Source organism: Peromyscus californicus, unplaced genomic scaffold, assembly GCF_007827085.1.
Source record: "Peromyscus californicus insignis strain IS unplaced genomic scaffold, ASM782708v3 Scaffold_20__1_contigs__length_68692818, whole genome shotgun sequence".
In the NCBI taxonomy this organism is placed as follows: Eukaryota; Metazoa; Chordata; class Mammalia; order Rodentia; family Cricetidae; genus Peromyscus; species Peromyscus californicus.
This window is the reverse complement of record NW_026294503.1, coordinates 32,808,705-32,952,131: the sequence shown is the minus strand read 5'-3', so window position 1 is coordinate 32,952,131 and position 143,427 is coordinate 32,808,705. Positions and strand designations below refer to the sequence as shown.

General features: G+C 49.0%; 1 protein-coding gene and 1 long non-coding RNA gene across 4 annotated transcripts in view; one reads left to right on the top strand and one right to left on the bottom strand.

The window, feature by feature from the left end:
• Positions 1–587, bottom strand: part of LOC128116241 (uncharacterized) — a 4,171-nt gene extending 3,584 nt beyond the window's left edge. The window contains exon 1 of the long non-coding RNA XR_008220419.1: positions 332–587. This is a non-coding gene — a long non-coding RNA (uncharacterized LOC128116241). The remainder of the gene's footprint in view (positions 1–331) is intronic.
• A 43,669-nt stretch (positions 588–44,256) lies between these two features.
• Positions 44,257–121,240, top strand: St3gal1 (ST3 beta-galactoside alpha-2,3-sialyltransferase 1). 3 transcript variants are annotated; one of them, XM_052747934.1, is made up of 9 exons: positions 44,257–44,428; positions 65,364–65,500; positions 94,265–94,322; positions 110,042–110,903; positions 111,691–111,887; positions 113,059–113,238; positions 114,363–114,408; positions 115,758–115,877; positions 117,234–121,240. In XM_052747934.1, exons 4-9 carry the CDS (start codon positions 110,601–110,603, stop codon positions 117,405–117,407), a joined length of 1,020 nt encoding a protein of 339 aa, XP_052603894.1. In that variant the 5' UTR covers positions 44,257–44,428; positions 65,364–65,500; positions 94,265–94,322; positions 110,042–110,600; the 3' UTR covers positions 117,408–121,240. The 3 variants fall into 3 exon arrangements, with proteins under 3 accessions (XP_052603894.1, XP_052603896.1, XP_052603895.1); XM_052747936.1 differs by lacking the exon at positions 44,257–44,428 and adding an exon at positions 45,077–45,198; XM_052747935.1 differs by lacking the exon at positions 44,257–44,428 and adding an exon at positions 45,460–45,601.
• The last annotated feature ends 22,187 nt before the right edge of the window (positions 121,241–143,427 follow it).

Sequence of the window (143,427 nt, the reverse complement as noted above, 5' to 3'; positions counted from 1 at the left end):
GATGGTCAGACTTGGCAGCAAGCATCATTACCTGGTGAGGCAACTTACTAGCCCTGCATGGCGCATTCTTAACTGCCATAATTGAGGAAAGGATGCCTTATGTCACAGCATGATGCTGCAAACCTTCTTGCAGAGAATTGACTCTGGCAAATACTTAGAGTCATGGCTGAATTCCCAAGTGCAGATCACCTGTATGTTACCCACCCTCTCCACTACTGAACACCAAATTTCTCTGCTGGTGCTGAAGCCACAAACCAATAACCTGCCCTGGTAGTGTCTGACTGGGAATCATACAGTTCCACTGAGAGAGCAGTCCACAAGTCTTCCTTACCTTGAGGATGTCAGTCTCCTGAGTCTCAATCCATACGTGCTTAAAATAGCAGTGGCAGGTAGTGTTTTGCTTAGGACCCTGTTTGACAGTTACTTGGAACAGCGGCTCTGGTCCATGGAGCTGTGGATTCATGTTAGCTCCTTCCGGTTGGTACTACTGGGTTTTATTATTTATGGAAAAGCATGTTTTTTAAATTGCAAGGATATTTTCCCCAGCTCCTTATTTTTTATCCTGGATCATGATAGCAGTTAAATCAACCTCTCTCTCTCTCTCTCTCTCTCTCTCTCTCTCTCTCTCTCTCTCTCTCTCTCTCTCTCTCTCCCCCCCCCCCCTCTCCAGAGATGATTGATAATGCTAACTAGAGGAGCAATCCATAAAAAGTAAGTAGTAGTATGAAGTGGCATTTGCTTCTGACACCCAGCTTGCTGCTTTGGAATCCCGCTCCAAGTGTCTCTCTACGGAAGAAACAAATAAACAAAAAAGGTCCGGGTCAAAGATCACACAATTCAGAATCATTTGAAAACCCTTTAGAAGAGGGATTTCTACATAAAAGGGGAAATACAGTTACACTAAGCCCATGTATGGAAAATATTGCCCCTCTATGTTACACTAGAAATCTGTCGACATGAATATCAAAATCCAATCTTTTTGGAGAAGTTGGGTCAGGGTGGGATTCAGCACAGCTGAGTCCAGTTCCACATGCAATGGGTCTAGTCCCACATGCCCTGGCTCTCTGCCTTCTATCTCCACACACAAGCCACGCTCCTGTAGATAACATTCTATTTGTTTTCTGTTTCATGCCTCTGCTTTTCAGTCTCTTAGGTCCCTCTTCTCCACATCCACAGGAGGAAGATATCACGTAGTGTTTCCATCACAAGGAAGAGCGCAGTTTCTCTCTGCAAATCCCTTCTTTCCACAGTAAATGGATAAATAGTGCTTGCTTCCCAGCCTCTGCCTCCTTCACACAGCCTCTCTCCTGGATGGCTGCAACTGCAGCTTGCTTTGTTCAATTGCTGGGATTAACATCACTTCCTCACCTCCCCAGCTAGAGTGCATTTTTAGCAACGGGATCTGGCCACACCCAGGACCTTCATATCTCATCTACAACAGATGGGTGAAAGGAATTTTGAACAAAGTCTGTGAATAGACATGGTGTTTCCCCATAGCTCACTTTTCTCACCTGTCCCCTCTTATACTTCTTCACATTCAAGCCACGTCATACTACTATGCCCTCACACTTCTATAGCTTCCTTACCTCCAAGTCTCTGTATGTGCTATACTCTGGAGAATTATTACTTGTTGGAGATGAATCACACCAGAAACTCACTCTTCTAAGAACCCTTCCCTGGCTGCACAAGGTGTAAGCAAGAGCATATTGTCTCTGACTTAAAGCACAAAATACTTAGGAGCCCTGTCTGTTGATGGTCTGCATCATCTCTGTATCCTAGCGTGGAACAAGACACAGCACAGCATAGTCACAGAAAGCCATGACTTGGGTGGGCATCACTATGACTTGCAAAATGGTGAGTGCAATAATGGAACAGAAGCCTGAAGGGTCCTTAGCCTAAAGCTGGAAGCATCCAGAGAGCACATTTGATCTGGGCAGATGCCTTGATGATCCTCAGTCCTGCTGGTAATTGTTACCTTTATGGGACAGCTAAATTTGGTCGGGTATAATTGCAGGCTAGGCTTCTAAGACACTGTCTGCCATCTCTCCCTTCCCCACCCCTGAATGACACCTCTGATAGGCATCATAGCTTCAAGTTCCACTTCAGAAACAGTCAAGAGCCCAGAGTAAGGTTAAACTTCTGAACACACAGACCAAACCAGCCATATTATCTTTGGAGTTGGGAACCAGCAAATAGAGAAGAAGAATAAGAAGCGGCCTTCCAAAGCCATGGCAGCAATCCCTCTGTTGCTCTGGACTCTCTAGGGTCAGCAGCAGGAAAAAGGATGAAGACAGAAGCAGATGTCTTTCTCTTCAGCTGTGCTTGGATTCTGTTTACAAATCATCTGATTGGTGCCCCTTGAAACAGTTCGCTCAAGACCAGCATAAACCATGTCCTACCTAATATTGATGACCTATTATCATCTTGTTCTGAATGGCCCAGACAGCCCACCTGCAGGCACCATCTTCTGGTCCCTGCACATCCAATAGGCAGCTTTCTTGAATGGACACCTAAGGAAACTTAGCTACCCATCCTTGCCTAAGAAGCCCATGCACTTCCCATCTCCTACCAAAGCTCCACACATCTGCTACCATCTAGCCGCTGTAGGTATCTCAGGCAAGTGAGGCACCAGGGTCTTAGGTACTCTTCTGTCTCTGTGGAATGAAGAGTTTCCCTGTGCTCCTCCTCCAAGGTCCCTCCACATTCCATGGACATCTTTTTGGAACCTAATGTCTTAGCTCCATTCCCCATTCCTCTTGTCCATCTGACCTTCCTACAGAAGCCCCTAGTCTTCTCTCACATGGAATGGGTCCTTCTGTAGACAGACTTGCCATTCTCGCACTAGATAGCAATCCATCCTTAACTCTTCAGATTGGGACATCATCCATATTCTGAGAAAACAGGAAGATGTTTCTACTGTGTTATGAATCACATTTTGATGGTATCAGACAGGTGGGGTAGATAGGACATTTGCTTGATGCATGCCTCTTTGGCTACTGAAATATTTCTTCTCCCTTTTCCTCCCTCCAACCCCTCCCAGCTGCATTTCTTGTACTACTCCTATGTCCTCCCCAACTCTTAAGTTGATAACTCCCTTTTCTTTAGTTATCATTGTTATATACATTTGTGTGTGTGTGTGTGTGTGTGTGTGTGTGTGTGTGTGTGTGTGTGTGTGTATGTGTGTGTGTGTGTGTGTGTGTATGCACCATTATATAAAAATACAACCTACTAAGTCCGTTTTTGTTGGTGGTCTGTATATTATTTCAAGGCAGACCACTCTGCATTGGACAACCAATAAGAGAGATGAATGCTTCCTAATGATGGTGTGCTCTGCTGACATGCAAGCAGAGGGCCAAAGCCTTTGATTCCTGTAGATAGCACAGGTCATACCCCTAGCAACAGTAGATAGTGTTTGTCACTTACCAGACTTAACTTGCTTTTTTGGTGATCATAGTTTAAAATGATGGCTTTCATTTGTACACATTTATGTCTTAGTTTGGTGTCTAGTGCTATGATGAAGACCATGACTAGAACCAACTTGGGGATGAAAGGGTTTATTTCGGCTTACAGCTTATAGGCCGTCATAGAGAGAAACCAAGACAGGAACTCAAGACAGGAACCCGGAAACAGGAACTGAAGCAAACGCCATGGAAAAAAACTATTTCCAGGCTTGCTCGCTAAGACTCCCCCTACCACCCAAGACCACCTGCCTAGGAGTGGCACCACCCACAGTGGGTAGAACCCTCCCACATAAACCCCACTAAATCATTAATAATTAAATCATTAAATCAAGAAAATGTCTACCTATAGTCAAGCTGATGGAGGCATTTTCTCAAATGATGTTCCCTCTTCCCAGATGGCTCTAGCTTGTGTCAAGTTGAGAAAAAAATAAGCATCATGTCTATTCATTTAGGAATACTGATTCAATATACTGTAGTATCTCAGGACCATTGACTGGAGTGTACATAAAAGCACCTGAACCCAAGAAGTACTAGTCAACTACTCTGAAAGCTCCCAGCCTGACATCCCAGGGAAATCCTCTTGTGAACCTACAGAGCATGTGAGCCACAAGGGCGAGAACTGAAGCATCTGCTTGGTGTGAGGGTCAACGCTCCACTAAGGAGGTATGACTGCAGAGCTGATGGGTAGGAGAGCTGGCAAGCCTTGGGTGGGTGAAGCAAGAATAAAGGAAGAGAGGAAGACAGTCTATGTCCTAGCACACATCCTGAAGTCCTGAGATGAGAAAGAGGAAGCTGAGGCTGGTGACTGAGCCCTGGCCCTGCACAGAGCTGACCATCTGTCTGACCCCTTCTTCCCCTCTGGTCATCACTGTGGTTGACCTCAAGCCAGTGACAGTTCAAGTAAGGAATATGGTTAAAAGATAATCCAGAGACTAGAATCACACCTGAACACCTGTAGAGCCAGGTACGATGGTCTCTGAGCTTAGTGATCAAAGTAGATCAGCACAACTTGCCCTTCTGTGCTTGCTGAAGGACAAAATCTGCCTTGATTTTGGGTCAGTGCAACAGGGGCCAACAATTTACTTCTGAAGAGCCACTAGACCTGGCCTTGTTTCCAGACATTAATTAATTAACTAATTTTGAAAAACAAACTAGTGTCCCTGGGCATTACAAAACATGGATGTGAAGGCTTCTCTTCCCTGGGGTCAAGAGCCAAGGCCGGCTCCAGGTGCCCTTGACGCTGTGAGTCAAGACATTAGTTGGTCTGTAGAAAGCTTAAGCAATTTTGTGACATCCTCCAGGAGGCCTCAAATCTCCAACCCCCATGAGTCACCCTTCCTCATCATCAAGAGGCTCCTCCTGGGGGAAAAAGGCCCACTGACCATGGCCAGGATCTATGAACAGGGTCAAGGGAAGGGTAGAACCTGTGGGAAGCAAACTCTTCAGTGCAGTTGGCATCTATTCTGTGGCCAGCCCCGTTAAGGCCATGAAAGATGTAAGATGAATAAAATGCACTCCTGCCCCTTAGGAGCCACAGTCAAGGAGAATACAGACCCAGGACACACAGATTTCTATGTCAGTGTCTGGCAGTGAGGGATGAGATGGGCATTCTCCAACTCTGAGCTCCACGATAAAAAATAATTTTGGAGGAGTCAGGTAAATCCTCATAGTGCATGGTGCTGGTAGATAGGACAGATCTGTGGGGGAAATGCTAAGGAAGCTTGCAGCAGTGAAAGACTGCATCATGTATGGTGCTCTGGATTATAGGCATTGTGTCTTATGGGATGTTCAGAAACCGAGGAGGCCAGATACTTGGACTGCAGTTTAAGGAGTGCAGGGAGATGATGTGTATTGGAGAGCAAAGGGACCTGCATCGGCACACTCCCGAAACCCAGCGTTGTGGGAACTGCAGTGTCTGACCAGGGGCTAAAGAGTGTGAACCCATGCAGATCACTGGTTCTCTTCCGCAGGGACCGCCATAGGCTCAGAGATGGAACCAGGACATCCAGTGGCTCTGGAGTGTGATTTTATCCATTTCTACCCCAGCACTACCTCCATACAACCCCAGGGAGGTGACTGAGTCCCTTGCCTAATACTTCCTCAGCTCAGTGCAACCCATACAGCTGTGCTGGTTCTCCTTCAGGCAGAGCTAAGAGATGGGTCTTCCTCCACAGCTGTGATTCATCCCAGTTCTTCCCAGTGCCTTACAAAGCATGTGTGCTCCTTCCCGGGTCCCTGGGAAGCTTGATGAGTCCAGTTCTTACCCTTCTCTCCCAATTACCTCTTAATCTGTGACTTTGAATCTCCTCTCACCCTACCCTGTATTGTGAATGTATTTCAGCCACTCTAAGTAAGCTAAGGGATGGAAACACAGGGTGATCCACATCATGGTAACCAAAGAAAGAAGGTGGCAGAAAGAAGGGGGAGTGGTATAAAGGTCCTGAGGCAGAGGCAGGCTCATGCTTTCTAGGAATAGTACGAAGCACCTTCTCTGCGCAAGCATGGACTCAGCAGGAGAAGTGAGAAACTGTAGCTAGAGTTTTTCTCTCCAAGTCCCGCCAAGAAGCCCACTTATAAAATAAACATACAGACACTTATATTATTTAAACTGCTCGGCCATTAGCTCAGGCCTACCATTGTCTAGCTCTTACTCTTATACTCAACCCATTTCTGTTAATCTATATGTTGTTACGTGACTTGTGGCTTACTGGTATCTTAAAATGTTGCTTCTCATCATGGCGGCTGGCAGCGTCTCTCTGCCTCAGCCTTCCACTTCCCAGCATTCTCTTCTCTGCTTGTCCCGCCTATACTTCCTGCCTGGCTACTGGCCAATCAGCATTTTATTTATACAGAGCGATATCCACAGCAAGAAACTAAGCTGGACCAGCTCACAGGGAGGCAGGGGCCTGGCGTAACTTTATTAGGTTCCTGTTCTAAAGACACCAAACCAGGGGGAAAGGTAAGAGTTGACACAAGACACTACTGAAGAGGTGATCCGTATGTTCTGGGAGTTTGACTCTCAGCCTGCCTGGTTTACAGGACTAGGCTACAGTTCCTGAAGGAAGCCCACAGTGCAGGAACATCAGGGGCAGAGGCAGGAAAGTCACAGTACCCAGCACCAGCTCTGCTGTGTACTGAGTCTGCTCTGTTCCAGGCTAAGCACCAACGTCAGTGTCACAGGGGCCTTTGTATGGGGCCAGGGCTTTGTCAGGATCAAGTCTCCTTTTACAGCTAGAGAAACTGAGGAACAGAAAAAGTATGATGAACCCTGGTTTCCTGGTGCATGAAGCCCATGAACACACAATCCCACCCCAGGCATAATGGTAGGATTTAAGGTCAAAGATTGCTTCTGAATTGTGGCTGTGTTGTCTGTGGAATTAGTTCCTCCAAGGGTGATGGAGCAAACCAGTTCCTTCAAGCCACAGTTGGAGTAATGGAGAGAAGCTGGCAGAGTCAGCGTTCAGAACCTAAACTTGACCTGCCAGGTCATGTGGAGACAGAAACAACACTAGACCCTTCAGCCCCTGCCATGGCACCGGTACTGAAGATGATGTGGCTAATGCCCTTGGTTACCAAGGTTGAGGAGAGGTACGGCTCATGACAGATTAAGCCTCCAGAGTCTGCAAGGCTGATTCGAGATAGGGTTTGGGTTTAGAAGACACATGTATGTGCCAGAGTCTGAGGACATTCCCATCTGGTGCATCCTGAGTGTTAACTGGAGCTTCTATACCTCCACTGGGATTGAATGGGAAATAAATGACACAGTTTAATTCAGTGGACGAAAGAGGTTGTCCCTCCTTGAAGTCTCCTTTGCTTCCAGGCTTAGGCATCTGGACAAGTTCCTGGGGCAGTACCTGGAGCACTCGGAGTACACTGTCCAGATGGGTGACAGTCATGCAGTGTCTCTCTAATTAGAAGCATCAAGTCTTCTCCTGGCTCCCCTTAGCTTAGGTCAAATGAAAGGCAGGGTAATAAGGTTAAATCTAAAAAAAATCAAGGCAGGGAAGCCCTTTGAAATACCATCTTTGATCTTGAGGAAGGCAAACGTCCTCGTGGTCTCTACTGGGAAGCAGGAAAAAGAACATCAAAATGCCCCCCCCCCCCCGCCGCCCATTTGGGTAAAGACAGAATGATATCAAAGGGTATGGCTCCAAGCGGGCTCTCAGGAAAGTGCTCCTTTCCAGTGCACAGTTCTAGAATATTTGGTTCCTATCTTCTGGGTGTACCTGTTTTCAAAAGCAGCTTCATTCTGGTTATACAGCAAAGGGCACAGATATGTTCCAGTGTCATGGGGTGATGTCCTAGCCTGAAGGAGCTGATACTCAGGGACACTGGATCTTCTCCCCAGTTGCTAAGGAGTCTCCAAGGAGATGAAGTTTCTAGATGTCCACCAGGGGCTGAGCATAGAAGAAAGAGAGATGTGGTTGAACTTGATACTAATTGGAGTCTAGCAAAGATCCCAAAAATGAGGAAGAACAGAAACAACACTAGACCCTTCAGCCCCTGCCATGGCACCAGTACTGAAGATGATGTGGCTAATGCCCTTGGTTACCAAGGTTGAGGAGAGGTACGGCTCATGACAGATTAATCCTCCAGAGTCTGCAAGGCTGATTCGAGATAGGGTTTGGGTTTAGAACTATTTTGTAGTCTGTAACAGGTTGGGTTTTTAACTATTTTGTAGTCTGTAACAGGTTGCCACTTATTTGACTGTGGCATTCACTGACAAGGCTCTGCCCATGCCTTCCAGGGGAGTGCTAACATTTTAAGGTATGTTGGCTCTTGAGTACTTGACTCTCAACAATACCTGCACATCCAGTGGATTCCTTGGAAAGCTGCTAGGAGGTCACAGAGGCCCACTCTGCTTTTCTGTATTGAACAGTGTGCCTGGGAACAGCCTTAATCTCATAGGCTAGGGGTACCACCATCATCCAGTTAGGACACCTTTAAATAATGACCCTCATTCTTCCCCAAAAGCCTTCATCTTCTGTATATTAACACTCCCACAAAATATTTTCTAAGTTTCTGTTTAACAAAAGAAAAGTGAAAACCTAAAACATTTTGTTTTCTTTGTGGGATAACAATGAAGCATACATGAAAAGATGATTGCAAAGTGCTTAGCATGGAGTTCAGCCCCCAGCACCAGGGTAATAAATGTTGTCAAATAGGATTATATATTTATAATGTACACTTACAATGTATATGTACTTGTTATAAACATGCCATCCATAATTTAAGGAAACAAATAATTTATGCATTTCCAGGAGTTGCAAAGACTCTCAATGTCTTGTTAGTAGAAATAAATTCTAGAAGCATGCAACGTATCCATGCATTATTCTTGCATATTCATTTAGTTTGAGATTACAGGTATTGCTAAGATGTGTGGGGGTGGGTTGCATGGAGTGATTTCTGAAGCACTGCTCCTTAAGAATAGGGCTAATTATTGACAGTGTAGTAGAAACCAGAGGCCTCAAAGCAGACCAATGACTCTTTCAATGAACACTTGCAAGTGGGGATATACGGACAAAGGGATTTACTGCGTGACTCAACTGTGTCACATGGTAGCTTCCAGGATGAGATTTTTATTTTTATTCTTTTTTCCTATTAAATTTTGTTTTATTTTGGGGGGAGTTGTGGGGCAGGGGGTAGATGCGAAGGGACTGGGAAATGAATGGGATCAAGATGCATGATGTGACAGACACAAAGAATAAATAAAAAGAGAGAAAAAGAAGAATGGGGCTAATTAAGCTGGGACAGTTGAGACACTACAACACTGACTGGAGATTAGTGTGACATGGTGGCTGATGGTAGTGTGGGGTCCTGGATGAGCTCTGTGACCACAAAGAAAGGCCATTGAGAAGCCCAAGAAACCAGAGTCCTCTCTATGACTCAGTTAGTTTTGTCCCAGTGATGCCTCCTGCCTTTTGGCAAAGACACTATGGGCATATGCAATGTCAACACTATGGAGGCAGGCCAAGAACTCATAGGAACATATTGGACTGTTTTTGTGACTCTCTGGTCAACCTAAGATTATTGCTGAATTTAAATAATATTAAAAACAATAAAAAAAACCACACCATCTTGCATAGCTGAATTAGGAAAGCTGCGCTAAGAAAATATTGCTGTTGACTCCCTAGGCAGCTCTGGGGACCTTAAGTGACTTCACCTTGAAAGGCTCAGAGCTTACATAGTCTCAGCAAGCCGACAGCTTTTGAGTGCTGAAAAAAAAAAATCCTCTGGGCGCTGGCTGGCAGCCTGTGGTCCAGTGAGGAGGCCATTTGCAGCTGGGTTCACTCTGGACTCTACCCTCAGTGATGTTTGTTAGCTTTCCTCTGCTAAAACTCTTGTCTGACTTTACTACAACGCGATGCCTTGCTTTTTAGAAGGGGATTTGTGTATTTGAACCTTTCTCAATCTCCATGCCAAGGGGTTTTTTTTTCCTCAATAAATATGTCAGAAAAACAGGCATACTTCAGAAGTTAAAAATGAATATACTCAGTGTTCCCAAGCAGGTCAGAAAAGACATTCTAGAAAAAAAAAAGGAATGCTGGAACTGCTTTTGCAATATGGTAAAAGTTTATTCAGTAAAGAAGACTAGCCCAGAGAAAAAGTGTATGTAAGTAAAATGAGGAACTAATAGACTTCTAGAAAGCTCATCATCTAGACAGGCACAGTAGCTAATGGGTGCCAGTTGGGCTCTGTTCTGTGGGCCTGAGGACATCCTAGGCCATAGGGAAACAAATTGTTAAGTTTTCCTTGAGACAGGAAGGACTAGCCAGCTTCTCTTACTGCAAGGCTATCTAACCAAGATCAGTTTTCTCTTTCTGTAGCTAATATATAAACCCTAATTATGAGAGCAAGATCCCAGTGGTGATAACATCAGCCATAGGAAGGCACTTAAAGATCATCCCCCAGTTCAGTCCTTGACAGCAAGAAGATGGCTTCTGCTTTTCCTCAGAACACACAGGTCAGAAACAGACAGATCAGCAGCTAGTCTTCAGAATCCCAGAACAGGGACCCTCTCCAAGCTGTCTGTGCCTTTGACATTGTAGGTGAAAGATGAATGTGATTTGGCTAGAGGCATTTCTGTCCCATGAAAATGAAAATTACCCTGAATGGACAAGGGATGGTGTTATTACAGAGAGAGAGAGAGAGAGAGAGAGAGAGAGAGAGAGAGAGAGAGAGAGAGAGAGAAGTATGCATGCACTTAGAAATAGCTCAACATGAGTCAGGGCTGACCATGGCTTGCTGCTACCAGGAGTCTCTGAGAAGATGCTGGTCACATGAGTTCATTTCCAATTTCCCTGAAGACTGATGGTACTCTCACTGTCCCTGCTAAGTTGGGCTGGATGTTGTTGGAAGCATAAGGCTGGAAACGGACAGAACCACATTCACTCTGCCTAAGCAGCTTTCAAACCAAGAGCTGCCCACTGCTGCGAGGTTCAAATTCGGCCAGCAGCTCCCTTGCCCTGCTGTCTCACAGGCCTGTGATTTAGAGTCATGAGGCAAGACTCTGTCACTAATCATCACCCACTGTCCCTTCCAGGTACACACCTCCAAAGAGGATTTGCTAATGACACTTTGACCATGTGGACAACATTAACAAATCATGTCCCCATACCTAGTTTTTCTTTCATCACACTTTGAAAGATCAAATCAGGTTCAGAATAATGAAACAGCCCATGCTTAGATTCTATGTGTTTGAAGTAAAGTGTACTGTTTTTATCAAAAGGAATTTTTAATTGACTACAGGGATTGGCTAGGTGAACTTTGTCCATTTGAAATGACACTTTTTAAAATGGCACAGGCTGCTGTCTAGTAGGTAAACAAATGGTCAATCCAGCTACTTTCAGCTCCTGAGAAGGCTTCACACACTGGGAGAGACTTCAGAGAGTGAGAGGACCTTCAGCACCTAGGTTTTTGGGTCGAACAAGTCAGAAAATAGATGAATTGCTCCATGAAACTGCTCAGGTAGATGGAATGAGCTCCTGTCAGTCACTCAGCTGTTTACTCAACAAAATATTGGCCAACCCCTGTAGATAGGACTGCTTGTACACAAGCTGTCTAGAAATAACCAGCCCTCATGGAATGCCTGGGCAGATGAAGAGTCCCACAGGCCAATTGGATGTCACAACACAATAATGAAAGGCATCTTGGAGAGACATGCAATATGCAGAGGAGGAAGAGTGCAGACAGACATGGCCTGACAGGAGGTGAGAGCATTTATGTGAGGGGAATGTCCTTTTACGTCACCAGGAGCTATCTGTCACTTCAAACACATAGACTCTAAGCATGGGTTGTTTTATTAAGCTGTTTCATTATCCTGGACTTGATTTTTCAAAATGAGATGGAAGAAAAACTGGGTTGGGAACATGATTTGTTAATGTTGTCCACGTGGTCAAAGTGTCATTAGTAAATCTTCTTTGGAGGGGTGTGCATGGGAGATAAAAGGAGCTATCATAACTCATCTTGGCCTACATAGACAGAAATTCAGAGGTAGAGGTTCATTTATGCAGGGTATGGAGGGGTGCGACTTAGTGGAGATAAAGGGCCACGCAAAGGTCCTGAGGCAAAGCTTTGCTTTGCTCTCAGCAAGCTTCAGCCTTGGGCACTGTTCTCTAAAGTTGCAGGAAGGCCGCCCACAGCAGGGAAGCCACATCCTGTCAGCTCAGCAAGTCAACAGAAAAAAGAGCTTCTTTTCCCAGGACATGAGGAAGACCATCCCTGCTGCTGGGGAAAGGATGGGGATACCCCTAGGGGAAGCTTAGGCCCCTCGCCCATTGCTTTCTCAGTTGACAAGGAAGGAGATGGATGTGTCAGCTTTTCCCAGCTGTGTATATTCACAAGCATGCACGGGAAACACTGAGCAGAGATAAAAACAGCACAGAAGGCCCTAGGAGCCAGAGGCTGCTAAGCTAGACTATTGCAGGAAGTGACATCAGCATGAGAAGTCATGGGAGAGGTACTTGGGTGTGACTACCAATCTGCAATGATGTCCACAAACATCTCTACAGGGCCAGGGGTTTTCACAGAATCCATTGTTCCTTCCTACCAGCGATATGACAAATAATAAAATAGCCTTTCAAGTGAGTATGTTTTGATCTTGGTATAATTGAAGGACATTGTGTAAAAGTGGAAATTTAGAGGGGGGGAAAGTGGAATAGTTCAATTACCACTTCTTTCTAAAACCATAGCAAAATGCATATTTCAAATGAGTACTACATGAGTACTACAAACATCCAGTCTTTGTCTTACCTTCACAGGCAAGGGTAGAGGACATGGTGGAGCCACTCAGTGGATGATGGCATCAATGACATCATCGAAACACTGTCCACATGAGCAGGCACTCAGCAGCTAGCAGGAGAGGGACTCAGGTTAGGAAACCCAGCATCTCCCCAGGATGGGTGCCGCCCAGGCAGTACTTCAAGGGTGGGATCAATGTGCTATATCCTGGACCAAGAGCTAAGGTGACAGCCTCTGATGTGTATCAAGACCATCTCAGAAGGTAGAGGGCATGGACTGTACTGGGTGGTTTTGGGTGTCAACTTGACACAAGCTGTAGAGTCATCAGAGGAAGGAGCCTCAGCTGAGGAAATGCCTCCATGAGATGCAGCTGTAAGGCATTTTCTCAATGGGGGAGGGCCCAGCCCATGGTGGGTGGTGCTATCCCTGGACTGCTTGTCCTGGGTTCTATAAGAAGATAGGCTGAACAAGCCATGGGGAGCAAGCCAGTAAGCAGCTCCCCTCCATGGCCTCTGCATCAGCTCCTGCCTCTGGGATCCTGCCCAGTTTGAGTTCCTGTCCTGACTTCCTTCAGTGATGAACAGCAATGAGGAAGTGTAAGCCAAATAAACCCTTTCCTCCCTGACTTGCTTTTTGGTCATGGTGTTTCATCACAACAATAGAAACCCTAACTACTGAGCCCCGCAGACAAGTGACGTCAAATGTGAATGGCCACAAGCCCCACTCTGATCTCATTATTCTGCTTCTAGAGCATTTTGGAAAGGGTTTCCTGTTAGGATTCTGTACATGCACAGCTCACGGTCTTGTCTGGCATCTTACATCATCAGCGGGCGACTGCATCCCGACCTTAAAAAGCCACACACGGACCCCCCACGCTTTCTCTCTGCGCTCCTCTTTCTATTTCCTCTCTGCTCTGCCTCCACCATCTTTCTGTCTCTCCAGACCTGGTTTCTTTCTAATAAAGCTCTTTCTAACTCTGGTAGTCTTAGCCGTGGCTCGTAACTTTTCCACCATGCCTGCAGACCCACCAGCGCCGCCCATCCTTTCACTTCCTTTGCCTGAGTCCTGATCCCACAAAACAGGATGGAGCTGCAGCATGTGGGATATCGGCACTTTGGGGAATTGGACTTGGTCCTTGTCTCAAAATGACAACCAACCCCCAAGATGTCCTTCTACCTGATTTCTACATTCAACTCTGGAGCTAAGAGCTGTATTCTGCATAGATTTAATTCTCTGGATAACCTGTGAAGTGGGTACAGTAGGCAGTCCCTATTGCAAGTGTTACAGCTCTGGAGGGAAAGGTATCCTGACTTGTCAGGAAGTCAGGTTATACCTGAAGCTGGGGTGCAATGGGGGATGGTCTCCCACAGGATGTAGCAATCCTGCTCCTCTCTGAGAGACAGTCTTTAGAGCCCAGCTCTGCTCTTCATCCCGCCCCCAAGGGATAGAGGTATCCCTTTCTTCTTCTGTTCTGCTCCCCTAAGGGAACATTCCAGCAGAGGTATCCATTTCTTCTCAGCTCTGGCCCAAGATGTTGCTTCTTCTGCTTCACTCTGCTAAAGGGGAAACCAGTGCAGAAATGTAGCAATCTGCTCTGGCTCCAGTGAAAAGTTTTCACTTCTGCTCCACACATACACACACCCCAAGGGAGCTGCCTAGCAAAAGTATCTTGTTTCTTCTCCTGCTCTGCTCCCAACGGAGCTTCCCAGCGGAGACTCACCAGCCAAAGAAGACCTTCACGCAAGACTCTTCCAAGAAAGATTTATTTGGGAAGGAGGAATCCAGGAGAGTGGCTGCCTCTGCCTGGTGGAGAAGGACAGCTGCTAACTGAACAGGTAAAGGGCTTCCTAGGGGCGGAGTTTTTCCAGGAAGAAGATTTTCTGCTCAGGGATTGGTTGGTTTTCCTGCTCAGGGATTGGTTGGTTTAGTTGGCCAGGGGCAGAGCTGACTCTGGTTTCAGGGCCAAGTGTGTTTCTTTCACTGGCCCTTTTTAGCCTGTTGCCTCTAGTTTCAGGGCCAGGATGTATTTCTTTCACTGGCTCTGGTTCCAGGGCCAAAGTGTGTTTCTATGGCTCTGGTTTCAGGGTCAAAGTGTTTGTTTGATTCTGGTTTCAGGGCCAAAGTGTTTCTTTCACTGGCTCAGGTTTCAGGGTCAGGGTGGGTTTCTTTGGCTCAGGTTTCAAGGTCAGGGTGTTTCTTTGGTTCTGGTTTCAGGGTCAGGGTGTTTCTTTGGTTCTGGCTTCAGGGCCAAAGTGTTTCTTCCACTGGTTCTGGTTTCAGGACCAGGGTGAGATTCTTTGGCTGGCCCTTTTACCCTACCTATACCAATTGTTACTGCAGTTGTTGGGGTCAGAACCTGTGTCCTGGAGGTCCTAACAAGGCAGGCTCAGAGACCCATCCTCAATAAGCCAAATAAGGAGACAATTAATAGTGAAAAGGCAGAAAAATGAAATGTATTCAATGTGGCTACTTGGGAGGAAGAAGAAAGAAGTTCAGTGACACACTCCATGAGTCCATCTTCAGGGGCTTGATATGAGGTTTAGGTTTAAATAGGTGACAAAGGGTTGGCGTAACTAAGCTGTCCTGGTCAAGGTGTGGTCCCACCCCAGGCACTACCTGTCATTGTCTCAGCTCCAGACTCCCTTGCAAGGTAATATGACAAGCTGCCAAAACTGTGTGAAATCTCTCTTCGGGAGACAAGTTCCTCCTCTGCCTGTCTTTTCTTTCTCCCAGCATGAGATCCTTGAGAAATTCAAGTCCTTGGGGACCATTGTTTGAATAATTTAGCAGCCAACGGGAGGGGTGCCTCTGGCTCTTTAGAATATCTTCATGTCTACTAACACAGTTATATCATCAGGTGATGGTGTTGAGAAGGAGAGTAAATGAAGTGTCTCAAGGTCTCCACCTACACTTGACCCCAGACTTCACGACTGGGAAATCTACTCTCTCTCCTTCCACCATGGACCATGACTGTTGCTCCCATCTCCTTGCACTGGAGTTTAAAGGTCTGGAGTTGACTGTGAACACCATTTTCTGTGGAGGTGCTGTTGTCAATGTCTACCACAGAACTTGGAGGCCGTGAGAAGCCCCACATTCAGACATAGAAATGGAGAACTGGAGACCTTGACTCACTTCGAGTGGAAGCACATACCCTTTGTGTCCTTGGAAAGGGCTCACCACGCTACACCAAGACTTCTTTTTCTGTTCTCAATCCATGAGAGAAACCAGAACAACACGTCTTGGGAAGTTCCGAAGGAGCAGGGTGTACGTGGCCACCCTCCACTCCTTCACCTCCTCCCAGAAGCTGAAAGACTCCTGGGATCAGCCAGCTCACCAGTGTGGCCATGGCCGAAGACACAGCCAGTGTGACCATGGTTCAGCAGACTGACAAGTGCCGGTCAGGAAGGCTGAGAAGAGGCTGCTCTGATGACAAGGATTGCTGAGCAAGACTTGAAGAGCAGGTTGGTTCTGTCCTGATGGGGACTCCAGTGTAATGGGGAGGGCAGTGACTACACTGAAGAACTTCGCCACACTTAGCAGGTATGCCAGCTGCATGCCCAATTCTGCAAGTTTGCCTCCCCTCAAGATGGCTCTCCTCCCCCCTCAAAATGGTTCTCCTGCCCCTGCGCTAGAATGGATGTGGATCTGTCCCTACAGAGTATGTGAGTTCATCCACTCAGAGTAGTACCACAGGAAGAAATGGGAAAAGCACCCAGAGGTTCTGATGGAACACTGTGTAAATAAGACAGATGTTGAAACATTTGTTTTTCTTTGGTTGACTGGCTGTGTTTGTTGAAAGGCCCAGTGGCTCCAATTTGAGAACTACCCAGTCAGCCTCCGGGCTAAGCCAGTCAGTCTTGTTTACTTTGTTTATATCCACCAAATACCACAAAGGAATGCAGACACCCCAGAGGCCAGCTGGGTAAGGTCCCCTCCTCAGGGGGGCTTCTTTCAAGCTCTTCAGACCTAAATCTAAGTGTGGTGATGAGGGGACCAAGGAGCCTGACTTGAGGGGTGGGAAGCCAGGACAGGGGACAAAGAACCCACCTCCTTCCACTGTGAGCAACACATTTTTCGCAATGTGCCTTTGGGTTCCTCAGCAGGGTGAAGGCTTGGGTCAGAAATTTAATATCCAGCACAACATTAATTAGAAGAAATATTGTCTGAGCTCAGAGGAGCTGGCCATGTTATTAAAATACAGAGCAGACACTGTCTCGCCCCCACACGATGTCAATTCTGCAGACTGGGGCAAGCTTCCGTTTTTTAAGCTAAAGGTGGGTGTGTGATGTTAAATAGGGAGCCCACCATCACAGAACGTAGGTCAGCAGAGACGACTTTAGCCAAGTCCTGTGGGCTCCTCTGCCCAGACTCTTAGACACGGTTTTCCTGTCACACCATCTTTTCCTACACGCCCTCTCTCTGACACCCCCACTCCCTGACATAGCATTTTCCTAATACCTAACATCGCTCCCCTACACACCTGCCTGAGTTACTTTTCTGTTGTTGTGAAGAGACTCCATAACTAAGGCAACTCATAAAAGGAAGCATTTAGGTGGGGCTAGCTTACAGTCTCAGAGGGTGAGTCCATTACCATCATGACAGAAATCACGACTGGATTATCTGAGTGCTTCGTGAAAGGATCCTTCCTCTGGAAGTTAAGAGGCATCGGTGTTCTGTCATCTTGGTCTTTGTTGTGCAGTGACCCCTTTGTTGTGCTGTGACGCACACACACACACACACACACACACACACACACACACACACACACACACAAGCATATGGCTTTCTTTCTCTCTCTCTCTCTCTCTCTCTCTCTCTCTCTCTCTCTCTTTCTGTGTCCATCTTGCTTCTTACTGTCAAGGTGGCATTCTCAGCTGTGCCCCTTGTAAGTCCTGAAACGCCTTAGAAATTGCTACTGGGGTTCCAGCCAGATGAAGAAACAGGACAATAACACGCTTCCCTTACTTCCCACCAAAGCAAGACTCTGTGGTTGACTTGTTATATTCCATTTAAAAGTATCTTTGTGTGTGCATATGTGTGTGTGTGTGTGTGTGTGTGTGTGTGTGTGTGTGTGTGTGTGTGCACGCATGTGTAGGTGCACATTCTCAGTGGATACTAGAGGACCATCTTAGGTGTCTGTCCTCGTGTCTTAGTTACTTTTCCATTGCTGTTAGTAAGACATCATGGCCAAGGCAACTTATAGAAGAAACCGTTTATTTGGGGCTTACAGCTTCAGAAGATTAAAGTCCATGACCATCAAGGCAAAGACCATGGTAGTAGGCAGGCAGGCATGGTACTGGAGCGGTAGCTGAGAGCTTACATCTTGAGAACCAACCATAAAGCAGAATGGCAAAGAGAGAGAGAGAGGAGCGGGGCGGGGGGGGGGGGGGGGGGAGATCCTAACCCTATGTGTATATTCCCCAGCCCAGGCCATTTGTAGGGAAAGTAGGGTACTTAGTTAATATTGATGGATAAATAGACCAACTGATAGACGATGGATGGGTGGATGGATGGACAGACCTGTGAGCACATACACACAGAGCACAAACCAGGGTCCTTTTGGGGCCCATTTCTATTCACATGCTGGACCTTAGACCAAACTAAAAGTATGCTTCCTCACATTCCAGGAAGCCTTCACAGCACCCTGAGCACTGAATACTATTATTCTTTAGTCCCATCACTATTCTGCACAAGTCAGGGCCACCCATAAAGCACTCCTCCATGCGTGTATGAATGCATCTGCATGTGCTTCATACACAAATACACAAAATCACTAATTTATTTGAAAAATATATAAGAAGTATCTGTGGTCAAGATTTGCTCAAGTGAAGATTTTTGAGATTGAAAAAAGAACTGTAACAATGTTTGGTATGCTGGGGCCACCACAGCACAGCTGCACGCACACACACACACACACACACACACACACACACACACACACACACACTGGAAATAACTCTCTTACTTTATGGCTCAAAGCAGACATCCATTCATGCCAAGGATATGAAACAGCAATCTGTCTTCTGTTCTGCCCATCACCATCTAGGAGGCCAGAGGAATGACCAGGTAAGGTGGCAGTGGCTTAGCATGTCTGGAGTCTGCCTGGTTACCAAGTAATTTGTTTTTGTGGTTTTTCAAGACGGGATGTCTCTGTGTAGCCCTGGCTGTCTCAGAGCTTGCTTGTAGACCAGGCTGGCCTCAAACTCACAGAGATCCACTTGCCTCTGCCTCCCGAGTGCTGTGATTAAAGGCATGCGCCACCATGCCCAGCATCACCAGATAGTTTTATGAACTCAGGAAATCATGTGACTTCTCTGATCTTCAGTCTCACCTGCAAATCAGTTATGGAACAGAATAGAAAGTCGTGTTGTACATGTTCGGCTTTCCATCCTTTACTGGTGTGAGGGTAGGGAGGCGGGGGAAGTGGGGAGACCGTGCACACCAGCCCATGGAACAAAAAGACCCAGAGACAATACCTATTGTCAGGTACAGGGATGAGAGAAGCAGGCAGCATGCTGTACCAGAAGTAAAGAAAACAGTGAGCCTCTGGCACGATCTGATTGGGGATCAGGGATAGAGCAAAATAACCTGGACTAAAGCCTATCTCCTGCCAGCTGTGTGGCCATAGGCAAGTCCCTGGAGCTTCCTGGAGGTTCTCACTTCATCGTGTAAAACAGAACTAATATGGCTATATCTGCCCTCAGGATCTGTAACCAGCCTGCCCCGCCTCTGCTTCATGCCCTGTACCTCTGCTCTCAGGCCTGTGTGTCCTGTAAGCCTGGGGTTTCAGCAGTGGGCATCCCCCTGGGTGATGGAGATTAAAAAGACAGTTTCTTGATCAGTGTGGTGTGAAACAGTCAATCACTCACAAAGTGCAGCTGGAAATCACAGCCACTGTCTGCTGCTAATAACTACAGCACCAACAGAGGCTGTGAATGTGTATCATAGACCTGTGTGGTCCTATGCCTTGGTTAGCCATGTAATGTACTAGAATACTCAGCACCAGGGGCCATGACCAAAGGCCCATCCAAAGTAAGATAAATAAATGAATTTGAAGAGCCTCCTAGCATGGAACAACGCACAGCACTGAGAGTGCAGCCTCCGTAGATACCAGACCAGGTTCATGGACAGTCCTCGAAGACATTCTGAGCAACAGGAACCGATACAAGTCTCCCTGTGAGGCCATTCAAATACAGCACAGAAAAGGAGTAAAAGCCAGCTTGTGCTGGCAGTGTTGGGAAAGAGCCTCTGGAGGTGTGGGTGGCCATGTACATCTTCATCTGGTTGCTGACTCCGTGGTATGCTCTGTTTTTGAAAGCTCTGTCAGCTGCATGTGCGCCGAAGGCAGCTTAGTTTTCAATAGAAACAATGTGAGCCAGGAGACAATGGAATGGCATCTTCAAAGTGCAGAAAGAAAATATCTGCCACCTATAATTCTATATAAGCACTAAAAATATCTCTAAAAAAGAATGAGGCAAAATTTGATTTTAGGACAATCAGAGCAGAAAGGCAAAATAGTGTCCTTTAAACAATAGGAAAATAAACCTAGAAAGCTACATGGAACTATGTGAATGAAAGCACAAAGAAAAGGTAGATAGAAGGGAGTGCTGGCTGCATAAAGTGATCATTAAAATGCTCTATGGAATGCAAGCTATACATGGAAGCAAAGTACAAAAGGTAGAAACCAAGCCCATAAGAACGGTGCTGGGAGGGCTGGGGGTGTAGCACTGGTGTAGAGCACTTGTCTAGCGTAAGTGAGGTCTTGGATTTTATCCCCCCCATCACTGTAAAGATGTTGGGTCATAGAGACACCTCCCCTTCCTCCACATGTAGGTGAGAATCACATGTATCCCTAAAAAAAATTGCATTGACAGGTACTGGTCGTCCAATGCAATAGACCCCACATGCTTTCCAGACTCAGGTTTGCTGGGCAGGCTGCATCTGTATACTGCTCATCCATGTGAGCATACAGCAAGTCACAGGCAGGGAGGTTCTTCTCCAACATGACACAGCTCCAGGGTCAGTGACTGCAGAAATTGCTGCAGCCACGTCATTAAAAAGATGTAATCAGGATGTGAGGTCGATGCCAGTCTGATATGCTTGGAATGGTGGATGCATGCTGCACTTACCTGTCAGTCTGTGATGTGTCTTTTTGTGCTGTGGGAACGGGATCATCAGGCTTTAGTTGTGTCCCCACAGATTAATTTGACAGTGCTTTTCTTCATTCATTTGAAAGAGAAACCAAGGCCCACAGATGTTCAGTAACTTCCCTTAGATCACAAAGCCAGGATGGAGTGGGTTGGAACCTAGACCAAGCAGGCCAGCTCGCATGTCATCCCCAAGTTAATGCAAAATCTCATAAGACTCTGATGCTAACCCTGCTCATAGCAATGTTCTAGAACATTCTTTCCCATGTCTCATTTCTCATCCAAAGGATGGTGTGATTGAAATGGATGCCTTCTAAATCTTGCGAAGCAATGAACTGAGTTAGGTTTCTATTTCCCCTCTATCTTATGAGGTAGTACTTTGTGCCAAGATGCTCTGCAGCCCCACACCCTAGGAAGACAGTAAGGTATAGCTGAAGGAAGAGAGACTGGGAGGGAAAGGCAGTTGTCTATTGGCATAAGAGGGGAAAGAAGAGATAGTATCTTAAGAATTCCTAGAATGGGAACAGGAAAAGACAGCTCAGTGATTAAGAGCACTGGTGGTTCTTTGAAAGGACCTAGGTTCAGTTCCTAACATCCAAGTGGCAGCTAACAACCATCTGTAACTCCAGTTCCTGGGAATGGAACACCCTCTTCTGTTCTCCATGGGCACTGCACACATGTGGCGCTCAGACACAAGGCAGACAAAATACCCATACTCATAAAATAAAAACAAATAATACTTTAAAAAAGGAAAAGAATTCTCAGAACGGGGACTGATGGGATGACTCAGTGGCTGGAATGCTTGCTGCCAAGCCTGATGACCTGAGTTCAGTCCTTAGAACCCACATGATGGAAGGGAAAGAATGGACCCACACACATATGCCATGGCCTGTGCACTCTTCCTTTTATAAATACATACATGTATACACGTCTTAGTTAGGGTTTCTATTCCTGTGAAGAGACACCATGACCATGGCAGCTCTCATAAAGGAAAACATTTAATTGGGGCTGACTTACAGTTTCAGGAGTTCAGTCCATTATCATCATGGCGGGAAACATGGAGGCACACAGGCAGACATGGTGCTGGAGAAGTAACTGAGAGTTCTACATCTTGATCCACAGATCAAGCAGAAGGAGACTGTGTGCCACACTGGACATAGCTTGAGCATGTAAGACCTCAAGCCTCCACCATGACACACTTCCTCCAACAAGGCCACACCCACTCCAAAAAAGCCACACCTCCTAATAGTGCCATGCTTTATGAGATTATGAGGACCATTTTCATATAAACTACTACAATATAAATGTAAAAAAAAAATGCTTTTGTGCCAAGTGGTGGTGGCACACACCTTTAATCCCAGTACTCGAGAGGCAGAGGCAGGCAGATCTCTGTAAGTTCCAGGCCAGCCTGGCCTACAGGTGAGTTCTAGGACAGCCAGGATGGTTACACATAGAAATGCTGTCTCAAAAAAATTGTGTAAAGAGAGAGAGAGAGACAAAGAGACGGAGAGACAGAGAGACAGAGAGACTCCCCCAAAATGAGCAAAGCTGAGTACTTGGGGCTGTGTCTAGTGAGGTCCAGGTGATATTTGCACATAAATGCATACTCAAGTAAGATGTGTTTCCCTGAACACATCACAAATACCATAACACATGCTATACCAAAACAAGGGCCTCCCCCTCCATGTGTCTTCCTACCTCAGGTCCTTTTCATGTACCATCTGATTCCATAAGGTCTTTAATGACTTGGTTTAATGACACTCCTTGGTGAAATGGTTCACAGGTTTACTGCCAAGAGAGTGTAGCCCTGCCACATGCCTGTGCAAGCTCAACCCACCAGCCAGAAACTTGTTTACCTTCAGGTCACACATAGACTGTCCATCAATCTTTGCTCATATGGAGGTGAGAGCACATCAGACTCTGTTGTCTTCCTCCTATCCCTGGTGCCTCTGCCCATCACACTGAGTGCCCTCGGAGTAGGTGCTCCTGTGCCCATGCTCACAGGCATGATGGTAGAGCAGCAGGTGGACTTCATCCAGAGGGTTGTACACCCTTTCCCATGTACTCTGTGTTGTGCATCGGGGGTGTAGGGGAGAAAAAAGGCAAACACCCGTATCCCTTTTGCATTATAGCCTATGTACATGCCGTTTCTGCTGAGTTTTCAGCCTGAAAAAGGACGAGGACAAGGGTGTATTCATGATAAAAGTTCCTCAAGAGGCTAGTTTGTTTGCTTGGGGCTTTGCAAGAGCTGTTGTGATGAGGTCAGAAATTAGGGGAGGGCCATGCTCTGTTCATCAGATCAGCCCCTGCCCTAACCACTTTAGACTCCACACAGAGGCTAATGAAATTCTTGTTAAACTGACAAAAAAAAAAAAAAAAAAAAACCAGCCCTCACCCCTTGTTCTCATGGAGAGCAGTTCAGGCACACTGGGCTTCCCAAGGCAAATCCAAATCCTGTGTAATTACCAAGTGCCTGCATGGGGTTCCTGTCTTCATCCCACTGGCTTTTATCTGTGGGAATATCGCATGGCAGGAGCTGGGCTCTGCTCTGGGATTGCTCTAAGAGGTAAATTCATAGCCCAGCTTCCAGAAATTTCAGAACAGAGCAGACAAAAGCCAAGGAAGAGAATTCAGAGATTGCCACCAGGGAATGTGCAATGTGCAGGAAAGAGTCATAGCTGAGGCATCTGACAGGGTGCAATCAGTTGCAGGGTGATCTCAGAGGGCATTCAGAAGCTCAGCAGGGGGAAGGGAGGAGGCAGATATTGGCTGGGTTCCTAGGGTTCCTGGCTTTGAGTTGGGGGTTATCTCCAAGCTGCATGGTTACCCTCCTGACCTTGTATGGGAAGGCTTTCCTCCCTTTGCTGATAAAACACAAAGGCTGGTGATGTAAACCCTCAGGTGTGACTGGCTGAAGGTCATCAATCCAGCATACAGCTGAACCTATTTTTAAAGTGTGAAGTTCCTGGCACAGGCAGAGTCATAGGGTAATGGATGGTCCAGAGCCAGGTCCAGTAGCCTCCTGCAAAAGGTTTGCACTTTATCTCTCGGGCTAAATTACTAAACAGGTGGTGTTATTTAAGTGGCACTGTTTACCATGCAAGAAGCCACGAGGCACAACAAAACCCACTATAAGAGTTTGTTAAGGGAAAGGAATAGAAAAGATGTACATAGGCCTATGGAATGACTATGCAGAAAGAGAGAGAAGGAATAGGTGGAACCGACTTTTATAGATTCCCCCACACACACTGCCCTGCACATGCGCATATTGGGCATATAGATTACATGATCATGCTGCGCACAGATTATGTGATCACCCACCGATTACGTAGGACATAAGGCCCTAGTATGACTAAGCATCTCGCCTGGCTACTGGACAATGCATAGGCGGTCATGTAGCTGGGGGAGTGGCTAGGAATTCTAACAGGCAGACCACATGGGTTAGGGCACTTCTTAAGGGGCGAGACAAGCCTAGAGCATGACTCCCACTGTCAAGAGTCTGATCTGCAGTCACTGTGCCACTCCAAGTCATCCGTGTGACACACGGAAAGATCTCTCTGAGCCTCATTTTCTTTGTCTACAAAACAGAGGTATTCGTGAGAATCTCTCTGTCTCAGGTCTACAGGGAAGGTTCAGGGCGACATGTCCGTTGTCTCACACTGAACTGTGCCTGGAACCTAAGAGGTGCATAAAGTTATGACAGACACTGGGTACCTCCAACAACCTCTACCGGCCTCAAGGCTCATAGAAATTACACATTTTTTCAATCAGTTCCAAATCTCTTGAGTACTCAGTTAACCTATTTTCCAATAAGGCAAAGAAGGCACATCACTGTCATGTAATGTGCCATTTTGAAGAAGGGGACATCCACTGATAAACTGAGTCTAAAGCCTTTTCTGATAACTACTACCTCAGGACCAGTAGTCTGCCAGGGGCTGTGCTTCTAGATGTGCAGCAGAGGTGGGAAGGGCTGAAGCACAAGGCTCATGAACTGGTCTGGCTTCCTGGGCCTGGCTTGGAGAGTGCTCTGAATTTTTTTCCTCAACAGTGCTGTTTGGACAGCATCCAATTGCCCCTAGAAAAGCTAGGCTTGTCTTTAGCTCGCCACCCCCCTCACTGCGTCACCTTGGAAGAGTTCTGTCCTGTTAGTTTCTTTGATCTCATTTAACAGGTGGAAGAGAGACAGAAATTAATAGATGTACCTCCAAGTGGCAGGCAAAAGAAATCGTGAGCCCTGGGAACTCCTGCCCACACCTGGAGGTTAAGAAGCCCCTAAAGCCGAAGAAGCAAGCGTATGAAGTTACCTGATATCCTCGGTCCCTCGGTTGTTCACAGTCTACCTGGTCTCTACACCTTGGCCTCTTTTTCACCCAGCTTCTCATAGCTCGGCACCTTTCATTCTGACAATCTCAAGAACTGGTCCTTCTGCTCCTGCTTTCTGAGACACACTGGAAGCCTGTCTGTGGCCACATCTAGTGGCCTGGACTGACATCCCAAGAACAGCTTTGAGTCCACGGGGATTGAGTCCCAGGAGGAATTCCCTGCCACCACCACCCTGCAGGATGTTGGGGGAGAACGCCAAGAGATGGGGTGACCAATGGTCAGCCCAGGGACATGAGCTCCAACTCGTCCTCACTCCTCTTCTCCTGCATGCCCCCCTACAAGCAAATCCTCCATTTTCATCCTCCATGGGAGAGTAGAGCTTTGTAAAGGAAACTTGGAAAGATCTAGAAGATCCCTCTAAAGAGTTGCTTCCACTCCATTTTTTCATTGTGATGGCTCAGTGGGAGAGGCCGAAGGAAGAAGAGCATGGAGGAGGGGTGGAGGAAAGCAGAAACAGAGAGGGTAGACACTGGATTTCCGGTTGCTATCAAGGAAGAGTGAGGAGTATCACAGAACAGAGACTGGGGTGGTGGCTTTAGGCAGAGTCCAGAGCCATTTTTATCAGGTCTGCCTCTTTATTCCTCTTTATTCCTACAGTCAGAATAGTTTAGGTTAGTTAGTGTTCTGCCTCCCTGCTATAAAGTGTGGCTAGTGACATAGTCATCTCCCAGAGTTTCTGCATATGCTGATGTTGCTGAACCTGGTGGCACAGGCTTGCATCCAAATTACTGGGGCAGCTGAGACAGGAGGGTCACACGACTGAGTTCAAAGCCAGCCTGAGCAACTTAGTGAGCCTCTAACTCAAAGTAAAATACAAAAAGGGGTCAAGGTGGGGAGGTAGTTCAGTGGGAGAGTGCTTGCCTAGCATGTCTAAAGCCTCCAGGTACAATTTCCAGCAACATACAAAAGAAAAAGTGCTAGTATTTGTAAATAACCTGAGCCAAGTACTGATAAGCATTATCTAAGTATTTATTAAGAAAATAAATCAACACAGGACTCCATGTGAATGGATTTTCACTCAGGACTCTAAGAGGCAAGTAGTTTCTCTGGGCCTTGGTCTGTTCTGCAACAAATGAAAGATTTGAATGAGATGCCTGACACTGTCATGCCTGGTGTCATAGGTCCAATGCCAGCTTCTTGATACTGTGCCACGACACTGTCACTGACAAAGTTCATATCCCCAATCAAGTTACAGAAAACTGGAAAAAACAAAGTTTCATGTTTTGACTACATTTATGATTTTGTGTTGGGCCACATCTATAGCTGTCCCTGGTCCCATGCAGCCCATGGACCACAAGTTGGATATGGAGGCATGTACGGGAGCCAGGTAGAGACACAAACCCAACACATGGCTCAGGGGTCTATAAAGATTTACACAAACGATGTAGGGTGACTTCTCCTAAGATCCCTGGGAGGTTGAGGAGAATCCCTTGGATGGTACTGATGATGAAAAGAAAGAATGGAGAAGCCACGGGAATTCCTTTCTGTGGTCACAGAGTGAACTGTAGGGCAAATGCACAGTTGGACCCTGCTCAGGCTAAGTGAACCAGTACAGAGCCCAGTTTGGGTGCTGAAGATGTGACTAGCAGGCAGGCTGTCTACATTATTTTTCTGTTACTGTGACAAAATACCATGACCAAGACAACTTATAGAAGAAAAGGGTTATTTGGGGCTTACAGTTTCAGAGGGTTAGAGTCCGTAACTATCAGAGCCAGGGACATGACAGCAGGCAGGCAGGCATAGAGCTGGAGCAGTTGCTGAGAGCTTGCCTCTTGAGACACAACCACAAGGCAGAAAGACACTGGTAACTGAAACATAAAGCCTACCCCCAGTGACAGACCTCCTCTAACAAGGCCACACCTCCTACTCCTTCCCACACAGTTCCACAAACTGGGGACCAAGTATTCAAACATATGAGCTTATGGAGGCTGTCCTCATTCAAACCACCACACAGGCTGGTTGTCCTTTTCAAGTTTTAGGCAATCAAAGGAGTGCTTGATGGATCCTACCAAAAAGGTAACAACTGTCCCAGGGTCTGGGGCAGATGGAGACAGGAGGGAGGAGCAAATGTTTCAGTATAGAGTAGGAGTGAGAACTCAACCAAGACTCCTCAGGGAACTCCAGTTGGGGTGAAAGCCACTGTGGTGTCTGTTCCTCTGCCTGCCACAGACAAGGTCAAGTCTGGCAGATGGCAGGTGGCCAGCCCAGGTGGCCACTACAGATTTCCCAATGACTCTGGGTGGATGAGTACTTCTTAAGGTTTTTGATCTTTGGCAAGAAGCTGTCATTTTATGATCGTGGAACATCTCATATTTTATTAAATCATTAAATGAACACACAAGACAAACAACATACTTTTTGTCACCTTCAGAGAAGAGTGGCAATGGAGAACAGGTGCCTACACACTCCTTTGTTGATCAGGAGGGAAAGCGGACAAGAGGTCATGGCTAACAGGACTTGAAGAACCTGGCACCTGCCACATTCTTTTCCTGCCGCAAGTCATGTTTCTGCTAATGTCCTAGCATTTCCCTCAGTCCAAGCTAATGGAATTTGCTATGCATTATTTTGACACTGAATGGTGCTGATGTTATCTCACTCACCTATTATAGAACTAGACACTACTGGTTGATACTCAGCCCAAATCAGTTCATCGTGACCTGAGTGCTGGCATAGGCCAAGGGCCATGCTTCTGCAGCTCACAGGCATTCCCTGAAAGACAAATATGACAGTCCGGCTGTCTACTTGGAATTAATCACCTTTGTCCTTAAGGTTCCAGCAGGGTTACACTCAGGGATCTGTAGGTTCGTGTATGCATGGATTGCTGTTGTATCTAAATAATGTTCAATTTAGAGTCTTCTTAATTTAGTCATGTTGGCACTGGGGACTCATCACTAGAAAAGGAAGTAGTGTTCCCTCACTGAACAGAGCTGTAAACACTAAACCAGTACCCTACTCAGAAGCCAGCCTACTGGGAAAGGTTCTACCACCAGACACTGGAAGAAAATCTCCCTATGAGAGACAGCATGGCCGGGCAAAGGAAGTGCAGGAACCATTGAGAGGCATGGATTCTGTGTCAGGGACTAGACTGACAGCACAAAATGATGTGAAGGAATGGGCCCTGTGGTCAAAGAGGAAGCTGGGATCCATCTGAGGCCCAGTTAGCAGCAAACAATGAGATCCAGTAGTGTGCTGGAAAGTCAGGGGCTTTATCCAGGGAAGAATGCAATTGAGCTGAGGCTGCCAAAGTTGGATATAGGGATAGGATGGAGAGGGAAAGAAGTGCCCAAATGTTTAGCAATGTATGGAGCATGGATCAGTAGCATGCACTGAAGCTGCTTCTGCTGGACACAGGATGAGATGGAGTGTGCGAGTTACTTTTCTGCTGCTGTGATAAAACATCATGACTAAAGGCAACTCAAGGAAGTGTTTGTTTTGGCTTATGGTTCCAAAGGGATAAGAGTCCATGATGGTAGACTAGAGGTATGACAAGAAGCAGCAGACATGGCGGCGGCGGGAGCAGGAAGCTGAGGGCTCCCATCTTCAAACATAAGCGCAAAGCTGAGAGAGTAAACTAGAAGTAGATGAGGCTTTTTCTTTTCAAAGCCTTCCTCCAGCAAGGCTGCATCACCTAAACCCCACCAAGCAGGGACCAAGTGTTCAAATCCCAAGATCACAGGGGACACTTCTCACTGGAACCACCTCGAGGAGGAAGGATGAGTGGCTATCTGAGGGAAGGGACAAGTGCAGATCACAAGAGATCAGACATCCTGCTGAGGAATAGTCCCCTACACTCCACAGATGAGAGACCTACAGGGGTCACAGTAGATGGTTCCGTGAATGATTACAGGTACTTTTGTTCTCCTTCTCTTCTTCCTTCTTCCTCTCCTTCTCTTCCTTCTCCACAACTTCCTCTTTATCCTCTACTTCTTCTTTTATTGAGATTTGCTAACCATCCTTTCAATTCAAGAGTTGATTTCCTGTCTTAACAAGAGTCTTATGGACATCCACCCCTCATGCTCCCAGTCTGAAGACCCTGTTGCCCACATGATCCTGTGGCCCGGAAAGACAGACATTCTTGGGCAAAGCAATCAGAGCCATGAGAGTGCATTAAACCAGGACCTCTAATGTCATCTCAGCCAGTAGGTTGAGTGTGCTGCCTGGAGGCCCTGAACCCTGTCCTGAGTAAGAATAGGGTAATAAGGCAGAGAGTGGGGTCAGCCTATGAGAAAAGCCAGTGGCAGAGAGGAAGACTGGAAATGCTTCTCGCATAGACTGAACTGTGTTACAGTTCAGCATGCTCAAATGTGGGTTGGGTGAATGATCCCAGTGCCCTCAGTACTGGAATGTTGAAGTTCCAGTCCTTTGTACAGCCATTGCCTTTGAACCACTGACATGTCCTCCAGCTCTGGTAGACTTCCTTCTTGGGAAGTGATCTCTGTTTATCCACCTCTCCCCACTCCCTCCATCGTGTGCATATATGGAGAGCAGAGGTCAACATTGAGTGTCATGTCTCAGATCCTATCTACCTTATTTTTAGGATATGATCTAACTCTTGCTGACTAGGCCAGCCTAGGTAACCAGCAAACCCTAGGGATCATCTGTATCAGTCTCCCCAGTGCTGGGATTACAAATAAACATGGCCACCATGCCTATATTTTTTCTTCTATTTTTGATATTACAGGATAATTACAGCATTTCTTCCTTCTCTTCCCTTCCTCCAAGCCCTCCTGTATATCATTCTCTTTCAAATTCATGGCCTCTATTTTCATTAATTTTTGTTACATGTATATATGCATATACTGAATGAAAAAAAGAAATGAAAAGGAAAGGAAATATGACTGCTCCTAGGTATGCTAAAGGAGAAAGTTTATTATAAATATGTAGGAGAGCATAGCCAGAAGCAGGGAACTCTGGGAGAGTCCAGAGTGGACATGGTCAGACTGAGTTGTGCCATGTGAGGTGGGCGGGGGAGGGAGAGGCCCAAAGATACAAAGAGGGTGGGCAACCAAAATGGTTGAATTATATAGAGAAGGGCAGCTGGGGGAGGGGCATGCCATCCCCAGGGATGGAGAAGTTTAGGGTAGGGGGTGGAGGATGCCAGCCAAGAGGTCCCTGTAACAGGTAGGGACTAAGGTATGCAGGGGGAATCTGGTAGCCAGGATCTGCTTTGATATGTTAAATAGGAACCTCAGCCATTAGATTAGATTTGAAACCTAGCATATATATATATGTGTGTGTGTGTGTGTGTGTGTATATATATAATATATATATTATAGTGTGTTTATGTGTATACATATATATGTATGTATGTATTTGTAAATATACCCACTGTCTGGATAATGCTGCAGGCATGTATGTTTTCAGGGCTTGCCATTTGATATTGGATAACTGTTGATGGGCTCTTCCCTGAAGACTATTTCTCCCACTCCAAGCATTCTGTAGTTCTTTGTGTAGGGCTGAGGTCCACTCTGGCATATCTATTGCTGTTGTCCTTGTTCCGTTCATGGTTGGGCAGCTAACCAGAGCTAGGGAAGTCATGGGTCTTGGAGGAGAACCTACAACCAACACTTTACTAAGCCAGCAAAATCCCTAAGTACACTCTAAATATTTATCCTCATACCCACAGATAAGCATAGTCCACACCTCTCATCAAGGAAACATCTCTTTGCAACAGGTGGAGACCATTACAGAAAACCACAACCAATCAAAATGCACAGTCGTGGAACCCAGTTCCAATGGCTACATCTACAAAGTAACTCACACCCCTCAGACTCAGGGAACATTGCAGAAGAAGAGGCAGAAAGATTGTAAGAGCCATGGGATCAGGGAGTTTTCTGTGAGACTATGTCTCTTAGTAATGTCAAAAGCTACATCCATTAGGTCTCACCAACATTTCTAGCATTTTTGCACTCAGGTCTTTGCACCTACAAGACAAGCATTTTGCCACCTGATCTATCTCCCCAGTCCATAGAAGTGCCCCCTTTCTTAATAAGCAGTCTCTGCTTCTACCACTATTCACACATCCCTGTCTAAATATTGTCCTAGGATGTACGGTGCTGGAAATCTCAGTGGATGCTCATCAGACCCAGATCCTTGTCCCTGACACTGGAGGGATCTTCAGTTGTTGCAGAAGGCAGAGGGAGTCTAGAGATTGGGCCTGGGCCCTGCTCCTTCTATGGATACTGACTTGTACACAGCCTGCATCTTTTTTTTTCAGCCTGCATATTTAGAGCACTCTGTTTGCTGGGAGCAGGTTCATAATAGGATGGGGGGAAGGATCAGCAGAGAGAAAAACTCAGCAATGAGAGACCTTCTTCTACAAAGGTGATGTGGAAAAATAAAATCTGGTGCTGTGGGATGGTCTGTATGTCAAATTGCTCTGATTGGTCAATAAATAAAACACTGATTGGCCAGTGGCTAGGCAGGAAGTATAGGCGGGACTAACAGAGAGGAGAAAAGAAAGAACAGGAAGGTGGAAGGAGTCACTGCCAGCCATCGCCATGACAAGCAGCATGTGAAGATGCCCATAAGCCACGAGCCACATGGCAAGGTATAGATTTACGGAAATGGATTAATTTAACCTATAAGAACAGTTAGCAAGAAGCCTGCCACAGCCATACAGTTTGTAAGCAATATCAGTCTCTGTGTTTACTTGGTTGGGTCTGAGCGGCTGTGGGACTGGCAGGTGACAAAGATTTGTCCTGACTGTGGGCAAGGCAGGAAAACTCTAGCTACAATCTGGAAATTCATTTATGTGCAGCATAACACACAAAGTCTGGCTTCCGAGTCAGACACTTAGACAAGTTGCTGAAGACAGGATGCAGGAAGGCCTGGGATCTGGAGAGAAGGTGGTTAAGTGATTGCTTCCAGTGAACACCAGGTATGATGGGCCTCACGAGGACCACTGCAAAAATGAAGAGGAGGTCTCCTGTCTACAAGCTCTCCAGACAACTTACAACAGGGAGTGTCATTTCCCCAAACAGAATCAACACAGCACTTCACATAAAACAGCGCTGCTTATGAAAGAAAAACAAAACAAAACAAAACCCAGAGCCTTCTTATTTTGTACATTAATAAATTAAGATAAAGGTGATTGTGTCACTGTGCATTTAAAACACACCTTTGGCTTGGGAGATGGCTCGGTTGGTAATGTGGTTGCAAGCTTGAAGACCTGAGCTTGATTCCCAAAACTCATATAAAAGGTCGAATGTGATGGTGCACACATGCAATTCCAGTCAAAGAGGTGGAGACAGGACTCTTGCTGGTCAGCCAGTCTTGCCTACATGACAATCTCCAAGCCAGTGAGAGACCCTGTCTAAAACAATGAGGACAGTACCTGAGGAACGACACCCAAGGTTAACTCCTAAACTCTGACACTACAAGTACACTTAATTCCCCCACACACAATGTATACACACACACACACACACACACACACACACACACATCATCATCATCATCATCTATGCAGCATCCATATCTATAAAATATTTAATTCGATTGTTACAGATGTATTCATGTGAAAATTATTTGTTTTTATTTTATGAGTATGAGTGCTTTTGCTTGTATTCACGTATGTATGCCATGTTTATGCTGTGCACATAGAGGCCATAAGAGGATGTCAGAAGTGGTTGTGAGCCACTGTGTGTGTGCTGGGAGCTGAGCCCTAGACCTCTGCAAAAGTAGCAAGTGATCTTAACTCCCAAGTTTTCCATCCTTACAGTCCCGGAATTTTCCAAATCTAGCTTCCTTTTGGTCTTTGAACTCACTTCGCAAATCCTTGTCAACATAGATGAAATCTTAACTATTCCCCTTAAGGTCTCCTATAAGTGCTCACTTTCAGCAGAGTTCAGATAACAAATTCATTAAATGTTCCCCCTGTGTTTAAACTGACAGGCCAAGCCAGAAGATTCAAGCCTAAAGCAAGAAAATGAGGAAACATACAAATGGAGGGGCTACCAGTTTCCTTGAATTAATGAAATGTGGCAAGGTTGGTAATATCTTATTTAAATTCCCTCGGTGAAATGCTAGGTCTAAATTAAGAGACAACTCAGTCACATTTGAAATAGTTACGAAGACTAATCTACCTTGAGCCCTTTGAAAACATCTTTAAAGACACCCTCCCCAACCCCAGAGGGGCTGGTTCTCGCCCACAGTCATCCCTGTAATTTCCTAATCGCTCTCTAAAATTCTGAACTTTTCTAGTGTGGACAGGGGCTTGGAGCTGGAATAAACAAATTGAGTTTAGTACCACAGGCAAGTTCCATCCTGAACTTAGGACTTAGCAGCCTGAGGGTTCTGGCTGGAGTGCAAGGGCAGTTTCCTTCCCCTTCACAGACTATTTTCTAGTTACTATGGCAACAAGAAACTACAAGTCCACAAATATAGATGGGTCTGGTTTTCACACCCTTGGCCTTGATTTAAGTTTAGTGATTTAGCCTCTTGTACTGTGCAGCACAGACTCTTAATGCCCCCGCCCCCATGCCCACTGCCTTCAGCACCTGGATACTTGACATAAAAATGTCTATTCAGCACCCCTCAAAAGTACAAAATTGAAACTAACCCAAGCAGGGAGATGTTAGTGCAAGTGGTTGGGGGAGCTTACAAGTAGTGTCTTTAAAAGATAAAAAGGGGTGCTCTTCTCCCCAAATGTCCACAATAAAGATCTGATGCTTAAAGCTAGAACAATTTGTACTATGAGGTAAACTTGTGGATGGCTGGCATCTTATTATTAACTGTTGTAGACCAAAGTCAATGAAGCCTGAGGCCCCAAACTATAAAATGCCATACCAACATTGCTCTCAAAACTGAAAAAGCAAGAAATTCGCTTCTACATGACTTGGTAGTTATGGTTTGGATAGAAAACATCCTTCATAGTCTCAAGTGTTTGAATACTATTCTCCAGCTGGTGTCACTGTTTTGGAAGGGTGTTGAAACTTCAGACCATAGGGTCTTGTTGAATGAACTGGGTTGCGGATGACAGTTCTTGCAGTTTATAGTCCAGCCTTGCTTTTAGCCCAGGTCTTCCTGCTTCCTAGACCACTAGGATGTGAGAATGCAGTCTTAAGAGTTCTGCTGCCACAGCCCTGCTGCCATGCTTTACTCACTATGATGGACTGTGCCCTTCGACTGTGAGCCAAAGGAAACTTTAAGTTGCTGCTTGCCAGGTATGTGGTCCCCACAGCGAGAAAACAAAAATGCTCATTAATGTGTCATGATACCAAATCTTCCTGGCAATCCTAGGTTAACTCCATCATGCTTCATGTTAGAGGCCAGTAAGCTGGGTTCCAGATACCTAAACTGTGTATAAAACAGTTCCACTTGACAGGGTACAAAGTGACAGAGATGTCCCCACTGGTGCCTTCTGGGTACTGTTTCAGCTACCAAAAGGGAAAGGCAAAGCTTGGTGGACTTGTCTCAAGGATAGATAGTCAACCTATTCTACTAAGGTTCAACAAAACAAAACACCAGAGAATTTGCTTAAGGAGTTCTTATTTATTTTTCCAGGAACAGATATAGATACCATCTACATCCCTTTCATGCATGGGAATCTTTTATTACAGATTTTGATATTTTTACACTTGGTTTTGGTTGAAGGAAAAAAAATGCTACCTTTCTTGTTGGCACAACACAAACAAATAAAAAAACACAAAACAAAAAGAGGATATATATATATCATATATAAATGATTGGAAATTACTTTTCCCCAAAGAGATGCAGCCAGCCTGGCAGAGACCTGGCACATCTTGGCAACTCATAAACTGTGTACTTTTCCATTCTCATCTACAAAACATTCATAAATATGGTGACAAGCATAATATACATCAGAAAGATACTTAAATTAGTAATGGCCATTGATCATCCGAGGCTCTCAGAATACTTGGCACTGAATTAGTCAATTCTGTGTCATCTTTCCCCTTAGAGCAGCTGAGATGCCAGTTTTGAGGACGGAACCCGAAGACTCCGGTGTAAGGGCCTGTGTAGACGCTTTCCTTCCGGCTTCAGGCTATTGTCTAGACACACTGGTAAGAGCAGCGATGGGCTCACCCCTCTGTTAATTGTCAACAGAACTACCACACAGAGCATTCTCACCCCTGAGGAGCCCCACCTCTTCTTCTCAAGAATGAAGGCATCGACCTGACAGTTTGGGGCAGATTCCAAATCCAGTCATTTCCTCTTGCCTGTTTTGATTTCAGTCAGGGAGAAGATCACAGAACACAAAGGTTTCTATGGCACGGGCTGCTATACCTCACCTCAGCCAGTGTTTCAACCCTGCGAACAGTTCACCCAAACAGTAGCACAAGCAGATGTGCACACACAACTGGCACATCACCCCTCCACCACCTTTGTCTCGGTCCACCTCATGCATTTGTGCGCTTCCTCCGACGCCCTTTATGATGTTTACTGCTATTGGGCTGGAGTGCCTCACAGCATCTGACTCCGAGGGCAGATGCAGTGTTTGATCTGTGTTCTCTCTCTCTCTCTCTCTCTCTCTCTCTCTCTCTCTCTCTCTCTCTCTCTCTCTCTCTCTAGATGAACCATTCTGACACCCACATCCTCAGTATGCAACGGTCTGTGGCTTTATAAATCATAGTCACAAACTCCTTGCCCCTCCACCTGTCCAGGGCAAAAGAGAGCAGATCCTAAAGCTATATTTGGAAAGATTTTTAAAATCTGTACCAGTACTAAACCTGCAGAGACCCTTTTCTATCTAGTCCTCGAAACAATACAGCATGGTAACTGTGTAAGATCAAAACAAAGAACACACAGATAATGTGCAAACGTTATCCCACTTGATAGAAGGGAATTAGAGCCTCAGCAAGTACTTGGCATCCAAGATGGCTTCCTGAGCTCAGGCCTAGTACACGTCGAGGACAACTGTACCATAGCATGGTATTATGTCATTAAAGAGAGGCCAGAAAAGCCATAGCTTCTTGCTGGCTGTGTGGTGCTGCTTCTTAGAATCCAGGCTCCCGTGTTGCAGGGAACCCATCCATATGGGGAAGCGACAGCATACACTGGAGGTAGGCGGCACTTGACGAGCCCGGCACTTTGAGTCATCCATGGCTAGCCTGAGTGGAGGGTCCCTGGTTACCTAGTGTCGCTTAGATTATAGATCTCTCAGACATGGTGGGCTGATAAGACACCCTACTGGGTTGTCCTGATCCCAAACCACCGGACCCAGGGTCACGAGCAGTTGTCTTCTGCCTCAGTGTTCTGAGAGGCTGTTATGTGAGACTGGCAGTTATGAGCCACACGCAAAAATAAACAAACAAACAAATAAACGAATAAAAAATTAGCATGTGGATATGAGAGCAGTACCTATCCAAACTCCTCTTTCCTGAGATAACATACTGTGGAGATTGATACCCCCATCCTCACCCTCAATGTCAGTTGCATTTGTGATATAGTAACAGAAAACCTTAAGGTGGCATATTTTCTTTAACAGAGCAAGAGAGTTTGAGGTAAGCTGCTGGCGTGCAATCCGACATTCAATGATGGCCCCGGAGTCAAGGCCTTGACGCTCAGTGATGGGCAAGGTCTTTCTATCTTTGATCTCTGTCATTCTGAACTTCTCATCAAAGATGGCTGTGGCCTCTCCAGATGGTACACGTGTTAAAAAACAAAACAAAGCTGGGCAGTGGCGCTGGTGCATGCCTTTAATCCCAGCACTCAGGAGGCAGAGCCAGGCGGATCTCTGAGTTCGAGGCCAGCCTGGTCTAGAGTGAGATCCAGGACAGGCTCCAAAACTACACAGAGAAACCCTGTCTCAAAAAACAAACAAACAAACAAACAAACAAAACCCCCCAAAACCCAAAACACAACAGCGAGAGTCTGCTGGCAAGACAAGAGTATGAAATGTAAGCTGAGGTAGCGTGACCATTCATGCCTTTCTGTTTGGTGGTGTAACAAGGACCAGCTCTTCCCTCCTCCTCTCTGCTCCTTCCAGCCATTACTGTTTCATCTCTATGACCAGACACATGACAGGAAGCAACCCAAAGATGGGGTCACTTTGGTTTGTCAAACCACAGTTCATCAAGGTGGGGAAACCACCATGGTGAGCAAGACTCTCCACTGTGGGGACAGACATTTGAGGCAACTGGTCATATCACATCTGCATGAAGGAAGCTCACTTTCTCCTTCCCATTGGTCCCAGAACCCCAGGCCTTGGCATGGTGCCACCCACATTCAGGATGGGTCTTTCCTCCTCAGCTAAACCTCTATGGAAACACCCTCAGACACACGCAGAGGGGAGTGTTTCTTGGGTGACTCCAAATCCCGGCAAGGGGGAAATACAGATGAACATCTCAACCCCTGCAGCACTTCCTTTGCTTGGCTACCCCTTTCTGGACCATCAGGTGACCGCATTTCACCCTCAACACCATATCATAGTCCTGCCCAGAGTGCCGAACTGGCCAGTTCTCTACCAGTGGTGGATTGTCTAAAGGATGTCCACTTTCACATCCCCAGCACCCAGGACAGTATATGGCACATAGTACGTATTTACCACATTTTTTCTTTAAATGAAGTATTGTACTTCTTCAAGTCTGTCCACTTACTGAGAATTAAACTTATGGCCCAGTAGCTATAAAGGTCCAAGGTCATACCAGAGTCTCAAAAGATAAGCAGGATTTGGGAAGTTGAAGGATGAGTGCGTAGGGGGCAGTAGTAAAAGGCAGGGATCAGAGGCGCCATCCCAAGTTGCTTCAGGTGTACACCAGACGGGAAGGACTTAAGAAGGTTGGAGCCTTCCAGGGAATCAATGGTCCATATACACAGCTTCGTCATAGGTTTTCTAGAAGGACTGAACAGTGCTCTAATGATATGTGTATATGGGTGTCGAGGACACTTGGTTTACATGTTAGAGGGTATCTCTCACATATTAAGATCTTAAATCTGATGTCAGGCCCTTCATGTTCTTCACAGGAGGAAGTGGCTGAGGGTCTGGCTTCTTGGAAACAAAAAGGAACCAAAAGAAAATAGAAAAAAAAAAATAAAAGACTGTGTCCAAGCTTGGGCATGAGGGGCTGCTTTGGCAAGAGGAACCAGAGAAGCTCCGGGGAGAGGGCTGACAGGGGAGATCAAGTATCCTGGACACTGTGGGTCAAATGTTGTCTCTCTCAAATTCATGACCCATAGGAACCTCAGAATCTCACTTTCTTTGAAAATAGGTTTCTGCAAGTTCAATTGACTAAGTGTAAGATGATGTCATTCGGATTAGGGTAGGTCCTAAATTCAAAGACTGGTAGGCTTACAACACACTCACAAGCACACACACACACACACACACACACACACACACACACACATAGCCTTGGGATGCCAGAAGTAGGGATTGAGCCACTAGTCAAGAAGTATCAAGGATGACCATTAGTCAGAGGCATGGGGTGGTTTCCATCTCATTACCCTAAAAAGGCCCCGTTTTGTCTATGTGTTAACTCAAACTCTGAGCTTCCTGGATTGCTCTTTTCAGCATCCATGTCAGCACAAATAAGCTCCCTCAGCTGGGAAGGGCCTAGGATAAGGATGCTTCTAAACCATGGTCCCTGGATACCTTATAGCAGTGGAAAAGCTGCAAAGGCAGTGAGGCCTACCAAGAAGCCAGACCCTGCAGGAGCCCTCTAGACATCCGGGGGCTGGGGAATCCATGCTAGCCGACACTGAAGTGTTCCCAGCAAACTGTGTTGCTGCCAGGAACACAGCATATAACTTAACCAACACACCTGCTAACCTCGGATCTAAGAGTTAGATGACAGCTGAGGAGCACATGGGCCCACACCAGGAAGGTCTGTGACTGACGACAGGCTCTGGAAACTTAGACTTGATTCCCCCAGGTGATGGAGATCCATTCAGTTTTAAGGGTTTGGGGTTTGGGAGTGACCTGGGAGAAGGTAGGGAAGTCGTTCTGAAACATAAACCGGGCTACAGTAACTCAGTGCTCGCCTGGCTGCAAGTCACAGAACTGTGACCTGCAGTAGCTTAGACAAAACACCTTTATTCTTCACTCATGCAATAGAAAGTCTGGGCATAGGTTTTGGTAGTGTGACAAGGCCTGGATCTCCTGATGTAGTACGTAACTGCCACACAATACCTAACACAATTGACTTAAAAAGTGAAGATTGATTTATTTAGTTCCAAGATCAGGTGGTACCACTGGTTAGGCTGTCTGGAGAGGCCAGCTGATAGCAACACTTTGTATTTGAATCCCACGAGGGAGCAGGCATAGATCTGAAAAGAGCAGAGAGAATGGAGAGGCTCCCACAGTCCTTTCAAGAGCATTCTCCAGTGACCTAAAGGCCTCCCACAAGGCCCTACCTCTTAAAGGTACAGAGCACTTCTCACTATTTCCATACTGTGATCAAACCTTAACTTAGGATCCTAGGGGGGATAATTAAATGATGAACACCGCCCAGACAACAATTGGTCTTCCATTTGGCTTCTTTCATGGACACAGGAGATCTAACAGGGAAAATGAATTAAGAGTTTCCTGTTCAGGCCAGTGAGATGGCTCACCTGGCAATGGCACTTGCCACCCAGTCTTAGGACCTGTTTGATCCCAGGGACTGACGTGGTAAAGATAATCCACTTCTGCAGGTTGTTCTCTTACCTCTCTGTGAGTGCCCCCCAAATAAATAAATAAATTTGTTGTTTTTATGTAAGTGGGCAAGAGCTTTCTGAGTCTACTTCAAAGACTGTCTTCCTTCCCTCCTTCCTTCTTTCCATTTCTTTATACAGTACTATAAACTGAACCCAGACCTCACACATGCTAGGCAAGTGCTCGACCATGGAGCCACATATCCAGCCCAGTTTACTCTTCAGAAGTCAAGCACGTTTTGTCTCCCTTTTCTGATAGCTCTAACTAGTATTAAAGCTCATCCTTAATACTTTAATACTCATCTCACACACACAAAGAGCCAGCAATGAGCAATCTCTCCTTCCAGCTTCCCAAGCCGCACTACTTTGGACATTTCTACACGAACCGCTTTTCCTAAGGAGCCTTCAGGAATTCCTCATTGGGTAGTCACAAATGACTGACACCAATCAGCATGCTTGGTGAGTCTGGGAATGAGGCTGATCACACAGGTCTGGCTGGCTCAAACGCCCTCCAGGTTTCCTAGGATTGGAGGGAGTTAACATGCCATGTTCACTACATTCCCTGAAGTGCCAAACCTAGAGGGCTTTTCTTCCCCAGTGGTCAACTCGGTGATGGACACACAATGCTTGGCAGCCTGTGCAGGTTGCGTTGGTGACCCCATTACCTCCTGGATGGGCTTGTCAATTGGATTCCTCCCCTGAACAAGGTCTAATATTGAAGGGATCAACAGCCAGGGCGTGGGACTGAAATAATTGTCCCTGCTGTGACAGTGGTATCAGAGGCTGGGAAAACAAACAAACAAAACAAAATAAAACAACAAAACCCCAACTCACCCAAAGTATTAAGAGATATTCCAGAAGAGAGAAAACTTTACACACACGCGCGCGCGCACACACTGTTGTGTAACTGTTTCCTTCATATTGGAAACCTTCCCTCGAGAGGTGAGGGGGAAGCTCAGGAAACACATAAGGAGTTTATAGGTCTTGTGGGGCCCCTCCCTGAGATTACGTAAGCAGCTAGCAGTTGCAGGGGAGAGAGGACTCTAGTGGAGTAACTATCTGCACGTGGTGTAGGGAACTCCAGTGACGCTATCTTTCTGACACTCAGGCTCCTGTTAAGTAACCCCCTCAATGTGTTGGTTCACTGAGCTAAACTTGAATGGAATAATTTCTTCAGGTTGTCAGTGACCGCTCTATCTGGGTGTGACTAGGTTTCTGTGCATCTCCCTAGGAAAATTAATCACAGAGAGAGAGAGAGAGAGAGAGAGAGAGAGAGAGAGAGAGAGAGAGAGAGAGAGAGAGCAAGTGAGCCAGCAACAAGCAGTCTCTCCTTCCAGCTTCCTAAGCCGCATTAGTTTGGACATTTCTACATAAACCACTAAGGAGACTTTAGTAATAATTCCTTATAGCCCCGAGACCCAAGAAAGTACCACCCAAAACACAAAATAGCATGTGCTGGCCCCTCTGCAAGCCTCCGGCAAGCCCCATCACCCTGCTCTTTTCTGCACAATCGCCCAGTGGGATTGGAACCCATTAGTACTTTTCCACTCTGGTGTGCCAACAAAGGGGGAAGGGGAAAGAGAAAATCAATTTCCTCAGCCATCAGTACGACAGCTTTGCTGTGCTCTGAACTCATGGGGAGGTGGCAGTGTGCACTAAATCCATGTCAGGGCTCCCCAGGAGACCCGCTGTGCAGGCACTCCCAGTAATGACTACTTCCAGTGGTTCCCCAGCAGGGCATGTTGGGAGATATGATCAGGGTAACAAGTAGAAATGCACCCCTTGTATGCAGCCTGTTTCCTTTGCTTCTGGAAATGGTCCAGGGTGTCTAAAGTGCTGCGTGCATGGAACATCACAACTCCGAAAAAAAAAAATGAAGAAGAAAAAGGAGATAGGAAGCCTATCCTGTTACCTAGAAAGAAGTTTGTTGTACCAGACAGGGAGCAGGTGGATTAAAAAAAGGTCCCACCTGCATTTCCTTACCATAAGTAGATGCATTTTGTGTAGGTAAGGTAATGGTTTTATGCACAGTCACTATAGTTCACCAGAGTCATTTGTGAAATCATCCAGGGACCCACTAAGAATCTGGGGTGGAAACCGAGCTGGTGTGGGCTCTCAACAGCGTAGTGTAATAGCTAGATGGACTGGGGGCTATTAATTTGCCTAATCTAAACCTCCCTCCACAGAACCCATTAGACTATAATAGCAGCCTTCTATTCACATAGTATGGTTCCCTTTTCCTAAGTGATTCCCTATGCACTCATGGTTCCTTGCAAGAATGCGACCATCAATTCATCCAGTACTTCCTTACTACCTTGTGAACCACAGGGAGAGGACTGCAGTCATCAGGAAGCAGTGTTCCTCAGCCACAGACGGCCTCATCAAATCAAGAGGCACACAGCCAGCAGATACAGCCTTGTAAACCACAGGGCACTGTTCTTGGCAGTGAGGCCCCGCTAGGTGACCATTTAAACTGCATTTGATTGAGAGTTGCCAGGGTGTGCGTGCCTGCTCTAAACTGTGTCTCTGGGTACCAAGAATCTAAGTGGCCCACACCAGATATGGCTGGAAGATGCTGGGCTATGGAGGGCCAGTAGCTGATACGATGGGAACTCTGCCCTCCTCTCCCATACACACAAAAGAATGCCAGGTGCTGCAGTCTGACCGGTGTCTCAGAAACAACAAAGCTTACAGAGAAACTTCCAAGGGGCAAGGATCTCACCCCCTGTCTAGCATGGAAACCCAAATCAACCTAGGACAGCAGGGCAGAGGATCCAGCACAGGTCATAGACACCTTGGAGATCCCTCCCTCAAATTCCCTGAGGATAGGGGCAGTCAAGTGGCAGGTAAGGCCCCAATGAGGCTTAATTGAAGGAAGGAGTCCTTGCACAGTACTCCCCAACCCCGACAAGTGGAATTTGTGGGTCTCACCCCCCCCTTTTTTTCTAGTAGTTTATTTTCCCTTTGTTTGCCTCCTTTCTAATCAATTCTACTTCCCCAGGTCTTACACAATGCCTCTACCCTATCTAGACAGGCCAGGAGCACAGTTAAAACCACTCCTTCTTCCTTCAGCAGAGGGCTTGAACTGGGCTCTCAGAAGATGCCAAGGTCAGTTTCAGGATCTCTGCATGCCTGTATCCACTTGCTCAGCACAACCACCCTAGCAAACAGAAGCCGACTATTTGCAAGTGAGGACGTTAAGGAACCAAACCCAGGAAACAGAGGACATCCCAACGAGCCCCAAATCACACAATCGTGGAGAAGCGCAGCAAATTCGCTCCTACATTACAATCTCCTTCTGATGAGTGAACAGCTAGGCAGCCCTAGCCTCCTCCACTGCAAAGGTTTATCCCTTGAAGCAGCCTCGGCTGAAAACGGAGACTCCTGCACACCCTGTCTCTCCTCTTAACATTCCACGAAAAAGTTTGCAGAAGAAATAGTCCCAGTGAGAGGATACAAACTGACAACCCAGATTTTATAAATGCTTTTTAAACCTACTATTTAGGATCTAGGACCCTCGCTTGGTAAATTCCGTATCCATTAGCCTCACTTCCCTATTAAAACAGAGAGGGACAGAAAAGCTGCAAGCCTAATCCCCAAAGCAAATCCCCAGCCCCAAACTACCTTGGGGACCGCTCTAACTCAGGTTCCCACTTAGCTCAGCTCGGGACCGCGCTGCCGCCGGTCCATCTACAAGGGTAAAACCCGTGGCGAGCAGGCGGGAAGGGCGGGGATGTGGATGCTACGGCGCCAGACTCTGCGGCTCTGAGCCCGGGCTGCACAGACCAAAGCCCTGGTATCCGCGATCCCTAATCCCGCCATGCCCCTCCCCCAAACTCCCTAAATCCCACCTCGAGTCCCACGCCCTTAGAGGAATTGGTGGCTCTGCCGGGTCACCCGTAGGGGGATCGCCACCTCTCTCCACTGCGCACCCGACTGGGGCTCTTCTGGACACCTCCAGCCACATCTTCTCGGTGCACGGCCATCAGCTCGTCCCCGGGGTTGACCCCACGAGCTTTAGGCCGCTCGGGAGTTCTTCCCTAGCCTCGCCCGCTGTTCCCGCAAAGCCCCTCTCCTGGGGCGGTGATCCAGTCCCTGCGCCGCCTCCTCCGGCATCTCTCAGGCCGGTCCGGCCTCCACCCAGTCCGCTGTGGTCCACGTGGCTCGGGCAGAGCTATATTGGGCTCGCAGGAAGCCCCAAGCAAGGGGAAAGCCGAGCCGAAGCCGGCGGGAGGGGCGCAGGGGAGCCCGGGCTTCTAGGGGCGGGCGCTGGGCGGAGGAAGGGGAGGGTTACGAGTCGCAGAGGCGGCTGCGGGGCTGGGCGCGCCCAAGTCGCCGCTTGGTCCCAGCCGGCGGGCGAAGGTGGCCCCTCCCCGGACGCCCCGCCTCCGACTCCCGTTACACCCGGGGGAAGGTGTTCCAGAGGCCGCTCCCATCCTCACCCCGCCTCCCGCTTCCCCGGCGCTAGCCTCCGCCGGCGGAGCCCACTATGCCAGACACTTTCGACACTTTGCAAAGACAAAGAGCCCTAGACCGGAGGGAGGAGAGAGGAGGAGGCAGAAGAGGAGGTAGAAGAGGACCCGGAGGTGTGAGCTGGCCGGGGTGAGTATCCCGGACACATCTCCTTAGATACCTCTCCGAACCTCCTCAGTGCCCCCAAGCCGGGCAACTCCGGCGTGTCTCGGGCGTTGGGTGAGTGCGCACCCAGCTGGTCGCTGTCCGGGTGCCCCCGGGTCGGTGCCCCCTCGTGAGTTGGAGCTCGGGAAATTCCGCATGTGTTCTCTGAGTACAGAGGTGATCGTCCGGACCCCAGAACCGAAGGTGTGGGGAAGGGGTTAGGAAGGTATGACAGTGGATGTGGGACCGAAGACCCTTGGCGCCAAGAGGGAGACACGAGGAGGAGAGAGATCTCTGTCTCAGCCAGGCCACCACGGTGGTCTCAGGAAGAGTGTCAGGGAGGAGATTCCACCTCTGGGGTTCCAGGCTCTTTGGTGCTTACTGGAGAAGGCTCCCGGAGCTCAGTGGGGAGCCTATGGTGATTGTGGCAGAGATTGCCAGAGCGGCCACGGTGACATTGCACCCAGCACCACAGTAGATCCTCGCCCGGGCCGTGGGTAGGAGACTCCATCAGGAGCTGATGGCCCACACTCTCTAGAGAAGCCGAGGTCTTGGGCTGGGACACTGTAGGGACGCTTGGAGCCGTTAGTTATCTAGACCAGAGATAGTGGGACAGTATCCGGATGGAGTCTCCCAATCCGCTGTGAGCAGGCGCAGACCCGGGAGGAGGCTGTTGGCCCCCAGGACACCTCTAATCCCGCGCTGCTCCGGATCTCCGGGAGAAGTTGGCACTTAGGACAGGACAACTGGATGAGGTGTGTTGGCAAATGGGTGGATTAGCGTGGGCAGAGGGAGCACAGCGGTGGCAACTCGAAACTTGGGAGTCCGCCCCAACCCCGTTAGGCGCCGCAGCTGCCAAGAAATAATGTGACAAAAGTTAGCAACTTGTCTGCATTTCTATAGTGTGACCTGCGCAGGGCACGGTCCGCCCCTTTGATAAGTGTACCGGGTTGGGGAAACGGTGACACCAGACAAGACGACTTGGTTGGAGTACTGTTAGCTCCAAATCGGACCGTTGCGCAAGCAACTTTCAGCCCTCGGAGTTTTTGTTTGTTTTTTTTCTTCTACGCGTGAGTGTTTGAGCGTGACCTTGCGGGAGGCTGCGCAGCTGAACTCGAGATAGGCATTGAGTCAACCGGTGCCCTCCTCGTGGTACAGGTAAGGCGTCTTCGCCTTGCCGCATGACGGGGTCTCTGGAAAGAGTGCCCGGACCCACTCCCCCCCATTCCCAGTCTGCTGGAATCTGGAGTGTCTCCAGCCTCTTGCACAAGGGTCCTAGCCAGTAGGAATTGGTGGCACTCCATGAGAGGATGTGTGCGCCCAGGAGCGCGCGAATGGGTGGGGGCTGGGCTGGCCACGGCATCTCGGAGCTTGAGTCCCAGGAGACATCAGTGACCCCGAGCACTGGAACAAGCTCGCTCAATCGCTACATCAGGCATTAGCCTGACTTTCACTGTGTTTGTGGGGAACCCTCTCCTCTCCCAGTTTATCACTGCCGCGCGTCCCCCACGCCCTCATGGACTTGTGGTGAGATGAAGCGCCCACCCCTCTCTGCGGCAGGTGAGGGGTGCTCCCCAGAAGAAAAACTGTTAGGAGCAGGGGACGGGACTGTGCAGTCTCTGCCGCCGCTCCTGGCACATGGTAGGTGCTGATACTGTACTCAGCGAAAAGGCCTCTAGGACGGAAGGCGCTGGCCCTCGGAACGCCCCTCGTCCCTTACCACTACTACTACATTTATTCATCCAGCGGCTTCTAGGAGCGCGCTGAGCACCTACTACCCCCCTCGCTAAACCGGTGTGCATGTTTCTGGAAACTGCGGGCGGTGTCCCCTGGTTTTCTTTCTTGGATCATGGCCCAGAGCGCCCCCAGGTTTGAAAAAGAGAGGTGCACTGCCCCCTGCTGGCTGCCTTGGAAACAACGGCTAGGCTAAGCTATGAGAAGGGGAGACCAAAGACTCAGCCGGGCTGGGCCCCTGAGCCTCCACGCACTTCCCCTTCCTGCCCCAAACACCAAAGCCTTGTTATTTTCTGAACTTCCGCGAATGGCTGAAAAAAAAAAAAAAACAGCTAAAATCCACCATTCTGTGTCTCCTGCGTGTGCCTAAAATTGGATGTAGTAGGATGGAGACTTTCGCTGTAAACATGTGATTTAGCCTCTCAGAGCCTCAGTTTCCTTATCTGTAAAGTGGAGCCATTACTACAGGCTCCAAAATGAGCCCTGCAGAATAGACACTATACATAACTGTATGTACATGTATACTGTGCAAACATATGCTTACAGTATGCTTGTGCGTGTGTGCGTACGTGGACACGAGCCGACCAAAGGAACGAAAAGTGAACTTCTCTGTCCTTTCTGACATTTCCTCTTCCTACCATTTTTTGTTGAAGTCATACTGACCAACAAAGCCAGGGCATGGGCTTAACAGGGGCTTCCCCAGACTGGCTTTGCTTCGGGCAGCAACATCCGACCAGATCTGGAGCTAGAAAACAGGAAGTGTTGCTGGAGTTGACCACGGGGGTTTCTTTAAGGGTGTGAGCTCGATTCTTCTGGGCTCTGCAGCCCCAAGTTGACTTTTTCTGAGCTATTTGTAGACGGTGCCGGGTCTAACGGTCTAATCTGCAGGTGCCAGCTGCTACCTCGCCCGGCCCACACTGCTCCTCAGGTTGGGACCTCTGCAGGATTACTTGATTCCTCTCAGGCTTGGGAAATTATCCATGTATGGGCCTGGAAGAAAAGGATGCTTTGGAGATCCTAGATCCTCATACGGCTTTTTGACAAATGAATCTCCATCTCCTTCCCCCAAGCAGCCTGTCTTGTCAGGATTCTACCCTAGAAACAAGTGTCAGGCAGACCTCTCGCGGGAAGGACTCTCCAGATGTTTGCCTTTGATACCCGCCCCCATCAGTTTTCCTGGCTACAGTTGCTGACTCAAGGGGTTTGTGTTTGGACGGAGCTTTGTGGAAGCTAAACCTTAACTTTCATCCCAAGCCCTTCCCAGTCTCCAGAAAGCAAACAGAAAAGAAAAAAAGTAAAGTCAGTCAGTCAACTTGTCCTTGTGCAATGGCCTCTTATCAACAGATATTTCCCAAGATCCACGCAGATATCCAAGACCTTGGCTACCGTGGAGTGCTATAACAAAGTCCAAATTTTAAACTGAGCATATCAAAAGGTTAACAATAGCTAACAACGAAATAGAACAATTATAACAATATTCAGCAATTAAAGGTGCTTTAAAACCTATCCGTTTAAAACGTCTAGAATTTTCTATGTAGTGTTTTTTTGGACTTCAGCTGATTGTAAGTTACTGAAAACTGGAAAGTGAGACCACTGAGGGAGACTTCTAGAATACTTTCCCAATGGCTGCTTGGTGCATGGAGAGCTGGCCTGGTCAGAAGAAATCCACAATCAGACTTTCAGAACCCTCTGGGCAGTTGCATGATCCACATGGAAACTGCACGTCCCATCACTGGCCTGAGAACCCAAGAGTTTGTCTGTTCTCATTTGGTCAGAAGAACTCAAACCAAACGTGACCCCGGTGAGAGCCGGCCTTTGAGTCTCAGTGCCAAGGCTCGATTGCTTTGCAATGAGGCACCCAAGCTATTCTGGGTCCTGGGTCTCGGTTTCACTCTGCAAAACAAGAAGCCGTGGTGCTCTGCCCACAGTCACCTGGGGCCTCCTTGTGAAGACAGTCCCCACCTCATCTATGCTTACTTAGATTCTTCTCAGAACTAGTCTGCTTGGGGCGACTGGAGCATGTTACCTACCCCCAGTCCACAAGCCCCTCCCTTCTCCCTGACAGGGTGGCTTCCTGTCTTTCTGAGCCCTCTCTCAGGGCTCAGCCCTCTCTCAGGTCAGACGTTTGCCAGCAGTTCTCAACACTGGGTTTTGAGATGAGTTCTGACACCTGACAGTGCATTTGTTGTGATATCTTGGGGCTCCTGTGGGCAGATTGCAAAGACACCAGGGTGACCTCCTTGTCCGCGGACGGAAAGTGACCTTAGACATTATTCTGTTCCACCCCTTTGCTTTAATGCAAAACTGTGAGCCCCAGGGGAACAGCACCAGAGTGGTGTGTTAACCTTTTAAGCTCCCTCATCTCCAAACCCACTCATTTCTATCCACCCGCATCTTGATGGTCTAATTGGAGACCCAACATCACATATCATTGGAAAGTCTGGAATTCACTGCTTCTTTGCTTACATTGGTGAAGACGGCTGAATTGCTTTGATTCCATAGGAGCCAGTGTTTATGGGGACTTTGTTTTGTTCCACATACCTCACAGGGAGCTGGAGATACCAGGAGTGGAAAAACACACAGTCCTTGAACTCTTGCTGTCCCAGAGGTCTCAGTACTCTGGGAGAGATGCATGGGATGATAAAGGGTAGTGCCGTGTGTGGTATTTATCACAACCAAAGTCACTGGTGCTGAAATGGCCACCAGATGGTGAGCCTCTCTTCCTTGAGGGGTCCACAGAAGAATCCTGCGGGGGGAGGTACCAAGCCTCGGGAGTGCAGGGTTTCTGCTAACTATTGGTCTGTAGCAGAACAGATGTCTTTCCTTGAATGGTGTAATACAGATATCAAAAGTGTCTTCCACCCTGGGTATGCAAGAAAATAGAGCTCCTAAGATGAGAGGCTGCCTCTGGCTTCTGCACAAAGAGGTAAGGGAACTGAAGGTCGCAGGAACCAGGTGATTGGGCCTCAGTTTCCCTCACTGTGTCCTTTTCTCTGGCTGGTTTATATGCTAGGATGGTAAGAGCCTGCGGTGCCCTCACTGCAAGCTTCTGAGAGTGTGATGATGGGCCTCGGCATGATTGTGTGGGAAGCTGAGAGGCTGCGCTGGATTTGCTTTGAAAATACATCTTAATGCTCCGTTGTGAGTGTCTGACTTCACACTTCACACCTGCACACATCACTCCCGTGTAGATTTGAACAGCAGATTTGGGAGGCCGAGTTAAAGTCTGGACCCAGCAGCCAGAGGTGGGAGGAAGTGCTGGCTTTCAAGGGGGCAGGGCCACAGGCCAGATGTGTGAACAGGTCAGGCCTTGCACCTCTGTGCTCCACGTTGAGTGAGTGCGTGGGCCTCTCTGCTGGACTGTGGGCCTAGGGAGAAGATGCAAGTGTGGGTTCTCTCATGGAAGCTCCAGAGCCTGCAAGTTCCCGTTGAATTAAGTCTATCAGAGAAAGAGATTGGGCCGGGGCATGAGCCTGTTCTAAATGGTGGACTGGAGTTCGAAGTTCTGGACAACCTTGTAAAGAGGCAGCTGATTTTAAAGTAAAACAGCTCCTTAACCTCTCTGAACGTTCCTCATGCTGCCCCTAGAGGAGTCTGCCTTTCTCATTCCTTTGAGTTGTATAAAACCTTTAAAAACCCCTTCTTCTGGGCCCCTGGCAGTGTGATCAGGATCTGTCCCTGGTGCAGGAGCCGGCTTTCTGGATCTCATTACCTATAGTCAGACACTTTGCTCACTCCCGATAAAGCGGGGAGGAGCTTCAACTGAGTGTACCAAGCTTAGCTGTCCCCCCATGGGAGAAATTACCCTGTTGGAGGAAGGGATAAGGGGTGGAGGGGAGAAGGCGGGGGTGGGGGGAGGGATGAGAGAGGGGGTGGGGGGAGGGATGTTCTTCTCTAAAGAAGAACAAGAGTGCAAAATTACGAAGTAGTCAGAACAGGGACTGAGAAGCGGCCCCAAAGCACTGTTACCAGGGCCAGTAGCCTGGTTCCAGAACACTGTAGGTTGGCTGGGAGAAGGATAGCTTAGATCAAGTTTAAGGTGCCCAGAAAGGACTGAGTCTAGCCACCATGATCCTGGGGGGAGGTATGATGGTTAGTTTTAAAATGTCAACGCGCCACATCTGGAATGAACTGAGAAGAGAGCCTCAGTTGAGGGACTGCCTAGATGTGCCTGTGGCCATTTCTTTTTGTCTGTCTTTATTGCTAGTTGATATAAGAAGACCAAACCCACTGTGGGTGGAATCATTCCCTAGGCAGGGGGCGGTGGGGGGGGGAGGGGGAGAGAGTAAGTGGGTCCTGAGCTATATGAGGCAAGAGAACGACAGATGAAAATTAATTAACCAGCGGCACCTGTGCATTCTACTGTCCCTGCTTTAGCTCTTGCCTAGACCTTGCCTCGGTGGTGAACTGTAGATGAAAATAAACCTTTCTATCTTCTGTGTTGCTTTTGGTCAGGGTATCGCTCATGGCAACAGGGAGGAAAATAAAACAGGAAGGGTCTGGTGTCGGGATGTTTCCCAGGTCAGAGGGCCAATCCAAGAAGGGAAAACTGGTGCCTGGGACTTAGAACTCCAGGGTCTTGGGTTTGTCCCAGCTCACATGTTAGACCTTCCATGTCCTAAGTGGGAGATAGTAAAGAAAAAGGCCCACCTTGCCTCTATTCCAGGAGTTAGGAGGGGCCTAGGAGACAAGAGTTTATGTAAGCATGTCTTATTTGCCCCCCCCGAAGGATTTCAGTAGCATCTACTTTTTCTTAAGTGTTTAATGTATGCCCCAAAGTACGTAGTGTTTTAAACATCTTGACATTTTGGGTTCAGACAGGAAATGGAAGTGGAGAGTTGCATAAAGGACTTTTTTCCCACCCCCAGAGATTGGGGCAGCACTTGGGGGAAATCAGCAGGAAATGACACGGTACCTTCTCTGCCTCTGGAAAGGAGGCACAGGAAGAGGCTAGGATCCAGGAGAGCATGGCAGTACAAATCCGCAGAGGTTCTGGGGAGAAACCGCGGGCACTGGAGAAGAAGGACAAGCACTTTGCCCTAGTCTGACCTGCTAAGTACAGCCTCAAGCTTCTGAAAATACAGCCACCCAGAAGCCAGGGATGCAGGCAGGGCATGGGGCAGGGAATTGAGGCGGCAGAGGGTGGAGGAGGGGGTGTCTTTACAGTATCCACCTGAGAAGGGAACTGGATGGAGTCGGAATTGGGTCGACTGAGGAGATCCATCCCATACCTGCTGTCTCAGTTGACTCTGCCACAGCCTGAGGCAGTAGTACTTCAGTCCAAAGATTCCCAACTGTCAGTGAGAAGCCAGAGGCTAAATCCCTTAGGTGGAGGCCACAGAGTTCTTAGAAGTCTTGGTTTAACCCATTGTATCAGATTGCCCCTAAGTGTATCAAAGATGAGATAGTAGTGATAGTAGCAAGGCCCTTTATTCATTTTCTGTTGATAAAGCAAAATGCCTGAGGCTGAGAAATTGTAGAGAAAAGGTTTATTTAGTTTATAGTATTGGGAGTTGAGAATTCAAGCAGCATGGCATTGACTCTTGGGACGTTTGCTGGGTCAGGTCCTAGTGAACGCCATTAAGGGCAGTGCACACTAGGAAGAGATAATCAGGAGTCAGAAAGGGGGCTGGAATGGGGGTGGTCTAGTCTAACATTCTCCCCCTAGGCCCCACCTACCTTCTTTTCACATTGTTTACTGGGGACCAAGTTTCCAGTATGAATCCTTAGAGGACCCATTAATACCACATCGAAACCCTGCAGACCCCCAGCTTGTCTTATCTCTACTCACATCTCAATGGGAAGTCTCAGGGCACCTCAGCTAGATACTCCGTTCACGGACCAGATCACTCACCTGTTCCTTGCCTCAGTTTCCTCTTCTGTCACAAAGATATACTTTGTACAACCAATATGAAAGCAAGTTTATGTTGCTAGGGAAATTCTCAGGAATCCACAAGGTTGACCCCAGCTTATACTACTAGCAATAGTGGAGAGGGTGCCTGAGCTGTCCTATCCTGGTAATCAGATCGGTGAATACCCTAACTGTCATCATAGAGCCTTCATCCAGTAACTGATAGAAACAGATGCACAGGTGTACAGATGCACAGCTAAGCACCAGGCACAGTTCTGGGAGTCCAGTGGAAGAGAGAGAGGAGGGATTATATGAGCAAGGGGGCGGAGGGGCGGGGGTCAAGATCATGGCGGGAAAATCTACAGGGACAACTGACCCAAGCTCATGCGAACTTCCAAACTTTAGACCGACAGCTGTGGAGCCTGCATGGGACCAGACTAGGCCCTCTGCATATGGGAGATAGTTGTGTAGCTTGGTCTGTTTGAGGGGCCCCTGGCAGTGGGATCAGGATCTATCCCTTGTGTATGAGCTGGCTTTCTGGAGCCCATTATTTGTGGTGGGACGCCTTGCTCAGTCTTGATGCAGTGGGGAGGGACTTGGTCTTACCTCAACTGAATGTACCAGCTTTGCTGACTCCTTATGGGGGGCCTTACTCTTTCGGAGGAGGGGATGGAGGGTGGGTTGTGGGGAGGAGGAATGAGAGGAGCATCTGTGGCTGATATGAGAAATGAATAAAAAAATTTCTTAAATAAAAAAACAAGTTTATTTATTAATAATTTCACTGTACATCTTGGGTTATAAGAATTGCCCAACAAATGCTGGGGCTTCTGTGTATGTGTGTTTGTGTATGTGTGTGGTGCATGCATCTGAGTGGGTACATGCCCATGAAAGCACATGCAGTGATATTTTTATGCAATGATATTTTTATGCAGTGGTACATTCATAACTGAAAGCAGGACATGGGGTGTTTTCCTCTATCATTCTCTACCTTATTGCCTTGATATGGGGCTCCTTCCTGAGCCAGAAGCTAACAGTTTTGTCAAGGCAAACTCTTGGGGTCCACCAATCTCTGATCCCCAGTGCTGAGGTTACAGGTGTGTACAGTCGTGCTTGGCTTTTTACATAGGTTCTGGAAATTCAAACTCAGGTCCTTCTCTGAAACAAAGGAAGCCTTTTTACCCGTTGATCCATCTTCCTAACTCCCTAAATTCCAGCTTTTCATTCCTGAGGAGGTTAATTTCTGGACAGGTTGGTGTGGGGACAGGTTGTGCCCCCACAATGGCATTTAAAAAACCCATTCAAAGATCACATAATAAGACCAGAATATTTGCATGTTAAAAGTGTCTTCTAATTAGTCTGGGGTTATTTGGAACTTTTTTTTTTCTGATTCTTTCTATGTATGTTTTTGTTTTATTTTTTTCCTCTAAAATGCTGAAGTTATTCAGCCATGTAAGTATGAAAAGTTTTTTTAAAATTTATGTTTGTTATTTTTAATTGTGTATATGTATGTGTCTCTGTGTGGGGGTATGTGCACATGAGTACAGGTCCTCACAGAGGCCAGAGGCATCAGATCACCCTGGAGCTGAAGTTACAGGTGGTTGTGAGCCTTTTGATGTAGGTGCTGGGATTTGAAGTCAGGTCCTCTGGAAGAGCAATATGTGCTCTCCCATCTATAACTTGAAAATTTTAAAGAAAATATAAAATAAGGGTTAAAAAATCAAAATTGGGGCTGGAGAGATGGCTCAATGATTAAGAACATTAGCTGTTTTTCCAGAGGACCCAGGTTCAATTCCCAGTACCCACATGTCAGCTTATAACTGTCTGTAACTCCAGTTCCAGGGATCTGACACCCTCACGCAGACATACATGCAGGCAAAACACCAGTCAATGCTCATAAAAAGTAAAAAACTCAAAATCAATTTGACCTGAAATCACATGCCTTTAATCTCCCAGTAGCTGGGAGGCAAAGGCAGGTAGATCTCTGGGTTCAAGGCCAGCCAGGACTATATAGTAAGACATTTTCTCAAAAATAAATAAATAGATCAATCTATTTATTGAATATATTCATTACATTGCATTATTATTGAATAGAACAATTGAATAGAACATTAGTTCCAAGTGACTTGGTAGAATTAAAAAGTGACATTGGGAAGGGATAGCTGACATATGCAGAGAAAGTACTTCCTCTAAATTTCACCAGATACAGTTAAAAAAAAAATCTAACCCAAATGATTGAATTGTAATAGATTTGGCTTCATTGAAACAAAACAACAAAAACCCATTTGAACGCACCAGGCACTAATGGAGCCAATTGGCTAAAAGTTACCTCCAGGCATATTTACTTAGTAGAGAGCTCTTGAGAAAAAAACCATCATTAAAGTATGTAAGTAAGTAAATAAAATAAATAAATATTTAAAAAATAAAAACAAAGCAAACCTGTGACTTTTCTAACTGAGATGGAACAACTCCAAAATACTGTGTCATGCTCAACAGGCCCACATGAAAGATGGCAATTCATCTAATTGGCCATTTACTTTTTCAGAAATAAAGGGGTCAGTGGGAAGAAAATACAAACACAACTCTTTCTTTAGAGCCAAAGAACACTAGCTGGGAGCTTCAACTGAATCTTCTGCTTTCACTGGCCATGTAATGAAGGATTCTTACATGGGACCCTCCCGGGCTTTGGTGAACTATGGCTATTGCAGGGCCTGAAAGAGCCTCCAGTGTCTGGGAGCTAAAACACCTCGGGAACAAAGAGCCCCAGCTCCCTCTGGCTTGAGTTTCTGTACCTGGGTTACTTTCTGAGGGTCACATTTCATAAAGCTTCTTCCTGCTTTGCTGATAAACATGCAGACCATGGGACTGTGAGGTGTCGACATATAAAAGCACTTTAATGATGGTCAGGGGACAGCTTTCAGATTTCTATTCTCTCCCTCCACTGGGAGAGTCCTGGGGAATCCAACTCAGGTAGCCAGCTCTAGCCTACAAGCAGGCTCCCTGGTAGGAGATTCTGACCCCTCTGACATTGCACCCCTCATCCTCACAGCAGCCTGGGTGGTCTCTGTATTTTTATTCTAACCTCATGTCACCAATTCAGAAACTGGAAGCTGAGTCAGAGAGATTAAGACACTGATGTAGATAGCGTTCCGTAGCCAAAAGCGGTGGACTTGGAATTTCCTGGTGCTTTCCGAGCCCAGTAAATTTCAGAGCCCAGATCCAGACCACATGCAGTGTACTTAGGAGCATGATCCTGTACCCTGCAGCTCTGCATTGTAGAGGTTTGGGGGATATGGGGAAGCAGAACTACATCTAACAGGACATCAGCTCCCAGCCCAAGCCCCTAGATTTACCCCATCGGAGCCATGCTCCTTAGTGGCCATGGACTCAGTGCTTTGACTACCTACCTAGTCAGATGGAGGTCCTGAGTCTCCCTATCCTGAGTCTAAGACCAGCAACCCCACCCTCTGGTAGACTGGTGCTTGTTGTCAGTGTGCCTCAAGAGGCGCATTCCAATCAGGCTTCCTGGGTTGACATGGTTGGTTCTGGACTCACTTGTCTTTGCCATCTTTACTTCCAGCTCATGCCTCTAATGGCTTTTTTTTTAAATTTTATGTTTATTTATGTATTTATTTATTTGTTTGTTTGTTTGGTGTCGGCATGCACTGAATCCAAATAGCCTGTGGTGCCTGGGGACCTAGGGATGCCCAAGGCCATGGTGAGTCTCCCAGAACTGGAAACAGGACCTATCAGCAAGGCTAAGCATCTAGTTTGCAAGCCAGCCTGAGAACGTCCCCCAGCTTCCTAGCTGAGCACCTTGGGAGGTCGACCTGTTTCAAGTGAACTGAAGAGTGAAAGCCTGTGACTTTGAAAACCCTCCTTTTAATAACATCTTCACAAAAGACAGGAAGATGTGTTGTTCCTTTCGTGGAAGATCTGCTAATCCCACCACCTGGTGGAGGGTCAGAGGGATAAAGCCTGTTGCTTGGGAAATATATTAGCTGCCGCAGCCAAGAGCCTCTCTGTGGGGTGCAGAGCTGGAAGTTTCAAAGGCTAATCTTCAATGTAAAAAAAATGTGGTCTTTTGGCCAAAAAGGAAATTAAAATGAAGTGAGAAGATAAGACGGGCTGTTAGTTGTCCTTTCCACCCACTTTATAGGAACTTTGGATAAAAAAAAAAATACCTTCCTGGAGCTGGCACGATGGATCAGTGGGTAAAAGTGTTTGCTTCAGGCAAGCCCGAAGACCTGTTCCATCTTCAGAACCCACGTGGAAGGAGAGAAATGACTCCCAGAGAAAAGCTGTCCTCTGACTTCCACATGTGTGCCGTGTCATGTGAATGCTTGTGTCCACCCCCCACCCCTCACATGCACACACACAAAATTTAAAAAAAAAAAAAAGATCTACTTCTGTAGTGGAATCATTCATTGGCTCTGGCATAAAACCTTGTGCTGTTTCCCTGTCTGTACCTGTGACCGAGGACCGACTGAAGGAAGCAGCTGTGTGCCCAGAAGTATGTACAGGATTTCACAGACGAAACTGACCCCTATGCCATGCCAAACCCACAAAGCAGAGGAAGCAAGCCCTGGAGGCTGTGGAGCGAGTGTGGAAAATGGACAAGCAGCATATGGCTAGAAACCATCCTTGGCATGCAGTCAGGGAGGTTTTGTCTTTTGCCCTGAGCTGTGGAATCCTGACTGTTACCTGGAATGAGTGAGGGTGCCGTGAGTTGATGTAACGATGGCAAGTTCCAGAGATTGCACGCTATCTTAGCGTGCAACAAGAGTTATGAAATCCTAACGGGTGCCCTTGTTCAACCTTCTCCTCCCAATAGTTCAATTATTCATCTGCTGAGTCACTCACTGATTCATCGGCTCATTTGTTAAAAGTATTCGCTCTGCCACTTCATAGCTGTGTGACCTGGAGCGAGTCGTGCTATTCTGTGTTTCCGTTTCCGCATCTGTAAAACAGAGGTCCTCGTAGTACCCGTCTTCCAGAAGGTGCTAGGCGATTGCCAAGGGAGTTGCTACTCTGGAAGTGTTTGGAAAGGGTTGCTGGAGCCGAGCTCTGAGTGACAACCTCATTCAGCATCGTAATGCCTTAGCCGTCTTCCTTAACCACTTTGGGGCCATTTCCTGGGCTAAACTCCCTGTGGACATCCTGGCTGGGCTTGCACACTCTGCATGTAGGGACCTCTCTGTCCACAGAGGCTCCATGAGGTAGAAAACCAGTCCTCAGTGAACATCTTTTGAAAGAGAGGGACTTTCCAGAGGAGGCAGCAGGCTGGGGCCCTCCTGGGTTTAAGACTTCAGAGTGCGTTGGCTGATGTCAGAGGCAGGTGAGAGGGCCAAACAGCCTCAGGGCTGCACACTTCACTCAGCTCAGGCCAGACCCTCAGGGGCGCTTGCTCCGCCCCTTTAGTGGTAGTGTCCGGTATCCCTGTCTTGCCTGCCTCACGCATCCGAGTGGGCCTAGGAGCAGGCCGCATGTGGCTCTGCCAGGCTGCCACCCCCACTGACCCTTCTCAGTGGACGGACGCTTCCACCCCCTGAGTGAGTCTGTGTTGGCCTTTGTGTATTCCAGCCTGCTTCTGTCTTGCCCCTTATCTCTGTAAGCACCTACCAGGGAATGAATGCACTGGTTGGCTGTTGTGGTTCATTTGTTTCTCCTTCTGGGTAGGGTTGGGGACACACTTGTTATTGGTGTTTTCACAGTGAGAGGCTGAGGCATGGAAACCAGTCAAAACCCTAGTCTCCGGGGCAGGACAGGCAGTTGGGGCTATTACGTACCTTCTCTATCAACTTGTCTCCTAACACACTCAGTCTGAAGGGGGGTGGGCAGTAACTCCGTCTCTTGCTGTATTGAGCCCCCCCCCTCGCTCATTTCCCTATACATCTCTACCTCTCTGCACCTCATTCTTTCAATCAGATAAGGATCAGAGACAAACAGTCCTCCTCCCCCATCTACTGAGCTGTACTGTTGAGAACCAAAAGTAGGATGGTGGTGGTGGCACTCCAGGAGACCTGCACCAGAGGCTAAGTCCAAGGTTTCCATGGTCATAGGCAAAGGTTTCTTCCCTTCCTCCTTCTCTCACTCCCTTCTTCCCTCTCCACTCCCTCCCTTCCTTCCTCTCCCCTCCCTCCCTCTCCTCCTCCCTCCCTCTCTCCCCCTCCCTTCCTTCCTCCTCCCTCCCTCCCTCTCCCCCCTTCCTTCCTCCTCCCTCCCTCCCTCCTTCCCTCTCTCCCTCCCTCCCTCTCTCTCACCCTCCCTCCCCCCTTCTTCCCTCCCTTTAGTTCCCCGTTCCTTATTCCATCTTCTCCCATTCACAAGATTGGCTTCACAAAGCTCCTCCTTTAAAGAGAGGTTGGCTAGAAAACATTGCCACATCTCCTCTCGCAGCTCCCCAGCATCCTCAGGAGGACCTGCCCTGAGCTGCATCTGACGCCCAGAGAAGAACAGCTCAGGCTGCTGCCACTTCCTCTGGAAACCAACTCAGGTCAGGAATGTCCTATTCGGAGTCTGGAACTAACTCCATCCCCATCCAAATCCCCAGAGGAGGAGGAGGAGGCTGAGGCACCGAGTTTCTAGACCGTCTATCTGCCTGCAGGCCAATGACAACAGAGAAAAGCATGCATCCTTCCTTCTTTATGACCACTGTTTCTCACCTGTTCTACCTTGCAGACAAAGAAAGTCAGGTTAAGAGGTAGGAGCAGTCAGAGGATGCTCAAAACAGGACTTAGAGACTCGGGTGCTGGAGCTGGGATCCTGCCGGCTGCTGGAGGAATAAATGGGCTATTTCAGTGTTCTCTTCGATGGGCTGCCTGGCCAAGCGGTCTCTACCCACTTTCCTAGCATACCAAAGTCAATATCAGCAGAATGAGTAGGTAGGGAGGGCACCGTACTCAAGGTGGAGGTCATGAGCTGGGGGATGAAGCAGGTTTCACTTCACAGCTGTGTTTCTATAGATCTGTCGATGCAGTTGAAGTCAGGGTAAGGCTCAGCTCTGAATGTGAATGTTGGAGTATCCTATCCAGCGGAGCCCTGGCTTTGAACTTCACCTCCACCCATTTCTGTGTGACCTTGAATAAATTATGGAACTACTTCACATCCTCAGTTTTCCACATCTCTGAAATAGGGGTGGACTAGAAAGGTTCAGAGTTATATAATGAAGGTGGAGAGAAATTATGCACATGAAGTGTTTAGCATGGCGCCAGCCTCCCTAGCCAGGCTCAACCATAGCCACTGTTGTTAGCGATAATATTTCTCCCTCAAAGTAGCCAGACCTCAGCATTTGACTTTCAGATTCAAAAATACACATCACTGTGAGGAGTCCGGTGTGTGGAGCCTTTGCTAGATATGGAGGCTTCACGTTAGAAAACGGCGCTCCCAAGCTAAGGAGTCTGTGGCTTCTGACCTGAAGTCCGTCCAGATTCATGTGAGTGTGTCACTCTCACACCCAGAGGAGAGCTGTCCTCCTGTTCTCTGAGCAGCCTCTCCATCAGCCTGTGGCACCTACACCGACTTCTAGGTCTCCCCGCCCACCCTACCCCCCCAGCTCTCGCTAGCTTCTCTGTCTGCACTTACTCCTCAGAAAGTCATCCCTTCTGCACTCAGATGCAGCCAGACACTCATCATCATGATGATCCCATTGTCCAGGAACATCATCCTGGGACAGGACTCTAGTTAGGAAATGGCTTGTCCGTTCATAGTCTCCCGCAGGGTAGAGAGTGATACAGCTCCTTGTGTCTGAGACTGTGTCCCTTCCCTCCACAGTGCACTTCTGGAAGACAGTGCCCAAAAGCCTACTGGTGGCCTCACTAGGGCAAAGTAGTGTGTGGCACAGCCCAGTTGAACCTTATAAATGGTCACAGGAAGTAAATTATGCCGGTTCTGGCCTTTACAAGTGAGTTTTGCTATGCATTGGTTTCTATTTCGAACTCCTGACTGTGCTAGTCATATGAGCAAGTTGCTTAATCCCAAGCTTCCATATATATTCTTGCTCAAAAATGATAAAAACTGACAGTACACACACACACACACACACACACACACACTATGAAGGACAGTTTAACCAAGTGCCAGTCAGCACTTAAAGACACCGCCTGCTATGCCCACTACGGCTTTGTTTAGTTTTATCGAAGTGATTTCATGTTCTTTTTATATAATTTTAATTCTTTAGATTTTCTGTTTTGGTTGTGCATTCATGTGCGTGCGCCTCTGTGTGGAGGCCAGAAGCTGATGCTGGTTGTCTCCCTGGATGTATCGACGACACCTTAGTCTTTGAGACAGAGTCTCCCATTGAACCTGCAACTCACTATTTCAGTTAGGCTGGCTGGCCACCAAGTCCTGCAGACCTGTCCGTCTTTGCTTAGCACTGGGGTTACAGGCGTACACTACAGTGCCTGGCTCTTATGTGGATTCTGAGGATCCAAAGTCAGTCTCGCCGGTTGTGGTGGCGCACGCCGGTAGGATTTGCTGAAGGAGGCGGAGGCAGGAGGATCACGAGTTCAAGGCCAGCCTGGGCCAAAGTCAGTCTCCATGCTTGTGCCGAAAGCCCTTTACTCCCTGAGCCATCTCCCAGGCCCCCGAGCTCTTGTTCATTCATCTACTTTTCCACACAGCCCTGCAAGACCATTGAAGCAAGCGTACTTCGCATCTTACCCACCAGTAAATCTGAGAAAAGCTGCTTCTCTAAAAATCACACACTTGACTGGACTGCCCTTCCCTGTGGCACACCCCGAAGCATCCATGCTGTGTCAGAACATGACATGCCCATGGCCCCCTGAGTAAAGAGTCCTGTAATTCATAAATGCAGCGATCGGATCGGGCCAGACAACATTAAAAGTTATCCAGACAATCATTTTCTGCTTGGAGGGAAAGAGAGAGTTATGATTTATTAAATGAACTGTCTCTGTCTCTCCGGGAATGATGTTGAGTTTTATTTCCAGTTTCCTGCCCTAGTCTGAGAAGGCACAAAATTGGAGAACAGTCTCTTGTGAGATTTACTGTATAATACTGTGCGGCAGAAAGGCACGTCTGGTGAGGCGTGGGGGGCTGTGGATGGTGGATGCACTAATAGGGTCAAAGAAAGAATGACTTACGGATCCAGGGCAGGGAATAAGAACACAGAGGAATATAACCATGATTTGTTTAGCTGGAATTTGCCCTAATCTATGCTCCAGTTAGTCAGTAAATGTTCTTCCTGTCTCTAACTGTCCTGGTTGGAATCCAGCAGCTTGGGTTGGTACTCATGCTGCCTGGGAGATGGACAGGAAGAAGAGCTGAGCTGCTTGGAACAAGTTGACGCGGCCTGGAATCCACAGACTCAGTGAACCAGCCGGGTAACAGAGGGGCCAGTCTTCAGCCTTGGGGAAGTCACTCTCTTCGAACTTGGATTTCCTGTCTGTAGTCTTGGGAAGTTGTTCCTGACCCCATAGAGAATAAGTATTATGTCTGAGTTTTCCTGGGTGTGAGGCTCGTGTGTGGAGTGTCTGAACCCCCACCAGTGATGTTTCAGCGGTGAAGATTTAGTTGTCGTCTTTGTTGGAAGGTCCTCCTGGAAGCTTCAGCCTGGACAAATAGAGGCATGCCGTCAGGGCTTGCTGGGGACAGAGCTGCAAGGTGGCCTTTCAGCAAAGTGTTTTTGGGGGACTTGTGCTAAGAAATACGGGCATGGGGAGTCACAGCAGTGAACTGGCTGTTCTTGGCGTCAGCAGCGGGCTTTCCCTGTATTTGAGACTCAGTACTAGGACAGCGAGGTTGAGCAGCTGAGACGGTGGGACGTGAACGGAGCTCAGATGCCCAGAGATGCTTCTCGTTCCTCAGCCCTTTGAGGAAATGTCTGAGAAGAGCCACAGGAGTGGGGAGGTTAGTTTGGCCCATAGTTGCTGAGGTTTCCATCCATTGTGGCTGAGTCCATGGCAGTGGGCCTGCGGTGAGGCAGAACCATGGGATCATGGGACAAAGGAGGCCACTCAGCTCAGGGCTGCCAGGAAACTGAGGGAGACAGGGGAAGTGGAAGAGAAAGGTACGGCCTTCGAAGGCACACTGCCAGTGACCTCCTTCCTCTGACCAGGCCCCATGTCCTACTTTCCATCATCTCCCAATAAGGGCATCACATTAGAAATCCATCAGTGGATGTATCCATGGATAAAGCCAGGCCCCTTGAGATCCATTCACTTCCCCAAGTCTCATCAGCTGATACCGGAGCCTTTGACCTATAAGACTTCAGGAGATATTTTGGATTCAAACCAGCCATGTCCAGGCCAAGGAAGGAACTGGATCTGGGTGGGTTGCATTGCTTCCGTGAGATCCCTGGTCTTGGCTTGGTGCCTACAGGTGCCAGTCTGTAGACAGAGGCTCAGTGGGGAGCAGGGTTACATCTTAAAGTGATTCTCAACTAGAACAATCAAATATTACCTCCAGGGATGCATATATATTTATGTACATGCAGGCCTTTCTGTCATGATGTTTTTCAACTGTTCAGTAAGGTATAACCTATATTAAGGCCCAAACTCAAGTACAGGCATCTATTACAGTGTAAAACGGCCCTACTCCAATTGATACTTGGAGCTTCGTCTCTTGTTCATTCATTCATTTAACAGTCACCAAGTGCCTCCTCAGTATTGTATATAAAATATATAAAATTGTATATGCATCTAATAGGTAACCTGCTGCTGGCCAAGTACGGCCCCTCCTCCACCAAGGGGCTCCTTCTAGGGAGAACAGTGACAGCAGACTGAAGAGAGGCCTGGTGTTGAGTAAACCTGTGCTGTATTAAAAAGTGAATAGACGGCTGGGCTGTGGTGGCGCACGCCTTTAATTCCATTTAATCCCAGCACTCGGGAGGCAGAGCCAGGTGGATCTCTGTGAGTTCAAAGCCAGCCTGGGCTACCACGTGAGTTCCAGGAAAGGTGCAAAGCTACACAGAGAAACCCTGTCTCCAAAAAAAAAAAAAAAAAAAAAATGAATAGACAATAAGTGGGTGAAGCAAAGGGAACAGTGGGTAGCCCAGAGTAAGGAAAAAAGACCTCTAGGCCAGCTTGTGTGCATGAGACCCAGGATTTGATCCCCAGCAATGCAAAAAAAAAAAAAAAAAAAAAGGAAGGCAAAAGTAATAGTAATTAACTTCCCTATATACCACACCGGGGACTCTGAGGAGAGTCAGACACCCCCTCCCTTCATCGGTTAGTGATGCAGGGAAGCATTTTTGTAGAAGTACAGATGCCAGGGGCTACAGTGGCAATGTCTCTGTCTGGGAGTCAGCAGAGAGAGGGGTCCTGGGAAGTGGCCTTTGTACTGGAATGTGAGGGGTGGGTAGAAAGGGCAAAAATAGAGTAGATTGTGCCAGCCAGTGAGGTGTGGAAATCAGGTTAACGTCAGCAAGACCTATTCTAGATACTGCTGAGAGAGTCGAGGCTTCCTCCAGCATTTGCTAAGAAGCAAGACTCCCTCCAGTCGTTGCTGGAAAGCAAGGTCCTTCTAGCTTTTACTGGCAACCACGGCTCCCTCCAGCTGTTGTTGAGAGTCAAAGCCCCCTCCAGCTGTTGATGAGAAGCACGACTCACTCAGGGGAGGTCCTGGTGGCCAGATGGTCAAGGGGCTGGGACTGGGGCTGGTGGCCCCTCCCCTGCAGCTCACTCAGGATAGGGTCGGAAGGAGAAGGTTTTGGGTTTTTTTTTTTTTTCCACTATTGAGACTCTGAGCCCTTCTGCTTATGTCCCTTCCGCTGTCTTCCCCGTAAACATCCTGCCCCAGCGGCAGCTCCTGACAGACTGTTTATAGTCAACACCGTATGTGGTTTCCAGAACCAGACCTAAGCCTTTAGACACAGCTGGCTTCTGTTGATCAGTTATCTGCCAATTCTTCACCTGAAACAGCTCTTGAATCTCCTCCCCACTCCTCTGGTCCCAGCTTTTTCTCCTCACCATCGTCCGTAGGCTAGCTTCCTTCCTAATTTGCCACGAACTGCTATGGAGAGGTACAGGGTGGGTATGTGGTTAGCAGTGTTTCCCAGAAAGATACATAGTCCAAACCCCAGGGCCGATCCAGCCCATTACTCTCATCTTCCTGACTCCGGGTGGATGCATACTTCTGATTGGCCGGGACTCATTATATCTGACATCCTGATGAGCAAATCTAAAGTTTACCTGGGCTAGCAGGGGAGACCAAAGCCTCTCCATGATGGTTTATATATCCTCCCTAGGGCTGTCTCAGGCCAGTTAATATGGTGGCAGAATCAGCCCCTCCAGTGAGGAAGTGGATTTGTTGCATGAATACTGTTTTGGGTGTATGTATCCTGAAGGTGGAATCTGGGGCCTCCTGAATACTGAGTATGTGCTCTACTGCTAACACCCCAGTTCCTGTCTCATTCTGTGTTTGAGCCCTTGTGCTCCATCTGCATCTATTTACTGCTGTAAAGTCAATCTTAGGATCAAAATGTGGAGAAATGACCTCTACTTGTGAGAGAAGGCAGAACCGCTGTGAACACAACCGCTGTGAATACCGCTGGTCTGGGAAAAGTGGGACCCTCTCTGCAATGACCGCCATTGGTGGGACAGTGTAGACGGGCTCCTGCTCTCTACTGCCCTTGTTGTACTAGGCTAATTTTCATGCTCTCCAAATTCATAATATGGGAATCTTTGGGAAGATGACCTTGGTGATGTCAGGAATGCGTTGCAGAGAGCTGGAGACCAGCAAAAGCCCAGTGAGTCTCCACTGTTACCCATTATTATCCAATAATCCTCTTAAACTTTCACGATTGCATTGTTTTTTCCTGGTCCTTGTGGACCCTTCTCTTAAGACTTATAAAGTGGCATCTTGCTGGGCGGTGGTGGTGCACGCCTTTAATCCCAGCACTCGGGAGGCAGAGCCAGGCGGATCTCTGTGAGTTCGAGGCCAGCCTGGGCTACAGAGTGAGTTCTAGGAAAGGCACAAAGCTACACAGAGAAACCCTGTCTCAAAAAAAAAAGTGACATCTCACGTGTAGTTGTGGCTAACATCCCATGCCCCTTTCCTTTCACATCCTTCTTTCAGGCCAACTTGGTCACTTCCTCCTCTATTCTCCCCAGTGTCCCTTACAACCTGTGTCCCATTGCCTGGCATTTTCTGTGCCGTCGTCTGTCTCCCACCCCTTGCAAGCAGGAGGTCTGAGATGGTTGTTTTGTTCTCCCTACTCTGATCATGGGCCAATAGTGCTGCTGGAATCCCCTGTGGAGTGTGAATGTTTGGGTGGGCTAGTCAGTGAGTGGAGTCCTTGCCATTGACTTGAGTCATATCAGAAAGGCCTCAGATGGGATTAATGCCAACACTAACTTCCTCTCTGCGTTCCATTCTCAGACTTGACTGTGATGAACTGAAAATGCCTTCAAGAAGGAACTGGCACCTGCCGGGGCTGTGCTGAGAACGGTGCAGAGCTGTGCAGCCGGACAGTTGTATCTGTGAGCCAGAGGCAGGCAGTGGCTCAGCCTCCTGAGGTGAGTGACTGATGTCCCCCACGTGAGGGAGATGTGCTGTCTTTTCCAAACTCTCCCACGAGGCTATGCTGTGGGTTGCATTGGGGGATGAGAAAGTAGGCTGTCTTTTTCCACACTTGGAATTATGTTGAGGGATTGGATTGGGGATGAGACATGTGCTGTGTTTTCCAGGCTCTCCTGTGGGTTATGTAGCAGAGCAAGGGGTGGTGCCCTGTTTTCTTAGACTCTTTGTGGTGTGGCCTGCCTGCCATGTGGAGCATTGCCCACAGAGGGGATGCATCCTCCCTGTGAAGTACAGAGTGAGCTGGCTTCTCATGAAGAGCTTTGCAGTTCTCATAGAAACTCACAAGAGACACCTGAACTGTGAACATTCTTCCATGACAAGTGGCCGTCACTACAAATAAGGCTTGACCTGTCACTGCTGCATTCTATGTCAAGTGTTATGCGATGGCTCTGAGGACAAACCTGATGAGACCCACTTGATTTCTGTCCTGGGCATCTAGATCTGAAGATGGCGTATCTGTTCTGTGGAATCAATGTTCTGTCAGTGCCTCGAAGCCTCTCAGGGGAGAATGGTGTGGCAGCCACAGTGAGATCCTGCATGTATGAATTCCTACCCTACATTGTAAGCAGAGTGCTAGCAAAGATGTGTATATCTGTGTAAGACAAACACATGCATTTATATACGTATAAATACACATCCATATCTGTACACGTCATCCAGGTTATTACTGGTAACTTTTCTCCTCACTGACAAAAGCAGCTTAAGAAAGGGCTTATTCTAGCTCATGGTTTGAGGTATAGTCAGTCTTTTGTGGCAGAGAAGTTATGGTATCAGGAGCGTGAGGCAGCTGGTCACATGGCATCCACAGTCAGGAAGCAGCGGGGATGAATGCCGGTACTCAGCTTGCTCTCTCCTGATTTAGTTCAAGACTCCAGCCCATGCATGGGTACCACCGCGATTAGGGTAGACATACCCATTCCCGCTTCAACTAATTCAACCTAGAAGCTCCCCCCACCTCCATAAAGACATGCCCAGGGGTTAGTTTCTATGGCAGTTCTAAACCTCATCAAGTTGACGAGCTAAAGCTTTGCGTTGACTTATCTGCATAGTCACCGTGTCAGGAGGTCTTGCTGATGAAGCTGGAACATCCATGAAATTCCAGTCTATATTGACATTAAATGGCTCAGTACTACTCCAACTACCACACTTATTGAACTGTCAGTCCTGCCACGTTGCACAGCCACGGAGAGCAGCCACGCACAGTGAGCACCCGTCTTGACTGCTGTGCTCGGATGGAAAGGCCCGGGAAGGCTTCACAGATGAGAAAGAAAACCCAGAGCAGGGGGTGAGTGTCACAGACACGTCCCTTCTTGCTGTCGCCAGATACCCGACAGAAGCGACCGAAGGGAAGGTAGATTTATTTTGGCTTATGGTTTCAGGGGACATCGTGGTGGTGAAGACAAAATGGCAGGAATGGCTTCAGCTCTGGCAGCAGAAGCTTGCTCACATCTGGGCAGGACCTAGAAGCTGGAGAGAGAGTCAGGGTAGGAACTAGAGCTGAGCTGTAACCTATAACCCCCACCACACACACATGTACTCTCCACCCCCACCTACACCCACCCACCCCACCCCCACATACCTCCCATCCCCACACACCACACTACCCCCCCACCCCCACCCCCACTTACACACCCCCCCACACACACACACACTTACCCACACACATACCACCCCCCCATACACAGTGTCACCACTTCCTCCTACCAAGCTGTATCTTTCAGAAGGTTCCACAGCCACATCTTTTTTTTTTTTTTTTGGTTTTTCGAGACAGGGTTTCTCTGTGTAGCTTTGGAGCCTGTCCTGGAACTCACTCTGTAGCCCAGGCTGGCCTCAAACTCACAGAGTTTTGCCTGCCTCTGCCTCCCAAGTGCTGGGATTAAAGGCGTGCGCCACCATCGCCCGGCCTCCACAGCCACATCTTAAAGATTCCATAATTCCCCAAATGGAGCCACCAGCTGAGGACCTATGATTCAAACATGTATGACTCGAGAGGGCATTTCACCTCCAAACTTTAACAATGGTGTCTTAGTTAGGGTTTCTATTGTTGTGAAGAGACACCATGATCGTGACAACTATTATAAAGGAAAACATTTAACTGGGGGTCTTGCTTACAGTTCAGAGGTTCAACACATTATCATCATGGTGGGGAGCATGGCAGCATACAGACAGACATGGTGCTGGCTTCATCTTGATCAGAAAGTAACAGGAAATGGTCTCAGACACTGGGCATATCTTGAGCATAGGAAACCTCAAAGCCTGCCTCCACAATGACACGCTTCCTCCAATAGGACCATGCCTATTCCAACAAACCCGTACCTCCTAATAGTGCCTCTCCCTGTGAGCTTATGGGGACCAATTCCATTCACACTACCACAAGTGGGAAAGTGTTTTTTCCCCACGCTTACAGGTCTCAGGCCCTGGCAGTGGCCATCTGGATCCTGTTGATGGACACCTCTCCCATATATGACCCATGTATATGGTTCAGAGCACCCAGACACGGTCTTGTAAAGGAAAGTACACAGACCACACCTCGCAGTGTGTGAACACAGTGTGAACGCAGCACGTGGCTTCTTGTCCTGACCTCAGAGTGGGAGAAAGACTTGAGGATTCTCTTCCCTTGTCCTGGATTGACCTGGTGGAGCTGCATGAGCAAGGAAGCCTTAACTTAAGCACAGCTGTATTCCCAACATCACTTGACAAACACTAGCTTCCCTCATGTATCCACAAGTGTTTCTGAGTTCTTGGATGTGTGCCGGATGCTGTTCTAGACCAAGACACAGAGAGTTCACATCCAAGCCAGGAGTGGCAAAGGGGAACAAGGAAGTGTGCATAGAAGTGGCAGGATAGTGGGCAGGGGCTCACGGTTATGGAGCACCGCAAGTGTGTGGGCACCAGAGGTCTGTGCAGGTGCCTGTGGTGAGCCTGACCCCACTGCTGATGGGTGAGAAACACTGGAGAGAAGACAAGGACCGTCTGTCTCATGACAGGAGTGTTTCTTCCTTAGTAGGGACTATGGCCCTGTAGAGATCCAGGCCTCTTCCTGCCCCCACACATTCAGGCAGGGTCACGTGCACGAAAGCTCTCAGGGCTAAGCTATTTCCTCTAAAAACAATAGGCTGTGTTATCAGCCAGACCAGAGACAGCCTGCAGGCCAGGCTCCCAGTAGCTGAGATAAGAGGGCATGGTGGCGGTCCCCAGATCCTGACCTGGGTGGAGTGGACCTTGGGGAATTTCCTTTGTTGATAGCCCTTGAGAAGAAAGTGGCAGTGTCAAGAGCACGTGCCCCTTCCCTGGAAGAGGGGCGACACAAGCGAGGGCGCATCTTTGCATGTCCAAAAGGCTGCCGGATGGCGAAGGAGCTTGTACAGGGGATTTACTGCGTGAAGCCAGTGGATGAGTGAGTAGAAAAAGAAGATAGCCTTTGTTTCTGTCTGTGCTTCCTCAGTTTCTTGACAAGCATTGGTGGGCACCTCCAGCCCTGAGGCTTTGCTGGACACTGGAGGTGAAAGGAGTCAGCAGGCGTCACACCCCTGGCATGCTGATAACCCAGGCAGGGAGAACTAGATAGATCCACCAGTTAGTAGCAGGCACAGGGCGTAGTTCTGGCTTTGTGGAGCCTGAGCCATGTACAGTTTGGAGTTCTTCGTAAAGAAATAATATATTAAGTCATAGATATAAAATAAAATATAAGCCTTGATAAGCGGGGTTCTCTGGGGACGGGGTACCACTCTCCTGGTGTGGGCCAGTCTCAGTCTCCAGTGGATTTGCCACTGAGGGACTATCAGGCCTTCTCTCCTGGGTCTCTGGAGCTTGTAGGTGGGGAACAGGTTATCAGCTAATGCCTGGACATATGCTCAGAAGGAAGGCCATTGGGAGGACAGGAACATCCACACTAGCGTTTGGTAACATGGGTGTTCCTGTCTTTATTTTCTGCCTGATGAGATGGGATAAAGTCTTTTGTTCCCTTTGTGCTGATGGGGCTGTTCAGCAACACAGTCTGTCTTCAGGCCAACCATGGTAGTTTGAGAAAGTCTGGGCCCCCAGAGGTTCATGTATTTGAATGCTTAGTTACCAGGGAGTGGAACTGTTTGAGAAGGATTAAAAGAATTAGGAGAGCCCAGCACTCTGGAGACAGAGCCAGGCGGATCTCTGTGAGTTCGAGGCCAGCCTGGTCTACAGAGCGAGATCCAGGACAGGCACCAAAACTACACAGAGAAACCTTGTCTCGACAACAACAAAAAAAAAAAAAAAAAAAAAAAAAGAAGAAGGAAGAGGAGGAGGAGGAGGGTTAGGAGATGTGGCCTTCTTGGAGGAAGTATGCTGCTGGGGGTGAGCTTTGAGGTTTCAAAAACCCACACCAGGCCCAGATTCTCTCTCTCTCTCTCTCTCTCTCTCTCTCTCTCTCTCTCTCTCTCTCTCTCTCTCTGCCTGTTGCCTTCAGATCAGCACATAAAGCTCTCAGCTACTGCTCTAGCACCGTGCCTATCTGCTTCTTGTCTTGATGATCATGAACTAACCCTTAAAAACTCTAACTCTAATTAGATGTGTTCTTTCAAAGGAGTTGCTTTGATCGTGGTGTCTGTTCATAGCAACAGAAAAGTAACTAAGACACTGACCTGGTGATCCCACTTCTGGGCTGTATCCTAAGGACCAGCTGAACCACAGAAGTCCTGAGCTGAGTAGGGGTAGAGCATGTGGGAGTACCTCCAAAGGCTTGGTTGGAGGTCATTTCTCAAAACACATGGTCTGTCAATGTGGGAACAAGCTACGAATAAGCCAGGTGCACCCCCGCTTATCAAGCACTTGTATTTTGTTTTAAATATGTGACTTTGTATAGCGTTTCCTTAGAGATAACTCCAGACTGCATAAGCCTTTTAGGGAACAGAGGCACAGGGTGGTTGAGTAACGTACCCCCAGGCACATACATGACTGAGCTGGGCTTTGAAGTTGCCGTGTGTTTCCAGGGCCTTGCCCACCAGCTCTGCGGCCTCTCCAGGATCCTTGTTTCTAATTCTTTTATAGCTTCTAACACTCAGGAAAATAGCGTGAATGGCCAAGCTCAGGAACAGCGTTAAAGAAAATACAACTTAGAATGGAATTATTCACCATGAGTCCATGTAGAGTTTTTCCTAGGACGCTGGGATGTTACGTGTGTTAGATGCTAAGGGAGAAGCCCCATGTATGTACAGAAAACAGTGAAGAGTGAGGGCTGGCAATGTGGAGTTCTCACTCTGGCTTGGATACCCTCAGCTGGGCTTGTTGCAGCAGGCTCGTTTGCCCACACATCCGAGCACCTGTCCCGTTGTCCTGCTCCTGAAGACACAACAGCTTTTAAAGGTCGGGGCCAGAGGTGTTCCTGCACTTGTTGTGGCCTCTCTGCTGTCACCTGCTCCTTCCCTCTTGTAACACCAGCCTCCCTTAGATCCACCACTTTCCCTCATGGAGGAGCGAATATTTCCAGCCAACCACTGTGGCCAAGCCCAGTGTCGCAGGAAGAGAGGGCCACCAGGGGCATGGAAATTTCACAGGTGCTTTTAGAAGCCAACCAGGCACATTAAGTCCTTCACTCTTCATGAATGACCAGCTTTGGGGCTGCTCATGCTGAGATGGTAGGTATTCAGGCATATTCAGATAATCTTAGCCCCAGACATGCGTCCGTCTATGTAACCTTCAGAGCAGTGATTAGTGTGGTCTGGGTGCAAATCACATCTCTGCTACTCACCAAGTCATCCTGACCTCAGTGTCCTTACCTGTGAAATGGGCAGAATCGTTAATGGCAGCCTGAATTAGTTAATATACAGAAAAGTGCTGGGTCCTTTGAGATACAGCACACTCAGATGGCCAGTAAGAGACAGAAGACTCATCAGTCGGTGCTGATGGAAGTACAGCTCTTGCTCCAGAGGGAAGCGAAGTTTATTCTGAGCCAAATGTAAGTGACCATGGATCAGGGACACAGATTCAGGTTGCCTCAAATGATGTGGTTCCCCATCAAGTGATAACATGAACTCTATAGCCACGGAACAAAAGAAAGTCATAAAACAGTGTGTTCACTCAAGATTTCAGTGGGAACATCAGGTGGACAGGTGAGAGCAAACGGTGTGGAATCTCTCTGCTATAGACCTCAGAGGCTGTCTGGTGACATGCTTAGCCTTTGATATGGTGGAAGCTAGCGGTGTATTGATACATACTGAAGGTTTCACTTGACATTAAAAGAATGTTAGTTTAGATAACAGGGGTAGTTGAAAAAATGGATATAAAGAAGACTTGAACATAGCCTATAATATTTGGAGTATGAGACAGGGTCTCATGTAGCCAAGCTGGCCTGGAACTTGCTAGGTAGCTGAGGATGACCTTGAACTTCTACTCTTCCTGCCTCTGCTTCCCCAGTGCTGAGATTACAGGTATGCATCACCATGGCCCGCTTCTTGCAATGCTAGGGAACCCAGGCCATGCATGCTAAGAGAACACTGAGTTACCACCTGAATTACACCCCCAGCCCAGGCTGTGATATTTTTCTCTCTGACGGCAACAGTTCAGCTACCCACAATTACTGAGCACTAATTGGTCTGCAAAACCTTCAACATAGGTGTGGCCTCTTTTTTTTTTCTTTCTGTGAACTTGAGTCCACAACAAAGGGGTGGCCGTGGGTAGAGATATAGCTGTGATGTCCTCGGTCTTGTGACCAGTCCCCCTGGGAACGTACTGTGCCTCAGGGACTTCAAGCCCCTATGGTTTGCATATCCTCTTCCTTGCTGGGGGACATCTTCCCCTGCCTCCTAATGAGTCATTTATCATCTCTTCTTCAAAACTCAGTGTATACAGATGCCCAGTCTTCTGGGAATCTTCCCCTCCCATTTCCTTTCCACCCCATCTTCAACCAGGTCTCCTCCTCTGCCATCTCCCATCTCCCTTGTGGCATCTATTGTCACCCTGGCCAGTCCTGAACAGCCCTGTGCAGGCTCCTGGAGGAGCGGGGCTGGTGTCTCCTCTTCCCTTGTGAGTGCTAACCTGTGCAAATGCAGCTTTTCCTTTCCCGCGCTGAGGCGGCGGGTGATGGGCCAGGCACATCTAGGCATTCCCAACGCACTAGAAAATGCCATCCAAAGCCAGGCTGTTTCACACTGCTCTCAGTGCCACAGGCTGGCCCACCTGCTAGAACCATAAACACAGCATCCAGAGTGTACTGAGCTGAGTGGGTGAGGGTTAGGCAGGTCTCCAGGGGATCTGTCTTTCCTCTTTAGCCTCCTGTGACGCCACCTCAGACCTAGTTTTAGGGCCTGGGAAAAAGAAGATCCTGCATCTTGTGGGCTTGGGGTCTTGACTTTGGGAACCTTTGCTCTTCCTGGATACTGGCCCAAATAGCCGCCACTCACATGTCTGCATGCCTCCCACTTTCTTAAGCAAACACACCCCAGCAGCCTTCAGCCCTTTCTGAAATCAATGGCTGGGTGAGGAGGAGGAGCAGGGAGAAGGGAGGGTACCAGAGACAGCCTGCCTGAGATCCCTTTGGCAAGCCTTTGTGCTCCATCCCACAGCACGTCCAAGAGGCCGTTCGGGGAAGACACGTCACTGTGTTGCTCAATGGTTTTTGTGTAAACACTTTTTCCAAGCACTAAAGTTGCCCTCTGTGTCGAGCAAGAGTAAAGGCCAGCAGAAGGAAAAAAAAAAACAAAACAAAACAAAACAAAACAGGAAAGGGACCTTTAAGGCTGGAGACACTGACTTGCTTTTCTCTTTGTCAGTTTGAACAGAATCTGCTCCCTGCATGTAGCAGCCTCTCCAGATGGGCAGTGTGCTCAAAAGAGGCCTCTAGGAGTCAGGGATCATCTCTCCCCGCCTTGAATCCTGTGCTTGGGTCAAGGACAGTCACTCTGAGAGTATTCCAGGAATCACCTTGAGTAATCATTGTACTTCATGGTTGTTGTGTAATATTCCAGCAAGCAGCTGTAGAGACTGTGAGTTCCCATCCTTCTCTGTTGTTACGTATTTATATGCCATGCACAGCAATGTATATCATGGTCATGGTCACTGTCACCAGCCCTGTGATGTTGTGAGCATTTTCCTTTATTTGCACTGTGTCCCTGGGTTGAGTTCCCGGGAGTGAGCCACTTGAACTGCTTTGAGAATTTCTGCCTCCTGTTTGCAGTTGTGACCTTGCTGTGGAACAAAGCCAGGAAGATTGGGAACAAGAGCTGGAAGATGATCCCAAGAGGCTGGGAGAGAGACAGGGCAAAAACCAAGGAGATTCCACAGCTGGGTGGCATCATGTGACAGGCGAATGGATCTTTTTTCTGTGGGCCTCAGTGTCCAGGTCATAGAGGAACAGGAGCAAGAAGGGGTCAGGCAAAGAGGCAGGAAATGGGGTGAAGGGAGCTTGTTTCTGATAGGAAGAGAACCCATTCTCTGATCTTGCACTCTTCAGAGGCTACTGCGTGGAGGGGGCAGGATGCATGCTAGCAGTTAATGAGCTACACTGGACTGTGACCCACTTTGGGTCAGCTTGGATTGTTGACACTCTACAGGGCAAAAATAGCACAAACATGGCTTATGGTTCTCTGAGTGTGTGCCGGGCCTGCAGGCCATGTGTACCTGGTGACAGTACTTCAGGGCTCCATGAAATTGTGAGTGCCTTTGGACCATGATGGAGGGAATGCCCACATTCTGTGGAAATTCAGGGCCTTCCAAGATTCCGGCATCTGGTGGAATCCAGATAGCCCTGTCTCTGCTAAATGCCCTGAAGTCCAGAAAGACTTTGTAGTGTATGCCACACTTCATCAGTTGTCATTGGCTTGGATGTGAGAAAGAATAATGGAGGAAGGGACAGCAGGGGTCCTTCACACACACCCAGCAAGGCCTGGAAGCTGTCCCTTGTTCTAGCTGCAGGAAACTCCCTGCACTTTGTAGGCACACCATACATACTGCCACAGAGACAGGCTTGCGTGTGGCAGGAAGGGCAGCTTGGAACACTAGCCAAGAGGTCCTCTTGAGAAATGGCGTGCCCGGCGTGTGTCATGGCTGCGTAAGGAAGCTCTCCACTCCGCTTGTCATAGGCTGCCACTCCGAACTGCATAATGCCGACCTGTTAATACACACTGCACTAGATGAAAATATTGAAGAAGTCTTGAAATGTTCATTTCATTGTCCCCAGATAGTAATAATTGATTATAAGGTGGCAACCGCAGCATTTTAATGAAAAATGCTTAGAAATCAAGTTAGTGAGGAGAGTAGTGTTGGGCAGATCTTGTCAGTGTTTGGCTAAGATGACACTTTGGAGTGCCAGTCTCTGCCTTTGCTTTAGTCTGTTGCAAGATCAGATGTCATCTGCCCTGAGGGTACGAGTGAGAGACCAGGAAGCCTGGTGTTAGTGTGGAATGGTTCTGACTTTGAACTCCACAGAGGGGCTGGGATCCTTGAAGACCTCTACTTGGAGCACAATCTGAGCTCCACCCCCCACCCCCACTTCCTCTCCTTTGCAGTCCTGAGGATGGATATAAGAACAGGAACATGGGCTGTCTTGGGTTCGGTGAGGAGGGGCCATATCCCTCATCCAGCTGTAGTGAGTCCAGTAAACACACCCAGCTGTTGAAGTTTCCTGTGCCTCACTCCTTTTCTCTACAAACTGAGATAACAACACCTACTTAGAGGGTAATGATGAGAGTTAGCAAGTTAATAGTATAAAACTCCAGGAGGCAAGGAGATCGGAAATGCTGCAGAACTTGTATGTATCTGTGCATGTATTTCTACATACACATTCACATTGTATGCATGTGTATATATATATATATGTGTGTGTGTGTGTACTTACTGTACTACATGATATGCATATACATAAGTACTATATAGTATGCACTACTTTATACCATTCTGTTATGCAAATCATATGCACTTACAAATATATTAAATGTACTATTCATATACTAGAGCCAATTAAAGCAAATCCCACTGGTCACTCTAGCAAAAGTCACCTACTCCACGTTTTTTCTGAAATTAAGAGTGTATAATATAACAGCCACCAGTGTGTTCAGACATGCTGTACAGAATGTCATTACTGAGGTGGTAACTGATAGGAGCCCGCTCCCCTTTGCTTCCCTAAACTCCTCTTTAGGCTGGTGACAGCTCCTGACTGACTGGCTGTCTCTGTCTCTTGCTTTTTGCTGCTGTTTCTTCAGTGTGTGGATACTGTAGAAATCAGGAAAACCCCGCGCTAGCCCAGGACCTACAGAGCCAGGCCTGGGAACACTTCCCCAGGGCTCTCCTCCTGCATACCCACAGTGTGAGCTGTGCAAAGGTGCACATGAGACTCTTTTGGACCAGAAGCAAGGCTGGCCTTCCTCTTCTGACACAGCTGCACCTTGGGAGAAGGGAGGGACATCCCCAGAGGCCATTGGTGAGGTCCTGAAGTGACACTTGCCTGAAGACATTCTGTGAAGGCCTGTGCTGGAGAGCCTGGCCTCCTGCTGTGTTTTCTCATAAGTTCAGCTAACAATATCCACTGGAGAACCAGGAGGGGAAGACAGGTCTCAGACAACCGAGGTGCTTCCTCACGTTTACAAACCTAATCCCTAGGGAAGCCCCGATGATCCTCCGGAGACTCATATGTTACTGAGAGAGTCCAGAGAGTTCCTGGCATGCAAGAATGTGTGAGGAATAGAGGATGAAAGGATTTGGGGGTGTTGACTAACAGGCTAGGAATGGGTTAAGAGTAAGGTCATCAAGGGAGCAGAGCTGTGTGGCAGACGGGGCTGTTGTGAGCACCGGGGACCCAGGAAGGTCCCTGGAGAACACAAGGGCAGAGCTAGCCGACAGCAGGGCAAGAGCAGTAGATGAGGCAAAGAACAGGACAGTGGATGGGTTGAAAAGGTCATGGTGGCCACTGGTGATATTCTGCCTATACAAAGATGACACTTCTCTGAATGTCAGCAGCTTTCTGGGGTCTTCTGAGTTCACACTGTATCAGAAACCGCCCCCAACACCTCACCAACCTGGACCTATAGTGTCCTGTGTGGACCTGGAGCCTCAAGATGGGGCCTTCTTCCATGTGAGCCTGCCTCCCACAATGTCTAGGTCTTTCTGTGGGGGATACAGCAGGCAAGTCCTGATTTTTATAAACTCTAATTTCATTTAGGAGCAGCTCCCCACTGTCAGCCCCTAGGGCCCTTCCTAAGTACAATCCCCTCAAAGACTCTCATCCCCCCCCCCCTCCCCAGATCATGAGAACCCGTCACAAGCCAGCTGCCATATGCCTGTCAGATTTCCCTGGCAGGTGCTAGATTCCCCAAGTTCTGCCTCAGAAACTGCAGCCCGTGCCCACTCCACCAACATCCTCTGCCTTACTGTGGCCAGAGAGACATCGAACACCATTCCTGGGTGGCCCGTTTCTAGCAGCTTGAGGCCTACGAGAACAGGGTTGGACCCCAAGCCTTGCCTGCCACGTGCTTCATCTCCTATGGCCACATATTGTCTCCAGTGGGTCCCCAGAGGCATCACTAGCTCACTCTGCAGCGCTCTCTCTTTGCACAGGCTAGCCTCCCTGCCCAGAAGCCCTACCCCTGTCCCTTCACCCCTAATGAGATCACTGCAGGCTCAGCTGCCCCATTCCCTGACTCTAAGGAAGTCCTCATGCCTCCCTGGACTGGGCTGTCCTGTCCTACCTGGAGGTACTTGGGACCCTGGCTAGGGAGGGCAGATGTGGTGGTACACTCCAGCTTTTATGCATGCTTCAGAGTAGAGTTATGGAGAAAGACAGTGCAGTTAATAGATGAGGTTTTGCTGGCCAGACCTTCTCTCCTGGTTAGGTTGATTAGAAGTGGCCATAACAGTACACAGACAACTGGGTGTGGCTGTGTCCTAGTAACAGACACCTGCATTACAAACACAGGTAGCAGCCATATTTAACCTTTGTGACCCAGTGTACCTCTTCTTACTAATGATTGATGTCCCCATCACTAGACAGAGATACCTCCAGGACCCAGACCATGCTCCTGCCACCATGGCACCCTCAGGGCCTTGCACAGGGACTACAGTCTGCTCCCCACAGTTGAAAGCATGAATGGGTCAGTGAACCAGTGCTTGTCCTGTGGGTACCATGCCTAGAGAATGCCAGCCTAGCATAAAGGCTGAGTAGGGATGGCTGCAGCCTTCCAGGTTTGGGGTTAAACTAAAGCCCCTCCTCGTATGCAATATTAAATCCTGGAGAGGTTTAAGGAGTTGTGGCGGGGGGTTGGCCTAGTGCCCTAAGCTGGCTGGTTAAGGGGATTCAACCTCAGCTGCCAAGCCTCCTGTGTCTGAGAATGCCATACTCCTTCCTGGCAACAGCCCTGACTTTCTAAGTCCCCAGCCTTGCTCGGGGTCATTAGGATTGACTTCTCTGGAAAGTTGTGATGGGACTGGGACTCAGAGGTACTGATGCTCCCCCAGGGGAAGCTGTTCCTGCCTTAAGACAGCCTGGCTCTGCATTGGCATGGGGGGGGGGGGCCTGGTTCCCAGTCTTCACTCAGCAGTGCCTGTGTGGGCCATATGCTATACTAACGGCTCTGTATATATCCTCTTATTTAGTTGTCATAGCAACTTATGAGACAAGTGGTATTGTTTTTAGCCCTCTTTTTCCAAAGAGTAAACTGAGTCACAGGAAAGTTCCTTGTTTGAGGTCACGTAGAAGCTGAGAGCAAGCTGAGATTTGCACCTGGCAATCTGATCTCAAGATCTTTGCTCATAGTAGCATGTTGCTACACCCCGGAAAGTACTCAGAGCCCCAAGGGAGCAGGGTGATTTTTCTCACTCTCCCACCTCCATGACCTTTCTTCGGATGAGAACACTGCTGTATGGAGACGGAAGTGACTTAGAGGACACAGCATGCAGAGTGAGAAACTCCACACATCTGCTTCAAGGCTTTGTCCCCCAAAGAGAAGCTCGTTTTTGACTGCGGACAAACAGGCAAAAGCTCACCTCTCTTCCTCTCTGCTGACAGTAAAACAATCCTCTCAACCCGCCCTTTGCTAAAATGCAGGTGACAGACAGTACATACTCATCTGAGTGAGCCTGGGTGGGCCCCTGAGCCTCGAATCATCAACCCCAGGATCAAGATGGTGCTAGTGTGGGACTTGACGAGTCTTCCTACCTCTCTGACCCTCAGTTTTCTTGTCTGGCCAGTGGGGAGTCAGAGCCTGATTGCCTGGGTTGTTTCTGAGAACTGAGCTCACAATGTGTCTGTAGTGCTACCATAGCTGAGCCCTGGCCCTCCACACACATGGCTTCCTGTACCTCTCCTCATTCCTTCCCTGTGTGGTTCCCTCAGTCCTCCGGGAACCAAGAGGACCCCACCTTCCATGCCGAGCTGAAATGCTCATGTAAGAGCCTTCTGAACTCTTAACCCTGTGAATTCTTAGTCCAGGAAACCATGATGGGCTATTTTTGTCCAGCGCCCTGGCTATGAACTCATGTTTGCCTGTAATCATAAGCCTTCATGGTATTCTCTACAGCCTGAAGCCCAGAATTCTCTCTGTTCCACTCTGACTTTTAGTTGCATCTCGAAGAACTCACAGCCATTAGGTCGCAGGTCCTTGGAGATGGTTTGTAAAAAGGCAGAAGTCTGGGTAGAAAGGTAGCCATGGGCAGCTTGAAGCAAACCATGCAATTGGACAAAGTTAATGTGGAGGCCTCCCGTGGGAATTTGGTGGCTCTAGATAGGTAGGGAGCCTTAACAGTCTTCATCAGTTCTTTCCACCTTCCCACCTCCTACTCTAGAACAGCCTGCAGGCCCTGGGTGGTAATGAACAGTATCTGAGGGCGAGGATCTGGGCTGTCTAGACCTGGGCTGTCTACAGACAGGGCTGGGCAGGGTTGTTGTGTTTGCAGATACGTGTGACAGAGAAATCAACACCTTGAGCTGGGCCCAGCCTTCCAATTCAGTGCTTCTTTTCCATAGCCAGGCACACTGTGAGAACCTCAGACAGGATGGGTGTGTTTTTCAGTCTGCCCTTCAAGGCTGTGTCAACCTCAAGCAAGCCCCGCCCTTCATCTTCCCATCAAGTCCTTTAACCCTGCTGGACTTCCAGAGCCATCGTTGCTGCTTACTTAGCTCTGCGCTTGCTGGGAGCCATTTTGCCTTACAAGTTGGTCCAAAGTTGTGTTCAAAGTCCCACACATCGGATCCCGGGCTCCGAGGAGAAGGAAACCTAACCTCTCTGGGGCGCTGATAATCACCTGCTGTTAACCAGCTTCTGGTTGTTCCCATTAGCCATCTTTACCTTCGCTATGATGAAGACCTAAGGGAGATGATTTTAAAGTGGGAAGGGTTTTCCTGGGCTTACGGTTTCATGGAGTTCAACCCATCATGGTGAGAAGACTTGGTAGAGCAGAGCAGTTCATAGGTGGCCAGGAAGTGGAGCGAGGGCCATACCCTCTCCAGTAGTATGAAGGAAACCTGCGCTCCCAACGGGTAACTACCAAGATGCCAGGGCTGGGATTTTGAACCCAGGTTTCAAGCATTCCTTCCTTCGATGTGTAAAGTACCACGAGAGTTGGGTCAGAAGGTAGATGGGCCGTTTTGTGCTCTGTCCCACACCTGCTGCGCTGCCCTGGATAAGGTGGCTGCCTCCTCTGAGCCTGAGATTTTCAACTTTGGCATTCAGTCACAACACACCCCCACAAGGACAGACAGCAGACCAACCTACACCAAGACTACACCTTGCCAGTGACCCTGCTTTGCAGTAAAGAGACCTCTGTGCTCTGGAACGCACCCTGTCTCTGGTGGGTTTGGGTTGGGATTTAATGACAACAGTTGAGCTGGGCTCCTTGAGGAGTCTTAGGATGCAGAGCAGCATCCCATAGCCTCTGTCACCAGGCACCGTAAGTGCTTTGGTTTTGATTTTTAAGTGTTGCTGGGGCAGCATTATGCTCAACTTCCTGGGGGTGTCCTTCACTGCTCCATTGACTTCAAGCTGAGGCTCTGAAGGAGATTCTAGGCTACCTCTACCCTGTACTCAGTTTCTGGAGGTCTCACTCAGGTCAAGGTCCTCAGAGTGGGGACTCCCTGTCCAGCATGGGGCACCACCAGTTTTCAGTGTTTTAAATTGGTTAAGACAGTTACATTTTCCAGTCAGAAAATTGCTCTGTGGGCCCTGAAAGAAATCTTGAAAAGGTAAGAGAACTATGAAAGCCCAAAACCAAAAAACAAAACCAGTAGATACCCAGATTCTCATAGGCTGCCTTTCCCAGGAAGTACCTGCCTGTCCCCAGTGTTTTAAACTCTCTTGCTCCCTAGAGTTCTGATTCAGCAATGGTTTCTTCATGCTCGCCTGACTGCGCATAGTGCACAATACAGCAGATACTTCCGGTGCTCTTGGAATTCCTAAGGGTGTTTTGAGGATGCTGCTGCTGCATAGTCCATCTGATAACCTGTGACCTACCTACCTGGTGACTTCCCTTTTTTTTGACAGAATCTTTCATATCCCAGGCTAGTCTCAAATTTTCTACATAGTTGGGGCTAGCCTTGAAGGGCTCATCTTCCTGCCTCCACTTCCTGAGTGCTGGGATTGCAGCCTGCACCATGCACCACCTCACCCCATCCTGATGATTTCCTCACAGTAGCATGGGTAGAAGCACTCTGGCATGGTGCTCTCTAAAGTGACAGGATGATAAACATCTCCTCGCACAAAGATGGTGGTACACAGAGCTGTTTCCTGGAAGAGATTCCTAGGAGATTTTCAGGATAGAAGGGGACAGCCTTTTTCTAGGCTTTTCATATCTTGGTGACTGTTCTTTTGTGCCAGATGGAAGGCTGTGGCAGAGGAGACCTGGCAAGGACCAGGCCTCCTGGCAGGAGTTTTTTTGGCTCTTTTGTGCTGAGCCGGGACTAAACCCTAGGTGCTCCTGGGCTCAGCAAAGGCAGAGCTGGGCTCTGACTCAGCATCCTACCTTGATGACTTGGCAGCTGTGTGAGCCCTCGTGATCATATCAAGTTTGTCTTAGGGCTGGGATGACTCAGAGCTCTTGGAAGGCTGACCTGGAGTGTCTGGGCACAGAAGCTTCCAGGCCAGGAAAGGAGCAACCTCCAGCAAGATAGAATTCCCTGAAGAATGACCACAAAGCATTGCCAGCGGGAACCTACCCCTTCTGAACCCTGTTTCCAGTCCTATTCTGCATTCTTCTTCAAGGGCCTTAGGGTCATCCAGCCCGACATGCATTCCTGCCTTCATTTACTCTCTGTCTTTCCTAGAATCTCAGCTTCACCTTGTGGTCAGGTTTGATCCTGCTGTGGCCCTCCCACACCTAGGACATCACCTGACCCAATGTAAGGGCTCAGTCTTCATGGATAGAATGAATACAGAATGAATAGGTGAAGTTCCAGAGACCCACACGGGGTCCCTAAATGTGATAGTTAGCAGTAACAGTCCTTCACCTAGTTCAGTTTTTCAGTTCTAGAAGTGTGCTCTATGCCTTTTCAGACACTATGAGTGACAAAGGGTGGTGGCCATCTCCTTGTTTCCTGATTCCTGCCACTTTGACACCGTAGCAGATGATGCTCTAGCAACACAGTCCCATTCTATTGTAAATGGTGTCATAGCAGTACAGTCTCATGTCATCGTAAATGGTGTCATAGCAGTACAGTCCCATGTCATTGTAAATGTTGTCATAGCAGTACAGTTCCATGTCATTGTAAATGGTGTCATAGCAATGCCATCCCATGCTGCTATAAATTCTTTACAGGCAACCATTTTTCTTCTTTGAAAATGTATGACAACCTCCTGGAGACTGCTTGATAATTTGGGCAGCTCTGGGATTCTCCCAAGTGGGGAATTGCTGGGATATTGCACAAGCCTGTATGAAACATGCCTTAGTACTTCCAGAGGGTTCCTCAGCATCGCTAACGCCCCCCCTTCCCATTAGTAAGGATGAAATCACAGCAACGCATCACAGCCTGCCCATAGCATCCCAGTGCCTTCTCGTTTCCACCAAGCTGATAAGTGTCGCAAGATGTCACCTTCTGTCTTCATTTGCCTTTTTCCAATAGCTGAGGAGGGCTCTTTGCCTTCCCTGCCTTCCGTCTGGCCTCAACTTCCCTCCCACCCCACCCACTTCTTCTTGTCCTTCACAAGTTAACTGGACGGATTCAATCCAACTGCTCTTCTGGCTTAACAGGCTAAAGTAGGGTTTACAAGCCCGCCTCTGAAGTCTCGCATTCCCGAGATGAAAGCCTGTTCCAGTCCGTACAGGCTGTACAGTCTCAACCGGAGGCCTCCACCTCTCTGAACTTCAGGTCTTTACCTGCAAGCTGAGGGTTAAAGTAGCACCCGCAGGGAGAGTTTTCTTGGGAACTGGGAGGTATACCTGACACATAATACAGCTGAGCAGGGGAGGAGAGTTCTGACCTGAAAGGCTTTGCTTTCCCTGCTGGGTTTCTGGGGTGGTGTGCCTCACAGCAGGGACGTATCTATAGTCACAGCTTCTGCCTAGCAGACCCCCAGGAGTCACCAGCCTTCCTGGAGGAGAGTGTAGCATGAAATGCTGGCTTAATTTGGCTGCTTTTATTCAAGTCCCTTCCACCCCTGGAATTCTACAAGCCGGAAATTGCTAGGAGGGAGCTCCCCGCAGGAGCTTTCCTAAGCTTCTCAGCTGGACCTTGATTCCTGGCCGAAGGTAGTTATAGGGGGCCTTGCTGGTGGTAGAGCTCGGGGTGTGCCCCCAGGCTCTGTCTTTCTGCTGGCCGCTGAGTGGGTCCCAACATAGGGAGGGTGATCCTGCCAGCAAGAAGTGAGAGGGGCAGCTTCAAGCTGAGTGTTCGGTCTGCCCTAAGGATGATCAGGAAGGGGAGGGGTAACAAGGCTGCCCAGGATCACAAGGATCACAGTGTTACATCTGTAGGGGCCAAATGGGCAGTACAGGAGTGATGGGTCTGGGCGAGATAAGAGGCAGCAGGGGCCTGAAGTGGACTGGGAGATCCTGCAGGAGCTGGTGACAGGCAAGGCTGCTGCTCAGACCCCAAAGGAAACTGGGGCTCCTAGTATCCCCTTCCTCTCTCAAAGGCAGCCAGGCTCTGGGCTCGTATGTAAAATGTCTGCCACTTGGACATTTCATCATTTGCTGAGTAATGGGGGCAAGTTAGAAACTTTCCTCAACTGAGCTCCATAATGCTGTGTGAGGAAACTGAAGCCCCAAAGTCAGGCGATTCCCAGAGTCCTGGGGACAACAGCCCAGGCCTCTTTGTGGAGAGCTCTGGAAATTCTGTGCTTGAGTCCACCTGAAGACCCTGCTCTGGCCCCCATTCCTGAAGAGGCTACCCGAAAAGCTCAGATTGGGAGGGCTGTGTACCCTTCCTTCTGCATGGGCAGCCAGCCCTATAGCTGAGCACAGAAAGCTAGACCTGGGATTGTGGGAGCTATGGGCAGTTCTCATTTACAACAGAGTATGGCTATGACTCTGTGAGGGCCACATTGTTATTTATGTCTCTGTCTCTCTGTCTCTCTCTGTCTCTCTCTCTGTCTCTCTCTCTGTCTCTCTCTCTGTCTCTCTCTGTCTCTGTCTCTCTCTCTCTCTGTCTCTCTCTCTCTCTCTCTCTCTCTCGTGGGGTCGGGGGCAGCAGAGGGCATTGGACCCTTTGGAGATAGAGTTGCAGGTGGTTGTAAACTCCCAGACATGGGTGTTAGGAACTGAACCAGAGTCCTCTGCAAGAGCAGCAAACAGTCTTAGTCACTGAGAAGTCTCTCCAGCCCTTGTGCTGGCCGTTTGGTCATCACTGCCTGGTTAACGTCACAGTGACCATGGCGTCTAGTAGAGTGGCTATAAGTTGTCCAGGAAAGAGATAGAGAAATGTGGGTTGTGTTCTTCTTCTTGAAGGATGACATTCATTTGAGGAAGGAATGGTAGGAAAGAGCCAGAGTCTCAGCCGATGCAAAGGCCCTGGGGCAGGAATGTGCTTAGAGAGCCGAAGAGCAGATGTGAAGCTAGTATGCCTGGGGTTGGAAGATCAAAGGATAATGTGAGGGCAGAACAGAGAGAGGAGAGCTACGGAGTACCAGAAGGGGAGGACCAAGAACAGGACACAGTCTTCAGGAGGTGGACAGTCTGTTTTCTCAATGATGGTGGCATGGAACTTACTCTCTGAGATACACCCTTCCACTAAGACCAAGACAGGACAAGGATAGTGGAGGAGTCCAGAAAACAGAGACACCAGAGGGAGTCACCTCATTCCAAAAGGCACCTAAGAGGGCAACAGTGGGTCACCTGTGCTGTGACATAAATAGGGTTTTCCTCAAGGAACGATGTAGGCTTCTCAGGGGGCACTCACCAAGGAAGGAAGGAAATGTGTGGCATTAAATGTGTCAATCTTTCTTTGGTGGCTGAGGATGCCCTGCCAAGATGGTACCAGAAACCTAGAACCTGTACTGGAAAGTCCAGGAGCCCAGGACTTTCCAGACAATCAGGTACCACACTGGGTTGCACTAAGAGATGGAGCTCTTCATAGGGTTCCTCACGCTGTGCCTCTCCTGACCCCAGCTCTCACCTTGTTCTTGAAAAGTGTGACCTCGGGGGACATTGGGCCTCCTGAGGCTTGAAACACTTGCCCAATCAAACACCTGGTCCTTCGCAGCCCCAGTGAGACCACAAGGGGGGATCCTGTCTTCCCTCCATGGAAGTCACCCGCCCTTCCATCCCCTTCCTTCCTGAATGGCCGAGAGTACTGTTGAGAGAGAAACTTTTCCTCAGAGATGCAACATACATGCATGTCTCCACACCCCAAATAGGGAACCATAAATAGACCAAAGTATGGATCCCGTCAAAGTCCAACTTGGTGACCCTGAGTTTTACTGGAGTTGCTGCAGGAATCTGGGTGAGGAGTTACTTACAGGAACAGAAGTGTTTCAAAGACAGCTGCATCACCAAAGCAAAATAGATGACAGCCATAAAACCTGGAAACCTGGAGCACACCGCACGGCCTGCTGTGAGTTAGAGAGTGTTAGAGCTGCTCCAAGCCTCTTCCAGGCAGCTCTGCTGGACTCCGCTTCTTCCAGTGGGGTGGCCTTATCTGAGACTGACCCAGTTTGGCTTTGCATAGGTTTCTCTCGGTGGCTGTTTCATTGGCTCTGCCACACTTGGTGACCTGCTGACATATTAGAGAAGCAAACAGGCTCAGGAGTTGGATGCAGCCTGCGTAGACCTCATCTGGGGGGGGGGGGGGGGATCCCTGTCTCTCTCCTGGTCTCTTGTTACAATGGAAGAGACTGTGAGTGCCATCAAAGATCTGAGACAAAGGTGAGGTCTCTAGTGTTTATATTACTCCTGGGGAGAGAGGACCTTAGGGAATCTGGTCAGTTTCAGGGGCTTCCTGAAGCCATCTTGAATCCTTTACTTCCTGTCTTACTAAGCTTTATGGAGGAGGGATGGAGTGTTCCAATCTCAGAGGAAACTGCTATACAACAAATTCCCTGTCTGATTTCTAGTCTGATTGAAGAACATAGGAAAATTCTCTACCTTGCCAAGCACCTCCTCTCCCTTCTGACCCAGCTCCAGAGATGTTCCTACAGCCAGGGCTGTGGCGTCAGTTTTCATCGTCAACTGGAAAACCCAATTTGGCTTTGCAGAGGTTTCTCTGGGTAGCTGTTTTCCCATTGACTTTGCCATGTTTGGTGACCAGGGGACATACCACAGAACCAGGTCTGAGGAGCTGGGTGGAGCCTTTATGTACCCCATTTGGGGAGCCCTGTCTCCTTTCTGGTCTCCATGGCCTCTTGTTACAACGGAGGGGAGTGTGAGTAGCACCAAAAGTCTGAGTCAAAGGTGAAGCGTGGCAGCTTACAGTCATATGTGTGTGTAGGCATCAGCTCCAGAGCCTGGAGACCTGAATTCAGGAGCTGGCACTGTCCTCACAAAGCTGTGTGATCCACAAGGAGCTTCACCTCTCTATGCTTGTCTAAACTTGAGATGACAGGAAGTCACCTATCCATGACTCCTCTGCAAGGGTCAGTGGATTAGCCTACATGACATGTTTAAAACCGTGAACACCTAAGTAGTTAGCGTTTGCTAGCATAGGAAGTCCCAGGCATACAGTAGGTGATCAATAAGTGTACCATCCATCTGCTGGGAGGTGAACCAGAAAAGTCTCATTATAGTCTTTTTTTTTTTTTTCTGTTTTTACAAGAATTTAAGATACCAGACACCTTGTCCCCATCAACCTCATTTACCTGAGCCCCCAACCCTCCCACCCCCACTCCCCGTTTTTGCTTTTCTGTCCTCAGCAGATGGTGGCTAGACAGGAATTTTTATAAAGTGTTTGTGGATCTTTGCAAACTCTTGAGATGAGTGCAGACTGCCAAGATGTCCAAGTTTAATCCAGAACCTTGAGAGAAGGCTGCAGATTAAAGAAGGAAACGGAAAGGCTTACTCTTCCTCACCCCTTCTCTGCTACGGTAATGGGCACTTACATTTATCCCTTCAAATCCCAGTTGGAAAGCTCACTGCCGGGACTTGGAGATAAAGACCCGGGAGCTGGCCACCTCACGCTCTGCCCTCTTCCCCATTTCGGCTAGGGATGCCTGCCTGATGAGCAGATGCACGGCGAGCATCTGTGGACCCAGCGTGGGATGCTGGCCGTGCTGATGAAAGCCTGGGCAGATTTGCACATCCCCTGTACTGCACTCTTGCTACGGCAGCTTTCCTCATCCCAGAGAGCACCTGCAATTTTAGGCCCAAAGTCACATCCCTAGAAGCTCCAGTGGTCTCCGCTCAGCACCCCCCCCCCCCCATACGCCTATGAAGAGTAAGAAAGGCTGAAAAGCAGAGAGATTTCATCAGCGCAGCTTGGAAAGATAAAGAGATGGAGGGGTTCAGCGACCCCCAAGTTGGCTTTCTGTGGGGGTTCCTGGTATGAGCTTTTACTCCTGCGTGAGATGTAGTCTCCCTCATCCTTGTCTCAGCTTCAGTCATGCAAGGTGATCGATAAGTTATTAATCTCTGTCTTCACTGCCTTCGCCATCCTTGCCCAAGGGGACCAATCTGTTTTCTTCCAGATGAGCTGCTCCTGGGTGCAGCCTCTCCTTCAAAGATAATTGTTCTCTTCTTGAGGGTGGGCTGTCTGCCCACGGGCCTTGCTATTCCTGGAACTCAAGGTGACGATGGCAGGTTTAGGGCCATGACTTATCTTTTCACCTCCCTTTGTTCTGTTTTGCTTGAGAGTAGATCTCAGTTAAACCAGGCTGTCATCGAACTTGTCTTTGTAGACCAGGGTGGCCTTGAGCTTCCGATGCTCCTACCTCCACCTAATGCAGAGGTTGTGAGTGTGGACCACCGTACCCAGTTTGGGAGATGCTGGAGATCAAACCCAAGGCATCGAGCATTCTAGATAAGTACTCTACCAACTGAACTACAATCCTGACCCAAGTACCTAGGTTCTTAAAGCGGGATGAGATAAGAGAGGTTAGAGGTCACTGGTTCCTAGATGGATCCTCCTTGAATAATTAACCTCCTGAGTATTAGAGGTCATAGGCTGACTCAAAGTAAAAGAGGCCATTGCAAAACACAGGCAGATGTGCCTGGCTTTCCCCTGCATGTGGGCCCAAGCGAAGAGTCAGAACATTTGAGCAAAAGAAGCCTCTAAGTGCCTGCTAAAAGAGGTCACTACTGAAGCTCTGAACACTTTACCCATGCCGTGTACTCAGCTGGTTCATACAGTCTTGTCTTCTGAGCACAATGAGCCTCTTCACAGCTCAGTTCCATCTCCCAGCATCTGTCTCAGGCCCTGAAGGTGCACCCCACCACGGTAGCCAACCTTTTGCCAATAAAAGATTAAGGCAATGATGACCTGCTTTCCAGCTCAGGTCCAATGTGGATCCTCACCTGGAGCCAGAGAAGCCCTTGGATAGAACTGGTTTTCAAGAGGCCACTGATCTTTTCTTTCTAGGACTTCCTCCATCTTGGCATAGCAACAGCTAGCATAAAAGATGGGCTTGGCCTGGGGACTCCAGAGTGTACAGGTTCTCAAGGACAGAGGAAAACAGAGAAGGGATGTGAAAATGGGTAGGCGAAGAGACTTCATCCTTGAGTAGTTTGATGGGAGAATGTCCCTGAACCTTCTTATGTCAGTCTACAATCTGCTCAGCTTGCCACCAACCCCACCCATGCATTGCAGGTCCCTTCCACTTGGAGGTTTTCTGACCCTCAGTCTTCCTGGTCCCTGCTCTCTGTGCTTTCTGTTTTTGTTTTTGAAGACAGTGTGTCTCTGTGTAGCCCTGGCTCTACACAGTGCCCTGGAATGCACTTTGTAGACCAGACTGACCACAAACTCACAGAGATCCAACTGCCTCTGCCTCAGAGTGCTGGGTTTGAAGATGTGAGCCACCACCGCCCACGCGTCTCTGTGCTTTCTGAATGTCTCACTCCGGAACTCAGCAGGATATTCTTTTGGGGCCCCGACCCAGTCCTCTCCCTCAGACCCCCACACAGGGCTCAAGGTGTCTGTTCTGTTCCATTCTTAAAGGTGAAGAAGCAACTCACAAAGAGTTGGTCATCCAAAGAAAAAGGCCACACAGCTAGAGAGCTGTAGGGCAGAGACCTCACCCAAGGCATTCATCCCAAACTCTCCTAGGACCTGTGAGTTTTACCTGTGACAGTGAGTTGTACAGCAGCGGAGGCTGTGGCAGTAGTCACTAGCCACCAGGCTAATAAGCACCTGAAATTTGCTGCCACCAAGGGACTCTCCTTATATTTATTTTGATCAAATTACTTTATTGAATTAGTAGTGCTAATTGGCTCATTGATTAGTGCAACCAAAAAGCCGTTTTAATTCTAAGGTTGAATTTTAATTAGAATTAGCTGCATGACACCAGCAGCTTTGAAGCCCTGGAAGAGACTGTCAGGCCCGCTAACGGATCCCTCAGCTGGCAGATGCTGCAAAGACCCTAGCATCTGGACCAGGGACAAGGACTTCATGCAGTGCATCACAGCAGGGGGCCCGAGCTTCCCATTTCCCATCCTTCTTGCTTCAGAGACTTGAGGCTTTTCTATAAACATGTTCACTGTTTCGACTCACAAGCATGCAGGGAAGAATAGATGTCATCTTTTTCACTGAACCATTGCCAGGAACAGAAATGGGCCTGACATGTACCGGGGACCTGGTAATTCTTTGCCAAGAGACCCCTGGCTTCTGGCGCAACATAGGAAGCCAGTGGACTGGACCAGTTTTGTGCTGAGGATCTTGCTGTAGAAAAATCTCTCTGAATTAGGAAGGGTCTTTCTCGTGCTCATAGCTCAGACCAACCTCGCATTGTGTGTCTTGGTTCCTCCCAGTGGAGCCTGAGGCAGGGGCTCAGTGCGTGTGGACTAAATATGAAGTGTTTCCAGAGGGGTCCTGGAACAGGGCCAGACAGCAGGAGCTGCAGAGCAGGTGTGTGTTCCCAGCTGGGGCTAGCCTTGACTCTGATCCACAGCACAGGGATGGCTCCATATGGAAGCAAGGGGCCAGCTTCCTGGGTTGGTGGGTTGGGAAGGGAAAGGTATTTCTCACAGGAAACAGTTCCTGTTTGGCAGGAAACTTGAGCAGCAAGTAGGAGCAGGCAGGGTTTGTTGATCAGGAGCTGCTGCGGCAGGGCATTCCTCAGGTTGCAAATGAGTCCAGTGACCCTTGGGGTCACCTGGACAAGCAGGTTTCAGGTGTTCGTTTCTTTGGTTAGGATCCAGCTACCCCAGATCCCCTGGGTCCTGTGGATTGTTCTAGAGATGCCAAGTATGATCACTCTTTTCCAGGCAAAGGAGGAGTTGGAAGTAACTCAGAACTTGGTGCGCTCTGTAGAATTCTGGCAGCCCACTCATGAGGGCGGTGACACTTGACATGGGTCTGAAGGCAGCATGGGAGTGAGGGTACTTGCGTCCCCTGTGTGAGCAGAAGGCAGCAGGATGTTGCTTGGCTGATCCCAGGAGACCAGCGTCCTCGTCCACATTCCCAGGCTAGCCCACTGTATAACCTTGAAGAAAACATTCCCCAGTCTCTATTTCTCCTTTAAGAAACAGATGGGAAGGGGGAATCACTTGCTTCCCACATGTGTCTTTCCACCCTACCGTCCCTTCTGTGCCTCAGTGTGCCTAAAGATGTCAACTTCCCCTTCCCAACTGCCCTCGCCCCGTTGGATGATGTGAACCTCCCGCCCCGCCCCGTGGGCCCCAGAGTAGCAGCTGTAAGCACATGTGACTACAACTTCGATTTAGATCCAGCCCCTTGGTGCCTGTCTTCAACCCTCGTACATCAGGCTGTCACCCTGTCTGTCTCCAGCTGTCTTTTGTTGGGCACAGTGCTGAGAACTCCATGTGTCTCTCAGTCAATCCTTGCAACAGCCTAAGAACACGCATACACCCTCCCAATACATCACAGACCCTCCACTGCCTCTCTCCCACTCTCTCCTAGAAATCAGGCCACACCCTGCTGCAGCTCTATTAATTTAAGAGTATTAAACCCTGCTTTGTCCTCAGGAATTCACGGTTCTTTCCTTCAGAACCTCCATCATGTTATATGTGGACACTGTCTCTCTTTCTCTCCCATTTCAAGGCCCAATCATATCTGCCCATGGTCACAAGACTCTCTCTCTCCCAATAAAGCTCTGAAGGGTAATTCTGTGTGGGCCCTTTTCTGTGAACCTGCCGTAATGATTAACACCACCCTTATTTATGATTAACACCACCCTTATTTTGCATGTGAAGGCAAAGGATCAGAGAAGGGAAATGGCTTTATTCATGGCCACGTGTAGTAGGAATCTTATTAATAAAATCAAACCTGAGCCAGGTAATGGGGTGAGCACTGGAAGGTCAGAGAGACAGAACAAACCACAGCTAACCTCACCTGGCCAACTTCTCGGCTGGTCTTGTTTCCTCAGACTGGAAGCCTCTGTGTCCTCATATCCCAATGGCTCTCAGCTGAACTGCTGCTAGAAAGCCTGAAACCTTAACCAGCCAAAAGCTGCTAGTTTCTGGTCCTCACGCCTTATAAACCTTTCTGCTTTCTACCACTACTCCCTGGGATTAAAGGCTGCTTTCTGGGATTAAAGGCGTGAGTCACCATGCCTGACTGTTTCCAATGCGGCCTTGAACTCACAGAGATCCAGAGGGATTTCTGTCTCTGGAATGCTAGTATTAAAGACGTGTGCTAACATTTTCTAGCCTAAGTATCTTGTGGCTTTTCTGTTCTCTGACCCCAGATAAGTTTATTAAGGTACACAATATTTTGGGGAACACAATACCACCACAGCCATGGAGGTGCTTAATGTCACAGTGGATAGAAGCACACCCCCTGACCCCCTCCTCTGTTCTTACAAACCAAGTGCTTGGTGGTAGAAAGTAGTCATTGCAGAAGGGACTCTGGATCTGTAAGCTGAGCTGTGTAACAAACAATACCCTATGCTTAGCTCTTGTAGAGGACTTTGCTCATGTAACAGGTGAATGAACTATGTGAGCTGCTACCTGGCTCAGTGTTGCTCTGGGAGCTTTCTCAGCCTTCGTTAGGCTGAAGGCCTATTAACATATCAAAGCCGACTCTGGCTGCGACAGAGTCCTGGCTCCTCTCAACACTTCTCACCCTACCCCTTACTCTAAACCTCTCCAATCCCCTCCGGGTCCCCGCCCCCGCTCCCCCCCCCCCCCCCAGCCAAGCTTCACGTCCCTTTCCTTATCTTCTGTTTTCCCTAAAGCTCAGACATTTTGGCTATGTGCTCTCTTGGTTCTCTTTGCCCTCTTGGTCTTCTTTTGTCTCCTTCTCCTCTTCCCCACTTGTGTTCTCTCTCTCTCTCTCTCTCTCTCTCTCTCTCTCTCTCTCTCTCTCCTCTGATGTTCCAGTCTCTTCTGCTGGCCATGCTCACTCTGGAGTCTTCCAGATGCCTCTGGCTGTGCCCTCCCTCGTAGGTACAATAAAAACCTCCTCCTCAACCATAGCTAGACGCGGTCATCTCCTCCTTTTCCTTCAGGCACCAGATGTATGAAGTGAGAATGTGACCACTCCAAGATATGGTTGAGGAAGATCAGTTTTTATTGTAGATAGGAGGGGGAGAACAGCCAGAGGCATCTGGAAGAGTCCAGAATGGGGAGAGAAAGTAGTAGACAAAACATGGCTGGTAGAATGGACCAGACCATGATGGGTGGGGGAAGAGGAGGAAGAGAGAAGAAGACAGAGAGAGAGAGAGAGAGAGAGAGAGAGAGAGAGAGAGAGAGAGAGAGAGAGATCCAAGAGAGCATGTGACTGAAAAGGCAAGGTTGTATAGGAATGAGAAGTTGGGGGAAGGGAGTGTCTTCTGGACTTGACAGGGACCCTGAACTTTTTATGATTGGAGAAGGCAAGCCGACCACAGGTGTCCATCCATCAGTCTCTTGCTCTCTGTTCTTGACTGATGCTGATGTGACCAGCCCCTTCAGTTTTCTGCTGCCTTGACTTCTTCTCAATGATGGGCTGTAATCAGGAATCATGATCCCAATCAACCCATTCCCCCTTAAGTTGCTTTAGTCAGGGTGTTTTATCATAGCATCAGAAGACACACTGAGACAGGCGGTGATCGTAATGATATGGTGTTCTTTGAAATCCTGGTGAGGCCCGGGCGGTGGTGGCGCACGCCTTTAATCCCAGCACTTGAGAGGCAGAGGCAGGTGGATCTCTGTGAGTCCGAGGCCAGCCTGGGCTGCAGAAGAATGTTCTCAAGTCAGACCCATAACTGTTAAGTTTGGGTCAGGGGCCTTTCAAGCCGTGTTCACCTGCGGCAGCCTCCACACTCAGCTGACTTAATTCCCACATCTACAGGGAAGTAATAGGCACTAATAGGCACTGGGACAGTCTTCCTTCCTTGAAGGAAGATTGCTAAGACTCTAAGCAAAGGAGCTGCACGTCACATATCCCAAATGATGGACACACATTAACTCTAGGGCAGAACGTCTGCCTTCCTCTGTTCCCCGGGAATCAGAGATAACCTGAAGGCAGGCACATACTATGGGCTACTTATCAACTACCGGGCAGGGGAATCCCTCCCCCACCTTTGAAACCTGTAAGATTCCCTCCCCCATCCTTTGCTGGGTTTCCGTAGTGCTAAGGACTCACCCAATAAATCTCTTACCCAAAAGGACAGCCTGTCTCTGGACCCCATTTCTGAGACCCTTAACAACAACTTGCTGCAGGGGCTGGGGTCAGAGAGGTTACGGCCTTTGACCTGGGACCTTAGCTCCAGCTGAGGCTCTGTCCTCATGGTCCCTCAAGTGCAGCTCACATTCTTCCCGCTGCCCGTTCCCCGTGTGGCATCTACTGCCCTGAGATTGGGATGTGTGCTGGGCTCAGCCTCTATTCGTGGGCCCACAGGAAAGGGCTATGCTCTGCTTCCAGGTCTGCTTTCAGCCATATTCATCCCCCTGGGAGTAGGAGGAGCTGGACCTGCCAGCACCCCCAATAGTTCACACTCTGGGGCAGGTGCTCCACATTTAACACTTTGGAACTGAAAATGGTCTTGGAGGCCTGGTCTCTAGAGCTTTGCTGTTTCCGCTTTGGACAGGAAGTAGAGACATGCGGCTCTCTCGCTCTGTCTAGTGCCTGTTTTAGATACTTGTGTGTTCTTCCCTGGCACTCAACAGTTAACAGGGCCGTCCCCCCACTTTAGAAGCGTGCTGTGCAAACTGCAGGAAATCCCTCCTTGACCCCACAGCATCAACCTTCCTGCTGGTGATGCTCAGCTTTTGTTTCTGTTTTTCAGACGAAGACACTGGGTCTCAGAGAGGTCAAGGAACTCCTCTGATGTGGTGGCACCGCAGGTAAGCACTCTGTTTCCCTTGCCTCTAGAAACTGTGCTCTGAGTTGTCTGGGATGGTGTCCACCGAAAGCTGAGCTGTGGCTTTGGCGAATTGGTGACCTCATGCAGAACTGTGGGCTTACAGGAAAGTGCTGTGGGGCTTTGAACTGAGAAGGGGGTTGGTTTGTGGTTAGGACACTCCCTAGCTCCAGGGTTCTGATTTGAGGAATGAGTCCTAGGTGAGTGGCAGAAGTGTACCCACCTCCCTAAGAAGCCCTCTGAGGACCCAGCTCTCTAGGAAGCAGAACGCTGAGCATCAGAGAGGCCAGGCGCCTCCTCAAGACTGCGTCACATCCTGCCTCAGCCACAGAGGTGCCCACAGACGCATCTCACCCTCAAGTGACACTGTCATGGGTGGTTGGACGGTTACACCACCTGGTTATTTTTGGTTATTTGCTTTTGCGAAACCAGAGGAAGTCCCTCCCAGGAACCGATAATTTGTTTGTCCGGGGTCAAGCAGAAAAGGCAAACTCCAGACTTAAGGCCTCTGGGTCACAGGCTGCTGTCTGGCAGGTTCCTCCCACCCCTTGTGAGCCCAGTCAGAAAGAACCTGGTTCCCAGCCCTGAGTGTTCCCCAGTGTCCCAAGGCACTGTTTTCAACTGGGGGCCCTGGGCAAGGCAGGCTAGTGAACTCCCAGGTCAGCAGGGGACACAAGAAAAACAAGTAACTTGAGCCCTGGTGCAGTGCCATCTCATGGTTAAGGCATGGGAAATGCTGCTAACCGAGCCAGAGGAAATGACAGCAAGGTGACTTTAAGGGGACCAGGAGGACCTTTGGGCAGTCATGAATGCAGTGAGGGCTTAGGGTGCTTGATGGCTCAGTTCAATCAAGTCCTGCCTCACAGATGTGAAGACCCGAGTGTGGTTCCCACACTCACATTTTCAAAAGCTGGGTATAGTGACACATACTTGCCACCTTAGCACCAGGGACACTGAGATGAGCAGATCTCTGGGGTGCGCTGGCCATCCAGCATAGCCTCATTGATCAGCTCAGGTCCCTGTCTCAAAACGCAAGGTGGATGGCTCCTGACAAAACTGACATCTGTCATTGACCTCCGACCTCCACATGTGTACCTGTGCACACTCATGCATCTACACATGCGCGTGTACCTGAGCAGACACAAAATAACAAGCAAAATAGGTGATGCAATGAAAGAACAAGACTCTGGGGTTTAAAAAAAAAAAAAAAAAAAAAAAAAAAAAAAAGACTGTCTACACAGCAGTGTGTGCAAAGGCCCTGAGTCAGGCAATGTCCTTGGTACCCCATTGCCCAGTTCCACCTTGATTCTCCGTGTGTTCAGTACCCGCCCTCCCCGCCCCCGCCCGCAACACAGTCACCACTCCTTTCTGTTTTTCTCTGTCTGTCTTTTCCAAGTGCCTGTAGGACCAGGAGGGAACAAGAAAAATCAGACAGTTGAATGGGGGCAGGACAAAAGTGTCTCTAACAGGAAGCTGTTTGCTCCAGTTGCTCTCAGTGAAACTTGAAATTCTTTCATTTTGTGGCTTTGCATTTATTCTCAAGATGCATTTCAGAGATCGGGCTGTGAGCCCTCCGCACGTGACTGTGTGATGTCAAGTGGAGCAGGAGGCTCCATTCAGAAAGCAAGGCTGGACTGCTGTGTGGTGCTGGCCTCGGGGACGGAAGCCCAGTAGGCAGGGACTGGAGCTAGAAGGATGCAGAGGCATGGCCTCTATCCAGGTCTAATTCTCCAACATGTGGAGACACTGGCACCTGCTGTACAGTTCCTACAGCTGCTCCTACTGTAAGGGATGAGCTGAGAAAGTCAAGGACCCCGAGTCCTAGCCTCAATATCACCACAGACTGGTGGACATCCCTAGGCTGGTTGCATCCCCTCAGATGCTAAGGTAGGGAGGTGGTGGCAGTGGGGTGCTTCTCTAACCCTGAAATGTGACAAAGCTTGTCTCTGAGGTGAGCTGCGGTGAGCAGGGGGACAAGCCCCCTGGCAGCAATCCCCCATTTTATCTCCAGGCTTCTGGCTCTTAACAAAGAAAACCTGGGAGCCGCAAACCCTCGCACTGCTTAGGGCTTCCAGGCTGGACCTTTGGACCAGCTTTGTATCCCCAGACCCTCCAGGGCCTGAAAATGCAGAGGCTGAAACTCATTCATGGGAACAGTTGAACGGTTCTTTCCTGGGGGCCCAGACGGACTTATTAAACCTTCCATGAACTAAAATTTCATTCAGCTGGAAAAAGAACAATCAGAAAGCCCGTGCTGCCTGGATCCAGGCTTGGAGCGCCTGTAAGTATCTCGTAAAGGAATGGACCAAAACTCCAGCCCTGTGGGATGCAGCCCAGGCCTGCTGCACCCTTCAAGGGGCAGGCTGTGGCTCTGTCAACAAGCCTGCTTTATTAGGCATCATCGAAGTGTCCCGATCCATATGCCTGATATGAAACAGATCCTCATGAAGGCCAAGGACCCAGTATAGGACTCCAGCACAGACTCAGACACTGTGTATACCCTCCTAAGAGACCCTGGAGTAAGAAAACTGCTGTGTAGACAGCAGTAGGTGCAAAGGCCCAGAGGCGGGGAATGTACTTGGTACCCCATTGCCCTCTTCCAGCTTGACTCTGTGTGTGTTCACTTCTCAAGCATCACAGCCACACTCCACTCTCTTTTTCTCTGTCTGTCATCCCCAAGTGCCTGTTGAATTGGACTGTGGCAGGGGACAAGAGAAATATATCAGTTCAATGGGGGCAGGACAAAAGTGTCTCTAATAACAGGAAGCTGTTTGTGGGGATCTTTCATCCTAACAGACTTTCCCTACTGGGCAAAGTGCTGAGAGTTCTCGGCTAATTCATTCTTGCAGGCTGCAAAATGTAAATGTTTAGAAATTACCCCTCACTGTCTTGTGTGTGTTTTTTCCCCCAGTATCTTCCCGGAATCCATTAGCTTACCGTGGTCCTGTTGATAGCCAATTTTGTCTTTTTCAGTCAGGTCGATTTTGCCTCTGGTACCGTATGTCCAATAGCCCAAGCATCCTGTGGAGCTGGAGACCCCGCAAAGCTCCAGGGAAGGTGGTGCTGAGACCTGGGGTGCTCCAGCTTCGAGGAGCCAGGGACAAAGATCTGCTCTGTCACCAAGATGTCACCTAGAGTGATTTTGTTAATAAAAATATTTGGACATGTAGGTAGCAGAATAATGGTGGCGTGTCATCTCAGACTTGACTTTTATCCCACTCATGAGGAAATGCGCTACCCGATCCCTGCTTCCTCGAGGCTTCAGAGGACATAGGACTCCATCCAGTCTTACTTTCTTAAGTTCTGAGAGGCAAATAAAGGCCAGGACCAAGGCTTGCACATGCAGTGCTTTGCAGTATGAAACAGGAACCTCAAATGTAGGGTGCTACCATTTTGCAATAGAGGTGCAGAGCCTTCCAGCCTGGCTTTTGTACGAGTGTCCGCACAAGCGTGCCTGTTGAACGCAGGAGATGGGAAGGAAGTCTTCCAACCATGGCAGCATTGGAAAAACCAGTGACTAGGTAGAGACTGAGTAATGGAACCTCGCTAGATGTATCACAGCCTCAGCTTCCTCATTTGTAAAAATGCAGACAGTGCCTGCTGTCCAGGTGACTGTTAAAGGCATTCCTGGTCGCTCTTCTAGGAGCACAGCTGGCACAAAGCCAGAGCTGGGGGAAGGGCGGAAAGGAGGAAGTGGCGGATGCTAAGCTTCAGGCCCACCCTTTCTGCTTTGCACAACAACCCTTTATGTTTCCTAGCGACTGTGTGATCTAGAAAACAAAGGTGAAGAGATGCAAAGGTGATAGAGACAGGTCGTCCCAGAAGCCATCGTTCACCGGACCCAGTATCCTGCTTTGAATGGAGGAGCAATCTGGTGGGGAAGAGCCCCTGGGCAGGGCAGAGAGACTGTGCAAAGTCCCTGGGCCTGTTGGCCTGAGGAGTCCCATGGGGTCTGCTGTGACTCTAGAGAGCAGGAGAGGTGCAGCCAGACAGGAAGAGAGCCAGCTTGAATAAGATTCATTTTTTATGTTTCTTAGTCACTGCTTGTCTTCCTGATGACAAAAAAATAAAAAATAAAATAAAATGCATTTTCCCAGGGCAAGGCCTCTCTTTTATGTACCAGTTATCCCCAACACATATCACTGCAGGGACTGGGCAGAGCTACAGCAAATACTTTCACAATGATGGAACTAATACCTTCATGGTGATTCAAGGTGTGGTAAAGTAACCTTTAGATTTGTAAATATATTTCATTTATTCTTTGAGAATTTAATGTATATGTATAACCTCTTTTGATCATAACTACCCCCCTCCCCTCTAACTCTTCCCAGACCTCCCCACCATGTCCTTCTCCTAATTTCATGTCCTCTTTTTACATTTTCTAAATTTTAAATATGTTCCATTAGTGTTGCCTTATTTGAATAGGTGTAAGACCATCTACTGAAGCATGGTCGACCTACCAGAGGTCACATCCTGAAGAAAATTGTCTTCCCCTCCCCCAGAAGCCACCAAGTGCCAATAGCTCTCAGCTAGAGGTGGGGCCTCATGATCTCTCTCTCTCTCTCTCTCTCTCTCTCTCTCTCTCTCTCTCTCTCTCTCCCTCCCTCCCTCCCTCCCTCCCTCCCTCCCTCCCTCCCCCCTCTCTCTCTCTCTCTCTCTCTCTCTCTCTCTCTCTCTCTCTCTCTCTCTCTCTGTGTATGCATTTCTGTCTCTGTCTGTGTATGTCTCTGTCTGTCTGTCTCTGTCTCTGTCACACACACACACACACACACACACACACACACACACACACACACACACACACTGCAATGTTGGCTGGCTTGATTCTGTGCAGGCAACCACAGCTGGTATGAATTGATGAGTGCAGTGGTTTTGTTGTGTCTGGAAAACACTGTTTCTCCCGTCTCCCATTGCCTCTATCTCTTACAGTTTTTCCGTCCCCCCTCAACCTTTGAAGGGAGAAAGTGTGTTACAGATGTTGCATCTTGGTATGATAAATAGATGTTGCATGTAAATGTGTGACGTAGATGATATACTAACCTATGAGTATAAAACGAGTATTTAAAGAGTAGTTTGATACTATGTCTATTTACCAAAATAATAGTAATAAGTTCTTACCCAGGGCCTATGGATTCCTCAGCCATAGATTCTTGACCAGGTCTGAGTTCTGAGTTGTGGAATGAGCCCTAAATCCAACCAGACAGTGATTGGTTACCCCATAGCTGTGAAGCCATGTTTGCACTGATGGCATATCTTGCCAGGGTAGTCATTATTGTAGCTCAGAGGGTCACTTAGGTAGGATTTTGTAGAGGTGATGTGGGCTGACATTGAATTCCAAGAGTTGAGGGGTCGTGGAGCTTTTGGGGCAAAGAACAGCCCAGGAAGCAAAGACAGCATGAGTCTGGGCGTAGATTCTGTTTTATGTTTGGGAATTAACCAGTCAGGCTGAAGACAATTCCAGATTCTGGCACAGGACATGACACTTGTAGATCAGGGAGAAGGCCCTGCTGCCCAATGGGAGAGCTATGCAGGGTCATATTGTGGACCTTGTAAATGGTCACTATCTGCACCCATAGGGAAAGCCAGTCCACCCCCACATAATTCACCCTTACAGGGTTTGATTATTTATTTTCTTTACTGAGAATGATATTTGGTCTGAACTCCAGTGTACAACACGTAGACCCACACACTCACACCGACTTACTTATCTGTGCTTGAAAATGTCAAAGTCCAGTTTTTCCACCTGTCAGTTTAGTTCCTGACAAAGGGAAGGATGGATCAAGCGAGGGAAGGTGACAGGGGTCAGCACAATGGAGCAAATGTTAAGGGAAGGAAATGTTAAGGGCTGCGCCTACTTAGATCTGTGTCTTGTTTTACACAACCATACAGTGCCCCTCCATCACATAGCTGTGCCCCTGTACCCGTGTTAGTGTTCTCAGGGGAAAGATTTGTACCTTGAATTGTCTAGATGAGGCATTATGTGGAAGAGGCCTTGCAGAGGGCACTGACTGACCACATCTGAGAGCCGGATTCAGGCCGAGGTTTCCAGCCCCAACCTGTGTATGTTTCCCCACGCCTGGAACATCTGTGCCCTCCTACCCTCCAACTCTGCCATCTCTCTGAGAGGCAAAGGGAGCTGCCAGACTTTTCCGGAGCAGCCTCTCATCACCGGTGCTAGGAGGAGATGAAAGGATACCTGTATATTTTAAAACAAATGGACCAGAATATGATGCTCTTAAAACTGCACTCCCCATGCAGAGGTCCTTTAATAGGCAGCAGGAGATGCGCAATCCAGTCCTCTCACCCCTCCCCTATACTCATAGCAGGTCACAGGGCGGCAATGTCTGTACTGAACAACCACCTGCCAGCTGTGGGCCCCACTCTCTCTGCATCTCCAGCCATCACTGGTACTAGCTCAGGGTGCCTCTCTCCTCCACACATGCTTCCTCAGTTAGATGGAGGGTGTAGCATCTGTGGTCACTTTGGGAAGTGCAGGACTGGGTGGGAAGACCTTCACCTTCCCATGTGGATTCTCTGGGGCAGGAGGCTACTATGCCCCAGGAAGGGACCTAGCACAAGACCAGATCTGAGAGGCAAAACCCAGCAGGAAGAGTTTCGGCTTTGCAGCCACACTGCTTAAGCAGCCTTTTAGCTTAACTCCTTTTTTTTTTTTTTAAGATTCATTTATTTATGATGTATACAGTATTCTGCCTGCATGTGTCCTTGCAGGCCAGCAGAAGGCACCAGATCTCATTACAGGAGGCTGTGAGCCACCGTGTGGTTGCTGGAAATTGAACTCAGGACCTCTGGAAGAGCAGTCAGTGCTCTTAACCCCTGAGCCATCTCTCCAGCCCCTAGCTTAACTCTTACAAGTTGTTCCACACTGGGGCAAGTGACTTCCCCTTTGTGGGCTTCATTTTCCTAATGTGTAAAGTAGACACATTGACAGGCTGATTGGACAATGCAGAATAACGCTACTGGTGCTTGGCTGGAAGCACAGAAGTGCACAGGGAGCCAGAGAAGAGGCAGACAGGGTAACATCCTTCTGGAGGCCAAGGCCTGCATTTTCCCACTCTGAGGTGTTACATTGTCTCATGCATAGGGAAGGGTGGCAGGCTATGGTCCTGCCCCTGACCCCAGACCTGAGGGCTGATCTCTTAGTGAGTTCTCCCGTGAAACCTGAAGCCCTGTGACCATGTAATGATTGATGAGGAGGCTCCTCTGTGACCACACACTGCACCAGGGATCCACGGTGTCTCTGGCCCCCAGCGTATGGTATCCATCACAGACATGGGCAGCGTAGTCTAGGAGTCATGTCTGGCTTTGACTGGGGGCTTGCCACTCACAATGTGGCAGTGAGTTATAGCCTCAGCCCTTGCTATCTCCGTGTCTCCAGTATACAAAGAAAAATTAGCCCTGAGCTGCAAGGCTGCAGTTCCCAGAGCCACCCAGGAGAGAAGGCTGCATACTGAAAACAGGTCCCCTGTGAGGTCCTCCCCGGCACAGGGCTGCATGGCTGTGTTCAGGCTTCTCTAACGGTACACATGGGGAGAGACTAACAGTAGCATTTCTCTTGTGGTGCCCCTGTCTCCAGGGCTACTCTAGGGCCAGGAAGCACATTCCATGATCCACTAGTCATCACGTTCCCTGCTTGCTAGGCCTGCCTGCCCACACTGCCTGGCAGGCCACCATCTATTCCTGTCTTCACCTCAGACCTCAGGAGGGCTATCCAGCCTCTGCTGCTATTTGAGTCCTCTGCTTCTACAGTGCTGGTCCGTAGGCCTCTAGTCCATCCAGCCTGGTACCCCAGTAGTCCAAGAGGATTGCTCAGCAGTCCCCTGCCTAGGGCAGTGCCCCACATTTCCTGAGTTTGGGAGGGGTGCCAACAGGCAACTTGGATGTGGTAAGCTGTCGCCTGAAAGGGTGGCTCTTTCACCTCAGGGGCTTAGGCAGCTAGAGCTGTTCCTGTGGAAATGAAGGAAGTATGCAGAAAGGACCCTCTTGGAGTCACATGGTCAGCTTTCTGAAACTCAGTTCCCAGCAGCCTGGCTGCCCCATCTGACTCACAAGAGCTCCTCAGAAACAGCTGACAGCCCCAGGACACAGGAGCGGGGGTGGGGGGGGGGTGGGGGGGGGGGAGGGGTGGGAAGGGGGGGCGTTGGGGAGGGGTGGGGGGTTGGGGAGGGGTGGGGGGGTGCGGGCGGTCCTTAAGCCGCCTTTCCTCTGCTCTGGTTACTATACCATCCAAATCCGGGACACCCTTGGAGGACCTGTGTGCCTGGGTACTCGAACAGCAGGCTCCTGCAAGGTCCCACCCTGGTTCTTCACTTCTCAGGCTGTTTGCACATCGTCAGGCTCCAGGTGGAGCACCCTTCCATCCACGTAAGAAGATTTGTGGACTTAAATTGCTTTTGTGCTGCTGAGAATATGAAAACATAACCTGACCGCTCCCCATGTGACTCTAATCCTGGTTAATCAGGCTTCTCGGGAGTCTGAAAACTGCGTCCTGAATTGTTACCTGTGTTTGAATGGAGTCTTTCCTCCCCATCCTCCCAGCAAGGAAACTGGCAAGGGGACAGGTGGGAGAGTCAGGAAAGAGACTCACAAGTGTAGCCAAGGGTTCTTCCACCTGCCAGCACCTCTTGGTTATGGAGAGATGGATGAGAGAGCGTGCAGGAAGGGACAAGGAGCATGAGGCCCCAAAAGAGATAAGCTTCCTCGGTCTCTGAGATGTAATAAAACTGCTCTCCAGCCTCCTTTGGAGTGTCCTGAGCCCTCTCTACACTCCAGCCTTGTAGCCCTGACCATTCTCTCACACTGGCTGTGGCTCCCTTTGGCCTTCATCTCAAGTCTGCATTTCCAAATATTCCATGACTAGGCTGTGTGCACTGGCTCAGACACTCCGAGGGCACCCATTTCTCCATAATCCTGACTTGTCCCATTGCCAATACCACATGTTGAGGTGACCCTCAATCTTACCTCTCATCTCTAATCCATTCCAAGCCTCAGATGTCTGCAGAGTCACTTGCTCCAAGGAACCCTTCTTGAGCTATCACTGGTCAGCCATATCAGAGTCACTTAAGTCTTTATTGAGGCCTTCTGGGAGGCACTGGCCCCTCTGAGCAGATTTAACACAGGGACCCATCATGATACTTCCTGGCTCTGGCCCCAGTCTTTGGCTTCATAATCTGGTGGTGAAGATGACCCACACAGGTGTATTAGCTACTTTTCTGTTGCTGAGATAAAGCACTGTTGACCAAGGCAACTTACAGAAGAAGAGTGTGTTTGGGATTACAGTTTTAGATAGTTAAAGTTCATGGTGGTGGAGCAGAGGCAACAGACGACAGGCATGGCAGCTGGAACAGAAACTAAGGGCTCGTGTCTTGAACCACACGCAGAAAGCAGAGACGGTGAACGAGAATTAGGGCAGAGCCTTAAGCTCTCAGAGCCCACCTCCAGAGACATACTTCCTCCAGCAAGGAGGTGTCTCCTAAGCTTCCCCCAAACAGTGCCGCCAATTAGGGACCAAATGTTCAAAGCCAGAGCCTATAGAGGACATTGTCGTTCGAGCCACCACATCAACTGTGTTCAGAAGAGTACTACAGGGTTCCAGGGGACAGGGATGACAGTGTGACACTGAAGGGCTGGCTTAGGAACCAACTCAGCCCTTCCTAGCCTTGACCCAGAGCAAGCTTCTTTTGTCAAGGGCTTTTACATCATTGCATAATAAGATATACGATGTTAAATGGGGCTGATTGTTCCCACCAGCTCCATGTGGTTTGGGAAGAGCCCAACTTCCTCCTCTACGAAGCAGGGTTCCAAGAACCTACTAAGAGACTTGCTGCCTGCTTGAACATCACATGCTAGCGACTTTTCTCATCGCCGTGACAAAGTGCCTAACAAAAGCAATTTAAGGAAGAAAGGCAGGTGTATTCGCTCCTTTTTGTTACCGTCAAGTACTGTGCAAAAGCCACTGATTCAAGAGTTTATTTTGGCTTGTCATTCCAAACGGAAAGCCCATAATGGCTGCGGAGATATGGAGCAGGAAGTTGAGAAATCACATCTTTATCCAGTGCAAGGAGAGAGATAACTAGGGGTGGAGTGAGGCCGTAAACTCTTAAAACCCGCCCTCTGCGGTGATGTACTTCCTCCAGCTAGTCTCCACCTTCCAAAGGTTCCATAACCTCCCCCAAACGATGCCACCAACCAGGGACCAAGTGTTCAACTCTGTAAGCCTCTGAGGGACGGTTCTCATTCAAACCGCCACATTCCACACCCTGACTCTCACAGGCTCATGGCCATCATCTCATAATGCAAAATGCGTTTAGTCTAACCTTAAAAGTCCCCGTAGTCTTTCAACAGTTTTAACACTGGTCTGTGGTTCAAAGTGTCTTCTGAGACTCAAGGCAATCTCTTAACTGTCACCCCCTGAAAAATGAAAACGCAAATTATATACTTCCTACATATGATTGCACAGAATATGTGTACTATTCCAAAGGTGGGGGGCACGGATAGAGGCACAGGGAGGAAGTACTGGACTAAAATAAGACCAAAACTAAGAAGGGTAAACACCCCAGATCCTGTAGCTCAATGCCTGGTATATGGGAATTTAGTTCCAAAAGAATTAGATGGCTCAGCCTGCACCCTTCACATTTGCTATCTGCAACATGGACCTTACTCTGGCTGGTTCCATTCTTTCTCTGTATGAAACTCCTTGACAGACGTTTCACAGCTTTGGCATTTCCAATATCTTGAGGTCTCCCCAACAACTCAGGCTTTACTTTTATAGGGTCCCACAATGGCCTCCTAGGGCTTGCCTGCCTCTCGGGGCTCTCCTCTGATTGTAGAACCCCACTCCCGTTACCAGTTTCTGAATGAGTTACTTTGGGTTGATGTAATAAAACACCACAACCAAAGTGACTTACAGAAAAAAAAAGGGTTTATTTCATTTATGGTTCCGGGGAGTGGCGGGGGAAATCCATAATGTCAAGGAGAGGCATGGCAGCAGATAGCCACATCAGAAAGCTGAGGGGTCCCGTCTTTGTATAACTGCCTTCAGGAAGCACAGAGTGAACTGGGAGTAGAGAGTATAAACTCTCAACAGTCCAGCTACCTACCGATGGACTTTCTCCAGCAAGCTTCAGCCTCCGGAAGGTTCCATAATCTCTCCAAACAGTGGCACCAACGGCAAACCAAGTATTCAAATACATGAATTATTTTTCATTCAAGCCATCATTAAAAGGTTTGTTTTGGCTCACAGTTGGAGGGGGCAGATCATCTCAGCAGGGGGTGGTAAAGTAAAAGGATCTTGAGTGGTGGAGCACATGGCTCCCACAGTCAAGAAGCTCTTCAGAGTAGTGAATGCTGGCGCTCAGCAGACTTTCTCCTTATTCGGTCCAGTATGGCGTCACCTATATTCAGTGTAGGTCTTCCCAATTCAGTTAAGCCTTTCTAGAAAAATTCTTTCGTAATAATCCTCTTTTTAAAAAAAGATTCACTTTTATTTTTATTGTGTGTGTGTGTGTGTGTGCGTGTGCGTGTGTGCGTGTGTACCCATACAGGTGCCTGTAGAGGTTAGAAATCAGCATCAGATCTCTCAGAACTGGAGTTGCATACAGGCAGGTTTGTGCTGTCCAATATGGGATCTGGGATCCGAACCCTGATCCTCTGCATGAGCAGCAAGTGCTCTTAACCTCTGAGCCATCTTGCCACCTCCTTCCACCCCTGTAAGATTTATTTTACTCCCATTTTAGGTAAATCCTAAACCCAGTCTACTTGATAATGAAAATATACACAGGGTGGAATATACACAAAGTCTGTTAGGTGGTAGGTCTGTCTGGGATGGGCAGACCGAGTAGAGGTAAAATGGGAAGTCAGATGGGCTGCCAGGAAAGGAATAAATAGGGGCATAACCCCTGGCTGCCAGGTTTGGTTTGGGATGTTCTAGGGAGCTGTCTGCAAGGTAAGCACTGAGGAACCGAGGTGAGAGCATGGACCAGTTGTTTGCAAAGTTGAGGGAAGGGTGGGCCTCAGGTATTTGGGGAACCTGCTCTCGTTGGGACCCTGAGACCAGGAAGCCAACACAAAATACAAGTCTACCTTCAGCCTTTAGGTAGGGAAGGTCCCCCAGTCCCATGCAAAGCCACCTGCAGCCTCTGCCACTAAGGTTAGGCAGAAGAAAGGCCTGTCTCTCTCTTCTGTCTACCCAGGCATCATTGACAGACTGCCTGCAGAGTTCTCTGGGCCAGAAAAGCTCAAAAATTAGATTTTTATTTATTTATTTATTTATTTATTTATTTATTTAGTTAGTTAGTTAGTTAGTTCCATCACTGGAGATGGAGGTTAGTGTGGAATATGGAGCCCCTGGCCATCCCCATACTTTGACTTTAACTACAGGAGCCTAGAATTTTTCTGGAAGATTTCTGAACGTCTCCACTCTCCCAAGTTCCCCAGGAAGTGGTAGGTGGGGGACATCTTCAGGAGGAAGTTAGTCACCTAGCATCAGTAGCAAGAAGCCTTGAGTTGTCCTCAGTGGCAGGCTATGGGTGGTACAGGAGCTGGGACAGGCTATGGGTGGTACAGGAGCTGGGACAGGCTATGGGTGGCACAGGAGCTGAGGTAGGCTATGGGTGGTGCAGGAGCTGGGACAGGCTATGGGTGGTGCAGGAGCTGGGACAGGCTATGGGTGGCACAGGAGCTGAGGTAGGCTATGGGTGGTGCAGGAGCTGGGGCAGGCCACATTTCCCTCCACAGCTGGGCTCCAGGCGGCAGCCTCCAGCTCTGACTCACTGAGCCATGGGTTTTCCAAATGAAGTATTAAAGCAGAAGTAAGACACACCCCTGCCTGAGAACACAGCAACCTCAGCTTTTGCTCAGGGGACACTATTTCCAGGGCCAGCATCTTCTTCCTGGAACTTCTTGCTTAGCACGGAGTAGAGGTGCCAGACACAGGGAAGGAAAGGGGCGTGGTGTCTAGACGTTTCATTCCCAAATCTGAGAAACTGGTAATAAGGACCAAGGTTCAAGTTCATGGTTCACTTCCTAGTGTGTAAACTCAGTCAGGGGCTTTCCCACTGAGTCTCAATCCCATTATCTATGCATTGGTGGAGCTAACTTGTTTTAGTGCATGTTAGATGCCAGGAAACTCTGCTCTGAATTTCTATAGTCCCTTAGAAAACACCACACACACACACACACACACACACACACACACACACACAGAGACAGAGACAGACAGAGACAGAGAGACACTAAAAGATATGTGATCACTCTGTCTTAAAGAGCAGACCTGGGTCCAGAGCGGTAGACTGACTTACCTTACCCAGGGTCTCTTGGCAAGGAAAGAAAGGCTCAACACTCACACCCAGGTCTAGCCACCCACAAAGGCTATGCTCTAGTTATAGTCCAGTGCACAGGGCTGCTCGGAGCTCTAACAGGTGGCAGCTGGGACCCTAAATTGCAAAGCACCAAGAACAGGCTGGCCCCATCCAGCACTGCTGCCCAGAGCTGTCAGGGTGATGGCCTGTGACTCAGGAGGTGTCACAGGCTCCAAGGGGCAGTCCATCTGTACTCCCAAGCATGGGGGAAGGGAATCTGGAGGGACAGGCCGGTGAGAAAGTGGGAGCAGAGCCACCATGAAGGAGCCCCCGGGGCAGTAGTTCTCAGCCTTCCTAACACTGTGACCCTGTAGGTGACCCCCAACCGTAAAATTATTTCCGTCGCTACTTCGTAACTGTAATTTTGCTTTGTTAGGAATCATAATGTAAATAGTTTTGGAGATAGAGGTTTGTCAAGGGGTCGCGACCCACAGATGAGAACCACTGCCCTGGGGTGTCAAAACTAGCTACTAGCACACTGAATCTGCCTGGGAGCTCACAGTGACCACCCTCACAGGTTGACTGTTTGCTGTGTCCCACACACCGTATGTTAGGACCCCTTTCTCCCTGGACCCCAGGACGCACCTGGAGGAGCTGAGGCACCTGAGGCAGGGGGTTACCCTGACTCGTATTCTTTGATGCCTGGTGTCACTGAGTCCTTTAAGTAACCTTGTTTGAGACAGTCCAAGTATCTAGTTGGGTTACATCTTACACAGGAAGCATCTGGGATTCGGGGAAGAGAATCAGCCATGACTGATGTAGTACACGTACTCGGTGCCCTGAGCTGGTCATCTTTGTGCCGGTCATTCTTTCCACACAGGCCCGGAGGAGCACTGTTCTAGTCTCTGGATTCAGGAAGCAAGGGTCAGAGAGGGGACGGGCCCAGCCCACAGCACACAGGAACTGTGGTGTGCTCTCTATGACTGTTTTCACTCTGGTGCTGTTGGCCAGGCTCCACTCCATAATAAGAATAGGTGGCACCCATGCTTTGTTGACACCCATGGGAGACCTGCTCCTTTCTGAACGGAGACAGAAGAGGAGCAGATGGGGAGTGTAAAGGGGAGGCAGGGATGGGCGGGGGCAGGAGGAGAGGAGGCAAGGGAAACCAGTCAGGATGTAAAATAAATGAAAAAATTTAATTAATAAAAAATAAATAAAAACTAAGCGGCACCAAGTATCCACTGACCAGGACAGGGCTGCTGAGCAGTTTAGTGAAGGCTCTTTCCTCTCTCTGGCATGCTGGAGGCCTTCCACTGGCCCAGGTCTTACTGGACTTGCTGGTTCTGCCTCTGAGCCAGTGAGCCAGAACCCAGAGGCTTGGAGAGGGTCTGCCTTTCAGTGATGAGAAAGACAAGATTTGGCCATGAGTTAAGGTGGTTGTGAAAGGAATGTGTGACACAGAGATAATAAAAGAACTGTTCCTGGGCCCTTCTGGGCAGGGCAGGGGCTCTTGAGGCCCCAGTTCTTCCTTTGCCCCTTCCTGCCCAGCCTCCTGCTCAGGTCTATAGAGAGCGGAGATACTCTGGAGCTCAGTGGGGCCTCTCATGTCTGACCCGTTCTCCCACCAAAGACCAGAGTGGCTGCAAAGCAGAGAACTCTAGCCAAGGCTCGAAAGGTGGAGATGCCTGAGGGATGGGAGATGATGGAGGGTGAAGATGGGAGATGAATGGAGATGAAGCTAGCCTCCTCCTGCATGCCGTGGGTGCTGACTCCCAGGAGGTAGAGTCAGGAACAGCAAGGGGCCGAACGGAGACCTGATTGGAAGGACAGACAGATGGATTAAGTTCATCGGTCACTGAGTCAAACACTGAGACGCTATGCCCATGGCAAACGAAACATCTGGGGGAGGGACTTAGGTTCTGAACCATTTTCCCTCAGTGGAGGGAATCTGCTCATATGTAAATGACATAGTTTCAGAGTTTAAGAAGCAGAAAACAGTAATTGAGAGACTAAAACGCTGAGTTTCAAGCTCCTGACATTGTATTAAGTCTTATTATTATTTTTTTTATCTGATAGAATACCTGCCAGGAACAACTTGGGGGGGGTTAGATGTATTGTGGCTCATAATTTCAGGCTACATCGGTTCGTCGTGGTGGGCAGAGCATGGCGGTCCAAGCCACTCATCTATGGCGGTGTGAGTGTTCGCATAGTAGTGGTATACTCTGGTGGATGTGGGGGGCAAAGTTCAGGCCAGAAGCAGGAAAAACAGGTGCTATCAAAGCCCACAGGAAGCCCCTGAGGCATGTGGAAAAGGTGTGGAGAGAGAAACAGGGCCATATCAAGGTCACCAAGTTCCATCTCCATTTCTCCCTCTTTTTCTCCACAGATGCTCATCAACCTCTGTACCTTCTCTGAGATGTCCTTTAAGTTCCCATCCCTGGTGACAGCCTGGGAAGCACAAAGCTCTCATTAAGGATTGTCTCAAACCGCACTTTCTGGAGGAGGGCGGCCAAGCAGCGGCCCCACATCCTGCACCGAGACCTTTTCCTCAGGTCCTCCGGGGGTTCACGCAGGCTGAGGATTAAACCTTGATCCCTTTTGCGTGGGGGAGAACATTGCTCTTCCCAGGTTTCATTGACGTCATCAAGCCACATTTTCGACTTTGCTTGGGGTTGCAAAAGAGGTAGACCACGCTGTTTACCAAAAGGAAGACACTACAGCCGCGACTGCACCTCACGGACTACCCTCGTGTGCCACACGGAGATATCCAGAGCACAGGCCTAGGCGTGTCTCCAACAGACTGAAGTTTTCCCTAGCTGCCTCAGAGGCCTCCCCTTCCTGCTACCTGCTCCTGTGCCTCTGGGATCTCCTCAGCTCCAGGCAGGGTCTCCTCTCTGCCACCCTCCCAATAACACAGAAGGCCCAGCAAAGGGTTGGAGATTATTATGAACATGAGGAAGAGGACCCTCAAGTGGCTCACCTTCCTCCTGCTTCTCGTCTTCCTCACATCCTTTGTCCTGAACTACTCAAGCACGGGACTGCACGCTGCCTGGTTCTCCAAGCAGATGGTCCTGGGGTTCTCAGACAACTTGCGCAAGTTCATCAAGGCCCAGCCGTGCACCTGCACACACTGCATCAGCCAGGGCAAGGTCTCCTACTGGTTCGACCAGCGCTTCAACAAGACCATGCAGCCGCTGCTGACAGCTCGCAATGCTCTAATGGACGAGGACACGTACCAGTGGTGGCTGGTGAGCAGAGTAGGGGCTGGGAGCAGGGGCAGGGGAGATAAATGCTAGGTCTGGGGCACCCGCCAAGCATCTGGCAGCATTCAGAGTGTCATTTTTTTTTCAGGCATCCCTTCACTCAGGGACTGTTTATTGAGCAGCTATTATGTGTAAGCCAGAGAAAAATCCTACCTGCTTCTCCCTCCTGTGGCTCCCATAACAAATTGCCATGGACCTGGTGGGTTAAGATGTCGGAAAGTGATCACATGGCACAGTCCTGGAGGCTAAGGGTCTTTGCCCCCATGCCTTTCTCCTGCTACTGCTGCTGCTGACCATTTGTGGTACCCCTTGGCCCACATCTGCAGCACCCAGACCCTGCTCCCATATCCCATGATTTTCCTGTGTCTCTGGTGTCCTCTCCTGGGACAGGCATGTGGCGTTGGCTCTAGTGTACCCCCTGATTCAGGCTGGCCATACCTGCCACCAGTAACATAACCAGATCTTAGCAGGTGATGTGAATGAGAAATGCAATAAATATCGCGGTCCTCCGTGTCTGGGGATTGGCGCTGACCCCTTCCCTCATACCTGAAGGTCAGCTAAAGTCCTAGTCTCACACACAGTAGGTACCCAGGGAGTACCTGTAGAATGCGTGCATGAGCTTTCTTCCTGACTCCTGTCTTGGGATGGGGGTGGCTGTCACTAGCCACCTGTGCCTTCACAGTTAGTGGCTGGGTTTGGTGGCCAGGGAGCCAGCCTACCTAGCCAGAGGTGATGGAGCCAAGCTGACCACCCCCTTGGTTCTCTGCCCCAGAGGCTCCAGCGGGAGAGGAAACCTAACAACCTGAGTGACACTATCAAGGAACTGTTTCGTGTGGTGCCTGGGAATGTGGACCCCGCGCTGGACAAGAGGTTGGTGGGTTGCCGACGCTGTGCAGTCGTGGGGAACTCCGGGAACCTGAAGGACTCCTCGTATGGGCCCGACATTGACAGCCATGACTTTGTGGTGAGGTGAGCACTGGACCCTCAACCCGAGCTCGGGGAACCTCAGAGATGTGTGAAACACCTTGGCTCAGCTCAGAAGAACAAGATCCTGGGCCTGGGGCCCCATTACTGACTGACCTCTGGGTCTTAGTTCCCCCATCTTTCCCTAGCAAGGTGACATGCAACAGCAAAGCCTTGGCTAAAGATTTCCAGTAGGCTGGTGACTTAGTACCTAAGGCCTATTGAGTGGGCAAAACTGACTTGCAGCCAGTGCTTCTGTGGCTCAAATCCACACGCAGCTTACAGTCTAGACTGTGAACCAGAAGCTTTTCATGTCAGTTTTGCTTCCTCTGTCCCCAAGTGGAACTGGCATCTCAGGAAAAAGCACCATGTCTCCCATGAGTTTTTCCTCATCCCTACTCAGAATTGTTCTGAGGCAGAGAGAATAATTAGAGATGGGACTCAGTATCCCCCAGACAGATATATATATATACATACACAAATACATACACACATACATACACACACACACACACACACACACACACACACAGACAGGCAGACATGGATGGATGGATAAATGGTGCATCTAGAATCTAGAACGACCTTATTTCTGTATCCTTGACTTCATGCCCATAGGCCCCTTTCCTGGCTTTCACTGTACCTAGTATCAGTGGGAATGCCCATGATGAGACACAAAGTCGGGTTCAGGGTCAGGCAGACCTGAGTTCAAAGTTGGAGCTTGGTAGACAGCTTGTCTGGGCTCTGGATCATTAAAAAGGTGCACCTACTAGGTACAGTTACCCATGACATGGGTGGTTGATTGTTAGAGGGCAAGACCCACCACACTTGCTTTTATATATATATATATTTTAAAGCCTTGGCCGCTGTTTTGATGAACAAGGGATGGATCTTGGCCGTGTGCATACTAGGCAAGCTGTCTTCCCCTGACTGAGTTACCTCCCCCATGTCCCCCAAAACTGAGTTGCTCCGGCTGGCCTTGAACTTACCATCCTCTGGCTCTCGCCTCCCAAGTAGCTGTGATTTCAGACCTGCTCTACCAGGCTTGTCTGGCCTGTGTCTACAATGTCCCCATTGAAACTAAGGCCTAGGGAACCAAGAAGCTCACCTGTGGTTACCACATGGATGACTCCATCTCCAGCATCCTTAACGTGTGCCCCTTTTTCTCTCCTCCCAGGATGAACAGGGCACCCACCGTGGGCTTTGAGGCAGATGTTGGGAGCAGGACCACCCACCATCTTGTATATCCTGAGAGCTTCCGGGAGCTGGGAGAGAATGTCAGCATGGTCCTGGTCCCCTTCAAGATCACCGACCTGCAGTGGGTGGTCAGTGCCACCACCACAGGCACCATAACTCAGTGAGTTCCTCTAGTGACTGCCCTGTGCCCATCTGTCTCCTGCCATGGCTCACCCCTGCTGGACTGTCCCTTGGGATTCCTCTCCTCCGTGCCTCCTGGTACATATAGGGCTGCTCCTGCCATCCATCTCCTTGGTTGATCCTGCCTGACTTGTCCAGCCTCGGTTCCGAGTGCCCCTGGTTGTGGTAGCTCCGCGTCCATCCTCAGTGCCGAGATCCCTTTGCTACTAGACTGCAGCTAGCACAGAACAGGCAGGGGCTGCTGAGCACATACTTTGTGCATCAGTCAACACTGGCTCTCCAAGAGTAAGTGCTGCCATCTGCTCCCCAGGCATGGCGCCTATCATTTGAAACTTGGCATCTCGTTTGGTCCTCACAGCAGTGTTTCTCATTAGCTCTGGCCTCCAGGGAGCAACTACGGCTGGGCCAAACCACTTGCCCAACACTGAACTTGACCCAGAGCCCATGAAACCATCTGGGTCTAATTCCTCAGGCCCTGGCTTTTCTCGAAGTGGGAGTGGCTTTCCATTTCCAGATGTCCGCATAACTCCTGGTCCTAGCCCAGGTCTCTCAGGAGTAGAGCCAGAGCCAAGAACTGCGGGTTCTAGGAACTCCATGCCTCCGGCGGGGACAGAGTGTAAGGAAAGGGCTCAGCAAGAGGTTGGGCCAGGCTGCCTGCTCAAGGTGCTCCCTGGTGCCCAGGCACATGGAGAGCCTGAACTGCGGCGGTTATGTTCCATGTGGTAGTGGATTTTACACCTTGATGCTGTAGCTCATGTCTGCCTGCATGAGCTGGAGACAGCCATAGGTCACCCCTGTCAGTTCCCCAGCATCAGGCTGAGCCCCACTAATGGGCACAGATGTTCTGACTCTGGAAGATGGAGACAACTATCCCTAGGCCCCTGAAATCTGTGTGCTTGGAGCAAGTCCCCATTCTGGCCCAAATCAGCCAGGGTCGCCCCCTGGTGCTATTCTGGAGCTACTGCAGGAGCTGTGCTCCCACAGGAAGGTGGCTTCTGAGAACCTAAGCCTCCCTGCCCTCATTTGGCTATGTCACTCTCCAGAGCTTCTGGTGCCCAGGTGCCCCCTCTCCACATTAAATCCCTTCTCTTTCCCGATCCACAGCACCTACGTCCCGGTGCCCCCGAAGATCAAAGTGAAACAGGAGAAGGTAAGTGGCAGCTTAGGACCCTCTAACTTTGCTGACTTCTTTTCCAAGATTTAGTGCTGTGGTGGCAGGACTGAGCTACACAGAGTGCCCGGGCCCTGGCCTGGTGCGGTTGCTGGCACCCGTGGAGCTAAGGACAGGCCCTCATAGTGGGCATGACCTGGGAACTTGCCACAGATGTGACTCTTCAGGAGTTACCCAAACCTACTACAGCCAACCCAGGGTAGCACCAGCCGTCTAGCTCTCACAAGCCCCTGGAGGGTAGGGGGAGTGTGGGCTGCAGTTTTTTTTTTGTTTTTTTTTTTTTTTAACTATTCCTGGGAGCTTCGCAAAGCCAGACTCACACACCTCCACCTTTCCACACCTCCATCTCCCACACCTCCATACCTCCATCCTTCCCAGCGGACCCCTATACTGCACTGGCCCAAACATGGGCCAAAGCAGGAACATGTGTGAAAAATTTACCACATTGGATCTTTGCATACACTGTCATACTTTATAGGAGGCTCGGAAAGGCCTGTACTATGCCCAGGGACACAGCCTAGATCATGCTAGGACGAGATGAAGTCCCCATGCGCCTGCAACAGGCTGCCCTTGGCCTGGAGCACCACAGTCCCAGAAAGAAGCCATATAAATCTCTGTAGGGTGGGTCTCTTTCCTAAGACTATAATGCCCTGAAGGAAAGCTGAGAAATGAAGAGCCCTCCAGAGACCTGTGAACCCATTCTTTCTCTAATGAATGGGATAAGGCTGCCTATACCCTTTACTGCTCTCAAAGTCCCCATCAGTCTCCCCAAGGCAGTCACAGGCAATGAGGCCAAGGCCATTCGTGGCACAGGGAGACCTTCATGGCTGTGTAACACTGAACATGTTGCTTAGCCTCTCTGTACCTTGGTGTCTTCATAACAGGGAAGGAAAGCCATGCATATAGTTTACCTTAGGTCAGAGATGCCAGGCAATGCCAGGCAGAATAGGTGGCCCACAGGTATGTTTTTAATGTGTGGCACACTGTCATGATCCCTCACACTGCTCCCTGGAGCACTTCTGGAGCCTTGGGTCACACTCCCTGCCCCCAGAGGATTTTTATTTCGACACCACTCACTGTCCCTTTCAAGGCTTCCCCCAGTGCTGTGAAGCTGTTGGTGCTTCTTCTTCCCTGTAGCCCCCATCGCTCTTCAGCCCTACCTGGTAACGATGCAGGATATCTCTAGTGTCCCCAGCACGAAGTCCGTAAATACAAGGATGTTTGTCAGAGCTCTGCATGATCATGTCCTATGGCCGCAGCAGTATAGCACTCACTAGATGCTCTGTGTCTTTTGCTGGCTGTACTCACCCAGTCCATTCTCTCTGCAGATCCTGATCTACCACCCAGCCTTCATCAAGTATGTCTTTGACAACTGGCTTCAGGGGCATGGGCGGTACCCATCAACCGGCATCCTCTCCGTCATCTTCTCCATTCATGTCTGTGATGAGGTATGCCAGCCTATGTTCCTGCAGGCCACAGGGACAAGGGCTATCCCCCGCCCCTCCCCACCCCCGCCACTGCCAAGTTTCCATGGGAGTCCAGGGTAGGGGAGCGGGCAGAAGATAGTTTCCAACTACATCTATCCAAAGGGTTTCTGGCACCCGTCTCAGCAGGTATGTGGAAGAGTGGCAGCCATATGATATCATTCTCAAGAGCAGGAATTCTGGAACATTTCAGTGAGGGTGGCTAGGCTCTGATTCAGCTCAGAATGAAGAAGCAGGCTCTAACCAGCTTAGACAGGGAGAGCTACAAAGGCCACAGTTACCACCCTCAGGTTGCTTATTAAAGCCACAGGAGACCTATATTTAATACTTGGGCCAAACCCTGACTCACTTCACCAAAATTTCTAGGAAGCTAACCAGGCAGAAGGGGCTTCCACTTCGCACCAGCTGGGAGAACCAGAGCGGGTCCCTCAGAGACACTGCTCTGATCTCTGATCTCCCGTCCCACCCAAAGAGCCCTGCTCTGTTGTGCATACCCCTCTCTAGCTCCAATCTGTCTTCCACCCCACAGCTAGATGGTATGCCTTCCCTTAATGCTCCTCACTGGTCACCAACTACTCACTAGCTAAAACCCAACTCGGATGTCCCCACCTTGAAACGGCCTCCTATTACCTTGGGTCTACAGCCTTTCCACAGTGCCCTGGGAACCCTGAATTTAACACACACACACACACACACACACACACACACACACACACACACCCTCTCTAAGTGATATCCTGTCTATGACTGCCATAAGTTGTAAGGGTTGAGGCCTAATGGATATGTCCCTGATGTCTCTAGTACCTGCCAGGTGGCATCTAAAGAAAGTAGGCCTGCCTGCATTTGACGTGTCCAGAGATGTTAGGTGCAGACTAAGTAGCCACTGTTGTTGGTCATGTGTGTTTGGGCCCCAGCCTCAGATGCTGGCCTCAGGAGGAAGGGTTTGAAATTCGTCACCTACCTTCTGTGTTCATGCCTCTTGGCCTCCTTTCCAGATGGGAAAACGAGGCTCTGAAATGACAGGGTGTATCGAGAGTCAGCTTGGATGAGGGACAGTTTGCCTGCCTTCTAAGCCCCTCTCACCTTCTCTCCAGGACCCCTGGGAGCTCCAGGGCAGGCCCAGTCCCCCCAAGATGCCTTTGGACTGGAGTTGGACTTGAGCCTTACTTAGCTTGCTTTGGCTTTCTGAAGAAGGTTCCTCTGAACCATTAATGTTTACCATAACATTCCAGGGACAACCGCAGACTGCCTTTCCTGAATCCCCCGCACCCTGCCCCCATGCTGATGCAATCTGGGTCTCACCTTGCCTTCGCCCCACAGGTGGACTTGTATGGCTTCGGTGCAGACAGCAAAGGCAATTGGCACCATTACTGGGAAAACAACCCATCTGCAGGCGCATTCCGAAAGACGGGGGTGCATGATGCTGACTTCGAGTACAATGTCACAACCACCCTGGCAGCCATCAACAAGATTCGCATCTTCAAGGGGAGATGACGCTGCGACCCACTAAGGACGGACACACCACGTCTCACCTCTCAACTTGCAGCCCCAGCATCGCACTGGAGCCGTTCTGTTCTGGAAGCTTCCAGGGCTGAACTTGGGGTGTTCCCAGGCTTGCTGGCAGCCTCTTGCACCCTCATTTTGGTAGCATCTATTTAGCAATGTTGTCCAACTCTCCCAGGGTACAGAGCAAGTCTCAGGCCTGTCCAAAGTGGGAGCACTTCCCCAACTGCTGTCTCCTAGCTGGAGGAAAGTGGGAAGATACTGGGAACAGTCTAACATCCAAATAATGACAGTTATTTTGACTTCTGGGGTGGGGGTGGGGAAAATTAAATCCTGAAGATTCCTATGTTCAGAAAAGTGGGCATTTCCTGGAAGTCATTTAGAGGCTGACACTGAACTGTGGGCCTCAAGCTCAACTCAGACTCTGGCTGGGATGTTTGTGACGGTTATCTCCAGAGCAGAGCCCCAACTGGGCTCCACCAGCACTGGGACAAGATACTGTTCTCCTTTGCATGAAGCCCGGCCTGTCACATGATATGACATCCCCATTGTCCCTTTCTTCCAAAAGCTCACTAATGATGGCTGGGCAAAGCTTCTGATTCCAGAGGTCTTCCATAGAAACCTCGCCATGTGTTACTGGCGGGTGGGAAGCCCTCTTCACCATCCTGTGTGATTATCCTCCATGGTGATACGGATGGCCGGAGCAGGTCTGACTACTTCCACGTGCCTTTGAACTTGAGGAAGAAATGCATGCATTGGCTGACGTGAAGCAAAATCCCCAACTGGAAAAGGGGGACCTCCACCAGCACCCCGCTTTGCTGCATAACTCAGAGTCTCTTTCCAGATGGTACTCTGCACCACTCAGAGTGTGCCAAGCATGGGATGGGTGCTCACTTCTATTCCCTCAGACTGCTGGGTTCGGGACCACTAACAACCAGCATCCTCCCCTAGGTCCTGAACACTGGGCTAAGTCCCTAGTAGCCCCCCCTTCCTGGAGTCCTTGGGGTCCCAGTGGGGACATCCTAGGACCACAGCTGAAATGCATGTACCTCTTCTCCTCACTCCCGTCTGTTCTCCCCTTCTTCCTTCCCTCTACAGACTTCATGTTATTTATTGATTTGTTAATTTAGCTGACCCCCGTGCACACTCTTTCCCATTGCTGCTCACAATATTTTTCTTGCTTTGCCTGGCAAGTGGAAGCAGGAATAGAAAGGGAAGCCTCTGAGCATCCTGGATGTGTGTGTTGAGACATCTGGACTCGGGGCTTGCTGGTGGCAGATCCTGTGACGCTGATGATCCTTTATACAATCCATGTCACCTCCCTTTCGGGTACAGCTGACTTGCCTTCTTCCTTACTGCAGAAGGGACTCCCTCAGGCTGGGACCTCCGGCCTCACTGATGACTCCTTGGTGAGGGAATTGAGACGAGGGTGAACAGGCACTGGGTGGTAACTGTCACCTCCTTACAGATGTTCCATAAGAGAAACCTCTGTTTCTGTCGAAAGTATTCGCTAAAGACCACTGCAGTTTCATCAAGAATATGAGAGAGGTCTCTTGAGGCTTGGGAGATGTCCCCCTGCTCAGGTTCCCCTCTACAATAAGAGCTCAGGGGCCTCAATCGGGGCCACACACAGCTTTGGGCCATTCACAGGCATCACCAAAGAGCAGACACCAAGATTGCCGTTTTCCAGGAGTCTGTCCTGAGTGGCTTTGTTGTAGCTTTTGTTCAATTCTCCAAGACTCAGAATCCAGGTTCTTAATGGAGGAATATGATGTTCTGCTTTAGAGAAAAACAAAACAAAAAAAAGAAAACCTTTCTTTAAGATTCTTGGCTGAAAAGGCTGAACACTTGTGAGGTCCTTGCTCTGGAAAGGCATCCTCAGAGGTCCAAGTGTGAGTAACTCAGCAGACTTGGTCTGTGCGTCAGTGGGTCAGTACCTGGGACAAGTCAGAATTAGTGGACATTGACGTAGGGGTGACGTACCTGGGTTCTACTGCGTGAGAGCAAGTGCCTGCCTTAAGTGTAGCCATTTCTAGTCTCCATCTGGCCCCTCCCACTACCCCCCCCCCCACCGCCCTGCCTCCCTTCCTTCCTCTTCCCCTCCCTCTTGTCCAGTCAAGGAGCCAGCATTTCTCTTGCCCATAACCCTCAGCCTTCCCCTGTGCTTCGCTCGCTGGCTTAGCAATGGGCTCTTAACTGAATAAAATACAGTCCACTGTGGCCAGAATTAAGTGCACCAATTGGTTTAAGGTAATTGTAGCTTTCCTTGGGGTGTGGGTGGCTGAGAACAGGAAGGGCCTTTCCCAAAGAGAGTGGGCTGGCTGCTGACCACAGGGCTGGTCCTGGGCTGCAGTGCCTGAGCTGATCAGAAAGCTGCTAAGTCCAGGGGACCATCTCAGCAGCACCCTAGACTACTAGCCTGCAGTGAACCAAGACACTGGTGTTTCTTGTGCTGGTGGCAGGCTTCCCCTGCCTGCCCTCAGCCTCTTGGGGAGAGAGAAGCAGATCTGTAGCCTTCAGTTCCCGGAAGAGACAAGCCAGAGAAGAAAATCCTTACAGTGATGCCTTAGGTTAGCTTTTAGGCATCGGACATCATCAGATAAACTGTGTGGGCGGGGCTATCGGAACAGACCCAAGAAAGTATAGGGTAGACTAAGGAGGCTAGCGACTGGCTGGGGCCCTGAAGGTCTGGAGATTGCTTTGGGGCAAAGGGCATAGAGTACAGATGGTGCTGCAGTCCCCAGTGTGGCCACATGGGGCTGCTAACGGCCCATCTCACCTTCTGGGAATAGGGCCTCCCTGTCAAATGTGGAAAGGACCACAGTGGATAATTGAGAACCCAGAGGTTGGCTTTACCTGTGCCCTTCAAAGTAGCCCCAACATGCAGAGCGAGAGAGGCCCTGGGTGCCCACTCTTCTCCAGAGAATAGAGTGGCAGCTGCATGCCCTCAGGGAGCTGGCAGCTAAAGCCATGGCTTCCGTCCTCGTTACCTGAGGTGAGAAAGATGTGGCCTTGGCTGCTCGGTCACCATGGCCTGGCTAGTGAATTTTGAGATGACGGCAGCTTTCTTCTTGTTTGTCACGCTCTCCTGTGCCCCGGGTGCTACCCAATACCTGTAAGAAAAACAGAGGGTGAGGAGAGATGGCAGAGATCGTCAGAGCAGCGGCTCATGCCTTCAGCCTCAGAATAGAGTAACGGTGTGGTGACCCAAACAGCATGTGGCCTCAGCCAGGTCCAGCCTCCAGCCTGCTTCCACTAAGGGAGGACCCCACCGTCACCTCTCCAACCTCTCTGCTCCCTTAGCTTTTACCTCGGCTCCTCCTGCCCAGGGTCTGCCCCATGGCGTCAGCTTTAACCCTTTCTCCAGAGCCTCATCTGGATCTTGTTCGCCCTTCTAGGTGGACGTGGGTCCCCCCCTGCACCCCTAGACCCCCCCCCACGCACAATCACTTTAGCCCTTTTCCTAGAACCTCACCTGCGCCTTGCTCAGCTCACTCTAGTAGGTGGATGCGGGTGCCCCCCTGCACCCCCAGACCCCCTGCACAATCACTTTAGCCCTTTCCCAAGGCCCCTTCAGAACCAAAGTTCTCCAAGCACTTTCGCTCCCACAAGCTTTCCCTTCCTTGCTTCCTGTGGCCCAGTGTCACCCATTAATACTTTGCTTTCTTTCTCGTGCCTCCGTCTTGTAATCCTCCTGATTGGTCTGAATGCATTTCCAAGGACGTTAGCAAGTCTGCCTTCCCCGGCCCCTGCTCTGTTTTATTTATTGTTGAATGTTTCCAATGATCCAAATCAAAGTGAGTAAAGAGAGCTATTTTATTGTTTGGGTGTGTTCAGAGTTCTCCTTTGGTGAAGTTTCTATTGGGGGGGGGGCGGGGGATGGTGGTTGTGTTCAGTCCTGAAATGGCTGCATGAGTCATCTCCTAGGGTCCCCTGGGATGGTTGCCCTCCTCAGAGGGGTTCAGGAGACAGAGTGGAGCCATCCCCTGCTGTGTGACTGTGGTGAGTTACCTAACCTCCCTGAACCTCTGTTGTCATCCGGCAGACGGACTTGACCTTGCCAGTCTTCAGAGGGGGCTGGGATGAGAAGCAAAACATCCCAGAAGGCTGAAGTGGACACAGGCCAGTGGCTCTGATGTTGGCTTGGCCGGGTCCCAGTGTGCACAGAGGAGATAGCCACACCCTGGGAGGAGCACAGACCAGGTCTGAAGTTGATACAGTCACTCTTACTTGGATTTTTAAAGAAATATTTCCTGAAGCCTTGAATTGGAGCTTTGTCATATGAGATTGACGTGTGTCTGTGATACCCGGCCCCCCATGATAGGCATGACACTTTACAGTTTCTATGCCACCTGACTTGTCCTGGCTGCTCTTCTAACACAGCTCACCACAGCTTGTAAATAGGAGAAGGCAGAGGTGAGCCTAGCCTCCTGGTCCATCCTGCTGCCCTACCCCTGAATTCACTGGACGCCAGTTCCAAGGCAATATGTATGGATGTCTGCACATGGTCCCTAGAGCCAGGAGGTCTGGGGGTCTACTGCCTGGCCGTGTAAGGCTGAGTAGATTGCTGAGCCTCACTGTGCCTGATCTCCATAGATAAAGCTGGGATAGTGATGCGCCGGAGTATACACATGCATTAAGCACTGAGTTAACACAGGCAACAGGCTTAGCAAGGAACCCAGCACTGGACAGAGGAACTTCAGCAGCACCAGAAAGGGTGGCCAGATTCCAGCCCTGTCTGACCTTCCCCCTGCTCCCTGTGTATCCATCCCTGCCTCCTGCCTTCCCGGGCTTCACCATGCATCTTCTCCATCTCTAGAATTCCTTTTCTCCTATCACTTCTGTTTCTTCACCAGGGGTCATGCTTATTCATTACCAACACACTCTACATACAAACTACACACCTATATATATATGTATATATATACATATATATACATATACATATGCCATATATATATATGGCATACATGAATAGACACAACACAGAGACAATACACACCACATACTTTACATACTCAGTGCAAACAGATACAACACATACCATAATGTATCACATATCTCACACATACAGTACATAAACACATCATAACACAACACATACTATACATATACAGTATACCCAAAACACTTTGCACCACACACACATCATAACACACAACACATATACAAACAATACAGCAAACACCATTTCACATACACCACACACATATACATATATCACACCACACACACTTACACTACACCACATACACACATACACACACACACACACACACACACACACACACACACACACATACATGTGCTCCATCAGAGACTCAGAGCCCTTAGACCGGCTTTCAGTTGCACAACGCACGAGCAGCCACAAGGTGGCAGCATATCATAGCTGGTCCCTGAGGAGTCATGCCTACCTTTGTCCCCTGTACTCCACCCATGACAGATCTCAGACCCAGCTCCCTGTAATATGTGTAGTATATGCACGTGTGTGGTGTATATGTGTACAGGTTGCTCACGGACACCAGGGGAGGAACTCAAGTGTCCTGCTATCCCACTCTCTACCTTATTCATGTGAACACAGGGTGTCTCCTGAACCTGGAGCTAGTTTGGTGGCCAGCGAGCCCCAGCCAGCCTCCAGTCTCTCTCTACTTCCCACCACTCTGGTGCTGTGGACACAGGATTGTCACACAGATGCCGAAATCCACACTCAGGTCCTCATGATTGCACAGTAAGTACCCTTACCCACTCACCATCCCCCAGCCCCTCACAGACCTTTCTGTCATTCTTCCCTGAACCGTCCAGTTTAACAACTATCCACATAGCTTTTCCACTCCTTCAGGCTTATAAGGAATCTAGAGAGGGCTTAAAGTATCAGGTGTGTGGGTGTTCTGTGAAAATGTACAAGGTATTTCAACACCGCTGGATTTTGAAATCATCAAAATGCTGGAGCAAGACCCCTCCTGACATACAGAGACGACTGTGTCCTCAGAGGCCCATCACTTGCCAAATGGCAGTGGACTGTAGAGGGCCAGCTCACCTGTGCTGGGGAAGCTGAGTAGGGGCTGTTGAGGAGGGGTCGGCTTCCGCTTCTTCAGCCTCTTTTCCTTGCCAAAGGGACCTCTGAGGATTGGGACCTGGTGCTCCTACACCATACCAACTTCTTTCCCTTCACTTCCCTACCCCTCAGTTCCCCCACAGGAACTACCCATGGCCTGAACCGGAGAGCAAAGTGAATCCTCTTCCGTCTGTCATGCTAAATCCAGTCCTCCTAATCCTCAGTCACCTCACAGAGGTTGGCTGTCACCGGTTCTCACATCAGTATTTTATAAACTTTGAACAATACTGCAGGCTAAGGAACACACACACACACACACACACACACACACACACACACACGAGAGAGAGAGAGAGAGAGAGAGAGAGAGAGAGAGAGAGAGAGAGAGAGAGAGGCAGACAGGCAGGCAGAGACAGAGAGACAGAGCCTATAATGAAACTCCAGTTCTATTCCATGAGGTTCCCTGTGGCATTTGGTGACCAGAACTTTGGGAGACAATTCAAGAGAAAGGAGGGTTGGGGACATTTCTGATGGGGTTGTGTCCTTATAACAAGAAACAAAGAGACATTGAATATCAATGTTCTCTGCGTCTCTCTCTCTCTCTCTCTCTCTCTCTCTCTCTCTCTCTCTCTCTCCTCTTGCCTTGCTTGCTGTTCCCTCTCTGTCTCCATCTCTTTCTTCCTCTCTCTGTCTCCACCATGTAAAGTCACAGCCACCTATAAACCAGGACAGCCCTCACCTGAACCCACCCCAGTCTCTGAGCTCTCGCCTCTAGAACCTGAACAATTAAATCTCTGCTGTGGAGACACATGATGGGTGGGACTGGACCTGTGGCCTTGAGGTTCTCAAGGATGCCCCACCCTACTCATCCCCTCTAGAAGGCAGAGATCCTATTCTTCCTCCCACCTCCTTGAGGGCCACTCTCCAGGTGAACTGGCCACTGTGGGCAAGGTACTGCCATGAAGCTAGATGAGTATTTCAACTGGTCAAGATGAAGGAGAGGACCTCCCATAGTTCCTTCCAACGCTGAGCTGTACGTTCTAGCCCATCGCAAAAGAGAATATGCTTCGTCTCCGCTGATACCCGAATTAGCTTTTCCATCACTCCAGCTGTGTTCCTGAAGTGGGAGGCAGGGTTCGAGTCCCAGCTATTTCATCCCAGCAGTGGGGCCTAGTCAGGCTGCCAGTCATGAAGCCCTGAGTCTAGATCACAGCTGCCTACAGGCAGGACAATGATCTGAGCGGGGACAACTATGCAAGAAGCCGAAGAAAGCCAGAGAGGCCACCAGTCCCCAGGGATGTGTGTGAGTGCAGTGGGACATGGAGGGCAGCAGTCTAAAGCTTCAAGCTGAGTCAAATCACATCGGCCCACCTGCGGTTCCCCAAGGACAGGGGAACACGGGCAGCCAGTGGCAGTGGCAGCAGGGACAGGCTGCTGAGGCAAAGTGGTTGGGTTGCATGTGGCACAGGAAGCGGGTCAGAAGCTCTCATGTGGGAAAGGGGTGGTGGAGTCCTTTTCTGGGTGGTGTCATTAGATCTAGGATGGAAAAGTGGCAAAGGACAGAGCTGTGGAGCCCTGGAATGCTGCAGGTGTGTTCTATGATCAGGGAGTCCAGCTGTTTCCACTTGGGTCTTCAGGAGCTCAGCACAGACATACTTCTGGCCCACGGCAGACCTGAAGCAAAAGATCTTGGTGTCAGCTTTGAGACACCTGAGAAGGTCAGGGTTCCATGAAAACTATTGAAATGAAACATTCTGTGGGCTGTGGGCTTCTTAGCCTTGAGCTCTTAGGCTCAGGCTCATCTGGGGGCCTCCTTGGCTGCCTTTGGACTTGGAGACACTCTTTGTTCATGCTTTCTAATGTTTGGACTGACTTTGTAGAATCATTGTCCCAAGCAAGGAGCTCAAGTTGATCTGAGTCTGTCCATGAAAGGACAGTTTCTTACCCCAAGGGGAGCTGTGGTAGGACCAAGAACACCCAAATGTCCTGGGAATCAAAGGCCTGCATCCAGAAATGGGCCTCTATAGAGTCGGAGGGCTGCCACAGTTTATGCTGTGAGCAAATGCGGCCTTGGTATCTGGTTCATCTACCACAAGAGCATCAAGGGCAGTGGGCCCTAGAGATAGCTGTGGGCAAGACAAGGGCTCTGCCAGAAGGTCAGAAGCTCTGACTGGTTGGTAAATACAATGCTGATTGGCCAGTAGCCAGGCAGGAAGTATAGGCGGGATAAACAAACAAAGAGAATTGTGAAAAGGCTGGAAGGCTGAGTGAGGAGACGCCAGCCCGCCAGCCAGGGAGCAGCATGTAATGGCACACAGGTAAAGCCACAGAACATGTGGTAACATACAGATGAACAGAAATGGGGCACTGCATCCTGAACACTGAGCATGACACTTGTGACATAGGGGACAAGGACTCTGGGTGGTGTGCCTAGCAGAAGAACTCTGGAAACGAGCCCTACACAGTGGTTTGGGGCAGAAAAGCAGACCCCACCCAGGGCTGCCCAGGTCCTTCTGGCCTTGGCTTAGAGCACCACCCAGAGTGCTCTGGGGTGGTGGCCACCAGAGGGTGCAACAGAGCCACCTTTGTGCGGATTGCCTGCTTTTGAAAGCCACAGAACAGACACTGGCCTGTGAACAAAGTCAGAACTTCAAAGGACTTCGCCATAGAGGTGAGCAAGCCCACACCTTTCAGATAAGATCACTATCTCTGTCATTTAACTAAGTAAACTAGTCAAGAAAACAGGTCTGGGCCCAGTAGGAGAAAGCCAAAGTCCCAAGCTAATGTGGACAGGATAGTAAGTGTTCTGTGGTGTCTTCTTCCCTTGGGTCCCATGAAACCTAGGACCACTGGGCCCCCCAGACCTGGAATTTGTCCTTGGCTTCCCACTCTCCTCTCTTCTTGGCTCTCCATGACTTCTGAATCATATGCCTATGGGGGAGCCTGGGCTCTCTGAATCTTGGTTTATTATTCTGTAAAAGGGGTACTAAATGATGTGGTAGACAAGAGACTGAAAATTAGATGGCAGTGGTATCTGCATAGATATTCAGACACAGGCCATTTGCCTGTGGTCACACCATTCAGACTGACTCAGCCAAGAATAAGGACCAGAGCTGATCATGTATCCACCAGGCTGGGACAGGCTAATGCTGCAAAACCAAATAAGCTCCAAGTCCCACTAACTTAGAACAACAAGGCTAGTTTCTTCTTAGACAGTTTCAGGGTTTTGTGTGTCCCCCTCACCCCCCTCCCCCAGCTGTCGCCACTGCCATGGGTGAGTCATTCTGCCTTGTATATTTTGTCTCATGAAGGACATTGCCAAGTTCACCTTCAGCACAGAGCCCTCAAGGTCACTGTACAAGAAGCTGGTAATGGCTCATAAGCTCTCAAATGGCTCCAGTTAGACCTGATACCCATCACTCCCACGCTAGGTCCATTGACCAGCATGAGCCCCGTTGCCCAAACAAAACCATAAAGGGAAAGTAAATGGTGGGGTCGAACTTCTAGAATTCATGAGGGCAACTGGCCTCTTCTGCCAAAATCTTTCCATGATGACAGAGATACTGTCCTAGACTTAGAGCCAATTAGTGACAACTCAGCAGGTCTGCCCTGGGTAAACCTGAGCAGAAGGCTCAGATCCAAAATCTTAGAGGATGCAGGCAGGAGTACAGGCCATAAGAGAGGCATCCCAAGGGACAGGAGGAACAGCATCAGAGAATGGAGATCGAGGCTGCTCACCCTAGCTGCCATTGTGTGCGAGCAAAGGCAGAGAGCACTTGGTGGAGATGCTCAACAGTACAGTGAGCATGGGAGAGTACAGTGTGGAAAGACAGTGGATCGATCACCCAGGAATCCAAGCTGCTCCCATTCTCGGGAACTTCAGGGTGGCTCTTTCTGAGTGTTGCCTTCAAACTACACACCGAAAGGCTTGAGCAAGATCTTTGTATCTCAAGGTTCCCTCTGACCCCGTCGTTTCACTCCCAGGGGTCCTTAGAAGGCAAAAGACACTAGAAGTGTCTTACCTTCTGAATGCCCAGCATCTAGCAAAGTGCTGGGTACCTGGTAGGCAGATGAATCAGAACCATGCTGATCGCCACATAACGTTTTGTTTAGAAAGGATGAATGCTAACCTGTACTGAGAGCTTAAACATTCCAGGCAGGTGTTAAGCCAACCTTCACTGCTTCTCATATGACCCAAGTCAGGCAGCCTCAATAACATACACATTTCACAGAAATCTAGCATTCTAAGAGGTGAGTCACTTGGCCCAGGGCAGCACAACTCAGCAGTGGTAGACCTCAGTGGGAACCACGACACTCAGGCTCCGAGCCTACGCTGTCTTTCCCTGTCTAGCCACCTTATCCTGGACTAGTTTATCAGGTGCACACACCGTCAAGGTACCTGAAAGTATGTGGGCAAAGTCAAGGCCCAACTCCCAGGGAGAAGCTGGGCTGAGTGTGGTGTGGTATCATGTTAATGGTGAGAACTGCCCCACCCTCGAGGCCAGGGGAACTGATCTCTAAGTCTTGCTCCACACAGAGTTGCCTTGGAGAGGAGCCACTGGGTTGGTGCATCACCTGAGAGCCAGCCAGGCAGGGAAGGCTGGGGCATCCAAGAGGTTCATTTTGCAGAAACAACAGAAGGGCCGGTACCCCAAGCTGGATGCTGGGGGCACCGTCAAACTTCACCAGAGCATGGAAATGGGGGAAGGGGCTCTTCTCTGCTGAAGGCCCAGAAGCCCTCCATTATTTCCCGTGGTTTGCTTCTGTCCTTGTTTACATCCTTCTAGGACACTTTGCGGGTTCCTCATCTCCCAACACCACATTCATCTCCCAGGACGGCTCAAGATCCCCCCTTGTCCTACTTCTCACAAACTAACAACACTCCTCCTGACTTCTGGAGACAAACTCGCCTCACTTAGGTCCCCAGATTCATCTGCCTTCTAAGATGTTTCCTGGCATGTTTGATGTCTCTTCAACGCCACACACCTAACCACATCTAACCTTGTCTTCCTTCCCTGCTCTGCCCCTGCTCCTCTACGGGTCTTCATTACAGGACAGATGTGCCCAGATCTCAAAGCAGAGACCTGAGAAGTTTTACCATGCCACCTCCACCCTACACATATCCAACATCATCAGCCCAGCCCTTCTGCTTCTGGAGGAGGCATAGCTCATATCCACACCTCCAAAGCCCTGTTCCTTCAGCATGTGTTCAGGGTACTTTTATCTTCCAGTCAGGTAATATCAGAGTCAACTCATTATCAGTTCCTCTCTCTGCTATCTATCTCATCACTTACACATCATTCTGCATGCTGTATATAGACAGTTCTGTCTAAAACCCATACCAAAGTGTATCAGTCATCTATTGCCACAACTAAGCTGCATTATAATTTTCTCATTGACCAGGCTTTGGCTCCCTTGCACTTGGCCTTTGTCGGCATGGGATCCAGGACTTCTCTACTTGCTCTCATAGTTGTTGAGCAGACACACACATGTGGAAGGCAGGAGTACTACATGGAAAGACTTACTCCCACCCCAATGCACTGTAGTGGGTGACTGTTCCAGCTTTGACCTGGAAGTACTACCCCCAGTGAGGCTTCTGGTAAATGCCACGCCTACCTATGACCTGCCTCTGAGGCAGGGCCGAGAGGGGGGCCCTTAAGACCCGAGATCCAGATGTGCCAGCTCTCTTGGTTCCTGGTGATCCTGGACACTGAATGGTAGACTGGGCGGAGTTCTCCAGAGAACCCAGCTGGACTGCACCTCACCTTTCCTGGATCCTGTAGCCAACCCCTTTACTAGCTGTAAGTTACCCCCCAAAATAAACCTCCTTTATAACTACATGGAGTTGTCTTAATAAATCCTCCAATAATGAACATTTAAGATCTGGTTCCTATCATGTCCTCTAACACCTGGTGAAAAAGGTCAAAAATAAAGAACCTCAGATTCTTTGAAATTCCTCCTATTAAATTCCCCTTACCATGAATCAGTTCAAGCTGGTGACTCTTTTAGTCATTGCAAAATTGCAGAAATCATTGCACTGTTTAAATCAGGCCTTCAAAGTGTGGAAGCTTCAAATTCTTGGTTCCATAACTTTCTGACACACCATACTAAAGGAAGAGCGAGAGCCTGCGGAGACTGGGTCGTGAACAGGAACCCTGGGTAAGAGCAACTCAGTGAACCACGTAAGCATAGTTGGGAAGGTATTCTGTAACCCCAGAGAGCTGCCGCAGTTTGTATCGTGTGGAGCAGAGAAGAGTTTTCTCCACCCACGGCTGCCTCAAAGTATAGGCTTGCGAGCTGGGGAAGTGAGCACTGCCACTTTGAACCCTATGTTTGGGGGGCATTTTTTACTCAGCAGTGTGTAACCAAAAGGGACGGCTAAGCTCAAAGTCAGGTGTGAGAAAGGACCCCCCCTCCCACCATGACGTGTAGCAGGATACACAGGAAGTGGGGTGACACCACTCCCTCAGTGCATCATGGTGACCATCCTGGCCCCATGCTCACACCTTCGCTGGTTTTCACAGCAAACCAGGAGCAAGCAAGTCCCAGCAAGTGCGCTGTTGGCAAGAATGTAGATCAGTATAGTTACCGTGGAAAACAGTGCGCAGATTCTTCCAAACAACTAAGAATAGAGCTCCCGTGTGATCCAGCTCTTCCTCTTCTGAGTATACAGCAAGGGAAAAAAAGGAGGTCTGCACCCTGTATTCATGTCAACACTGCTCACAGTCAAGAGATGGAATCAACATTAGTAACCCTTTCTTCCCACATATGAGTGGGCGAGGAAGCAGGAACACAGCACACAAGAGTTCTGTCAGCCTCAAAAATGAAGGAAATTCTGTCAGCTTGGCATGATGAACCTGAAGGACACTGTATTCAATGAAATGAGTCATGAGAAGAGATCATGCATGACCTCACCTTGGTATGGAATCTAAAGAAATCGAAACAAGCAGAGGGGAGAATGGTGGTTATTAGAAGTTGGGAAGGCACTCGGCAGGTGGGTCAAAGGATGCAAAGTTTTATCTGAGTGGGAGTCAGAAGTCTAAGAGACCTGGTTTGTTACCTATTATAACCATCATGTAATGTATTCTTGAAAATTGCCAAGCTGGCTTTAAGTGATGAATGGAGCCAGGTTAGGTGAGAGAAGTGAGTCCAGGTAGATAGAAAATGCAAGCATTGTAGCACTGAGGGGAAGGGTATCCTTGCAGTCAGGAGCCAAGGAATAAATGCCACAAAGTCACACCACACAACAAATCACACAAGAGATTTATTGGGAAAAGCACAAGAGGGTGGCTGCCTCTGTTCAGGAGATAACTGAGCCAGAGGCAGGCTTTATATAGGGGTTCTCATGGGGGTGGGGTGGAGCTTTCCAGGGTGGCCTGGGATTGGTGGGATTCTGTGGCCTAATCTTGGGACAAGCTCAGGGACTGGTGGGATCCTGTGACCTGATCTTGGGGGAAGCTCAGGGATTGGTGGGATGCTGTGCCTGAGCTTGGGGTTTTTGTTCTGTAGGGGAGAGCTTGGCTGCCTGCATCTGCATGGACTGGAACCTGCTGTTACAGCCATTAGAATAGTCTGGGCCCTTACAAAAGCCCACAACAAGAATGCACCACAACACACACACACACACACACACACACACACACACACACACACACACACACACACCATCTTAAAAAATACATAAATAAAACGTGAGGAGTTATTTGAGTGCATGATTCTCCAAAGACATACAAATACAAGAAAAGATCCTCGAGAACATCTGTCACTAGGCAAATTCACAACCACCCTGAGGAGATACACGGCGCTCACCAGCCAGCTTTGGCTGGAATCAGCACAGTCAGTGGAAAATACCCAGCGCTGGTGAGGAGGGCGGTAAACTGGCACACTCGGACCTTGCTGCTGGGATGGAAGTGGCACGGCTGCTGCAGGAAATAGTTTGGCAGATCCTCAAAAAGTTAAACCAAGTTAGCCCGTGACCCAGCAATTCTCTCCCTCGGTAGGCATTGCACATAGTTGCAAGCAAGTTCACAAATACTCACGCCCACCGCTGCAGTATTCCTGACAGGTGAAATGAGGGAGCGACCTCCACATCCATCAGCAGGAGAATGGAGGGAGAAACGGCTGCCCCATCCACTCAGGGGCGTGCCATTCAGCCTTTGAAGGGATGACACTCAGTCTCGCGCTTCGGTATGGACAACCACCCAAAGCACGGTGCTGGGGAACAGAAGCCAGATCCAGGCGCCCACTGTACGAATCCTTAGTGTCCATGCTCTGCACATTCACACAAACTAAAGGCAGAATAAGGGCTGGGGATGTAGTTCAGTCGGTACAGTGCTTGCCTAGCAGACACAAAGCCGTAGGCTGGATCTCCAGCACGGTATAAGCCAGACATGGTGAAACTCACCTGTAACCAGGCACTTGGGAGGAGAATCGGAAGTTCAAGGTCATCCTTGGTTACAAAGCAAGTTTGAGGCCAATCTGGACCTCATGAGACCCTGTCTCCCAAAATAAAAAGACAGAACAGTGGTTTCCAGGGGCTAAAGGTAAGGAGGGAGCAGTAGGTTGGGGGGTATGGTAAAGAACTGCTTAGTGGCTACAGGGTTTTATTCTGACTGGATGATACTTTTTATTTATTTATTTTTTTTACAATTAGGTAGAGGTGACAATAACATATTATGAATGTACTAGTGCTGGTCAGAATTATATTTCCAAGTGGCTGCTCGTGTGCTATGAGAATCTCAGCTCAATTTTCAAACCCATAACATAACAAATGATGGCATCTTAAAGATTTCTTCTCATTTGATAAAATGTTCTCCTTCAGAGGCAGCACGCTGATCCTTTTCCAAGAGTATGGAAACCAAGGAAGGCCCTGGGAGACTAACAGATTTGTTAAGTCTCTCTGGGACCTCTGCAGGGGTTGAAGGAGTAGACTCAGGCTCCTTAGCCTCCCTTCTCTAGGGGAGAACCTGGGGCCAACTGTCATTTCCCAATATGGTGAGAGGCCAGAGAGTACCTGAATCTCAAGTCAAGGACTGTGTTCTGTGAGCCCCAAAGGTGGAGTCCAGGCTACACATTCTGGGCAGAAAGCCTTAGGGATGGAAGAAGAGAGAAAGTCAGATCCAAGCACACTACGCCGGGAAGCTGAACCCTCTCACTGCCTGTTGACCTGCAGAGGCTTCGTGTGAGCTTCTGAGTAAATCGGAGCCCGTAGGAGACTTCCAAAAATAGAGCTGAGATAGCATTGCACGTCCTGGAAATGGGCTTCCTGGTATATAAACCAGCTTCCCTTTGTCAGCCGAACTCTATGAACAAAGGTGGAAAATATGCGATGTGAAGCCACTTGGAGCCACTATGGTGTAGACAGCAGACACCTGGATGTCCTAACGCACGTAGGCACAGCTGAAGGCAGATGTCCTAGAAAGCTAGCAATGAACAGAATCCTCCTTCTGCCCTCGTGCCCAAGATTAAGTCCAAGCTGTGGTGGAGAAGCCACCCATCCTACAGCACCTGTCCTTCAGCCCAGAGAGGCTAGCTGCTGTGTCTCTTGGGGACAGGAACAGCCTGCTGGCTTTCCAGAATATCCCTCTGTCCTCTCCATCCTCATCAGGAGGATCAGCCTTCAGGATTTCCAGAGCTCACAATACAAACACTAGCCCTAAGAAAAATGTTCCTCCCCCAAGTTCTCATAGCTGTATTTCTATTCTTTGTCTGCTCTGGGAACTCTCTGTGTATCTTCAGGGCCTAGAACAGTGCCTGGCATTTAGTGGGTGTTCAGCAAGCACTGGTCAAATGAAGAAAGTCATCAATTTCTAGAAGTTGGGTGGGTATGTACATAGGTGAAAGGAAGTGTTGGCACCAAATACAAAGACAAAGGGTGTCATCCCCAACCTACTAGAAAGCTGTAAGCCCACTCCAGGATCTCATCTGGGGCTTAAGGGGTATATTAGTCTGCTTTGTGTTGCTATTGCAAAACACCTAAGATAAACAAATTCAATCAGAAGAAATGTTTACTTTTGGCTCTTAGTTTTTCAGAGGTTTCAATTCATTGTTTTGGAACTGTGGCAAGGCAGAACATCGTACTGAGGACCTTGTAGGGGAATCTAATCATTCACCTTATAGTGCCTAGAACAAACAGGAAGGGGGAACAAGAGGGGGTCACATCATCTGCTTCTACAGCAGTCTCCAGTGACTTAACTTCCTTATGTGAGGCTCCTCCTTTAAAAATCATTTATTGTTTTTTTTTTATTATATTATGGGTATGGGTGTTTTGCCTGCATGTATGTCTGTGCACCACACATGTGCCTGGTGCCCACAGAAAAGGGCATTGGATACTCAGCAACTGGAATTACAAATAGTTATGAGCTGCCATGTAGATTCTGGGAACCGAACCTGGGTCTCTAGGAAGCAACTGAGCCATCGTCCCACTCCCACCCCTCTACATGGGTCCATCATTCTCCAATAGAACTACAAGCTGTTGGGCCTACGATTCCACGGCTGTGGGCATGCCTGGTTCCAACACATAGCAGAGGTTCTGAAGGTCTTCCCAACTCTGATTCTAGTGTTCCTGGAGCCTATGTCTTAAGTGTAGTGGCGGGGAAGGACCACAGCCAGAGGCTCAGGTCAGAGGGGAGTTGTAGACAGCCACCTCCTACAGAATGTCCTCTTGATGTTGTTGCCTAGAACAAAAGAGCCCTTTGTGCTAGACCAAAGTGTGCTCAGGAATTTTGTAAAGTATTCCAAGTTCTGACTTTTCCTGTGTACTTCGGGGTCCATAATAAAAGTTATTTCCTACAACCCTGCTGAGAGCCAAGGAGCAGAGGCCACAAGTTCCTCACTGGGAAGGTGTAGACGGTGGTTGTGTCCAAGGGCTCACAACAAACAACCCTGATAGCCTTCGTGAGACCATGAAGGTCTCTCTGTTCAATGCAAAAACAGACCTAGAAGGAATTCAACAAGCTGTGATGCCAGAGACCTCTGTGTGCACTGCCTAGCTAACCACAGGGCAGAGCAGGGTGGGTCCTGAGGGTGGGAGACAGAGGTCAGATTTATTTGGAAGGAGGTAGATAGGACTGGGAGCTCTGGAATGCAGCATCCTGCAAGATTGGATGCTGCTTGGGGGCATCAGGTCAGAGGAACGGCGAAGTGCAGGCTGAGGAGGGTTTGCAATGGAGTGGGGAGCAGGGGGGTCTGGCACCCAAGGGCAGAAAGGAGTCTCTCCTTCTAGCTTGCTCCCTCGTGTTCTCCCTCCCATCCACCCCGTCCCAAATCAGCTCTAAGCAAAGCAACCTTTCTCTTTCTGAAGACAAGTCGTCCTTCCTAACAGGCTCACAGCATATGCCTCTTGCTAACCTTTCTGGTGCCTGTGCCTCATGTCATCCCTGCTAGGGGACGCAGACATATGGAGTAAGAATAGCCTTTGTTACATCCTGCTTTCTCATCTGGCCCTCACTATACCCCACAGCTCGGCATTCTCATGCCGTATGTCTGCTCTCTGCCAAGTCCTTGACCTCTCTGTTCTCTGTTTCTGGTGTTGTTCCCATATCTTCTACAAAAAATGGCCTTCTCCTTGGTCTGATGGGAATGGCAATTCTCCTGCCAGTAAGAACTGGTCCCTTCTGTCCTTTGTCTGCCCAGAGGCTCTTGATGGTAGCTCAATAAACATTCAGGACAACATGCTTTCCTCATGACGTGGCATGGGGACCTTCAGCTTTGTATCCTGCAAACCTAGTGCTTAGCCCTGCACAGAGATGTTCTATAATGTATACACTAGGAATCGATATTTTAAAGGTACAGACTGGGTGCCTGGTACTGTGCCTGGATTCCTATGGATGTGTCCATCCATCAGCCCTTCACATCAGCAGGCAGGGCCGCTGCTAGGTCACCTCACAGACAAACCCAAACCTTGTGTGCATTTGGTGGGCCCGCCTGTGATGAAGACACCATCATCATCACCATGAGCGTCATCCTTGTCGTACCAGCTCCGTTGTGTCCACGAAAAACTGAACTGGGGACACAGACAACCTTAGAAACTTGTCCAGTGTCCAGATCTAGTAACTGACAGCCAGGACCCAAACTGGACATCTGACTCCAGTTCGAGCTTTACTGGGTTCCCTGATGTTTTTTTCTAAAACGCACATAGCTGCCGAGACATGCCTGTTGAGAACTGGGGAGGAAGAACCCGAAAGTTTAGTGCCCTTTTTGAAGAGTGAGGATAAGAGGCCATTTCTGGTGCACCGGTAGGAAAGTATGTGGTCGGGGATCATGATAGCATCTTTTCTAGACCCTCTTGGTGTGGTGAATGGTGCTGCCAGTGGACCCCTGTCCTCTGCTCTTTCTCCCTCCCGCGGCCATTGCTGAGTGTAAGAAGGGTTGGTCCCACACCTACTTCTGTGTACACTTCAGGGCAGATTTCTTAATCTCTCTGAGCCTCGAGGTCCTGATGAATGTGAAGGAGAATTTGAAAGAACGTGTTAAGATTGCTTAAAACAGTGTTGCAAACACCTTGAGGGTTGAAGAAGTGGTTTAGACATCTAATACAATAGTTTTCGTTAATATAATAACATTTAGAGTGCAGAGATTAGTGCCTTTGTTGTGCCCTGCTGGGTCCCACAGGAGTCACTTCTACAAATTACATTTCCAAGGATTCCTTGCCAGTGGCTCCTGCTGGCTTCAGCAGCAAGAAGGGCAAGAAGCTGGAATGGGCTTTGAGTTACACTCCCGGTTGCTAGCCCAGGCAACATCTCCCTCCCAGAGACCAGTGGTGCTTCCTTCATCCCAGATTTTGCCAGCCAGTGCCTGCCTGGGTCACCTGACAGGACACCCTTGGTCCCTGAACTCAGGCACCACCCATCCTGCAGCCCAGGGAAGGAAGTTCCCTGCTGCTCTAACCTCTGGTTTCCCAGTAGGTCCCCAGAGCAGAGTTACCCAAATTAGCAAATGAAAATACAGGAAACTCTGTTATGGTGACATTTGCATGGAGAGAAATAGCAAATCTGAAATCATTTTTTTTTTTAAAGTATAATCATTCTCAAATTTGCATGGGACAAACATTTCTTCATTTCTCTCTCTCTCTCTCTCTCTCTCTCTCTCTCTCTCTCTCTCTCTCTCTCTCTCTTTCTCTCTCTCTCTCCCCCCCTCCCCACTGCCCGTGTGTGTGTGTGTGTGTGTGTGTGTGTGTGTGTGTGTGCGCGCGTGGGCACCCTCAAGTGCTCAAGTGGGGTGGGGGGTGGGGGCGTGTCGTCTTTGTCTGAAATGGTATCTTAACTAGCTGCCCCGTGTGTTTTATCTGGCAACCTTGCACCTAAGGCTTCTCCGAGCCTCCAGTGCTTTGTACGGGCTCATCTGTGTTGCATTTCCTACTAAGCTGCCTGGTGGGAGATCTTCTAGGACTGAATCCTGCCAGAGAGACGTGCGGGCAGGCCTATGTGAACCAGTGGTGTATTTCTGCAGTCCTTAGCGTTGGTCCTTCCCTCACCCCACACTCTCCTATCCACCCTGCTCCTCAGGTTCAAAGAAAAGCAGGAATTAACAAAACCAACAGTAATCGAGTGTCCCTGTGCCTGTGCCAAGGACTCAAAACCTTGGCAGAGGAAAAAGTCTTCGCTATTTTAATTGCTGGCATCAGAGGCACCCCTGGGAGGGCTTTGTTTAGGAAAACATCTCGATAAGTCACCGTAGGGCCGTGTGTGAGACTGACTGGTGGGCAAGGGCCCAGAGAACAAAAGAAATGACCACACAGCACTGTTTAAGAAAAGGAACAGTCACTCTGCCTGTGGAGAACAGGGAAGGGACCTCTTGGTTTCTGTTCTACTGTAAAGCAAAATGCTCCAAAGAGCTAGTGACGTCAAAGGACAATTTCATTATGCTCACAAATTCTGTGGGTCAGGAAGTAGGACAGGGCCCGGCAGGGATGCCTCATGATGTCTGGGGTCTCAGCTTGTTGCATGAGCCAAATCATTCATCAAACTGTGTCTTCACTAAGCCTTTTCACAGAGAGAGCTTCGGCTGGAGCTGGTGACCAGGACATCTATCAAGGAGCATCCTGTGGCCAGAACTTCCTCACAGTACCACAGCTAGAGCTGGGCTCTGTCTGACATGTCAGCTCAGGTTTCCAAAACAAAGTGTTGTGGGCTGTCTTATGTCACCATAACAGACTATCTGAGGCTAGAACATTTAATAAAAATAGATTTGGGCCAGCAAGATGGTTCAGCATGTAAAGGGCTCTGGCTGTTAAACTGGAGCTCAATCCTAGAACTCATATGGTGGATGGAGAAGGAGAGAACTGACTTCTGCAAACTCTCTCTCTCTCACACATACACAATAAATAAATAAATAGATGAATGAATAAATAAATAAATAGATAGATAAATGAATAAATGAATGAATGAATAAACAGAGGTTTGTCTCTTACCATCCTGGGGAGAGACTGGGAAATCAAAGGTCAAGATCTCAAATCTGGCTAGATTTGGTGAGTGTCTTCCTAATATTTTATCCCATGGCAGAAGGCTGACAGGCGGGAGAACAGGAAAGAGAGGAGTGGGGAGGGAGGAGACTATGGAAAGAAAAGTGAAGAGGAAGGAGAGGGGGAGGTGAAGGCAAGAGCCAAAGTCATCCTTGGCTGAGGATGGGAGAAGTAACCCAACCTTTCAGTCGCGGCACCGCACCACCACTCACGAGGGCAGCCCTGAGCTCTCAGTACCGTCACACTACAGTCTACGTGTTCAACGCACACATCTTGGAGGACACGCTGAAGCCACAGCAGCAGGATTTTAGTAGACCAGGAAGAAGGCGCCATGCCCCGGAGGCCATAGGCAGCCAGTCCCTTCTCTCCTTATTCTGTCCATGTGGAGCAGCCACAGGCTTGGTCAGAGCCATGGGAAGGAGACAAAAAAGAGGGTCATGCTGGAGAAGAGCGAGCAAGGTGGGAGGCAGGGCTGCATTCATCTTGAAAGAAAGTATATTTGGAATGAGGGGGTAGAAGAGAGGCCAAAGAGGAAAAGGAAGAACAGGAAAAATAGCCTGCAGGAAGAACAATACTGGAAGGAAATGGCTGTAAAAATGCCTGGGCCAGTTGGGGAGTGGAGTCGAACAGGCCTGGGAGCCGAAAACTGGCTGGTGATTTCATTTGGCAACACTAGGCATTGCTGTGGCATGAACACCCTTCCCTAAACTTGCATTCAATATCCTGTACACAAAGGCCTCAGGAAACGCTGTGTGTGTGTGTGTGTGTGTGTGTGTGTGTGTGTGTGTGTGTGTGTGTCTTGTGGTACAGTATGCGAGTGACAGACAAGGATGAAGATGCATGTGTGATTTATTGTAATGGGAAGAACGATGGAATGAAAACCCTTGAACCTGACGAATTCAACAGAAAAGGAAACGAAAATGGTAGAGCCCTGAGCCTTTGGGCCCAAATCCCTGGGCATTTGGAGAGATGGGGGTCTGAGTGGGGGTGGACATCCACAGAGCTTAGAAAGGGGACTTGGGTCGTTGGACTTGCTTGTTGACTCGGCGAGCTTTGAATAGACACCTACAATGGGCCAGAGACTGCGCTTGGTGCTGACCAATAAGATCATGATAGACAAGCTCTCCCCTCCTGAATTTGTATTTCTGTAGGAAAGACAGATAAGGCCGGGCAGTGGTGGTGCGCACCTTTAATCCCAGCACTCGGGAGGCAGAGGCGGGCAGATCTCTGTGAGTTCGAGGCCTACCTGGGCTACAGAGTGAGTTCTAGGAAAGGCTCCAAAGCTCCAAAGCTACACAGAGAAATCCTGTCTCAAAAAAAAAAAAAAAAAAAAAAAAAAGACAGACAATGAACAAACCAAGGAGAGTAAAAACACCAACCAGCCAACAACTCCAGAATCTCAGTGTTGGAATCACAGTAGAAATGTGTACTTGGGTCACAGAGAATCTGACAGGGTGTCTATCAGAGGTCTTGCCTTCATCTGAGGGTTCAGGCTCTACCATCTCATGACTTTTCCTTTTATAGGAAGTCCATAGTCTTCCCTGATGGTTGACACCTTGCTTGACTAGGGTGAGCTCGAAGCTCTCAGAGCTATGAACTGGGACTCGAGACAGGCCACATCATATACCAGGGCCCAAAGAAGTCCCAGGTTGCAACCCACTGAACACATACCTTGGATACAGAGCCAGTCAGATTCAGGAAAAGAAGGCACATGACAAGTACAGGAAGGAGACTGAGAAGGAATGGAGACAGAGAATCAGTGCAAAAGGTAACTCCTAGTGAGGCCGAGGAGGAGGAGAGGAGCTTGGGCTAAGAGGCGAAGGACAATCAGGAGTCAGCTGGCCCAGTGGATGGGGCAGAGTGCCCTGGGGCAGAGAGCAAGTACATATTCCAGGATGGGGGACCACATTTGGTGTGCTTGAGGAATAAAATTTAGGCCAGTGTAGCTTCTGCCTCACAGCCAAGAAGGGATGTGTTGGGCTGTGACTAGAAAGGGCCTGGTATCGTGCAGCTCGTATCCCTCAGAAGAGACTCTGGAACTTCTGTTCCAGGAATCTGTTGAAAGACCTACAGTGATAGGGTGAGTGAGGACCAGAATCTGAGCTGTTTTAAAAACTTCTTCTTGATTTTAAGGGGCGAGGAGACTGTTCCTGGTGTTTAAGTTAACCAACCAACATTTCAGGCTATTCCCATAAAAGTCATGGAGATGGGATGTCATTAGAGTCTATTGTGACTAATAGATTTGTCTCATGGCCTTGTCTTGGCCAAGGCTGGTTTCAAACTCAAACCAAGAGAGGAGCCAAGGTCCCTCAGGATCCAAATGTGGGAGGTATCCACAGGACTCTGTCAAGGAGCCAAAGCTTTATAGCATGAAGTCCTCCTCCCTTGTCACCCTAAGGGTCCCAGGGCGTGTTCTACCAGCCCTAGGGAAAGATCTAAGGGGAAAAATCTGAAATGCTGTGTCTTTGGGCTAATGGGAAACTAGGGGATTGTTAGAACAAAGGATCCATTAGCTGACCATTGCAGAAAGAACTTAGCCCCAAAGATGGCCATTTTCTCATCCCCAGAATCAGGGAGGACTTCACCCGTCATAGCCAAAGGGACTTGGCGTGCATGACTGAATTGAGGATCTTGAGATGGGGAGGTTATTCTGGATTTTTAAGGCAGGTAGTTTCAATGCCTACCAATTGCATGACAGCAGCAACTTAAGAATAGGAAGGGTGTGTTTTTAGCCCATGGGTATAGCCACTCACGGTTGGAAGGCTTGATGGAGTTTGTGATGGCAGGAGCCTATAATGAAGGCTTTTCACATCCTGGTGTATTAAGAAACCAAGGGCCAAACTGTTACCAGGGATGGACTCCACCTCTCAAGACCAGCCTTCTAATGGCCTTCATCTGCCAGCCAGGCTCTATATCGGAGAGGTTCAGTGTTCTCCCATAATAACACCACCAGTTGAAAGACAAGTGTTCAGAGAGAGATTTCACATTTAAACTATAGCCACCTCCAACCATCAATGAAGATGATGTCTCTGAAACTTCGTGTCCCTGGTGGTTCACATCCCTCAGAGGTCTCAGAGGTCATTTTTCTTCCTCTTTTTCTGCTTTCTGGCACAAAGACTATTCTTGGACACTTTGAGCAGAGAAAAGTTGTTGGATCTGTCCTAGCGGTGCCCAAGAATGTTTGTCAGCTCTCTCCACTTCTCCTCAGCTTAAAGAGCAGAGTAGACGTTCAAGGTGAAGCCCTAAGCCCAGTGAGAGGGGAGGTGACAAAGTCCCCAGATGTCTTCAGTAGGACATGAATAATGTCCATATCCCCACAATGGGCCTCATGAAGTCCAGGAAGGCAGGGCTCCAGGGACAGCTCTTCTGGGCCTTTAAGACGATAAAAGAGCCTAAGACTTGCCAAACTCCAAGGGCAATGTCTAGTTTCCTGATGAGCACGCCCCAGAGACAAGGGCAGCCTCTGACCCTTGGCCACCTTGGCAAGTCATGGGCCCTAGTCTCCTCCATGCTGCTAGGCAGCTGGCGGGTGGCAGCAAGGTTGGTTAATCAGTAAGGGCCTCGTTTGTCTGGTTTGGCTTTTGGGTGACTCACGGCTCCTTACCCTATTTATGAGGGTTTGAGATATCAGCGTTTCATAAAGTGTAATGAATAACCAGGGACCTGAGGCTTCCACCTGCCTTTTATAAACATAGCTGATAGGCCCCAGCTCCCTGGGGACTTGGGGCTGGGGGAAGATCTGACCTGCCTGAGAACACATGTTCTCCTCTGCATAGAGAAGCCCTCCCTAGTCCTGAGCCAGCTGGCCATGGGCCCAAGCCCCATTCACTTTATTAGCTTTGGGATCACCATCAAACGGCCTCTAAGAGTTCCAGAATCCATCTGGAGGGATAGACTCATGTAAGCTCAGGGGACTGTGTTAACCAGGAGCACGTGGAATATGTGTTAGGATGGAAAGAAAACACATGAGACAATCTGAGATACTATCTAAGTACCCAAAAGGGAACACTCACTCCCATGAGCTCAAGGGCATCCATGCAGAAGAGTTAGAGAGCCAGGGCCTCTAAAGAAGAGAAGGTGAGGGACATCATAAAAGGGAAAGGTCAAGTCAACTTAGTACAGATCCGTGACTGCCCTTGTGCCCTGGCTGATGTCTACAAGCCCTAGAAGTTTACAGAAGAATGCCCCTGGTGGCTGGTCCAGCCTGGGCTTTGTTGACTTCCACTGCCATGAGTTCTCTGCTGTCTTCCCCGCCCACGGCACAGGACACAAGCTCACTGCACATCCTTTGGGTTTATTTCATTGCAAAAGAAGTACTTTGGGTCAGCAAGATGATGCAGCAGCTGAAGGTACTGGACAGCAAAATTGACAACCCAAGTTTGGCCCCCAGTATCTATGAGGTGGTAGGAAAGAACTAACTCCCACAAGTTCCCTCTGACTTCTAGACATGCACCATGGCATGAGCATGTGAACACGCGCGCATGCGCACGTGCGCACACACACACATTCACTCACCAAATAAATAAATGTTTACAAAAACACTTTAGCCACTTCTGTAGCAGGATGCTGGAGTTCATAGCTAGCCCAGGCTACAGAGCTAAACCTGTTAAAAAAAAAAAAAGTCCTTTAAAAAATATAACATATAGCCAGGTGTGATGGTTCATGCTTTTAATCCCAAGACTCGAGAAGCAGAGGCAGGCAGATCCCTGCGTTCAAGGCCAGTCTGGTCTACAGAGTGAGTTCCAGAACTGCCAGGGCTACACAGAGAAACCCTGCCTGGTGGGGAGGAGGGGACCCATAAACTAACGTGTTATTTTAGACAACACAGATAATTATAAGTTAGAAAATTACAAACTATGCCTCAGCCACAGAGACAACCATGCTGAGTGTTCTGGAGCATTCTTTGGGAAGTGTGTGTGTCTACTTGCACGCACATCCTTGCTGAATCACACGGTCTCACAGGTTTGCCTCTTGCTTCCTGTCACCCTGTTTTAAATGTCATAAAACCTTCAGCTTACAGCCAGTTTGGCCTACCAGCATACAGAACTACCAAAATTCATTTATCCGATATCCTGCCATTTGATTTGTACTGTTTCTTAAATTTATTCATAGAAACAATCCTACAGTGATAATTGTTTTAAAACATAAATAATGATCCAAATGGCTGCTTTGGTTTTGTTTTCTTCTGGTTGGTATTATTTGTTTGTCTGTTTTGTTCCCTGGAGTGTAGGGAGTGGAGCAGAAGGAAGGCATTTTTAGAGGAATCTATAACAGTAAACTGGCATTTAGAAAACGTGTCTCGGGACTATCGAGAACAGTAAGTGCCCACAGGTAAGTTTTATAGCTGCAAGGATTCGGTAGACAGCTAAGATGCGTTGTTTTCCCTCTTCACTCCGGAGCCTGCTGTCTCTTTCTGGGGCCCTCTGTGCCCTCTGGAGCCAAAGGTGCAGACCTCCAGTGAGTGCTGACTCTGGCGTTGCCCTGGCAGTCATGCC

Coding starts and splice junctions, on each gene's coding strand:
- St3gal1 (XM_052747934.1), top strand. CDS start 110,601: ATGAACATGAGGAAGAGGACCCTCAAGTGGCTCACCTTCCTCCTGCTT. Junction 111,888..113,058: donor AGCCATGACTTTGTGGTGAG/GTGAGCACTGGA, acceptor CTCTCCTCCCAG/GATGAACAGGGCACCCACCG. Junction 114,409..115,757: donor TCAAAGTGAAACAGGAGAAG/GTAAGTGGCAGC, acceptor TTCTCTCTGCAG/ATCCTGATCTACCACCCAGC.